Source organism: Calliphora vicina, chromosome 1, assembly GCF_958450345.1.
Source record: "Calliphora vicina chromosome 1, idCalVici1.1, whole genome shotgun sequence".
NCBI classification, from domain to species: Eukaryota; Metazoa; Arthropoda; class Insecta; order Diptera; family Calliphoridae; genus Calliphora; species Calliphora vicina.
In genome coordinates this window covers 62703570-62825411 of record NC_088780.1, presented here as the reverse complement: position 1 = coordinate 62825411, position 121842 = coordinate 62703570, and the positions used below count along the sequence as shown (strand labels likewise).

Sequence of the window (121842 nt, the reverse complement as noted above, 5' to 3'; positions counted from 1 at the left end):
GTTTTTTACTTTTCTACTTTTTACTTTTTACTTTTCTATTTTACTTTTTTACATTTCTACTTTTATAATTTTTTACTTTTCTAATATTTTTTTGGAATAATTTCTTCTTGCAATTCATGTTTTCTTACTAATTTTTGCATGCTGAACATGAATTTTTCATTTCATTTATCAAAATAGCGAATGTCGATTCTGAATTGAATTACCATAAAAATACATATGTTAACTTTTGTATTTGGAAAATATAATGTCCATGGTATAAAAATAAATGGTTAAAGTTGGAGTATGCTTAAAAAAGTGTCTACTTTAAAGTGTCATCTATTATTTTACGATAATTTACACCAACAAACTCCAAAAAAACTTAAAAAAGCAAACACTAAATTTTTTCTTTAACTTTTTGTTTAATATTATTAATTGTTAATTTTTTTTTTATCTTATGTTTTGTTGTTGCGCAAGTCTCTTGCCCAACAACAAAACAGCATGCTAAATTTTCTTCTCCTTAATCCGACATTTCCTCAGGCATCTACAAACACAAGAGACTTGCGCAACTAAATTGCCTAGTGTGAAAGGGGTCTTTGTAGAAAAATTTGTGTAGATACCTATAAAAATTAAACATTTATGATCGATAAAGTCCAATTTCTGGTGGACATTTGTATGGGGGCTAGGTAAAATAATGGACCGATTTCAGCCAGTTTCAATAGGATTCGTCCTTGGGTCGAAAAAAAATGCATTTGCCAAATTTTATAGAAATATCTTCAAAATTGCGACCTGTACTTTGCGCACAAGGTTTACATGGATAGCCAACCAGCCATGAAAACTGAATTCAATAAATGAATCAACAGCACAAGTAGGGTCAACAACCCAACACTGTAAAAATGCATTAAAAATTCGTTATCAGATACTATGTTCAAGGTTAAATTCGAAGAAATTTTTATTTTATTTTTTTAAATATTAATGTGTTTTAAATTAGCAAAATACATTTTGCTTACGCCACAATTTAAAATTTTTATAAATCCATTTATTTTTTTGTTTTTAAATAATTTGGGATTGCAAAAAAATTATGAAATGAAAACTGAATCGCATAAGTGAACTAACAACACAATGCGGGTCAATAACCAACATGGTGGAAATGCATTAAGATTCATATTTGAAAATATGTTCAAGGTTAAATTCAACGGAAATGAAACAATTTTATAAAAACATAATTTTGCTTTCAAGAAAGCAAAACCATACCACGTGGTGTACTAAAATGGCGCAAGTGACAACTACGAAATCTGATACTAGGATCATCCAGTAATTAATTCCTGTTTTTAAAATTAAAATAGCTCCTAGAACGACCTGTTGGTGATTAAATGAATAATGCTATATTTTGTTAATTTTTTGTTTACATTTTTTATATACGGTTTGCCGCTATGCTTATACATGTGTGCACACACATAATCACATTAGATTTTTTCAATGTTTAGAAAGTGATAACTTCTGATTGAAAGTACTTAGAAAAATGTTCAATACCTCAATAAATAGGTATTTTTGTCCCCTATTCGGAACACATTTCCATATTGGTGCTCAACGAATATTATAATCTTGAGGAAAAAAAAACAAAATTTACTTATTTTTTTATTTTTCAAAAGTTTGCTGACCTATCACTTCTGAGTGAAAGCACTTGGAAAAATGATTGATACACCAGTAAATAGGTATTTTCGTCCTCTATTCAGAAATTATTTCCATATTGGTGCTCAACGAATATTTTATGTGTTAGAACGAAAAAACTTTTTACTTATTTTTCTACTTTTAAAAAGTTTGCTGACCTATAACTTCTGACTGAAAGTACTTGGAAAAGTGTTCAATACATCAATAAATAGGTATTTCTGTCCCCTATTCGGAACTCATTTCCATAATGGTGCTCAACGAATATTTTAATTTTTAGGGAAAAAAAATCAAAATTTACTTATTTTTCTACTTTTCAAAAGTTTGCTGTCATATTACATCTGAATGAAAGCACTTAGGATAATGATCGATACATCATTTAATAGATATTTTGGTCCTCTATTCAGAACTTTTTTCCATATTGATGCTCAATGAATATTTTCGTTTTTAGGAGCAAAAGTCTGCTACGAAGCAACAATGTAGATGATTAAATTTAAATTTGAATAATATGTTGTCGAATGAAATGGCGCAAGTGACAACCATGAAATCTGATTCTATAGATTTGCAGTTATTCATTTCCGTTTTTTATTTTAAAATATCGTTTAAAATAACTCTATGATGAGTCCACAAATAAAGCAATATTTTTGCCATGCTTTTATTTACATTTTATACAACTCTGAAAAAAGTTTGCTAAAAATGAAAAAAGTTTGTTAAAAAGTTTGTTTTCTTCAGCTCGGTGTATCTGATAACGAATTTTTAATGCATTTTTACAGTGTTGGGTTGTTGACCCTACTTGTGCTGTTGATTCATTTATTGAATTCAGTTTTCATGGCTGGTTGGCTATCCATGTAAACCTTGTGCGCAAAGTACAGGTCGCAATTTTGAAGATATTTCTATAAAATTTGGCAAATGCATTTTTTTTCGACCCAAGGACGAATCCTATTGAAACTGGCTGAAATCGGTCCATTATTGTACCTAGCCCCCATACAAATGTCCACCAGAAATTGGACTTTATCGATCATAAATGTTTAATTTTTATAGGTATCTACACAAATTTTTCTACAAAGACCCCTTTCACACTAGGCAATTTAGTTGCGCAAGTCTCTTGTGTTTGTAGATGCCTGAGGAAATGTCGGATTAAGGAGAAGAAAATTTAGCATGCTGTTTTGTTGTTGGGTAAGAGACTTGCGCAACAACAAAACATAAGATAAAAAAAAATTAACAATTAATAATATTAAACAAAAAGTTAAAGAAAAAATTTGGTTTTTGCTTTTTAAAGTTTTTTTGGAGTTTGTTGGTGTAAATTATAGTAAAATAATAGATGACACTTTAAAGTAGACACTTTTTAAGCATATTCCAACTTTAACCATTTATTTTTATACCATGGACATTATATTTTCCAAATACAAAAGTTAACATATTGTTACGTTTTAACCTTTTCAAAACGCTGGTTTATTTCCTTTAAATAAACCGGATACTTTTGATTGCAAATAAAAGCCGTTTAGTAGTTTAAAAATTGTAACAACTCTTTATTTTTTTAAAATGTACAACAACCACAGAATTAAATAGCCACTCAATGTTTTTTATACAGGTTTATAAATTCTCAGAATTACAGACACAATTTATAATGTACACGAATTTACTTGAAATACACAACACACTTTAAGGCACTCAGACGATGTTTCTTCGAAAAGCGTCTCTGATCAACTCTCTAACGACTGCAACCTATGCCACTATTTATAACACTGCATTACCATCTAGAAAGCTCTTTAACTGTCAAAGTTCGAATATTCTAGATCATACGCCATCTGTGGTGTACTTTCTACAATGTTCTTTAACTGATTATTCGAACTCGAAAACAGCGTTGCCAACTTACAATCAAATCAACTGAAAGCTTTTATTTAACAATGCCCACAGATATGTTACAGTTTTACAGCACTGTTACTTGAAAGCATTATGCTACTTTTAAATCAGCCGTTAAAATCGTTATATTTGAATTCAAGTACAATTTCGTAACACTGCCCCCGCTTAAGCCTGTTCGTCCCGAATAGGCATAGATTCACTTCTCCCATAGGCAGCTAGTCGTTTCAGATGTTAAACTTTAATTCCCGATATCGGTCTTCCACATTTCCGTATTCTATAAACCATGTCGTCCAATTTCTTAATTACCCTATGCAGTGATTCATTAATTTGGATGACAAACCCTTATTACGTTGTGAGCTATATCTGGTTTTCATTTGGTCATTTGTCATTTTAATTCGTCTCCGAACGAGTTCATGCATTTCTTTTTCTGCTGAAGCACCTTCACCCATCTTGGAACCCGGCCTGGTGATCTTTTCTCTGCGGGACAGACCAAGCACTCCAACAGGAACAATTCCGTCGTTGCACTGTTCAACGAGGGCCTCCATTGTTACATGGCCACTTCTCACATCCGCTGGTTCTAACACCAACAAACCATTGTCTATATAATCCTCCACTTCCTCACGGGCCCATACCAAATCCTCTGACTGCGGTGGCAACCTTTTGTGCTCAACAAAAACTAACTTTCTTACTTGAGACTTGCTCTCATATCCGACGTCAAGGGGTATTTTAACATTTCGCCAATTCATGACTTTTTGTCCCATATCCAGAGTAATACTGTGACTAATCATGAAGTCTGCACCAATGATTACTTCGTCTACAATATCGGCAACAACAAAGACATGATTTACGCTAATACCACCAATAGTTAGTTTTACATTAACTTTACCATGGACAGTGGCAGGCTCTCCAGTAGCGGTGCGTAGACTTACATTGCAAATTGGTTCCATCGATTTCTTTACTAAATCTGTTCTGATGATAGACTGCGACGCTCCCGTGTCCATAGTAAGGATGTGCTTCCGACCGTTGATGTACCCACTAGCAGTAAGATTGTTATTTTCCTGCTGCAGTACTGATATGGAGATGGTAGGGCCATCAGGTGTAGGTGTCAGATCCTGTCCCTCAGTGCTAGCTCGCTTTAAAGGTGGCTCCTGTAATACTTGATGATTCGCCAGCTGATTATTTCTTGATGGTGAAACATATCTGATTCGCTTTCTTGGTGCTTTGTAGTTTCGCTGAATGTGACCCATTTTTCCGCAGTTATAACATTTAACTTTGGCTTTAGTTTGTCCCTTACTTAAAGCCTTTAAAACTGCCTCTTTTAATTCCTTTAATTCGTTGACCATACTTCTATCATTTTCAGCGACAACCTCGATTTTCCGCACATTACACACCTGGGGCTTTGAAATTATCTTTGCAGCTTCTTGTACCAGCGCGAATGAGACGGTTTCAAAGAATGATGACTTTGGTGTGGCACATACCGCATATTTTATCTCTGGATCGCGAATACCATTCGCAAATGCCTCTATCTTCAAATGCTCCAAAATCGGATGGTTCTCCCATGGATAAATAAGCTGTAGCAAACGCTCGATTTCCATCGCAAAATCTTGTAGCGTCTCATTGGCATTCTGCACTCTACCACGCAATTCCATTCGGTATAATTCTTTTTTATGTTCGCCACCGTACTTACGTTTTAGCGCCTCCATTATGTCATCATAACAATTTCTGTTGCTTGCTGGCACGCTTTCAAGAACTACTGCTGCATTCCCTTTTAAGGCCAATATCAATTCTATAGCTTTTTCTTCATTGTTCCACATGTTTCTAATGGCAACTGTATCAAACTGGAACTTGAACACATTAAATGGTGTGGTGCCATCAAAACTAGGAGCCTTTATTCTACTCGATGTTTCTGAAATAATTCGCACCGGTCCGTCTTGGCATTGAAGATTATTAATTTTCATTTCCAGATCGAGAAATTTATTATCAACATCTTGGGATTGTTTTTCTAGGTCGCTCTCTAATTCAGACACCTTTTTGTCAACGACATCCACTCTGCTGTTAATAACCTCAGACATTTCCTGAATTTTCTTGTCTGTGACTCTAGATGATTCTTGAAATTTCGTTTCCATTTCAGCTAGTAGTTTCTCGTTGTTGACTTGAACTTCAGCTAATAATTTTTCATTGTTGACTCTAGAAGTTTCTTGAAGTTCAGTTTTAACCTACGCAAGCTGTTTCGAATTTTCGTTCATTTTCGCTGTTTACTTTAGAAGTTTCTTGAACTTCTTTAAATTTCTCCATCATAGCAGCAAACATTGTGTATAAATCCATGCTGTTTGTTGTTGCACGGGTAGAAACTTCCATTTCTTCCATACGCATAGTTTCCTCAGCGTATGGATATATTACATCATTTAATATGGTTCTGTATCCTATACCTGTCATGGTATCTTTTATATTATGAATTGGGCCCATACCTTGCCCTGAAGAACATCCCCATACCACAATATTGCCACCGCCAAACTTTACAGTCTTATTTGTATACTTTGGATATAATCTTTTTCCCTTTGGTCGTCTTACAAATGTTCTCCCATCACTGCCTCTTAAATTGTATTTGGATTCGTCGGAAAAGAGGACAGTTTCTGTATCGACCAGTTTAAATGATCCCTGGCAAATTGTAGACGAGCAGAACGGTTCTTTTTAGAAATGAGTGGTTTTTTCACAGGACGATAGCAACCAAGACCAGCCTCATTTGCCCTGCGACTAACTGTTCGGGTACTTACATATTTCTAATTTTAGGCTATTAACAACCTGAACTCTCTCGCTATTAAATTATCTTGTCTAGGAGTAGTCTTACGAGGTCTTCCACCTAAATGTTGAGTTTTTACAGAACCGGTCTCACGAAATTTCTTTATAATTTTTGAAACTGCTGATTTATTTATTGAATATTTGTCACAGATACTTTTTTGTTTTAAACCAGCTTTAAAATCGTTAATTATTTTATTTTTTAAGTCTTCACAAATCTTAACTTTAGCCATTTTCGTTAACTTTGAAAAAGAGCAATTATGCGAAAAACTTAGAAAAAGAAATTGTGAAAAATTACCAGAATTTAAAAATAAAATAACTGTAAACTTTATTTATATTATTTTCGTTTTACACTTCTTTCTTGCAGAAGTTTAAAAGTTTCCATTGTTTTGTCAGTAGCGAAATAGTGAATATTTTTAATTTTGTTCCCTTTTTTCAGAATATTTGTTTGTTTTTCAGTTAATTTATATAAATAAAACTATACAAGTAAAATACTAAAAAAAAAAAATTATATTTTAAAAACATATTTTAAATTTTGGGCTACATATGGAATATTTGGAAAAGTTTCCATTGTTTTGTAAACCACTGTATGCATTTATATTAGGGTGGGTCGATTTTTTCACGAAAAATCGTATAGCAGAGACGCATTCTACGAAAAATTCTAAGAAAATTTCCCCAAGAAACCATAGGTCTAAAATCATATCTTTCGCATTTCGTTTTTATCCAATGATATTTCAGTATATATGTATGTTTATATTTTTTTAATCGTTTTTATTTTATTGGACAAAAGACGAAATGCGCAAGATAGGATTTGATTTTAGACCTATGGTTTCTCAAGGAAACTTTCTTAGAATTCTCCGTATATTGCGTTTCTGCTATACGATTTTTTTTACTTTTTGATCGCCCATACAAATCGACCCAGCCTAATGTATATACTATGAGGCAAATTATGAATTTAAAATAATGGTTCACATAACAAAGAGAGATCAATATAACATCTAAAACATTCTAAAGACTCCAATACATACATTTTTTTTTTTTTTTTTTCATCATTTATTTATTGTATCTTCATTTTTTAATGAACTAACAATAAGTGGTTCAAATCTTATATCTAATATTATTATTTAATTAGTCCAGCCAGTGCCGGACGAAAAAATTTTGTGTTCATGGTTGTTTTGGTTAAATTGGCATTCTTCCTTCTAGATTAGGTCTGCTGTGTCCCTCCTTCTTAATCGAGTGTGGCCACGGTTATCTAATATGTTGCGGGCCAGCGGGTTTGGGTGAACTTCAAGTTTTTTTAAATATTTTTGTATGGTTTTCGAGATTTCAGTTTTTACAATGGGCACGTTTAGATCTTTGTGTATATTCGCGTTTTTGATATACCAGGGGGCAACTGTGATCATTCTTAGAAACTTGTTTTGGCGTCTTTGGATCTTTTCTACATTTGACGCTGAGGCCGTGCCCCATAACTGTATGCCATAACACCATATCGGTTTTATGATCATGTTATAAAGTAGAAGTTTACAATCTAAACTAAGCGTGGAGTTTCTGCCAATAAGCCAATTAATTTGAATTGATTTCAATTTCATTTGAGTCAACTTTGCATCTATATGACTTTTCCATGTAAGGCGACGATCGAGATGTATTCCGAGGTATTTCACTTCCGATTGTTGAATTATTGTTTGGTTATTGATATGAATAGGGGGGCATGATTCTCTACGCAATGTAAATGTAATGTGTGTACATTTTTGCTCGTTGACTTTAATTTTCCATTGTTTTAACCATTTTTCTAATTCAAATATATGGTTTTGTAAGTAACGAGACGCTTCTTGAGGGTTTTCATGAATGCTTAGAATAGCAGTATCATCAGCAAATGTTGATGTATGAGTGCGATTGTTAGCTGGCATATCAGACGAATACATCAAATATAAAAAAGGTCCCAGGATACTGCCTTGGGGGACTCCAGCTTCAATGGGTTGTGCAGTACTTAAAAAGTTTCCCTCTTTAACCTTAAATGTTCGACCAGTTAAATAGCTTTCCAACAGCTTATGTGTGTTTGCCGGTAAATTTTGACTCAATTTGTATATTAATCCAGCATGCCATACCTTATCAAACGCTTGAGAGATGTCGATGAAGAGTGCAGAACAGTATTTCTTTTCTTCAAACGCTTTTCTCACCATATTTATAAGTCTATGGGTTTGCTCGATAGTACTGTGTTTTCTTCTAAATCCAAATTGATGATTCGGAATACAATTGTTTTCAGTTAACATCGGGTACAACTTGTTCATAAGTATCTTCTCAAATAGCTTTGATATATTAGACAATAGGCTGATGGGTCTGTATGATTCTACTTTTGTGTGATCTTTTCCCGGCTTGGGTATCATGGTAACCAGTGGAACCTTCCATTCTGGAGGATAATATTCAAGTCGTAATATAGCATTAAAAATGATGCTATATATAGCTCAATAAGCATCTTGTTGCTGATCTTGTCCATACCAGGCGCTTTCTTGGGATTTAAATCAGCAATAGCATTTTCGATCTCTCGAATCTCAAAACGTAGGGGTACGGCTGTTCCAAAATAGGGTGCAACAGGTGGCAACTCAATTGCTTCGTTTGAATAAATAATAATAATAATGTAAATACTTTTTTTAAATGATTAACAAACAGATTTTCTTTTTCAGTATCATTTCTTGCCCAACCACCACTTGAATTTCGCAAGGGGGACTTACATATAACGGGTCTTTTAAGATTTTTTGTTGCTCGCCATAATGAGTAATCCGATTGCGGGGTTGCGTCCAGGCTTTCTAAATATTTATTCAATGATTCCATTTTTCGAAATTCCAAGAGCTTTTTAAGTCTTTTTATACAATCTTTAAGCTTCGATTTTAGTTGGGGGGATCTGTGCAATTGCCACTCTCTTCGAAATCTTCTTTTTTCATTTAAGAGCCGTTCGACATCTGCAGAATTAATTCTATTATATCTGAATTGTCGGGGGGTTTGGGTAGCATGTTGAGCAGCCAGTCTGAGATTTTTATCGAAATTGATAAGAGAGTGATCGATGTTTTCTGGTGTTCTTAGCGGTATGTTTTCCGAGCAATGTGTACTGAGGTATTTTTTATATTTGAGCCAATTTATTTATGTGCCTGCCATAGCTAAATTACCAGTCGTGGATACAACTTGTAGGGGGCTCAATAAAGTAATAATAGTGGGTGAGTGATCTGAAGATAGTTCCAGCGAGGATTCAATTTGAATCATTTCTCTAGGGATATTTTTCATCACGCTAAAATCAATAACATCCGGTATTTTTCGTGGGTCAGTAGGCCAGTAAGTAGGTTGGCCGCTCGAAAGCACATCCAAACCCATTTTAGAAATTGAGTCGAACAAAACACGACCTTTAGGAGTAATCAGTCGTGATCCCAAGAATGTGTGCTTAGCATTATAATCGCCAGCAGCCAGGAAACGGGGGCCTAGTGATTTAAAAAATCTATTATATTGACTTTCTGTAATTCAGAATCTTGGGGGTGAGTATATCGATGAAATCACTAAGTTTCGATGAAAATCTTCAAGACAGATTGTAGTAGCTTGAAGATAATCTTCGCAAAAATTACACATTAAGTAGTGTTTTATTCGAGCTTTTATTAAAATTGCCGAGCCTCCGCATGCTCTACCTCTGGGATCTTTGGTGTCATATATTACATATCCATTTATTCGAAAGGAACTTCTGGACGTCAAATGAGTTTCAGAAACCAGCATTACATCAATTTGTTGGTTTCTTAAAAAATATTCGAGTTCGTTTTTGTGTTGGCGTATGCCGTTTGCATTCCAAAAACATATTCTTAGGCAGTTCATGGTTTGTTAAGCACAGCCTGCAATAACATTGATTGCATCTTAAGCATTTCTTGCATCATGTTACTCATTGAGTTTGTAAAGTTATTTACCGATTGCACAAGAGTTTCTATTGTAGATTCTAGTCGGGTAAAATCGAAAATTGGCGTTTGCTCTCTTACCTCTGGGTTCATATTTTCGTTTTGGAGTTGACGGACTTGCGGCTGAGTTTGGTTGTTTCTAAGTACATTTGCATATGTTACTTTGTTGTCATATGTCTGTTGCAACGGGGGAAAATCTTTGGTTTCTGGCTTTGTGATTTTTTAACAATTGAGTAGACAGGACAACCCCTGTAGTTTGCTGTGTGGTTACCTCCGCAATTGCTGCATTTTTTTTATTTTAGGATCATCTTTAGATTTGTTACATTGGGATGTGTTATGCAACTCCCCGCAAATGACACATACTGGTGGCAATTTGCAATATGCCTTGGTGTGTCCATATTCTTGGCAATTCATACATTGGACGGGGCCAAATCGTTTGTGTGGTTCTTTTACCGTAATTTTACGATGCAATAAGTACTTCAGGTTATATATGGGATGTGTTTCATTTTTTTCAGGTTTATGTCACCAGGTTCAAGTTCAACACGGAAGAGTGGTTGGGTTTTTTTTTCGCGATTTCTAATATTTATCACATTTTTTGTCTTATAGCCTTTATCTTCTAAGCTTTGCTTTATTTCGAGTGGTTCAACATTACAGTCAATACCCTTTATTACAACTTGTAGACCCTTGCTTCCTTTCAGCTGATAAGTGTAAAAACTTTTCTTTTGAGTTTCAAAATATGTTACAACCTTTCTATAATCGTTTTCACTATTGACCTGTATTTTAGTTTCATGAATCGTGCCTTTCTTGATTGGGATTACGTAAAAAGAGTTCTCTCCTATTAATGAGATCAGGCTCTGAAGCAGTGGATTCGAATTATTTTCTCTCAAGTAAATGGGGGGTGGTTTTGTAGAATGGATTTTATTTACTGGTTCATTAGTTTCACATTCCAGAATAGAAAAAACGATTTTCATTGTTTAGACTATGAGGTTCACTATCCTTATATAATTTGGCCAATACATATATAAATAAATAATCCAAATATAATCCAAATAATTATCGACTACAGTATTATCAAATTTAAAAAAATTCTGTAGTCTTCGCTTCAACTTTGCCAAAGACATAGCAAAAGAACGGAAACTTATTGGCAAGCAATTCCACAATGGAGCAGCACGTTCAATAAGTGAATGTTCATTATCTGAGGATTTCTCAGTGATCTAGCAAAGGATATCATCTGATAGATATAAATCATAGATTGTAACACTATGTCTACAACAGACATGAAATGCTGTTAAAACATGATGTCAATATTAAATTATTTCATTAATTTTTGATTGTCAAATTCTAAAAAATCGTGTGTGTGTTTTATTTGTTTTTAGAATGAAAATCGTGTTGTAAATGGAAAAAAGCAACAAAATGACTGCTGTCAAGCTTAAACGTAATTTCATGTTATAAAAGAGTTGTTAAAACAAATGGTTTAACGACCTTGTTAAAACATGAGAATAACTCTAACATGATGTGTCTATACCTAACACTAACATCGTGTTAGTGTTAAGCATTTCATGTCAGTTAATGATAGTTTATAATGACAAACAATTTTCAGGTATAGACATATCATAACGATAATGTGCTTAAGAGTACTGTGTTACCAGCACTACTTTATGGAATCATAGTCTGGCATCTTCATTGACGCCGGTTGGTTTTTCATGTTCGCGGGCATAATTATTCTTTCTTGGTATAAATGTAATCAAGTTGTGAAATTGTCTTTGATTTGTTGAGTCGCTGTGTAATAGGTATAATTAATATTTTTAAATAAACAATGGAAATTGAATTGCCATTTAAAGCTGAATATTCTAAAACTGGTAGAGCCAGCTGCAAAGGATGTAAAACTAAAATTGACCAGAGTGAATTGCGTATTGCTATTATGGTTCAGGTACGAGGCTATTTTAATCAGGACATCAAATAGTTTTATAAATTTCGATAGACATTCAAATATAAAATATATATGACAATACCCTTTAATATTAATTAATACTTTCCCAACTTTGTATGAAGAGTTGAGGATTGTAATTTTCAGTTGCTAATTTGTTTACCAATTTCTTGTAAACAACAAACTACAAAACCATACAACAAATAAACATAATACATGCAACTACATTTTTAATCTATGTTCCTTTTTCTACTGGATATGTTTCAACTAGTATAATCGTAAATATTATAAAAATTGAGTAAACATCTAATTTAAGTAGATAACCCCATAAACACACATTAGAAAATATACAAAGCTTCGATATACAGTGGGGAGCTCAAATGAGTACATGTTTCTATTTTGTGCACTTCTTATGGAATAAAAATAAAACTAATAAAGCAAATCCAAAAATTTTTTCTGTCATTTATTTTATGTCTAATATGTAACAAAATGAATTACAATTCAAAACAAAAAACATCCAGTTCTAAATAAAAAAACAGACAAAACTAAAATAACTCACATGTACTCAATTTTGCACCCCACAATAACTTTAGGGAAGAATTGCATTTTTAAAAAAAAATTCAAAATCCTTTGTTACGTAAATAAAATTTTACACGCATTGGCATATTTTCTATAAATTTTTCATTAACTTTTTTTGGAATACTCTCTCTCTCGTGCTCAATCCGCTGTTAAAGCTCGTACAAATTGGTAGGAGTTAATCGGTATTGTTTCAACCGCCAATTCACGATTCACTAAAAATTCTCATTATGATTGAACTCAAGACATTGAGCTGATAACTGCATTAATAAGAAATTGTTTTAGGAACATTTTGTTTTGGGTCACCATCCTATTGAAAAATTACTTCTGCAGGATTTCCTCTTTTATATACAAAAACGTGATGATGAGACTACAAAATAGATATGGTGAGTCTGCAAAATACGCAGATGGTTTTCTTTTCCCATTATTTCATTGATTCTTTGCATTGGTCCAAGGTGGCACCATATAAAGCAACCCCATATCATTACCGTGTTTTACTGTTTCCTTACTGTGTCACCAATTTTGAAAAAATCGGCGAAATAATGAGTTAAGAAGACTATCTGCGTATATTGAAGACTAATCATACCGAATTTATAGACTTGCCATTCCGATTTTGTAGATAAGAGCGCCAATCATGTCGAAGAAGTTATTTTACAGCAGGTCGGCGAATTAAAGCACTCATTAAAAACTTTGAAAAACGGTTGAGCAAAATTTCTACCGAAATAGTGTCCAGTTCGATATACCGACCTCAATACGTAATCATCTTTGTATTTTTCACATTCATCTTTTGACTTTGTAGATTATAACGCTTATCCTGCAGAAGAAGTAATTTTTGAATAGGATGGTGACCCAATACACACGTCAAAAATCGTAAAGAATGGTGTTCCTAGAAAAATTTCTTATTAATGCAGTTATCAGCTCAATGTCCTGAGTTCAATCCTATTGAGAATTTTTAGTGAATTGTGAATTGACGGTTGAAACAATACCGATTAACTCCTACCAATTTGTACGAACTTTAACAGCGGATTGAGCACGAGAGAGAGAGTATTCCAAAAAAAGTTAATGAAAAATTTATAGAAAATATGCCAATGCGTGTAAAATTTTATTTACGTAAAATTGAGTACATGCGAGTTATTTTAGTTTTGTCTGTTTTTTATTTAGAACTGGATGTTTTTTGTTTTGAATTGTAATTCATTTTGTTACATATTATGCTAGGTATACACGTTACGATAAGTCGTACGATAAATCGTATAAGTATGAAATTAGTAACGTGTATCATGTTGTCGTACTAACGAAGTATGAAAATCAAAAATTTTTGATTTTTGTGATATTTTTATTACTTGTCATTTTTTTCAAAGGAAATAGTACGATTTGTAGTAACGTCTATCACGAAATCGTACTTCAACTCATACTACGATTAGTACGAAAAATAGTATCGTGCATGATAAAAATATAGAAGGTAGTTTCAATCCATGGCAGAATCAACCAGGTACAATTATTAGGGAGAGCTTTCAATCAGTTACCTTGTTATGTCAAACTACAAAATAAAAGAAACGAAGCAAAATAAAATTGTGTATTATTTCTTCAGATTTATACCACATGCCTCACTCCAATCTTTTATTTTATCTGCTAAATTTCACATAGTTCACATTTTTGGTTCAAAAGAACATTTATTAACACAAATTTTATAAGCATTTATTTAAAATTAAATTTGAATATTAGAAATTTTAATATTGTTTAAATTAAAAATATTTGAAAATTATTTTATTTTTGACGTTTGCTTTTATTGTTTTTCCAGTTTTCATTAATTTGTATGTATTTGACATTTTAGGGAAAATATAATTGAGAACATACTTTCTAATAATTGTACCTGGTTCGTTCTGCCATGGTTTCAATCAAAAATTTTTTTTTTCAAATAAGGTTTTTTGAAGTTTCCTTATTTTGTGAGCATTATAAAAAGCGTTCCTAAAAATGATTTTTATTTTAGAGAATTTTTTTTACAAAATATGTGTAATTTATAATTTAGTATTTAAATAAAAATGTATTAAGTATGTTGTGTTGGAAGTTAATGATTCAATTCCTAACATTCGCTTACTTATAATTAAAACACGTTGACTATTTTTATAGGTATATTAAGTAAGAATTTTTTAATTTTTTTATTACTATGAACATATTTTGTATACCCCAAATCATGTTTACATATTAAGTAGTATTTTAAAGTTACCTTGTGGTCATTGGGACAGCATTTCTATCCAATCTCACACGTTTTGTATTAACTGAAATAAATGGTCGGAGCACACCATTGGCTCTTTTGGCAAATCTTCTTCGCAAGTTTTACATACATCCAACCACTGTTGTCGTTTGTTAGGTAATGTAGGGACTTTAAAAAAATTTAGATTTGAATTTTTGCAAAAATATTTGGTATTTTCGCAGTTGGGGAAAATGCAACTCATGTTTGTTAAATCTTAAAATAATGTTCACAAATTAGCTTTGAAATATTTGAAAATGAAAATCTTACCTTTGATCCCAATTTGATAGTAAATAATTTTTTATATTTTTTTTTAATATTTTTCAAATTAATGAAAATTATGTATTAATTTTTTCACAAACTTCAAAGAATATATGGGAAAATTTTTAATTAATATGGTATTACTATTTTAACGAAAACGTCAAAATCCTTAAGCATGTCAGACGTAGAATTTTAAAAAATAAAGAGAGAATGAAACTACCTTCTATTTTTCTACTATGGTATCGTGTATACCCAGCATTAGACATAAAATAAATTACAGAAAAAATTTTTGGATTTGCTTTATTAGTTTTATTTTTATTCCATAAGAAGTGCACAAAATAGAAACATGTACTCATTTGATGTATGTAGGCAACAAATTTCGATATAAATATTTAGAGATGTATTTAGATTTGTTTAGAATTATGAGTAAATTTTCGACCTTTTAAATCAATTTATTAAATATAAAACATATATGTTTTATATTTAATGGATTGGCCAGCTCTGGAGATTGTGCTGGCCAATCCAAAATCTTAATCCCATTAGCTGCTGAAAACCCCATCGATGTGACATTTTCCATTCGACATATTGAAGCATGTGATTAGCTAAAATGTCTGTACAAAAAACGATCCATTTTTGTTTGTACACACAGGTCTCGTTTTATGCGATAGATGCTTTCCAAAAAAATTGCATAAATTGATAAATTGCATAAATCTTGCGTCATATAAAATCTAATGATTCGTTCCAAAATTCTGAAAAACCGCATAAATTCAAATTTTAATTAAAAATCCAGAGCAAAATCGCATAAAAAAAATCAACAAAAATATATTTATTTCATTTACTTAAACAGTAAAAACAAAAACCCTTTAAAAAAAATAAACAAAAATATAATATTAATTCATTAATAACAGAAAACACAGAAAATTATCAAAAAAAATAAGCTAAAACATTTTTTAAGGAAATTCTGTAAATATGTATGATCAATCTGAATGACTGAATAATTGTCGGCATAGTTTAGGAATTGGTTCAACGTCATTTTCATCACTAGATGATATAATCATATCATCATATTCTAAAATATCATTTTCATCACTAGAATTAAAAAAAACATCTAAAATTTTAGAATCTGTTAAAATTCCAAAAAAAAATGTGATTTTAAAAACCGCATAAATTTGAATCCGCATAAAACGAGACCTGAGTGTATTTTGACAATAGGGCTAACTCCACTCGCCAAAAAGCAAGTCCACACAATTACATTTTCACCACCATGCTTTATTGTGCCTTTACAATAACGTGGATGTAATCGCTTTCTCTTCGGTCCACGGACGTGGCTTACTCCATCTAAATTTAACAAGTTAAAGTTAGACTCGTCGCTAATTAAAACTGTATTCCATTTTGGCACAGTCCAATTTACGTAAGTTTTTGTAAAATCTAACTTAAAATTTCATAAAAGTAATGAAAATGAACGAATACGTTGCAATGATTTAGACAAACCTAGTTTTTAAATGTTTCTTCGTCAGTATGGGTTGCTTAGACGGCATGAAGCTTCTCAAATTATTTTCCATTTTAATTTCAGCCTCAGCGCACTAAAGGCATTATTGAGACAAGTTAAACATAAGTTAAACTATTATGTACTAAATTGTAATAAATAAATACAAAAAATGGTTTATACAACAACAAAATTTTGTTATTACAAAATTAAACGGACGATTTTCCTATCTGTTCTCTGTGAAGTTTTCCAGGACGACCGTCGGTATTGTATTCCTGTATTGTTCCATTAGCTTTATAATTTTTAATTAATCGCGAAACCATTGATATATTAATACTCAATTTATTAGCTAAAGAAATTTTGGAGTTTCCATTATTAGAAATAATTTTTAGCTTCAAAGTTTTTCCGAAACGTGGCCCGTACCGATGCAGATGCATTTCAAAATAATTGGTACAAAATGTGCAGAAACAACCAAACTTTTTCAAAAATTTAGTTTTTTGTTGTAAAATATCACAACAAAATAGTTGCTTAACCCTTTGCCTGTCCCCATGCAAAAAAAAAGTTTATTCCGTACGTCCAAAGTATTTTTTAGATATAACAGTTTGGAGAAGGCCAAACACTGAATTGGAAAAGTACAATGTAGTAAACACTGTCAAACATGGTGGATAAGAGGTCATGTTGTGGGGTTGTATGGCTGCATCTGGTGTAGGAAACTTAGTTTTCATCGACGGTTCAATGGACAAAACAGTGTACCTTAATATTTTAAAAGAAAACCTACTACAATGCGCTATAAAGTTAAAGCTTGGGAATATTTCTGTTATCAACAGTACAATGACCCCAAACACACTGCCCATGACGTCCGAATATGAATAGTGCATCATGCTCCCCACATTCTCCAGACTCCTCCGCAATCACCTGACATGAATTCCATAGAACATTTGTGGGATAAATTGGCCGAACGTGTAGGAAAGCACCATATTATTAGTAAGACTCAACTTAAAGAAGTCCTGTTACAAAAATGGCAAAATATTGGAGCTTACGTCACCAAAAATTGGTCGATTCAATGCCAAGACGATTAAAAGAAGCCATTAAAAAGATAGGCTACTCCACAAAATATTAAACTATTTAAAAAAACTATTTTCCTATTAAAAATTAGAAACTGTGTGAATATTTTTGTCCCCCTTAAAATCGAACTTCGAAACATTAGATAATTATTTTTCTGAAATGTGCCACCTTATGTTTAGTTTTTCCATATATTTCCATAAGTTATATGTAAATAAATATTTTTGTTGAAATCCGCACGAATGTTGGGGCCTTCGTTTAAAAAATATGGACGATTAAAGATATATCTGTATGCTGTGTGAATATTTAAGTCCGGCACTGTAGGTGCATAATGTAATAAAAATTTAGTATTTTATATTTAATAAATATATTTAAAAATATTCAGGCAATTGCCGTGTAAAGACGTGTTATTATTGTCGGTAGATTTGCTTTGTGTTATCGATCAACGTATTAGTTATCGTGAGCCACGTGTTTTTTTTGTTTTTGATTTTCTTTAATAAATAAAGAGGATATTGTTTCTTAAATATTTTTTTTTTTTTTTTTTAATTTGATATTGGACTTTTTCATAGTACATTTTTAACGTGTGCGCGACATGAACGGGGTTCATCCCCCGGACAATAACCGGTTTCGAGAACTTGACTTCTCGTCCGGGAAAAATAGGACCAACAAAATTAAGAGACCACGAGCTGAAGATTTCGTTCCTCTACCAGAAATAACACCGAACCAAGACCTGCTGCCACGTTATTTAGTTGCATCGGCTATATCTTTGAAGGAGGATGTACAGATGCTACCGCTAGCTTCTTATAATGTTTTTCAAGTGGAAAGAGGACTTAACCATATTTCGCGTGACCGTCTGGAAGTCAAGGAAATGAAAAGTGGTGATCTATTAATCAAAGTTCCTAAGTTCCAAAGTTCCACACAACTCTTTTACAACGACCAACATTTCTAAACCAAACGATAACAAACACACAGCGATAACAAAAGCATCACACAACTCTTTTACAACAACCAACATTTCTAAACCAAACGTTAACAAACACATCAACTTTACAACTCAACAAACACAAATGGAATCAGACATTGACACCACTGAATTTTTGAATGAAACTCCTATACTTATACAAAGTCAAGAATCTCTATAAACCATACAAAATTCTATTTCTCAAATAATCTCTCTTAATAGGAATCAATCAAAACAATATACTACTACAACAGCAAATGAAGGAAATAACAATGATATTTTGGAAGATGACTACGTTTTTTCGAATACAAATGAAGACGTCACGGAAGAAATGATCATTCAGGATATAAATGATGGTCTAGGATTTGTCACACCACCAAGGAACACGGATAAAGAAACAGATCTGAATAATGATTCACCATGTACACAAATGTACAATAATTTTCCGCAACTTAATGTGTTGATTACTCCAAACACATTAAGAAACACACAACAACAGCCCTTAAAGGGCATGGACAAAAAATAAACTTTTATGACTTCTGACATTAACATCACTATTCTCCATTGGAATATGCAAGGCTTCATAAACAACAAATATGCTCTTGAGCTATTAGTAGCAAGGCATAAACCAAACATCATAGCTCTTCAGGAGACGCATATTATAGAGAAAACCCTACATTTGCTACATCTACCAGGATACCAAGTTTTTCACCACAACAATATTGATTATGACTATGCAAAATCAGGTATAGCACTTCTTGTAAATACAAATTTGAACGTGACAAGGCATATAACATCTACAGGTAACTTACTCTTCCAGACAATAATAATTCGGAGCAACAAGGAACTTCATATTACAAATATATATAAGGAAAATAATGTTAACCTATCTGCATCAATTGTGAACAATATATCCCTTTGCGAAAATGCCCATAATATATTGCTGGGGGATTTGAACTCTCAAAATGTATTATGGGGTTCTTCTTCAAACTCCCCAAATGGCAGAATTTTTGAGGAATTTGCAAATGACAACAATTTGGTAATATTGAATGATGGATCACCCACCCTACTTAACACTAGAAACACGTTAACTGCTGTCGATGTATCTATGTCATCTGTTGATTTTGCTCCAAGTTTGACCTGGACTTGCCTGCCAATTCCAGAGGTTGCTGATCACTTTCCTATTATGATTTCGAACAATATCGAAATTGTTAATAGACAATTTTCATCACGTTTTATGGATAGGAAAGCTAACTGGCCTCTTTTTAAAAAGAGGGCAGCTCTAGTTGAAAGTCAATTTGAAAGGTCGTCTAACATCAACAGAGAGGCAGCTCAGTTGAAACGGATTTTTAGGAAAGCAGCGAATGAATCCATCCCGCACAGCCGGAAACCCAAGGATAAGAACAACCCCGTATGGTTTAATTCGGATATTTCTAAATTAATTTTTTTGAGGCAAAAGGCATGGAAAACTTTTAGAAGGATACGTTGTAATAATAATGTAATGGAATATAAATCATTATGTGCAAAAATTAAGAGGGAATGTAAGATCGCCAAGAGGAAAACATGGGAAAACTTCCTTAACTCCCTAAATCCCTCAATGGATGTTCGAGTTCTTTGGGGTAAAGTCAACAACTTAAGAGCAAATCGTATTCAAAGTTTTCCTAATATATATGTAGATAATGACAGCCTAACACACCCCTTAGACATTGCTGACGGGTTTGCTCGTTTTTGGTGCTCCCTTGGCTCCGATGCAGCGTTCGATCCTGAGGTCATGGCTACTAAAAACAATTTGAATATTGAGAATCTACTACCAGCAGATCAACAGCTTGTAGTAATGAACCAAAGGATTCGATTACCTGAACTAAATGATATTATGAAGACTTTGAAAGGATCTACTCCAGCACGTGATAAAATTACTTACGCCATGATAAAAAATGCCCCCGACATTATGAAAATACGCCTTTGTATACTTTATAACAACATGCTATCTACTGGAACATTCCCGCAGGATTGGAAGACTGCTGTGCTATCGCCGATACCAAAACCCGGAAAGAATCCTAACAGTGTTGAAGGATATAGGCCGATTTCTTTATTGCCAGTTTTATCAAAGATTCTGGAGAAAATTTTAGCCAGACGATTTTGGAAGTACACAAGGCATAATTTGTCAAACTTACAACACGCCTTTATACCTAGACATGGAGTTCACAGCATCTGTCACCAGCTAGAGGAAATTCTGCGTCGAAACCTGAAAAATGGTAAGCATAATTTAATACTTTCGGAGGATATTGAGAAAGCTTTCGACCGAGTAGTGTCCGCTTTCATCATAATGGAGCTTCATGTATGGGGTATTCCGAAAAACATCCTTAGGTTATTAGATTCTTTCCTCAGAAACCGCACGGTAACCGTTAAAGTAGATGGATATTTCTCAGTGACGCATTCACTGGATAATGGAGTGCCTCAGGGTTCCCCACTATCAGTAGTATTATACTCTGTGTATGAAAACTCGCTGGCCAGGGCTGTGGAAAATCTGCCAGGAATTGACTATATTGGCATTTACGCCGACAATGTTTTTGCAGTGGCTTCGGGTAATCCGGAAGTTGTTCGTTTGAATTTAAACAACCTGGATATGAAAATACATCAATGGGCTAAGAGCAGAGGTGCTGTTATACCAGTCCATAAATCTGAAATCCTCCACATTTGTAGAAAAAGGGACTGTACCAACAACACAATTTCTATTAGGGACATTGATATTAAACTTTTGGATCAAATGAGAATTTTGGGTTTGATTTTTACCAGAAATCTTCTTTGGAACAGTCATGTCAAACAGCTAACTTATAAACTGAGTAAAATTAATAACCTGCTGAAGCTCATTTGTTCAAGGAATAAAGGTCCACATATGGAAACAGCCCTTAACATCTGTCGCTCCCTAACAATCGGAACAATTTTGCATGGTATAACCATTTACGGTTGGACTTCAAGGAAAAATGTAGATACAATTAATACCTCCATCAATAACTGCTTCAGAACAGCCTCTGGTCTGCTTCGAACGACGCCGCTCAATAAATAAAGAACTGAGGCTAATTTTACGGATTTTCGTACACTTTTGAAAAAAACAGCTGTTGGATTAGCTTCCAGGGCGATTACTATATCATCTGATGGATTACATGAATCTTTTTGGAGAAACCTTAACTCTGAAACAATCTGTCCACCATCTGCCACTGATAATGTTATCTCTATTTTGAGAAACTCAAACATTTCGTTACCACAGAAGCCAATGACACCCGGATCTTCTAATGCTATTGTTCAGGCAGATGATAGTTTGAGTCGTTTTGTCAAGAACAGTACTGACCCTACGTGCTTCAAGAGAATGTTCTCTTGTAAAATGTCATCTTTTTCTCCAGATACGACTTACTATACAGATGGATCCTTTTACAATGGTATGACTTCTTATGCCGTAGTTAAACAATTATCAACCACACAATTTGAAACTATTAAGGAGTCTCGATTACCGGATCATACGGGAATTTTTACGGCAGAGATTGCAGCTATAAGAATGGCCATTGATCTTGCTACCCAACATGTAGGAAAAACTTTAATTTGTACCGATAGCCTAAGTGCAACCCAGGCTATAATGAAGAATCACAACGGTGTTTATGATGACATATTACAGTTGGAGAATGCAACTCACCAAATTCTAATAATGTGGATTCCCTCGCACATTGGAATTCCAGGCAATGAAAAGGCTGACTATGGCGCTAAAAGAGCACTGAGTTTACCCGAGGTAACTGAAACTCCCTGTTTCCCAAAGGCCATAATGAATCCGTTTAGAGCAACCCGAGATCTACATAACATATCTTCAACGAGACCTAGATACAACGGCAATTTGACCAGGCCTGACTGTATTATGTTAGCTCGCCTAAGGGTGGGTAAATGTGTATTTAACTCAAAACACTACTATGAAAGAACTGATCCGCCAAGATGTTCTAATTGTAATGTTATACTTGATGTCCTTCATTTGCTAAAATTTTGCCCAGTCTCGGGGATAGGACTACCGCTGGAAGATATACTCGATTGTGCAACTACCAATAACATCAACAAGATCAAGAAAAGTCTACAACAACACAACATTCAGGATGTCTAGTCAGAAGTTCACGAAGAGTTTATTTTTTTTTTGCAAATTTTTTATTTTGAATAATAAAATGTAGATATGTGAATGTAATTTTTCACTTTATTATTTTTTAATACGAGCGCATATGGTCTTGTCACCGGCGCCCTTTTTCCTATATTTTATGAATTTATTTTGTAAAATATTTTGTAAATAAATAAATAAATATTTAAAAATAATATATAACACTTTGAATAATTTATTTAGGTTTCGAACAATACTGTATAAATATGTGGTCACAAGCAATAACCGCCTAATTCAAAAAACATGTTTTTGAGAAAAAGCAATTTATATTTATAAAAGCGTTTCCGAAAAAAATAAAAGAGTGCATTAGAAAAGATATAATGCAGAATCAAAGATTCTTACCCCCACAATGCTAAAATAAAAAATTATAACAAAAGCTTTATTTATTAGAGAAATATTTAATAAAAACAAATATCATCGCTTAATGCAACTCAGAAATACTAAATTGCAAATGCTAATGTCTGATTAGGCGTTTGTTGAAAGCAAGTGTTTTGATTGTTACTTTGCATATGTTGAGTTAAGCTGTTATTACATATTTAAAAATTGATGTCAAATAATTAAGCCAATTTGCAATAATCGCTTTTCTTTAGTTTGGCTCTTATAACAGCACTCTTATTTATGAAAATTTATTTCGTGAAAAATATACAATAGTTGTTATTGTAGTCTTAAGCTATTTAAACAAAATAAAATATAATTGAATGTTTTCTTAAGTATATTTTGGCGCTTATTGTAAATGCAATAGTCTTCCTTAGTGAACAGAATAATGTAGCATATATAACTCAAATCTTTCTTAAGTCGACTTAGGTGGTTATTGCTTATAACCACAGAAATATATTAGGTCGGGTCCATTTGTAGGGATGCAAAAAAATCGGCAAGTGTCAAGGAAAATCGTATTCTAGAGATCAAAATAAGTAACTGTGCCTAAGGAACCCATAACTAAAGCACATATATTTTTTTATTAAAACAAAGTTTTAAATTTCTATTATGTATTATTTTCATTTGTTAATATATTTATTATTGATAAACAAATACTTTTAAAGTTAATCTTTCTGTAAGAGGTAAAATATTTTAAGGTAGAAAATGAAAGGGACAAAACTAAAGCACCCCACTGTGGTTCCAAATCAAAATCTAGGTGGACCATATAGAAATTCATACTTCAAAACATAGATAAACATTGACATAGGCTTTTATTAAGTGTATATCTTATATTTATGGGCCTCTCCATTTTCCTGTTATAGTCCTTTAAACTTGGGTCTCAAATATACTAATATTTGTTTTTTCTAAGAATATTATATAGCTAGCCAAAAAAGACCGTCGAAGCCGGTCCATTGACTATATACATAATTTAAACAAACTTCTGGGGAATGTCTTTGTAAAAAAATTGTAACCGCCAGCACCCGCCGAAATTCTTTTTTTTAATTTTTACGGAATGGAATTTTTAGAAATATTTTTTTTTATTGTTGATTTTTATATATGTATCTAGACCCTACTGTAACTTGAAATATATTAAATACAGATCTTTTTAAAAATTTAGTTGCAGAAACACATGAAAATGTATTTTTTTATTTTTTTTTTATTATACCCTTCACCATGAGTGGCAAGGGTATATATAAGTTTGTCATTCCGTTTGTAATTTCCACATTTTTCATTTGCGACCCCATAAAGTATATATATTCTGGATCGTTATAGATAGCGGAATTGATATAGCCCGTCCGTCTGTGTGTTGAAATCATGATTCATATATCAATATCTCCGGAATTCTTCCGGCTCGGTTGCTATTTAAAATCGAGAAAATGGCTGAGATATAAGGAAAAAACCAGGACAACCTCGATTTTTTACCTATTTTTGACCTATATCTGGATTACTAAGTCATTAATAATAGACAATATGGATATCTAATGATAGATATTTCAGATACCTTTGCATCGACGTATGTATATAAGACCATAGTAAGTTGGACCTGGGCTGAGATATAACCAAAAAAAAACAAAACACAATGTAATTTGTTATTGTTTTCAATGACTTTTTGCGTCTCAAAAACCTTGCTAAAAAGGAAAACATGACATATGGTAACACTGCACAGAACACATATTGTACAAAAACAACAACCACGTTGTTTGAGCACGTTGCGTTTGCGCTTATTTCATTTTTGTTGTTGTTTGTTGCTATTGTCAACAAATAATTGAGCAACGCAACCACTCCCAGCAAGGCGAATCTATAGAAGGTGACGACAGAACTACAACATGTACAAAAACAACAGGTACTTTGTTTTTGTTGAAATATAGTCGAACTGTCAATGTTGCCTGTTGTTGTTGTTGTTTTTGCTTTTGGGATTGTTGTATTTTTCGCCACAACAATCACAAGTGAATTGACAGTTAACTTGTCTAAACAAATCGCCTTGACTCCCATATTGTTATTCTATTTTTTTAGCCGTTTTTAAACATGAAAGTAAATAACAAACATTTCAGAAAAAGCTTTTTGTTCGATTGTTGTGTTTAATTCTTTTAATACCCTTCATCATAAGTGGCAAGGCTATATACATATGTATATGTAAGTTTGTCATTCCGTTTGCAATTTCTATAAAATTTTATGAAATTTCAACAGATTATGTAAACGATTCTATATTGGATTTGCTGTTACGGTTCCATATGTGTTCTCCTATTTTAAGATTTACTTCAAGGCGTATTTAACAAGGTGACAGCAGTGGCGAATTGAAATAAATACAGGCGAATTCACTTATTTTTTATATATAGAGTTTGACATACGGACGTACGGGCGAATATTTTTTATATATGTAGGTTAACATTTGTGCGTCTATTTCTATAATCATACGATTTTCTATAGAAAATACTGTTATACACAACATGTCCAAAAAATATAGTTATAGACAAGATTTTCTATAGAAAATTATTTTATTTTCTATAGAAAAATGTTACACTCAATATTTTCAACAGAAAATATAGTTATACTTAAGATTTTCTACAGCAAATATTGTTATACACAAGATTGTTTATAGAAAATATTGTTATACACAAGATTTTCTATAGAAAATATTGTTCTACACAAGATTTTCTATAGAAAATATTGTTCTACACAAGATTTTCTATAGAAAATGTTGTTCTACACAAGATTTTCTATAGAAAATGTTGTTCTACACAAGATTTTCTATAGAAAATGTTGTTCTACACAAGATTTTCTATAGAAAATGTTGTTCTACACAAGATTTTCTATAGAAAATGTTGTTCTACACAAGATTTTCTATAGAAAATGTTGTTCTACACAAGATTTTCTATAGAAAATGTTGTTCTACACAAGATTTTCTATAGAAAATGTTGTTCTACACAAGATTTTCTATAGAAAATGTTGTTCTACACAAGATTTTCTATAGAAAATGTTGTTCTACACAAGATTTTCTATAGAAAATGTTGTTCTACACAAGATTTTCTATAGAAAATGTTGTTCTACACAAGATTTTCTATAGAAAATGTTGTTCTACACAAGATTTTCTATAGAAAATGTTGTTCTACACAAGATTTTCTATAGAAAATGTTGTTCTACACAAGATTTTCTATAGAAAATGTTGTTCTACACAAGATTTTCTATAGAAAATATTGTTATAGACAAGATTTTCTATAGAAAATATTGTTATAGACAAGATTTTCTATAGAAAATATTGTTATAGACAAGATTTTCTACAGAAAATATTGTTATAGACAAGATTTTCTACAGAAAATGTTGTTCTACACAAGATTTTGACCTATATCTGTATTATGGATATCTAATGATAGATATTTCAAAGACCTTTGCAACGACGTATATAAGACCATAGTAAGTTCGACCTACAATGGGTCAAAAATCGAAAAAATATTTTTTAACCCAATTTTTTTTTTCACTAAATTTAAAAAAAAAAAATTAAAAAATTTCGAAAAAAAAAATCCAAAAAATTGGAAAAAAAAAAATTGAATTTGTGTTTACCTAAAAATATTTAAAATTTTTATTTTAAAGTATAATTTGGTGAAGGGTATTTAAGATTCGGCACAGCCGAATATAGCTCTCTTACTTGTTAATGATTTTTATATATCTAGACCATAGGTGGGTGTAGTGCACTAATTTTGCAATTTGCACTAATACTTAGTGCAATCATTTTGTTCATATTTAGTGCTGAGTTGAAAATTAGCAGCCTCACTAAACATTAGTGATAGTGAGTTAAAAAATGTTGCACACTAAATTAAATTAGTTGATTTAAAAAAATGCAATCATCAGTTTATTGCAACTTTTTTGTATGCACTAATTTGAGTGCAACTTCAAATTGTGTACTAAATTTTTAAGTTCAAACTGGTTTAAGTTTATTTCTGTACACTAGTTTAAAACTTAAGACTAATATTTCATTAAAAATAACAAAAAATATTTAAAATTTTTATTTTTCTAATTTGGATTCAACAATTTCGTGACTACTGATTTTTGAAAATTAAGTGATAGTATGTTTAATGCAGCCTTTTTTTGATTGCAGGTTAAAATTTTGCACTAATTAATTGTAGTGCAGATTTTTGCACTATTTTTTTTTAGTGCTAGTTAAGAAATAAGCATTATCACTAAAGCTGATAAAAAATAGTGCAAACTAAATTTTTTGCAATTTTAGTGAGTGATAGTGCAATGCTGTTTTCAATCAACATTTAGTGTACTACCCCCAACTATGATCTAGACCCTACTGTGACTTGAAAAAAAAGTTTATATTGATCTTTTAAACATTTTTTTTTGGAATCGGAGACACCAATTCTATATAAAAAGAGCGCCAAATAATTTTATCCACCTAGATTTTGATTTGGAACCACAGTGCACCCCTTCTTCTTAGGCATAGAATATATTATGTTTTTATGGCGTCTTGCAATATTTCTTTCCAGGCTATTTTAACGGCATGAAAAAAATCGTGAAAATTCCGATCCTTATTTCTGCAATTTTCACGATTTATTTTCATAACAATGTGCCACAAGTTTTCAATAGGATTGAGATCGGGAGATTGAGCAGGCCAATGAAGAACTTGAATCTTATTGCTCTGTAGCCAAGTCTTACAAACTTTGGAGGTGTGCTTAGGAACTTTATCCTGTTGGAAGCTCCCTATAAGTGGAATCTCTCCAATGGCATAAGGCAACATTACATCTTTCAATATATAACGGTACATGAACCGATCCATAATCCCTTTAATTTTATGAATTGACCCAAATCCTTGACCAAAAAAGCAACACCAGACCATTACATTGCCTCCTTCATGTTTAATTGTTCCTTTGCAATACTTAGGATTCAGTCTTTCTCCTTTTGGTCTGCCTTTTTCCATAGGAACATTTTAAGTTGTATTTGGATTCTTTAGAGAAGAGTACTGTCTTCCAATTTTGGACACTCCAGTCGATGTGCGCTTTGGCAAACTTCAGTCTAGCTTTCTTGTTCTTACCCCCCGTTGCCACATGCAAGTATGTAATTACTTGTAAGTAATGAATACGTATTATCATCGAAAAACACCGAATAACCACAAAATTTTTTGTGTGGCTACATTATGCGTTGCAAATTCATTTTAAAAATGTCGCCAACAACGAATGTTCTTGCAAAAATTGCTATGTTGAACGAATTATGTATGTGTTGTTGTATATTTCTGATTTATTTTATTTTTTTTAAATACATAGAAAATCTGCTATGTATTTAGTAAAAGAAATTACTAAGTTCTAGTAAATTGATATAAAACTCATTCTTGGTAACACTGTTTCTTCATTTGTCATTTTGCTTGCGACAAGTGACAAAAATTTACTTACAAGCAAATTCTCTTGTAAGCTGAGCTGTAAGTAAGAAATATGCGATTGTGTTAGTAAAAAACGGTAAGTGTATTGAGTTTTTCGAAGTTGCACTTACATGTGGCAACGGGGGTTAGCTGATAGAAATTAAGGGTGCTTTTGTTATGGCCAATACTGTATATGGGGCATTTCACGTCAAGTGAACTTTTGAAATCGCTGTCTTCCGATCGGGAAGTGATTTCTTGCAATTTTTTACACAATCAAATAGTGTAAACAAGTAAGAGAGCTACAGTGACGGACAATACAATAGAATCACTACATATAAATTTAAGTAAATCATTAAAACTACAGAATTTAGTTCAAAAATTTAAATTATTTCAGTATATATTAATGCCTATGGTGTACACAAAAAATAAATAAAACTAAAATAAAAAGTGAACACATTCTTATGTTAAAAACTATGACAAATATAAAAAAACTAAATGAGATACGCGACATTAAAATAGAATCAATCAGTCTAATACTTATAAAAATTTAAAGAACATCTTAAAAACGCATCGTTTTCTTAATATTTTGTTGCATAACCATTATTTTTGATAACAGCATCACATCTTTTTGGCATTGAATTTACCAATCGTTCGCATGTAGAACGAGGAAAAGCGTACCAGATTTCCTGAATTTTTTGCCATAATTCTTCCTTGTTTTTCACTTTTTCAGGTCCAAGTTTATCTTTGACTATTTTCCACAGGTTTTCGATAGGATTTAAGTCAGGGGATTGCGAGGGCCACTCCATAATATCAATTTTGTTATCTGAAAACATTTTCGCAAGACCTGAAGTGTGCTTTGGGTCGTTATCTTGTTGGAATACCCATTTTAAGGGCATACTCCATTCTGCATGTGGCTTCATAACATTTTCAAAAATATTCACGTACAGGTGCTTATCCATATTTTCCTTAATCCAGTAAATTTGGCCAACGCCGTACCAAGAGAAGCATCCCCATATCATAATATTTCCACAACCATGGTTGAACGTCTTTGTTGTATACCGAGGATCTAATTCAGCATTTTTTGGGCGTCTGACCCATGTTTTACCATCGCTACCAATCAAATTAATTTTTGTTTCATCCGTCCACAACACATTTCGCCACTTTTTTTATAGTTTCCGGGCCACACCAATCCTTATGTTCTTTGTCAAATAGGAACTTTTCTTGAAGTTCTGCCATACAGACCAGCATCCACCAATCTCCTTTGAATAGTTCTTGTGGATACTTCACAACCAACCTCCTTCCGGATTGCGTCAGCGGACTTAAATGGATCTCGTTTGGATATTATAACAATTAAATTATCTTCATGATGACTAGTTTTTCGTGGTTTTCCTATAGAACGTGGCGGCTTGCGGATGGATAACTCATTGAAAACAAATTTCTGGGATCGTCCTACTAATTTAGCAATTTCACGTTGAGATCGGCCGGAACAACTTAAATTTTTAATAATTTTCCTTTCTTCTTCAGTGCAATGTTTTGCCCGGCCCATTTTTTGATAAATATTTTATTACCGATAGCTAATATTTAATAATTACTATTAAAATATTTTCTCATTAACAAAAAAATCCAAAAATTAAAAGTCAAAGCCAACTTTTAATTTAATTTTTTAAATGTGATTCTATTTATTGTCGAAATGTATTCAAGAAAATTTACGTTTCATATCATTTAATTTAAAAAGTAACAATGTTATTAATATTGTAATAAGTTGTAATTGTAAGCGTTGACCACATAGACAAAATTCAAAGGCAAAATAAAAATAGAGTTTAATATATTCTATATAAATCATAGTTTTATATGAAATATTGGTAGTGATTCTATTGTAATGTCCGTCACTGTATATTCGGCTGTGCCGAATCTTATATACCCTTCACCGAATTATACTTCAAAATACAAATTTTAAATATTTTTAGGTAAACAAAATTTATTTTTTTTAAAAAGTTGTTTTTTTAATTTTTTGGAAAAAAAAATTTTGGAATTGTTATTTTAAATTTTTTTTTTTAAAATTAAAATTTTTTTTTAAATTTAAAAAAAAATTTTTGTTTTTTACATTTTTTTGTGGAAAAAAAATTGGGTTAAAAAATATTTTTCCGATTTTGACCCATTGTATGTTCAACTTACTATGGTCTTATATACGTCGTTACAAAGGTCTTTGAAATATCTATTATTAGATATCCATATTGTCTATATTAATGACTTAGTAATCCAGATATAGGTAAAAATTAGTTCAAAAATCGAGGTTGTCCTGGTTTTTTCCTCATATGGACCGATTTTGCTGATTTTAAATGGGAAACTTCTCGAAAGCATGTCTGACAGAATTATTGAAGATTAGGATCCCGAAGATATCTGGGGTCTTCAGAAAATGGATTTCAACAGACAGACGGACATGGCTTAATCGACTCCGGTCGATTAAAGATCCAGAATATATGTATGTAGTATTTACTTTATAGGGTCGGAAAATTATATTGTGGAAATTACAAATGGAATGACAAACTTATACCCTTCACTTCTCACGAAGGTGAAGGGTATAAAAATTGCAGAAGTAACATTTTCAATTATTTAATACTATGTTCACATTTGCAGAGTTAATCATCTCAAACGTGATTAAGCTCTAATCACTTCAAAATCGAGATGATTATCCATACATTTAAATGATTTGTTAATCACTTCAAATTGACCTGATTAAAACTTCATCACTTCATTAATCACATAGAATCACCTGAACATACCTCAAACCGACTATGATGTAGCATTGGCCACCTTTCAGTGTAGTACCGATAAATATATTTTGACAGAATTTTTTATAATAATTCATCAATGTTCACAATTTCATAATTAAAAAGTTTAAAATAATCTGCTGATATCTTTAATATTTAATGCCTTGAAGAAAAATAAATTTGTTTGTTCTTTTCGGATTTTTTACATATTCTGGTAGACAAAACTCAAATACACCTCCCTTAAAAAATACAGTTTCCTATGTTGACGAATAACAGATTTACAGTAATTATAAAAAAGCCCTAACTCATTTAAAAAATCGTTTGAAAGAAAAACTCCTAACTCATTTAAAGTGGAATGTATATTTTTTAGTTTATATTAAAACAAACAACCCTTCTAAAAATATTTTTTGATATATTATAAATTTTTAGTTGTTTTTTTTTTCAATTTCACTTTCTGATATTATTGAGTTTTTTCCTTCTCCTGTAAAGTAACTAAAAGTTGAGATACGACCTTTCTATATTAAGCCATCGAAATGTAATATGAACGGCTTTGATTAACTTAATCAACATTTTGCTTAAACGCGTTTAAAAGCCAAGTGTTAACATAGCATAAGGTAGTTTATGAACAATTTATTAAGCGGTAGTACACCTGAAAGGTACGTTCATTGTGGCCGATGCTACATCATAATCAGTTTGAGGTATGTCCAGATGATTCTACTTGATTAATGAAATGATTAAGTTTTAATCATATCAGTTTGAAGTGATTAACAAATCATTTAAATGTATGGATAATCATCTAAATTTTGATGAGATTAGAGCTTAATTACGTTTGAGATGATTCACTGTGCAAATGTGAACATATTTTTAGTGAAGTTGATATTTTCCAATTAATGACTAAAAACCAGTATATTTTACAGTAAGTAATTTTTAAACTTTTATATCTTCTAACAGAGTGCTTTTCATGATGGGAAGCAACCAAATTGGTACCACGAAAAGTGTTTCTTTATTAAACAACATCCTGGCTCTGTAGGAGACATTGCAAATTTTGAAAATCTACGATATGAAGATCAAGTAAGAGTGCAGGAAGAAGTCGGTAAGTAATAATTAACATTAAACAAATATAATATTACGCAGAAATATCGGTACATACCATGGCAGAATCAACCAGGAACAATTATTAGAAAGTATGTTCTCAATTATAATTTCCCTAAAATGTCAAACAAAAGAAAATGAAAAATATCAAAACGGAATGCCTAAAAAAATAAATTAATATCCAGTTTTGTTGAAAAAAATAAAATGTAAAAAATAAATTTTAAGCAAACAATTTCTATAAACGCGCAGAAATCAAATGAGAACATAAAGTGAAAATATCCATAGTTTGACGTTGTAGGGGTAAATATTGCAAACTCTCCCTAATAATTGTACCTGGTTGATTCTGCCATGGGTACATACCAAGAGTCCTAACATTAAATATTTACATATATAAAATTTTGTTTTATTATTCCTAAATTACATTATAATTATGTACATTAGAGTGACAGCCGATTTTTTTTTTTAGATTTCAAAGAGTGCCGGGTGGAATATTGCGACACTAGGCCTAAATGTTAAGTGCTGAAAATTTGAGTCAAATCGGGCAACGATTTCTGGACGCGCATCGAGGTCAAAGTTCAGATATATGCAAAATTTTACTGTTCATATGGAATAAATAGGTGAAACTCGTTAACTTTCTGCATTGTTTTCTAGAAATATGTAGATTTATTTATACTAATGAATATTACATTAAAAAAAAGTTTTGGAAATTAACCCTGTATCTCCTTTGGTTCAAAATGACCCAAAAACTGTATTATCGCCAAAATTAGAGAAAAATGCAAATTTTTCAGATATTTTAAAAATTTTGCTACTAAATAAATACTTTTGCAATTGAATGCAAAAGTATCGAAATGTGTACGTAATTTTCGTTGTAATACTTTCCTCAAGTTTCATTAAAATCGGCCCAAAAATATATAACATTTCGCTATCTTTTCTTTAGAAATTCCAAATATTGAAAAATTTGACCTTTGACCTTCACGATTTAAAGGTTAACGTTTTCCGATTTTAGTAAAACTTTCAGACCATATTTAAAATTACAAGGACTATAATTTTATGAATAGGTTTTACTTAAAATTTATAACATTAAGGAAATTGGGCTCATTCGCCTAAATATGGACAAAAAATTAGTTTTTCTTGAAAATCGCAAAATTTAAATCGCAGGTACGGAAAAACTGTAAGAGGTATTGACATAATTTTTTCATATTTTTATTCCCTATTTTGATCTCAATAAATCCCAATGTGATGATCAAAAAATTCTGAAATTTGTTTAACAAAATTTTTAAAAATTTGAAAATGGAGATTTGAAACAGCCGTTAAAAAAATAATTTTTTTTGGCCATACCTGCGAATAGGTTAACGGTATCCTACGAAGACAAAAACTCATACACAAGTAAATACGGATATATTTTAAGTAAAAATTAGCTTTTATTTTATTTTTTCTCGAAATATGTTAATTTTGTTTCCAAAATTTTTTTGTAATAACTTTAACATTTTTTAACCAAATTTTGTCATTTATATCTCATTACAACGATAATTACGTACACATTTCGATTCTTTCGCATTCAGTTTTTGGGTCATTTTGACCCAAAGGAGATGCAGTGTTAACTTCCAAAAAAAAATTTTTAATGTAATATTCATTAATATAAATAAATCTATACATTTCTAGAAAACAATGCAGAAATTTAACGAGTTTCACCTATTTATTCCATATAAATAGTATAATTTTGCATATATCTGAACTTTGACCTCGATGCGCGTCCAGATATCGTTGCCCGATTTCGCTCAAATTTTCAGCACTTAACATTTAGGCCTAGTGTCACAATATTCCACCCGGCACTCTTCAAAATTTTAACAAAAATTTTTTTCCATACAACTGATTGTCACTCTAATGTACATATGTATTTCGGGAATTACCGGCAACATACAAAAAAATGTCCGGATTACCGAAAATATATTTTTATTTATTTATAAAATTTAAAAACATAAATTTTTTTATCAAATTGAGAGTACTGATTACGATGGCGACATTAGTTTTATTTCTAGCTGATGTATTCTCAAAGATATAGTGACATTTAATATTTGCATAACTTAAACCATTTTTGTGTATTTAAGATGACGAAAATTTTCACAGTAGACTTCGTCATGTTATGTTATGGTATTTCTACCTACTCAACACTAAAATACGAAGGCAATGCAGATCAAAACATTTTTTTTTAGAGATAATTTAAATTCATATTTTTCAAGGCAAGAATACAACATGGAATTTGAATGCGTCCTTGTTGCTAATAATAAAAAATAGAACACAAATTCAAAGATATCGATTGAGAACTAGAGGAATTGTGAAAAACTGTATGCAGAATCCAAAATTATAGGAAGAATATTTTATTTAATAGCAACTTATAAGTCTTCAGATAGTATTTGAAATTGGCATCTTTGCAAATATTGTCAAACAGAAGAAAAATATACAAAATTAAGTAGTTTTTTACACTTTTTATTTTATTTTTAAACACGCTGTTATATATTGAGGCAGAGATGCCAGATTAGCGAGGCCGGTGTTCGTTATATCATAGCGTAGAAAATCCTTGAGCCCAGCCGAATTTTATTAATTTTTAGCAGCTTTTATTTCTGTGATTTAAACTCTTACAGATACATACCTTAAATTAAACATTGATGTCTTGGCTATTAATATTCATAAACTGAAATAACACTTATAAAGAATTATTTTTTTTTCGATTTTTCAATTTAAAAAAATAAGGGTCAAAAAATCTGTTTCCCGAAATTAGACCATAATTAATAGTCTATATTAATAGGTCATCGTTAGAAATGTATTTGTAATTATTTTTTTTTCTAGCAGCTGTAGTTTAAAAGATATAGGACATTTAATATTTGCATGATTTAACCTTTTTGATATTATTTGCTTAATATTAAGTCCATCCAAAATAATTCGGTTTTTATGTCAAATTTATAATTAATAACATAATGGCTAAGAAGAAAAGATGTTGCTAGTGAGGAGCAATGTGAAAGATTTCACCAAGATATACGAGTAATAGAGGAACGATATCAAAACAGATTGGACTACCATATGATGGCAGATTACAGCTGGAATCTTTGTCAGGATCTTAAGCATTGTCTTTATTCAAGAAATCATATAAGATCATATAAGTCAATGAAATGTTACTCTGTAAAATAAATTTTTTAAAAATATTTAATTTTTATGTGAAGATAAACATTTATGTTTTCAAAGTTTTAAGGACTAGCCTAAAAACACTAAATTTCGAATATCCTTGCAATACAACATAGATATCCTGATATACTCACCTATATATACTCAAATGAAAGAGATTTTTATGTAGATTAATAATCCAGAAAATATTTTATGGTTTGGAAGACCGCTCCCGAAATATTGACCGAATAATATAAAAAATAGTGTCATCGTCATCAGCAGATGAAAATACATAAGGATATTTTTATTTAAGAAAATTTAAAAAAAAACTCCATTTTATTGACCCTATAATTTATTAAAAATTAACTGTTATGAAACAAAATCAAACTTGACGAGTATTCAAGAGTATAAAGGAAAATGCGTACTTTTTCATTTAATGTTACTTTTTTAATATGGGCATTTCACCTGAATGGTCTACTAGGATCGAAATATAAAATGTTGAGCATATCTCAGCATTTTAAATTGAGAAATTTGGGCTGGAAACTGGAAAATTTTATATTTTCTTTTTAAGATAGTTCTAAAGACATTTTTATATTTAATTATTTTACATGTAAAAAATATATTAAGGTTATTCATTTCAAAAAAATGGAAAATTATACTCTGATTTATTTACACTTTTACACAACAAAAACATTTAACAAAATTCCACAAAAGAAAAATACAACTTTTTTTTTGATTTTTTTCTTGTTTTTGTTTTTCAAAAGTGTAAAAAAATCAGAGTGTAATTTTCCATTTTTTTGAAATGAATACCCTCAACGTTCGCAACCGAAAACATAATTTTATTGTAATTGCTTTGCATTAAACGTCAACTGGAGAAAGGCAGAACACATTTTAATTAAGTTCCTGTTACTAATTTGTAAATAAAAACACACTAGGTTACAATTAAATAAAGTTTTTTTTATTTATAAAATTTCCTACGTTCGTGACCATAAGGAAATTTTTTTCATAAAGAATGCATTTATTTTCTTAACACGTATCAAAATGATGCATTCGATCTTCTGTTATTTTCTGTGACTCAGAATAACTTTCTGAGTCGATCTGAAACGATGTTCGTCCGTCCGTCTGGCTGGCTGTCCATGTAAGCCTTGTGCGCATAGTACAGCTCGCAATTTTGAAGATATTTCGATAAAATTTGGTACATACAAGAACGAAGCCTATTGAAACTGGCTGAAATCGGTCCATTATTTCACATAACCTCCATACAAATGTCCGTACGAAATTGACTTTATCGGTCATAAATGTTTAATTTATATAGGTATATACACAAATATCGTTCCAAATAAGTATTATATATACCAAATTCATGTCACCAAATTTTATTATGATCGGTCTATACCCACATAATACCCGATGTACTTTAACGTGCATAAATCTCCTAAAAACATTGGTACACACATAAAATTAAACATAAATACCTTTCATAAAGACATAAATCACACGACCTAATTTCGGTCAATAATTGGTCATAGCTCCCATATAAGGCCCACTACGAAAATTACTCATGAATACTCATTGAGCTGCCAACATTTTTTTTCTATATTCTTTGCCCATATATTAAACTAGTTAGTTAGCTTATAAACATTTAAGTTGGCTAATATGCTTTTAGTAAAGAAATAATCAAGTATAGGGGGCTTAATGATATTATGATAGCAAAAAATGAGAACTAAACCAAACTAAGGACTACTTTTTCGTTCTTCAAAATGGTACTTTTTGAATTTTCTTTAATATGAACCTAGAATCAGGAAATTACATTGTCATTTCAAACTTGACTGGGGTTTAAGTGTGGAAAATTTGTACTTTTTCTTCTAATGGTACTTTTTTATTAAATTAAATTATTTTACTTACATACAGTGCACTGCAGTGGTCGACATAAGTCTACGTACAATCACAATTTTTGCCACTTTATTAGAGAAAACCTGGTAAATAAAAAAATAATAATGCAGTTTTGTTTGAAATCTATTTTTATTGCTATGCACCAAAAAAAATGTTGCTGCAATGTAAACTTTCAAAATTATTCATAAAAAACAATAAAAAAACATTGACAAAAGTCTACATACGACTACAGCATGTCCTGATTTTTTTTTAATACTAACAGATAAGCATTCATTTTATTAAGTCTACAGTTCAAACATTATTCAGTAACTTTAAAAACACTGGTAGAGTTAAAAACAAGCTGCGAAGTGGTCGCTCAAAGAAACTACATCGTAGAGATGTAATCTTCATTTTAAAAGAAGTCAACAAAAACTCAAAAGTAAATACCACAAAATTGGCCAAAGAACTCGCAACAAGATCAGAAGTTATTGTTCATCCACGAACAATTCAAAGAACCTTAAATAATAATGGTAATTAAAGCAGAACTCCTCATAAATTAGCGAACGGATCGCAAACTTCGTTTGGAATTCGCCCAAAAGCACTTTGAAAAGGACATTAAATTCTGGGAGCGAGTTTTGTTCACTGATGAGTTGAAGTATAACATATTTGGAAGTGATGGCAGAGATAAAGTATGACGCAAAACAAATACAGCAATGAATCCGTAAAACTTACTCGCTACAGTTAAGTGTGATGGTTTGGGGTACTGTCGCTGCTTCTGGAGTGGGAAAGTTAGTGTTTATTGAGGATAATATGGATCGTTATTAGTACAAATCCATTTTGGAACAAAATTTGAAAGCATCCGTTGATATTTTAACTCTTGGTTAAAGTTGGATTTTTCAGCAAGATAACGATCCGAAACATTAGACTCAAATTGTCAAAGATTGGCTACTCTACCAAGCCCCATGACAATTGTACACACCACCTCAAAGCCCGGACTTAAATGTTATTGAGCACGTGTGGGAAATTCTAAAACGGAAGATCTGAAAACATCTTATTACTTGTGCACCAATGTTAAAGGAGAACTTTCCAGAAGAATTGCAAAATATAACGTCCGCAGAACTGGAAAATTTAGTTGCTTCGATGCCCAGACACTTGTAGATGCCCGTGGTGGCCCAACGAAATATTGAATTTAATGAAAATTTGTATTCGCTGAAATATGTTTATTTAGTGTACAGATAGTATGTAGACTTTTGTCAACATATTTTTTAATTTTTTGTGAATAAAAGTTAAATTAATTATAAATTTAGCGATATCTTTTTGTTATATTACTAAAAATTCATTTGAAATAAAACTGCATCATTACTTTTACTTATTATTGTTTAGAAGTCCGCGAGTTACGAAAATATTGGTCGTATGTAGACTCTTGTCGGTCACTGTATATATATAATAGTTGGCTTATCTGTTTGTGAGTAAAGAAAGAATCAAGAATATATGGCTTAATGATATTGAGGTAACAAAAAACTATTAGTATTTTTTCGTTCTTCGAATTCTGACCGAGTTAGAATCCAACTAATAATACTTTTTGAATATTTTCATTTTTTAAAAATTAAATAAATAAACAGTCATTTGAAGTTTAATTGTCGGGATATAAGGAGTGAGATCGAAAAATTCTTAACACACGTTTTTCATTACATTTTTTAACCCAAGTATTATTTGAATTTTTTTTTGATCAAGTTACCTTTGAAAAACATGTCAGTTATTATGTGTAATGTCAATTATATTAATTTTTTTGTTAATCTGATTAAAATGAGTGACCAGAAAAAAGTGCGTACTGAAATTATTAAATATTTTCAACAAAACCCAACTTGGTCTTACAAAAAGTTGGCCAAGCATACAAAGGTCTGCCGTCAAACTGTTTCCAATGTTATTAAACAGTACCGGGAGAACTTGTCAGTTGATAGAAAACCTGGTTCAGGTAGAAGGAATGGTCCACATGATGTTTCTAAAGCCAAAAAAATAGAACGCATTTTCAAAAGAGCTCCCAACACATCCGGTAGGAAAGCAGCCCGGTTAGCTCAGTGCTCGGACTATTTGGTACGAAAAGTTAAAGCTAATGCAGGTTTAAAAACATACAAGGCTCAAAAAGTTCCTGACAGGAACGCTACTAAAAATTTAGAGGCCAAAAACAGAGCACGGAAATTGAAGTCAAGTTTTATAAAAAAATATTCTTGCTGCATAATGGATGACGAAACGTATGTTCTGGCAGATTTTTCGCAACTTCCAGGTCAAAAATTTTATGTTGCTGATGCTCGAGGGAATGTTGAAGAAAAGTTTAGGACCCAAAAGCAGACAAAATTTCCCAGAAAGTTCTTGGTATGGCAAGCAATATGCAGTTGCGGCAAAAGAAGCCACTCATTTGTTACAACGGGCTCTATAAATACCGAAATTTACATCAAGGAATGTTTACAAAAAAGGCTGCTTCCATTCATAAGACTTCATAATGTGTCCACTTATTTTTGGCCTGACTTGGCATCCTGTCACTATGGCAAACAAGCCCTTGAGTGGTACAAGAACAATAATGTGGTATTTGTACCAAGAGAGGCAAATCCTCCAAACTGCCCGGAGCTAAGGCCAGTGGAGAGATATTGGGCTCTTGTTAAAAGAGAATTGAAGAGTACAAAAAAGGTGTCCAAAAGTGTGGTAGATTTTAAACGGAGATGGACTACATGTTCGAGCAAAGTGACAGAAAGCACTATAAAAACGTTAATGGAAGGGTTTCCGAAAAAGGTTCAAAATTTCATCACTAGTGATTAAAACTATAAAAATAATTTTTTTTGTAAATTGTAATAATAATTTCAATCAAATAAAAAAAAAATTAAAGCTGTAAGTTTAGTGGTTTCTTTTTTATAAACATATATGTATGTTAAGAATTTTTCGATCTCACTCCTTACATACTCGTATGATCAATATTTTTAAAGGAGTCTGGCAATAAAACCTGTCATTATTAACAGGTTTTATTGCCTAGCCTGCAAAAGGTAGCCTGCTACTTCATCTGAATCAATCATTGCAAAACAATTTAAAAAAAATTAAAGAAATCTTAAGATACTTTTATATTGATTTGTTTTTAGAGAAATTGGATGAAAAAGTTTGTTTTTCATTTCTAAATTTTGAATTTTTCTACTGTCAATAGATTAAAAAACGAAGAATAATAGTCGGTTTCAGTTTTATACCTAGAAAAACTACGGTTTCGGTTAAAACCGAACACGAAACCCTCCCCTTGCCAAGCCAGACCAAACATTGGGCCAAGCCAGATGATCCTATTAATTAATAATTTTTTGGATTTTGCAGTGTCAATAATAGATATCTGCAGCGAGTAAGTTTTTTTCTTCATGTGTGAAACTCGTCGTCAAATGTAGTATTTATTTGTACCAATAATCAGAGCACAAGTAGGGAAGTGAAGAGAATTTTTGCTTATTAAATACGAACAAGTAAGAAGACGAAGTTAATAGAGTACCGAAAAAATACACATGAAATGTGAACAAGAAAAAAGGAAGTACCTTAAAAAATAATACAGATTTAAGAATATATTTCTATAATTTTAATAAATAACAATTTTAAAATACGCATAAGTGAATAAATAACAACGCTTTGCAATTGGAAAATCCGATAAACACCTATAATGTAATGTACTTTATTGTTTAAATAATCCGGGTGGTTATATTTATTTTTTTGATAACTTTGTTTTTGTTGTTTGACGTACCGTTGACGCTACGCCTTACGCTTTTGTTTAGGTAGGCCTGTTATTAAGAATATTAAATTTAAATTGTTTTTGCCAAACTTCACGTAGTACTGCAAGTACGTCTTGAAGTTTGGTTGTCGCTTGATACTCGATATGTTCTCTTCATGTATGTTGAGAGCAAGGTTGCCAACTCTTCAGCTTAGAAAATGGCTAGATTTTGAATTAAAAATGGCTAGAAATGGCTAAAACCCAAAAATAACTGAATACAAATTCATAATTATTACATTTCTTGCCCCCATTACCACGAAGTCTGGTTATGTGTTAACTAATAGTTACACTGACAGTTTTCAAAAGTCTGGTTATGTGTTAACTAATAGTTACACTGACAGTTTTCAAAAGTAATTTTTATATATCGTTTTCGGTAAAGATATATCGTTTTTCGTAACGATATACTTCCAATTAATAGAATTTTTGTATGAGAACTGTCAGTATATCGTCAAGATAAAAAATAACCAGAGATTGAGAAAATGGGGATAGATTGTAATATCAATAATTTTTTTTCCTTTTTGACAAATTAAACGAATTTCTTGGCACTTACATTCAAAATCGGAACCATTGAAGAAATACAAAATTGATTTTTGAATATGCCTGATGTTTTTGCTTTGGAAACAATTTCGAAGGCTGTTTTCATAAAATCAATAATATTCTCATCAAATCATCAATAGACGAATTTGTTTAAAAAGACTGTTTCTTTGTCATTTGATAAAAAATACTGTTTTATTTTTAAAAAAATTCCAAAAATGTTTAATTTTTTATGGCTAAATGAAAATGGCTAAATGGAAAATGGCTAAATTAGCAACCTTGGTTGAGAGTGCGAGCGTAAAACAAACTTGTACTTAACTATTAAACAGTGTTGCCACTCACTCAAAATATTTGTAACCAAGTTTGATTAAAAAAATAACCAAAATGCTAAAAAAGTAACCAAACAAAATTTATTGCAAACGTCATGTTTTTAACTTTTTTTAAAAAAAATATGAAGAGAAGTATGAAATTTTTTTTAATACATTCTACACAGGTTTTTATACTTCAAGATTAATTTTATGTCAAGATTTCAACATTTAGAATATTATGAAAATAAATTCTTAATAGCAAAATATTCTGAAAAATCGAAAGAAATAATTTTTAATTAATTTTTTTTTTAATATTTTAAAATTTTTTTTTTACACAATTATTTTTACTGAATGTAAATCTTTTAATTTTTTTTAAATGTACTTTATTTTGTCTAATCTCTACATGAAATACCTGACTTAAACATATCTAATAGTGGTATAGATTTAAAAATATTACACTTTTGGTTTGTTGAAAATTTTTATTTTTAATTATCTTATTTACGTTACTGACTACAGCAAGAAAATTATTTTATCATTTTTATAAAATAAATTTTTAATAAATAAAACGAATTGAATTTAAATATCATTGTCTAATGTAAATACAGTTTTATACAGATGTCTTCTATGCATACGACATTGGTAGTTTTTATTAGAGTATTTATAATAAAATCTAAACCAATAGCAAAGGTTGAACCTAGCTAAATATTAAAAATAAACATTGTTGTTTAAAATTTTCGGAATACAACATTCTATGTATCCTCAATAAAGCTAAAAGAAACATCCACCAGAATTATTATACTCAAAATAATCATATCTTTACGTAGACAAGTTTAAAGGTAAAAAAATGTCATATTCTATGCTGTATTACCCAAAATTTAGAAGAAAAACATCATACAATAGGGTATGTAATGTGAATATAAAAACAGCGATATTTCGAAACCGCGAGTTGACTGAAAAAAACAAGTTTAACATAGTACTGAGAGTTCATCAACTCGTATAAAATGTAGTTGAAATTTCCGGCACCAAAATGTCTGTTCCGCTGGTGACATTAAACCAATATTGGGAACTAATTATTGATATTTTATCCAGGAGAATTAAAATTGTTTGTTTCACGTTTGAATAGTTTATTACGACTAAAGAACAAATTGGTTTACAATGTTAAAAGAATAAAAATAACTGTCACATTCAAAAGACAAAAGTAGAAAAGAACATTAAAAAGGAAAATGAATAAACCTTATAAGAAAAGGAAAAATATTAGTGTTGTAAGCAGGGTTGTATTCAAAATTCAATATCATAACACTCCTCCTCAACACATTATTTTAAATAAAAATTATACATAAATTCATAAATTTATAAAGCCCAAGGCCTCTACTAATTTCATATGATTATTCTTAGATAAATTCTTCGTTAAAACATTAGAAATATTAGAGTTACTACTACAATATTCCAAATCAATTAATCCTTCTACAAAAACATTTCTAATATGGTGATACTTTATATCTATATGTTTACTCCTACTATGATAAATAGGGTTCTTAACTAAATGTAAAGCACCAAGGTTATCTCCATATATTAAAATCTTCTCTGGACAATGGATTTGCGCCTCACTTAGAATTTTTTTCAAGAATACTGCTTATTTTGCTGCTGATGAAAGCGCCATATATTCGGCCTCCGTGCGACTCAAAGCTACTGTAGCTTGCTTCTTAGATTCCCATGAGAATGCACTGCCAACGAGGATAAAGACATATCCCGTATATGATTTTCGATTTGTTGTATCACCTCCCCAATCAGCATCGGCGTAGCATACTACTAGTTGTCCAGTTTTGCGATATCTTAATTGATAATTTTCACTCTTATTCAAGTACTTCAAAAGTCTTCTTGCCGCTGCCATGTGTTCCTGGTGTGGATCCTTGTTCCTTTGGGATAATTTACATATGTCAGGACGCGTACAAATTGCCAAATACATTAGGGAACCTATGAGTGATTGATAACTTGTTGGGTCGATCTTCTCGCAGTTATCGTTATCTCAAACAACTTGATATTTGGGCTCTAATGGAGTGGATACTGGACGGCACTCTTCTATATGGTATTCACGTAGAAGCTCTCTAATTTTGATGAATTGTAATTTGTCCAGTGACACCATCTCTCTCAATTTCGATGCTAAGAAAAGGTTTAGCGGGACCTTTATCAACTACAGATACTCTTTCTGAACTTTGAGATTTAATTAGATTCAATTCATTCAAATCAGAACATGCTATAAGCAAATCATCTACATATACGGCGATTAAATTAATATTACTGCCATTTCGCATTCGGTATAGACATGGTTCACTTTCACAAGGATGGAAACCAATTCCCCTTAATATTTCATCCAATTTCAGATTCCATTGGCGGCCGGATTGCTTAAGTCCATATAAATCTTTCGTCTGTGAACTTCTCAGGCTGCGCCATATATACTTCAATTCGCTATTTAGGTAAGCCGTGGATACATCCATTTGATGTAGATGGAGCCCGTACTCTGCTGCAAGGGCAATTACTATTCTAATAGTTTCGTAGCGCACAACGGGTGAGAAAGTCTCTGTATAATTTATACCATACGTTTGGGCGTAACCCTTAGCAACTAGTCTTGCCTTAAAACGTTCGATATGGCCTTCCTTATTCCTCTTCACGGCAAACACCCATTTACATCCTACGATCTTCTGGCCATGTGGCAACTCCGATAATTCCCAGGTTTCATTCCCAAGAAGAGCTTTATACTCCTCCTGCATCGCACTTAACCAATAATGAGAGTACTCACCCGATAAGGCCTCGTCCACAGTTTCAGGAACCTTAATATTGTCCGCACACATCAAATTTACAGTATTATACTGCTTTTTCGGTCTTCCTGGTTGACCAGTTCGCACCAATTTTGGTCTTCCTGGCCCTTTCCGATCTTCACTTTTTGTACGAAATCTAACAAGTTCTGTACCACTCATCACAGCATCCGGATCAGGGTATTCCTCTTCAGCAGACTCGAATTCACTGTCACTTTGATCTTGGACTTCTTCTTCAACAATATTCCCTTCAAGCTGTTCCATTTGCATGCTGAGGATTTCCTTATCTAATTTAGCTTGCCGTGCCGGTTTATTACCTTTCTCATCACCATCTTCAATAAAGTAAACATCTCGACTAATTGTTATCTTTCCCGTAGCCCTTTCAAATAGACGATATGCTTTCGATGTTTCCGAATAACCAACCCTTTGGACGGAACTTGTGATGATGTGTCTTGTCTAATGCAATGGCCAGGGAACCAAAAATTTTAAGATGTCGGACGCTTGGTTTCCTATTGTACCAAACTTCATATGGTGTGCAGTCATTCAATGCTTTTGTTGGCAATCGATTTCTCAAATAAGCGGCAGTGTTCACAGCTTCAGCCTACAAAGACTCATCAACCTCAGAATATACTAACATTGCTCTGGCCATTTCAACTAACGTCCTATTAAAACGTTCAGCTACCCCGTTCTGTTGCGGTGTGTGAGGTACAGTTAGTTGTCGCTTAATGCCATTCAATCTCAAAAAATCATCAAAAGCCTTGTTAACGAACTCCGTACCATTGTCAGATCTAAGCGTCTTCATCTTCTTTCCTGTCTGACATTCAACCATAGCTTTAAATTCCTTAAATGTATCAAATGTCTGGCTCTTGTTCTTTAAAAAATAAACAAAGACATACCGAGAATGATCATCGATGAACGTCAATATGTAGCGTGCACCACCAGAAGAATTTTTGTTTATCGGACCACAAATGTCCGTATGAATTATTTCCAATAATTCTGTTGCTCTGTTTTCGGAACTAAAGAATGGTTTCGGTGTGCATTTAATCTTCAAACAAGTAGTACAATTAATTTCCTTAGGAAATTGTAAATTCAGGCCATTAACTAAATTATTGCGTGATAGTTCACCTAGGCCAGAAACATTCAAATGTCCGTAACGATTGTGCCATTTCATAACTTCACTCATATTCGCCGTCGTCATGAACAATGTGTTCTTCATCGCCGTATACAAAAACAAATCTCCTATCTTACTTGGACATAATATTGTCTTTCCTTCTTCATCTATTATATTGGCCTGTCTGCTGTTAAATTTCACAGCGTCTTTTACCGCTACTCTGCCCACAGAAATGAAATTGCACTGCAGATTTGGTACAAACAACACATCATTTAAAACAATGTTACATTCGTCAATACGAACTGCTTCAATTTTACTTTGACCTGCAAGAGTGATCAATTCTTTATGTGCTTCAAAAGTTTCAAAAAAGTCTCGGTTACAGCATAAATGAGCAGACGCACCGCTGTCTAAACACCGAAAATCCCTATTCAACACGTTGTTGTTGTTTGTTGCTGCAAATATAGAGTATGCGTGTGTGTCCCTCTTTTCCTGTTGTACTGTTCTGTTGCTTGTTTCTGTTTTGCTGTTTCTGCATTGCGCTGCGTAGTGGCCTCTGCGACCGCATTTAAAACAGTTGAAATTTTGTTTTTGCTTGCTGGCTTGACGACTGTTTTTTCCGTTCTTATTGTTATTCGCGTTCATACTGTTGCTACTTACGTTGTTGTTCCTCTTGTTGCTTAACTGCGACATGAACACTTGTGCACCTCCTTCAAGTTGTGTAATTTGTTCACCAGCCTTTCTTCTTACACCCCCTTCTGTCAATTTCAATTTTAATGCACTGAGTTTTGGTAGCTCATCTCTCGTCTCCAAGGCAATGAAAAAATTCTCATACGATGTAGGTAAACTTGCCAAAAGCATTATGGCAAATAACTCATCTTGAAGCTCTATTCCAGTTTCGGCTAGCTTCTCCACAGTTGACGAATTGTTGGACGCAGTCCGCTTCACCCATTCTCATATTAAGAAGTTTCTTAAAAAGTGTAACTTTCCTTACCGGACCCTTAGGTCTATGTACTTCACGTAATGCGTTCCATGCTGCACTGGCGGATGGACAACTCTTGACATATGAAATTTGTATAGGCGTAATACCCAAAATAATCTTCGATGTGGCTTTTTCATCCCTTTTCGTCCATGCTGCAATTTGATCTGCTGTCATTGGTTTATCATCACTAATGGTTGACCACAAATCTTGATGAATTAATACAGCCTTAATTTGTAGGCTCCACGAGTCGTAATTTGTCTCCTCTAACTTCTCAATGTTGTACATTGAGACACTCATTCCGCTTACTTAAACTTTCGTCTTATCATTTTTAATTATATTAAATATTATAATATTCACTCGAGCTCTCCTGGGCCCATAACCTATTGATATTTTATCCAGGAGAATTAAAAGACGATGTTTCACGTTTGAATAGTTTATTACGACTAAAGAACAAATTGGTTTACAATGTTAAAAGAATAAAAATAACTGTCACATTCAAAAGACAAAAGTAGAAATTAACATTAAAAAGGAAAATGAATAAACCTTATAAGAAAAGGAAAAATATTAGTGTTGTAAGCAGGGTTGTATTCAAAATTCAATATCATAACACTAATTTACATCCCTAAATCTCAAAAATCGTAAATATCTTTTGAAACAATTACTCTTTCTCAAATCTTTTGGCTTCAATTACCAATCACGATAGACATAATTTGTTTATAAAAACTCTTATGTACAATTATAGGTGTGTAATGATTAGTCTTAAATATATGTATGTACGTATCAGAGCTGTAAATGAATCATTCTTTTTTGATTTTAATTCATTATGAATTAGCTAAATTTTGAATTAATTCATTGAATTGGAAAAATGAATTGAATGAAATTTGAATCAATTCAAACGAATTAGGCAGAAATGAATTTCAATTCATTTTCAATTCAAATGAATTTGTAAAAATGAGTTGCAATTCATTTACAATTCATTTGAATTGAATTGATTTTGAATTAATTCAAATGAATTAGAAAAAAGAATTAGCAATTCAAATGAATGATTCAAAAATGAGTTGCAATCAATCAAATTCAAGAGCAGATCTCTAGGGGGAATGAAAGATTTCTCCTACCAAAATGAAAATATCCAGTACAAAAATTGAAAAGCCTTGTCCTGTATACGAAAACATGGTGTTTGGAGTTTATTTCTTCAAGAAGAACTGATTTTTATTTTGAAATACACTGAACGACATTTAATATTCAAGAAGCAATTAATAATTTTTGAAATTTTGTGACCCACGACCACCCAACAACAAACTTTTTGCTAATATTTATATTATATTTATTTCAAAAAAATAAAACTATCTTCCAAAAATAATCAAAAATCAGGAAAAATAACAATGTATGTAGTTCAAAACACAATTGAGTTTCATAAATAAGGCTAATTAGATTTAATTAGAATGCATCATTCACCTTAAACAACAATAGCTTTTCAAAATTATCATCTGAAAGAAATCCACGTTTAGGGATGTTTAGAATAGAGGCGTACGAAAATAATCTTTCAACACCAGCTGACGATGGTAACGGCGCATTATATTTAAAAGAAGACTTTTTAACCGTCGATTAATTATACTGCATACTTAATGACATTGAAGAATCTGCTAAATATGCTGCGAATTTCGCGTCGGAGTTGGAAATGAATTGCTAATTTTTTTTCTAATTCGTTTGAATTAATTCCAAATCAATTCAATTCAAATGAATTGTAAATGAATTGAATTAATTCAAAATCAATTCAATTCATTTGAATAGGAAACGAATTGCAATTCATTTTTACCAAATTCATTTGAATTAATTCAAAATCAATTCAATTCATTTGAATTGGAAACGAATTGCAATTCATTTTTACGAAATTCATTTGAATTGACTCAAATTTCATTCAATTCATTTTTTTGTGTGAATGATTCGCGAATTAATTCAAAAATGAGTGATTCATTTACAGCTCTGGTACGTATGTATATTTCAATATTGAAAAATCTGTCTATAACAAAATGTTTTGAAAAACATAACCAAAATGAAAAATAAATACACACATCAGGAAAAAAAATAACCAAAACGGCAACACTGCTAGTAAACATAAAGATGAGTAGCAACAAATACTCCATAATTTTGTGGTTCTCAAACATATGTACATTATTTTTATGTATAGTTCGAGTAAGTTTTCAAACTTTACAAGAACACCTGTACTACTTAACAACAAATCCATTCATGCAGAGGTTTAGTCAATAACAAATTTATTTATAATTAAGCCTAAGATTTTAATACTTATTGCGAATTTCTAAAATGATTTAATAAAAATAGTTTGCGACTTAGAAAATACAATTTAAAAATGGTTTTTAGTGACTCCTGCAATATTTTGGTTCTTTAGTTACAAATATGCGAATATCACGAAATTATTTACTCAACCTTTATGTGGCACACCAAAAGCAATGAATACATCATATAACTAAAACTAAAAACTAATTGACCTCAATTAAGACCCATGGTGGATACATGGGCATCAAGTTAGGGTGGTACATCAGCTCTACGAAGCGGCTTTAAATGTTGTTGTAATATCGAGATGTATCTGTCACGATACTTTCTAAACTCGTATTTTACCAATGGGACTTCTAAGTCTATGGATGTTCTCATTGCTTATATATTGCTAATATATTCGAGATTTCTAATAGTATCGCTCAATTTTGTCATACCCCAAAAATATGTATGTATATTTGTCATAGTTGGGGGTAGTGCATTAAATATTTAATGAACTAAGGTTTCCACTAAATCCCACTATAGTGACATTTTGATTTTCCACTATTTTTCATCACTATAGTGGTAGTGAAAAATATTTTATCTACCACTAAAAAAATTAGTGGTAGTGAAACATATTTTCACTACCTAGGTGGTAGTGAAAATTTTACACTACAATAAAATAGTGCAAATTTTAAACAGTCACTACATAAATGCTTTAATTATATTATATGCACTAAAATCTCAAAAATAGTGTTTATAGAAATATTCCAAACAAATTGAAAATATAGTCAAAATATTTCCATTTTATTATTTTAAATTTTTAATTAAAGTAAATTTCTGGAATTAAAATCTTAGCAATTTTAATTTGTATTAATATAATTTAACAACGTATATCGCAATATAACCTAATGTTACTACTTTGAAGTATAAAATAATTCAATATAATGATATGTATGTGAGTTCCATTAACATTAGTGAATGTTTATATTTTTCCACTATCCTATTAGTGGAGAAAAAAAAATTTGCACTAAGCTGTAAAAAAAAGGTTTTTCACTATCACTAAATTAATTTTAGTGAAAAACTTTCTTGTACCACTACCACTATTGCTTAGTGAGGCTGTTAATTTTAAACTCACCACTAAATATCTATTAGTGATAGTGAAAAATTTTGCACTATCACTAACTTTTAGTGGAAACTGCAAATTTAGTGCACTTCCCCCAACTCTGATATTTGTATACATTTTGTCTCTTAAATCGTTTCTTGGTATTCTTGAAGGGAATCACATTGGACCCTAAGGTTCTCCGGGTACATGTGTGCACTTTCGATTAACCGAATAATTTATATTTTAATTTTAAAACACGAATTATTATACAGGTAGGCCTCCATTTACTCGGTTTGTTGGGCCCAAAAAAATAGCGTGTAAATCAAATTCGCGTAAAACGAGGTTCTAATTTAGAACGAAATGCTTTTGTGGGGTCAATAATTTTTTATTTCGCGTAAAACAATACGTCAGTCACATAACAGAAATTGGGACCTAAAAATCGCGTTAAATAGAAAACACAAATGTACATACATATCGTCACCTTAAATGAAATCGGACGTAACTACACAAAAATTTAGTTTTTGATGAAATCGAGTTTTTGATTGACAAATTGATTTTATAACGTATCCTGTAAAAACAATAAAAATGTAGTTACGTCCGTTTGCATTTAAGGCGACGATATATAATTTAAGTAAACTTATTTTATATGTATTTCTAAAAACTTACTTAAAACAAAAGTAAAGTAAAAAAAACTCAACTAAAAAAATATTTCTTATCGAAAATTAAGGAAAAGAATACTCTATTATTATTGATTTTATAACGTATCCTGTAAAAACAATAAAAATGTAGTTACGTCCGTTTGCATTTAAGGCGACGATATATAATTTAAGTAAACTTATTTTATTTGTATTTCTAAAAACTTACTTAAAACAAAAGTAAAGTAAAAAAAACTCAACTAAAAAAAATATTTCTTATCGAAAATTAAGGAAAAAATTTCAATTAAAAAAACGAAATATTCTAATACATAAAAGAGATCAAAACATAACATAAAATTCAGTTTTCAAAAAAGAAATCTGTTATTCGCTTGTGTTTTTTTCATTTCTTGTTGTTTGTTGCCACATTATATAAAAATCGCGTAAAAAAAGTCGCGTATTTGAAAAAATTATTGTGATAAATTTATTGAACAGACTGAATTTGAAAATAAAAAATAATTAAATTTACAAATTATTTAAAGACTACTATAAATACAAATTATTACAAGTAGTATACAAGTATAAATGCAGGAGTAAATTAGGTATTTACATTCTTCTTTTCAACACTCTCCCTGAATGTGAATTTTACTAATATTATCCAAATTTCCTCATGCATTCTCAATATAAAGAATATTAAAAAAAATATATATATGGGGGATTTCATGTCAAGTGAACCAACTTTTGAAATCGATGTCTTCCGATCGGGATGAAATTTGCACCAAGGTTAGCTCTATTGGATAGTAACTCAGACACAATTTTTCAACAACATCGGTCGAGAACTCTCTGAGTTATAGGGGGTAAAATTTTGACAATTTGGTCAAACAGGGGTTTTTTCTTATCCATGTAACTTATTACCTATTGTTCTTAGCAAAATGTGTTCCAAATAGTATAGATAGCTATTTCTTCGATCTTTCGAAAAAAAATATTTAAAAAAAAAATAAAAAATTTTTAATATTTTTTTTCCGAAATCAAAAACTTTTTTGACTTTTTTTTAAAATACGCTATTTTTTTTTATTTTTTTTTTTTTCTTAAAATAAAGTTTAGATATTTTCCTTGAACACCTACTTGGTCGCTTAGTGGGATGCGAGTGGGATATCTATCAAAATAAATATTTTGTAACTCAAAACATAAAATTTTTGACTTTTTTTTGCAAAATCAAAAACTTTGTTGACTTTTTTTTTTCAAAATGGACCCTTTTTTAATCTTTTTTTTTAGGTCAAACAAAAGCTTAGATATTATCCTTGAAGACCCTTTTGGTCGCTTAGTGGGATGCGAGTAGGATATCTATCAAAATAAATATTTTTTAACTCAAGACTTACAATTTTTGACTTTTTTTTTTGCAAATACGATTTTTTTTCCAAATGGGCCCTTTTTTTAAAATTTTTTTTGTAGTCAAAAGAAAGCTTAGGTCCATTCCTTTAAGATATTTTTAGTCCCTTAGTGGGATGCGAGTAGGATATCTATCAAAATAAATATTTTGTAACGCAAGACATACAATTTTTTAATTTTTTTTTGCAAAATCAAAATTTTTTTCCAATATGGGCCCTTTTTTAATTTTTTTTTTTTGCTCAAAAGAAAGCCTAGGTCCATTCCTTTAAGATATTTTTAGTCCCTTAGTGGGATGCGAGTGGGATATCTATCAAAATAAATATTTTGTAACGCAAGACATACAATTTTTTAATTTTTTTTTTGCAATATCGAAATTTTTTTCCAATATGGGACTTTTTTTTAAAAATTTTTTTTGCTCAAAAGAAAGCTTAGGTCTTTTCCTTTAAGACCTATTTTGTCACTTAGGAAGATGTGAGTAGGATATCTATTAAAATAAAAATGTTGTAACTCAAGACATTCAATTATTGACTTTTTTTTTGCAAATTCGAATTTTTTTTCAAAATGGGCCCTTTTTTAAAAATTTTTTTTTAGTCAAAAGAAAGCTTAGGTCCATTCCTTTAAGATATTTTAGGTCCCTTAGTGGGATACGAGTGGGATATCTATCAAAATAAATATTTTGTAACTCAAGATATACAATTTTTGATTTTTTGGCAAAATCAAAAACTTTTTTGACTTTTTTTTAAAATGGGCCCTTTTTGTAATTTTTTTTTTGCTATAAAGAAAGCTTAGGCCTATTCCTTTAAGATGGTTTTGATCGCTTAGTGGGATGCGAGTGGGATATATATCAAAATAAATGTTTTGTAACTCAAGACATACAATTTTTGTGTTAAAACATTTATTTTGATAGATATCCCACTCGCATCCCACTAAGGGACTAAAAATATCTTAAAGGAATGGACCTAGGCTTTCTTTTGAGCAAAAAAAAAAAATTAAAAAAGGGCCCATATTGGAAAAAAATTTTGATTTTGCAAAAAAAAATTAAAAAATTGTATGTCTTGCGTTACAAAATATTTATTTTGATAGATATCCTACTCGCATCCCACTAAGGGACTAAAAATATCTTAAAGGAATGGACCTAAGCTTTCTTTTGACTACAAAAAAAATTTTAAAAAAAGGGCCCATTTGGAAAAAAAATCGTATTTGCAAAAAAAAAAGTCAAAAATTGTAAGTCTTGAGTTAAAAAATATTTATTTTGATAGATATCCCACTCGCATCCCACTAAGCGACCAAAAGGGTCTTCAAGGATAATATCTAAGCTTTTGTTTGACCTAAAAAAAAAGATTAAAAAAGGGTCCATTTTGAAAAAAAAAGTCAACAAAGTTTTTGATTTTGCAAAAAAAGTCAAAAATTTTATGTTTTGAGTTACAAAATATTTATTTTGATAGATATCCCACTCGCATCCCACTAAGCGACCAAGTAGGTGTTCAAGGAAAATATCTAAACTTTATTTTAAGAAAAAAAAAAATAAAAAAAAAAAAAATAGCGTATTTTAAAAAAAAGTCAAAAAAGTTTTTGATTTCGGAAAAAAAATATTAAAAATTTTTTATTTTTTTTTTTAAATATTTTTTTTCGAAAGATCGAAGAAATAGCTATCTATACTATTTGGAACACATTTTGCTAAGAACAATAGGTAATAAGTTACATGGATAAGAAAAAACCCCTGTTTGACCAAATTGTCAAAATTTTACCCCCTATAACTCAGAGAGTTCTCGACCGATGTTGTTGAAAAATTGTGTCTGAGTTACTATCCAATAGAGCTAACCTTGGTGCAAATTTCATCCCGATCGGAAGACATCGATTTCAAAAGTTGGTTCACTTGACATGAAATCCCCCATATATATATTACATTTCATAATTAACACAAACAAAAAAAATATTAGTTAAGGCCAAATCTATCTCTAAAGTATTCTAATTTTTGTGGAGTAACAGCTTTGGTAAAAATGTCTGCTACCATCTCATTTGTTGATACATACTTCAAGGTAACTTCTTTGTCATCTATTTTTTGTCGTATAAATTTGGCTTTTATGTCAACATGTTTGGTCCTTGGGGAATAATTATGATTTAAAGCAACTTGAATTGCACCTTTGTTAACTTTTGATTATAATAAATTGGAGTTGATGTTGGATTACAATCATCCATACCGAAACGGATTAATACATCAGATATATATTTGGATTGATCAATTTTTATTGAATCTTTAGATTGAGTTATCTTTATTCCTAGAATTGATGAAACCTCGCCCATGTCTTTCATTTTAAATTTACTGCTAAGTTTTTTCTTCATTGAGTTGATCGAATTTAAATTGTTGGAAAATATTAAAAAATCATCGACGTAAATGGCGACATGTATTATTTCATTATCCGTAACTTTATAATATATACATTGATCAACATCACTTCTCGAAAGACCAGTATTTATTAATTCGGTATTAAGGGTTTCATTCCAAACTCTGCCAGATTGTTTCAATCCATATAGTGATCTTTGGAGTTTACAAACTTTGTTAGTACCATCTTCAAACATTTCTGGTTGTTGCATGTAAACAGTTTCTTTTAATAAACCATTTAAATATGCACATACTGCATCCATTTGATGTATATGCATGTTATGTTTCACAGCTAACGCCAGCAAATACCGTATAGACACATACCTGACAACTGGAGAAAATGTTTCGTTGAAATCTATACCTTCTCGTTGTGTGAATCCCTTTGCAACCAATCGAGCTTTCCATCGCAAAGGTTTTCCGTGCTCATCTCGCTTTGTTTTAAATACCCACTTTGATTTCACGGCCTTTTGGTCTGAGGGAAGATTTACCAGTATCCAGGTATCATTGTCTCTCAAGGATTTCATTTCATCTTGCATTGCAATCTTCCATTCATTGGCATTTTCTGAGGACATAGCATCTTTAACACTTAACGGATCATTAGATACATACTCCATTGCACAAAAGTTTTGAGAATATTGTTTAGATGCTAAACGCTCTGACCTCCGAACTTCTCTAGTCAACGGAATATTTTCAGCTTGGTTTGTGTTTGGTATCCAATCTTCTTCTTGTCCTTGCACTGGTATAGGCGAAGACCATTCAACCGAATCATCGTATACACTATCATCAGATTCTTGATTTGTGATTTCGCATGTTTCATCTACTGGTGAAACATTGCTTTCAGCTTCAGAATTTACATTCTCATTAATCTGAGGGATATCTTCATTGATTTCTTCTGATGGTGAAATACTATCATCAACATAAACTTCAGATGTCAATTCAATATGGTTAGTACTCTCCCCTGAATTGACATTTTCATCAGATAATAAATCAGGATAATAAACATTTACATCCTTTTTTATTTTGGACTTTTTTTGTTCCAAAAATACAACATCACGACTAATTAATATAGAATTAGTTTCGGGATTGAATAATCTATATGCCTTACTCTCGGAACTATATCCAACCATTATAGCTTCAGTCGATTTTGAGTCCAATTTATGGCGTCTTTCTTTCGGTTTATGAACTAAGGCAACGCAACCAAATACTCGAACATATTTTAAACTTGGTCGACGACCAGACCATAATTCTTCAGGGCTACAACTTTCACCTCGACAGGGTATTCTATTAATTAAAAAACAAGCTGTATTAGCTGCTTCTGCCCAAAATCGTTGGTCCAAACCGCTATCAATTAGCATACAACGAACTCTTTCTATTATCGTTCGATTTATTCTTTCTGCTACACCATTTTGTTCGGGAGTATACGCGCAAGTTTTTTGATGTATTATACCATTATCTTTTAATAATGATTTAAATTTTTCATTTAAATACTCGCCACCATTATCTGTACGTAGTGTTTTTATTTTTCTTGAACATTGGTTTTCAACTAGCTTCTTGAATTCCACAAACGTATCAAAAACATCAGATTTCTTCTTCAATGAGTATGCAAAAACTTTTCTTGAAAAGTCATCAACGAACGTTACCAAATACCTTGCTCCTGAAAATGAGTTTGTATTCATGGGACCAATAACATCGGAATGTATCAACTGCAATAACTCTGTTGCTCTTGTACCTTCATCTCTACTTGGTCTTCGGGTTTGCTTCCCCTTTACACATGTAACACAAGGTTCGTTGATTTCTTTCTCAAAATCTACATCATAATTAGCTTTCTTTACTTCTTTTAAATTTTTATTGCAGATATGGCCCATTCTTCTATGCCAAAGTTCAAAGTTGTTCGTCGTAAGGAATGATTTATCATTTTGTTCATTGATTTTGCACTTAATTTGGTATAAATCGTTGAATAATTTCGCTTTGGCAACTAGATTTCCATTTTCATCAAAAATTTTACAAGATTCATCATCAAATGTTATTCTTTTTCCGCATTTTGCCATTTGTTTAACCGATAATAAATTTACACATAAATTCGGGACATATTCAACATCTTTGACAGTCAATTTTTTTTCTTGACCGAATATTGTTATATCGACATCACCAACACAATTTACTGTTAATTCACTATTGTTAGCAATAATCACTTTTTTATTTTGAATTGATTTTTTATTGTACATATATTCACTATTGTTAACCATGTGATTACTTGCTCCACTGTCGACAATCCAATAAACACAATTATTGTTTTCGGTCTTGACTTCATCATCTTTAATATGTTTGTTGACTTGCATACTCTTACTTGTTAGAGCCATCAATGTAGTGGAGGAATGTTGCTTGCTGTTCTTCTTAAATTTATCGTCACCTTTATTATTAAAGTTTTCATTCTTCTTTTTGGTTTGACAATTTCTTGAGAAATGCCCAAACTGTTTACACTTGTAACATTTTATTTGTTTTTTGTGATTTCCTCTTGAAAACAAAGCTTCTTCTTTATCTGTTTTTTCATCGAACTTGGCGTCTTGCAATAACAGATTCTTTACCATATCTACGGTTAATTTGTCCTTTGAATTCTCCACAGCCATTACTAATGGTTTGTAGTCGTCCGGCAATCCAGCTAACATCAAGGAAGCAGTTAGCTCATCATCTACATTCAACCCATTTTTATATTAACCAATTGTTTCAGCAATTCGACTTTTCTTGTCAATCCAGTATCTTCGTATGCATTCATCAATGCATCCCATGCTTGCTTAGCCGTTGTGGCAACAGCAATATGTCCATAGTTGCTAGGGTCAACCATTAATGTGATTTCAGCTAAGGCTCGTTCGTTTATTACGACATCAGCATCACCGATTATCCCATTTTCAACAACGTTCCAGCAACCCTTTATGACTAAACACGATCTTGCTTGTCTTTTCCAGACATCAAAATTCTCCCTACCTCTTAATCTTTCCAGAGGAAATGATCCAGGAATGTTAGTCATTTTTCTTGAGTCTGATTCTTCTTTTTCTTTACATACAAAAAAAATTCGATTCAAATTTTTAAAAAATTTGACTTGTAAAACAAATTTTTCTTTTCAATACTTTTTTAAATATTTTTTTTTTTTCACACGCGACGTATGGCCCATAACCTATTGTGATAAATTTATTGAACAGACTGAATTTGAAAATAAAAAATAATTAAATTTAAAAATTATTTAAAGACTACTATAAATACAAATTATTACAAGTAGTATACAAGTATAAATGCAGGAGTAAATTAGGTATTTACATTCTTCTTTTCAACAAAAATGGTTGCTAATTGAGTTCGCGTTATATCGAATTCGCGTAAATAAAGTACCGCGTAAATGGAGGCTCACCTGTATAAGCATTTTATTAATAAAAAGTACAAAACCCATAAAAAACAAACAAAACATAATTCAACAAAATAAATAAATATTAAACACATGTGATTTTTTTTAAGATTTCATGGAGATTTCCTGAAATAATCTTTTAAATAAAATTTAAATGTTTTCCTTTTAAACAAGTTTGTTTTAGTTTTAATAAATATTGTAGATGTTTCAGAAATCGAAAGTAAGGCATGATAAAGAATATCCAATTTCTCAGTTCCTTTTTTAGTTTTTCCTTCATCATACCCTAGGAGTCCTTTTTGAATTTTTTTGATTATGAATACTTTAATAGTTTCGTTAAGTTCTGATAAAAAACTCGTTTCAGTAATGTATCCAGTTTCGTCTATTACCATGTCGTCCTTCGACCCATTAGGACAAAGTTCATCATAGAAAATTCTAGAACTATACTTCAAAAAACTATTGCTAGAAGGAAATGTTCACGAGTTAAGAAATAAAATTTGTGTGTTTAACCCTTATGTGTGTGACAAAAAAAAACACCTTTAACAGGGTACCCGGGTACCAACAACGGGTGCCCTTTCACCCTGTTAAGAGTGTAAAATATAAAGTGATTTACCACTCCCTCCCAAGTCGAGACACAAAGTGTCCATTATAAAAAATAAATATAACAAAATGTTATGAGTTCCCAGAAAGGTTCAAGAGCCTAGAAATTCTGCATATAAAGAAAATTGTAATTAAATTTCAAAAAGTTATCCGGTACCCTGTCACACACATAAGGGTTAAAACTATGGCTGACTTCATAAACGCGGTAATGCAAAGCAATTACAAGGCAAAGCAATACTTTGTGACATTCATGAACATATACATGTTTTGTACAGAATCATAAATAAAAACAGCATTGCCATACAATTATGAACACTATGCGTTTATGAAGTCAGCCTATATTTCTATATAAAGTGCAAAAAAAGAAATCTCATTAATCAGTTAATCGATACAAATTAATCGGTTTATTTGTTATTTGAAAATCGTCAATTTTAAATTATTCGAACAGTTAACCGTTAAAAAATTAATCGGTTATCCGATTAAGGGTTAATTGAATACCCTAGTATTAACTCAATATTTTTAGAATTTCACTTTTTGCAAGAAATCAACTAACAACTTCAATATCTATCTGTTGTAAAAGTTTCAACGTATTCCGATTACTATTTCATCACAAAAACCACATTTGAGAACATTAATGTATTGACTACCTTTATATCAACAAAAATATATTATTTTGAGTTAATAAAAAAGGTATTCAAATTGTTTTATTTAAATTTGGTTGTATTTTGAGTTGATACTGTTTTGTTGATAAAATTTTTTTCACTTTATGATTTTAATTCGAAATGTAACTGTTTTATGATACAATTGTTTACATTTTTTTTTTTAGAAAAATGGTATTAACTTAAAAAATAGATTTTTACAAAAATTTAAAAGAAAAACATTGCAAATATATTTTCAAATGGAATTTTCACTATGATGTATTCGGATTTTCAAATTCCCTTAAAATGTAACAACAGACAGTTATTGATCTCTACTCAAATTTTTTAAATTTGGAGAAAATACCCTTTCGTTGATCAAGAGCGATATGTAATATGAGGATTTATATCTTATAATTCTTTTACTATATTTTATTAGGTAGTTGTGCTACAGTTGTAGCTGGTGTTTCAAAGAAGGGTGGAAAGCGATCGTCGGCAGAAGCTAATGCGCTTAAAGACTTCAGTGTAGAATATGCCAAGTCAGGACGGGCAGCATGTCGTGGTTGTGAACAAAATATACTAAAGGGTCAAGTTAGAATTCGTAAGACGGTTCACGACACTGAAATTGGAATGAAATATGGAGGACAAGCCTTGTGGCATCACGTTGAGTGCTTTGCTCAATTACGTGGTGAATTGGGTTGGTTTGACACCGGTGAAAACTTACCTGGCTTTAAAAGTCTAAAGGATGAAGATAAAGCTGATATTAAGAAGGCATTACCGTAAGCAACATTTTTATTATGACTCCGCCTTTTATAATTATAATCTACATATGTGTATTGCGTCAACTCTTTTTACAGAATTATAAAAATTGAGGATTGCCCTCCAGCAAAGAAAGCTAAAGTGGAGAAATTAGACGAAGAAGATGAACAGTCGACCAAAGAATTGGTCGAAAATATAAAGAAACAGAGCAAGATAATGTTTAAATTTCGAGATCAAATCAAAAATCATATGAAAAGAGTTGATATAATAGAAATATTGGAGTACAATAATCAAGAGCCAGTAAAAGGTGATTCCGAAAAATTGTTGGACCAAATTGCAGACCTTGTGACATTTGGTGCTATTTTACCTTGTCCCGAGTGCAAAGGTCATCAATTGCTTTTTCAAAAATCGGGATATTTATGTAATGGTCAATTGACCGAATGGACTAAATGTACAAATCTAATTAAAGAACCTAAACGCAAGGCATGTACAATTCCTAGTGGTTTTAAAGAGCAATATTCTTTCCTAAAATATGTACGTAAGGCGCCACAAGTACGCGCCATCAGATATATTCCACCAAGTGATGCAACAATATCGAAAAGTGTATCAATTAAGAAAGGCGATGAAGCGGATGGGTAAGTTTACTTTTTATACTTTATTTGAAAGAAAAATAACTGTTTTAAAATTACTTTTATTAATACAGACCTAAAGTAAAACGAGAACGACCCCCATTGTACAATATGGAATTTTCTTTACTTGGTATCGATGACGATGATAATATTAAGAAACGTATAACTACACTTGGCGCCAAATGTGTGTCTAGTATAACAGATCGAACTACAGCTGTATTATCTACACCTAAAGAGGTTAAACGAATGGGTAGTCGTATTAAAAAGGCAAAAGCTTTAGGCCTACATGTAATACCAATAGAGTATCTGGATGCGGTCGAGTCAAATGGTGCTGGCGCCATTAATTTTATAACCAGTATGTCATTGTGTGATTGGGGAACTGATCCTTCTGCTCGAATTCGACAAGAGGAAGCTAAAAGTTCTAAATCGAAAAGTATTTACACCAAATCAGTTCCTAAATCAATGACGCTAAAGATCAAAGACGGTCTACCAGTTGATCCAGACAGTGGTTTAGAAGATCTTGCACATGTTTACGTGTCTCAAAATAAAGATAAATTTAACGTTATCCTCGGCAAAACTGATATCCAAAGTAACAAGAATTCATATTATAAATTACAACTTTTGGAAAGCGACAATAAAAATAAGTATGATTAATAAACCACATACCAAATATTTATGTACATAAATATATATATATATATTTTGTTGCAGATATTGGGTGTTTAGATCATGGGGTCGTATTGGAACTACAATTGGAGGAAACAAATTGGAAGACTTTCGAAACCTTATGGATGCAATTAGCTCTTTCAAAGAAATATACTTGGAAAAGTCTGGAAATCATTTTGATAATCGCGCTAATTTTGTTAAGGTGATTAAATCAGTTTCATGTTTATTTTTTCTTCAGTTAAAAAAATCAAGATTTTCTATAGAGAATATTGTAATTCACATGATTTTCTATAGAAAATATAGTTATAAAGATTTTCTTTAGAAAGTGTTGTAATTAATGTTTATAATCCGGTTAACCAAAAAAGCGGGTTTTCTTCAAATGTCGGTTTTTAGCGAATCGGTTACTTTAAAATGTTGAATTTCGGTTAACCGGTTTATATCGCTCGGTTAACCAGTTTTTAAAATTTGGGACTAAAATCAATAAAACTCATGTTTTGGTGAATTTTTTATATTCATTGTATACACATTATATCAAACATTTGGTCTTATATGAAACCTAAGCTGCTGATATACTATATAAACCTTTTTCGATATAAAATTTTAAAAAATTACAATGATTCTAAATAGTAGAGGACGATGAGTTTACCTTAACACTTTTTCAGAATCAATTGTGCACATAATGAATTGACTTTACCAAACGTTAAATAGAATTTGATGACATATCTTTGATGTACATACCTTCTTTCAATAAATTTGACTTCATTAGTGTATTTTGTTCTTAAAATGTTATTTTATTTATCACAATGTTATCACATTTACCACTTGTAGTTTCCCACTCACTCGGTTCCATATAAGCTTTATTTCATGTTTCTAGGTTCATTGGTGAAAAAATTACAAAAAGTACCAATCGAATAAAGAAAAAGTACCACAAAGTCTCCCCCATAGAATTCTCACTTACTTAGGACCATATATGCTTAATTTCATGTTTCTAAGTTCATTGTTATAGAAAATTCAAAAAAGTACTATTAGAATAAACAAAAAGTACCAAAAAGTCTCCCCCTAGAATTCTCACTCACTTAGGACCATATATGCTTAACTTCATATTTCTATGTCCATTATTACAGAAAATTCAAAAAGTACCATTCGAATATAGAAAAAGTACCAAAAAGCCCACACTTGTGGTTTCCCACTCACTCCGGTCTTAATTTCATGTTTTTAGGTTCATTGGTGAAGAAATTACAAAAAGTACCATTCGAATAAAGAAAAAGTACCAAAAAGTCTCCCCCTAGAATTATCACTTACTTAGGACCATATATGCTTAATTTCATGTTTCTAAGTCCATAGTTATAGAAAATTCAAAAAGTACCATTAGAATAAAGAAAAAGTACCAAAAAGTCTCCCCCTAGAATTCTCACTCACTTATGACCATATATGCTTAATTTCATGTTTCTAAGTCCATAGTTATAGAAAATTCAAAAAAGTACCATTAGAATATAGAAAAAGTACCAAAAAACCCACACTTGTGGTTTTCCACACACTCGGTTTATATATAAGCTTTATTTCATGTTTCTAGGTTCATTGGTGAAGAAATTACAAAAAGTACCATTCCAATAAAGAAAAAGTACCAAAAAGTCTCCCGCTAGAATTCTCACTCACTTAGGACCATATATGTTTAATTTCATGTTTCTAAGTCCAATATTATAGAAATTTCAAAAAAGTACCATTAAATGAACAAAAAAGTACCTATAGTACAGTTCACACATTTTGGTACCTAAATATTATCCCCTATTCCTAACACTAACTTCACTCAAATACATATCAGCTAACTTTAATGTCGATAACTGAAATAATTTAAAATTTTAAAAAAGTACCATTAGGAGAAAAGTACCAATTTCCCTTTTCTTACTTCAACACCCCTCAAGTTTGAAATTTAAAAATATTCCATTTTGCCAAAATTGTTTATGCTATAGGCATGTATCAAAATATTAAAATCTGTGTTAATGTGCCCAAGAATAAATATGTTTTAAAAAAAGTACCAAACTGTTTATCCGGATTTGGCCCAATATCAGTGTTGCCACTTCATGTGTAATTACACATATTGTGTGTAATTTTAACTTGGATGTGTAGCCCATGTGTAATTGAGTAAATGTGTAATTTATGTGTAATTTTAAATTCCAATTATATCCAAAATAAATTGTCAATGTATGTCTTTTATCTATATTTTGGATTTTAATTGAATGATTGTTCAGATTTCAAAACCGACTGAAATAAATATGTACGTTTATATGAGGGAATAGCTACTATCCTATATTTTACTCCTATACTCAGTATAATGGAATTATATGTATGAAGATATGAATCCAGTTTGAACTAAATTAAAATTAAGGTTTGCAGAAAAATACGATAAGTAATTTGGAAATTGCTACGTTTGGTTTTCCAAGTGGACATTTCTCCGTTTCTGATAGTTTTGTTTGCGTAATATTGGTAATAGAAACTAAATTTTGGTTTATATTAAACACTTTTAATTCCAACATGAAAAAAATATAAAACAACAAATAGTATTCAATAACTATACATTTTTACAAGTTATTAAAAATTGTTATTGGAAAAACGTTAATTTTCAAGATAACCCAAAATCTAAAATTTGTATTTTTATAATTTTAAATTGTTTATAGAATAAGGGTAGCGGTATTTACAGATAACGATATAAACTATTATATCGGTAACGGTAATTGCAGTTATTTCGGGGTATCGTTAGCCAATCTTAAGAGAAAAAGCAAGAACGTAGTAATTTGTATGAGAAAATTTTTTTTACAAATTGTTACTAGTTATTTTTTTACCCGTAAGAACTGTTTTGTGTTTATGCTATTGTCTCTCTGGTTCCTGGTGTGTGTTTTAAATAATAAACAATAAAATTGACTTACTATTTACTATTTTGGAAGCTTTATTTCAAATTTATAACTACAAATTTTAAAAATATAAACGTTACAAGATTTTACTGGTAAAGTATTTACTAGGAAGGAAAATGGTCAGAGCTATAATTTTTAAACAAATACTAAAAAATATTTATCTTAGAAACTGAAAACAAAACTGATTTCAAAGCACTTTATATAAACAAGGAATAAATTCAAATTCGAAAGCAAACAGTGTGCTATTTTTTAAATATTGTTAAATTTTTAATACAAATGTAACAATTTCCAATGGAATAATCTCCGAATGAACATTGATTAATATTTGTTAAAAGCGTATTTGGGATTGACATATTTGACTGATCTCAAGAATTCATTAAATTAGAAAAGTTCATTAAAAAAAAAGAGATTGCTAACCTTCTTTTAATACCCTAATATATCCAATTCCTGGATAAATTAAAATCACCGCAAGTGAAAATTGTCCATTAACAATAAAGTGATCGTATTTGGTCCAAACTGTGAAAAACCTTTTATATTCATGACAATTTTAGACAATTTCTCCTATTGAAACCCGAAAATTTATTTACATGTGTAATTTTTTCTCGTATGTGTAATTTAGGTATGAGGATGTGTAGTTTATAATTTTCTTGGTGGCAACACTGCCCAATATACACCTTGGTACTCGAGTTCCAAATAACACCCTGTTAGTTATTTTTGTATGAATCCAGGAACCAACGTTAAAAAAATTATCAAAATTGGCTTAATAATTTCAAATATAATGTATTTTATCCCCTTTTTGGTACCTTTTTTTATCCCCATTGAGGTGGTACAATTTCATTTAAATAAATTTCTGTAACGTGGTGGGAGCTCATAATAAAATATTCGTATGTGTATGTCAAATTATAGAAAAACATATTTTATGAAAAAGTACCAATAATTAACACAATTTTTATCCCTTAAAGGTTCGAATTTCCAAAAAGTACCAAACTTATATTTTTTATTTTTTGTTAATTAAAGAATACGATTTAAAATTTGTTTCTATGTTTATTGGTTTAAAAGATACATAGGGTGCAAAAAAAGTACCAAAATACAGTTTTTACCCGTTTTCTCCCCTAAAAGTTTCGAATTTCCAAAAAGTACGAAACACCTGTCAGCTTATTTTTTAAATGGAGTAACATGCTATTTTAAGTTTTTTTGTATCTTTATTAGTTTTGAAGATATAAGGTTACCGAATTTACCCTTTTTTACCCCCTAAACTTTCGAATTTCCAAAAATCCCTTCTTATCGGATGCTTTTGGGGAGGGAGGAACCCACAGTTAAAATTTCGTGATTCTAGCTTCAGCCGTTTGGGCTGTGCGATGATGAATCAGTCAGTCAGTCAGTAACGTTACTCTTTTATATATAGATATTAGAGTGACAATCAGTTGTATGGAAAAAATTTTTTGTTAAAATTTTGAAGAGTGCCGGGTGGATTATTGTGACACTAGGCCTAAATGTTAAGTGTTGAAAATTTGAGCCAAATCGGGCAACGATTTCTGGACGCGCATCGAGGTCAAAGTTCAGACATATGCAAAATTTTACTGTTAATATGGAATAAATAGGTGAAACTCGTTAACTTTCTGCATTGTTTTCTAGAAATATGTAGATTTATTTATATTGATGAATATTAATCGGCCCAAAAATATGTAACATTTCGCTATCTTTTCATTAGAAATTCCAAATATTGAAAAATTTGACCTTTGACCTTCACGATTCAAAGGTTATCGTTTTCCGATTTTAGTAAAACTTTCAGAACATATTTAAAATTACAAGGACTATAATATTGTGAATAGGTTTTACTTAAAATTTATAACAGTAAGGAAATTGGACTCATTCGCCTAAATATGGACAAAAAATTTGTTTTTCTTGAAAAACGCAAAATTTAAATCGCAGGTACGGAAAAACTGTAAGAGGTATTGACATAATTTTTTCATATTTTTATTCCCTATTTTGATCTCAATAAACCCCAATGTGATGATCGAAAAAATCTGAAATTTGTTTAACAAAATTTTTAAAAATTTGAAAATAGAGTTTTGAAACAGCCGTTAAAAAAAATTATTTTTTTTGGCCATACCTGCGAATAGGTTAACGGTATCCTACGAAGACAAAAACTCATATACAAGTAAATATGGACATATTTTAAGTAAAAATGAGCTTTTATTTTAATTTTTCTCGAAATATCTAAATTTTTTGTTCAAGTGGTCTGAAACACGGTAATGGTCTGGCGAATTTGTAATAACTTTAACATTTTTTAATCAAATTTTGTCATTTATATCTCATTACAACGATAATTACGTACATATTTCGATTCTTTTGCATTCAATTGCAAAAGTATTTATTTAGTAGCAAATTTTTTTCAAAAACTGAAAAATTTGCATTTTTCTCTAATTTTGGCGATAATACAGTTTTTGGGTCATTTTGAACCAAAGGAGATACAGGGCTAATTTCCAAAACTTTTTTTTTCATTAATATAAATAAATTAATATAAATAAATCTACATATTTCTAGAAAACAATGCAGTAAGCTAACGAGTTTCACCTATTTATTCCATATTAACAGTACAATTTTGCATATATCTGAACTTTGACCTCGATGCGCGTCCAGAAATCGTTGCCCGATTTGGCTCAAATTTTCAGCACTTAACATTTAGGCCTAGTGTCACAATATTCCGCCCGGCACTCTTTGAAATCTAAAAAAAAAGATAACTAAATTTATAGAATAGAAATATCATCTGAGGAGAAAATTTTATTTATTATAAGTAGGGGGCGGATTTTCATGCATTTATTATTGGAAAATATTCGCCTAAAATATGCTTCAAAAAAATCAAAATATGACCTAAAAATTTAAAAAATATGCACTTATATTTTTGTGCAGAAACATAAAATAATTAAGTATGGAATTCGAAATGTCCAAAAAAATACACAACACTGTTGCCAGCAGTTAGAACTCTTTAAATTATACCAGGAATTAAACAATTAAAGTTCTAAAACTATTTTTAAAATAATTTTTCATCTGAAAAAACGATGGACGATATATCAATTGTAATATCTTGGTATGAATACTTGTTTAAAGCCATAATTTTTAGAGCTTCTCTATTTTGATCGTGCTGTAAAGTAGCATCCAACCTTAATTTTTATCTCGTAATAAACAAGCAATTAAGCAATTAGTAAATGTATCCCTTATAGAGGGAAATAATATCTGATCACTTGGCTGACTCCAATTTATATATTTTGGGTCATTTGACGTGCTATTTGTAATGCAGAGAGAAGTCAATTGGTTACTTTATACATCCCATGGAAGCTAGCATAAAGACAATTATCACTTAAGTTTCTCTATGTAATCTATAGTGTCTCTAAGTTTTCCAAAATCACTACTTTACGACAGTCTCGTAGAAATGACTGTCAGGAGCGGTAACTGTGTATGTGAATCTTTAGATAACGAAATCTCTTATAAATCGAATTTGCAATTAAAACAAATATGAATGTTTTTCGATACATTTAATGAATTTTTGATACTTAAAAAAACTAAACTTTTTTGAAGAAAAATGTTTTGAAATGATAATTTTCAATTACTGTTAAGCAATGAAGAACTTAATGCCAGTTTCTCGATGTCGAAAGAAGTTAGTTAGTAAATGTTATCTACTGCTATTTCTATAATAAATTCGACAAAAAAAATTGTTGTCGAAACAATGTATTGCCCATTAATGACAAAAAATTATATTTTTATTAAAAATTAGCATAATATGCATATAAATATGCATTTTGAAGTAAAATATAACAAAATATGCATTATCAATAAAATATGCAAAAATATGCACTAACAAATCGATGCCATTTTGCAGCAAAATGTGCGATTCGGATAGATAATTGGTCTACATTGTATTTGGACGTTCGAGAAAAAACATGCATTTGCATATAAATCCGCCCCCTAATTATAAGTATATTAATTTAAAAAAATGGAAAATTACACTCTGATTTTTTTACACTTTTACACAACAAAAACATGAACAAATTTTACAAAAAAATTAAATTTTTTTTAATTTTTTTTCTTGTGTTTGTGTGTAAAAATGTAAAAAAATCAGAGTCTAATTTTCCATTTTTTGAAATGAATACCCTCAATGTAAAAAAAATTCCACAAACAATTTTATTTTATTCAATTTGAAAGTAAATTTTTAATTAGGCTTATTATAATTTACAGCAACAGACACACTAATAAAAAAAAAACAATAAATTTGTAATAATAAGAATACACATATATAATAAAAAATATTTGAAATTTCGTATAATTTACACATAATATAAATATGAATTTGGCTTCCCATATTCTAATTCCTAATAATAGATAATAGTAAGTTAAATAGATGAAATTTACAATAAGACCTTGACAATGAAGATTGTTGATGACGACCTTGGCAGGGTAGAAAATGCATTCCAATTTGCCAATTGTCTAAAATTTTTAGTATTCAGTGATATTCTTTGAATTATTACAAATAAATTATAATAAAATGAACTTAAGCCTAATTAAAAATTTACTTTCAAATTATATACAGCTGCTGTCAAAATAATAGCACCACTAGTATAGCTGATTTTAAATACGTAACACAATTTTATCTATTCAAAAAGAGGTTTTGTAATTTTATTCAAAATGTAAAAAAATATGTATAAAGAACGATGAAAATAAAAAAAATTCATTTAAATTCAAATTAATACAAAAAATTCAACTTTTTCCAAAAATCTTAAAAAATAATCTGTCAAAATAATAGCACTGCTCATCTTGACCTGAAAGCAAAAATATTAAAATTTTATTAAAATAGTTTACACTGGTTCTAATGTGAGTAGCTATCCTTACGTACTGTTTTTAATATTTAGTTGCATTTCCCTTGTTAGAAATAACTGCTTTGCAGCGCCTTCCCATGGAATTGACCAAGTTCTGGCACCTCTCTAATGAAATGGAATGCCAGGCCTGTTGCACTGTGACCCAAAGATCATTATTGTTAGTCGGTTTCACTTCGGATACCTTCTTCTTAACATCTGCCCACAAATTTTCGATGGGGTTTAAATCAGGCGACTGTGCAGGCCATTCCATCAAAGGGACATTATTGTCCTGAAACCACTTTTTAGCTTTTTTGCTAGTATGTTTTGGGTCATTGTCTTGTTGCATGACCCAAATCAGTGGCATATTTTCAGAAGCATACGGCAGCATTACTTCCTCGAGTATTTTGACGTATTCTGTTGCATCCATGATGGTATTTATACGGTGAATAGGCCCAACACCGTAGTACGAAAAACATCCCCATACCATGATACTGGAACCTCCATGTTTTACAGTCTTTGCGGTAAATTTTGGGTTATATTCCGAATTTGGTGGTCTTCTAACATTGGATCGAGAACCCTTTCCACCAAATAAAACTATTTTTGACTCATCTGTCCACAGAATATTACGCCACTTTTCAATTAGCCACTCTAGGTGGTTTTTAGCAAACTGCAACCGTTTGGACACATGCTTATTTGTCAAAAGAGGGACTTTTCTTGGACTGTGAGCTTTTAGATTATATTCTCTAAGTCTCCTGGATATAGTCTCAGTGCTTATTGGTAGTTCCAATTCCTTTTTCACTTCTACAGCTGACATAAACGGAGTTTTTTTTACTTGCCGTACTATGCGACTGACCATTGCGTGTGGTGTTACTGTTTTTCGTCCACGTGTTTCGGCTTTAAATTGAAAGGTAATTGCATTTCGTATCATTTTATTGGAGCAACCAATAATATTTCGAACTTGGGAGTACGTTTTTCCCTCCGAAATTAATTTTTTAATTAATTCACGTTTTTCACCTGTACAGTGTTTAGCACGACCTATTGTGAACACTAGATCAACAAAATTCATATAAAAATATTATGAATAATACGTATGCCAATAGCTAATTACCGTTTTAAATTGTTTTAGAAAATTATTTGTTAAATTTGTGACCTTTTTCTTTAATTAATATTATTGGTGCTATTATTTTGACAGCTCCCACTGAATGTAATTATACTTTTGAACGCGTTTTAAAATAAACAAGTGTTATTTCGACAAAAAAATTGTTACTTACTGAGAGAGTATACTTCTAGTAACGGGACTGTAAAGTTATGAAGAAAAATATAGAAGCATTGCGACATAATTGAATATTGAAATTAAATACCTACAGTGGTGCTATTATTTTGACAGTAACTGTATATATAAAGTTCGAATAATTACCAAAAATCTATAAATTTTATTTTATTGTTGAATTTTTTTACATTTTGTTTAGTTTTCTCTAATAAACTACAGGATAATACAAAGCTATAGCAATGTTTCTTGTAGGTATATTCTAGAAGATTCTACACATATGCAACCTTTTCAAATAAATTGGATAAAAAAATTTTGTATAAACGAGATACCTAATTTTTGGGTCTTTGTGTGTAAAATAGAAATTTAAAACATAAACTCAACTACACCTCTTCTATAGTAGTCATGTGAGATTTTATTAAAATTCCACTAACGCACAGTGGTCCAAATGCTTAATCTAGCCGGAAAAAAGTCTTAAAAAGCTGTATCGACATGAAACTTTGTACATTTATATATTTCATCAATATAAACAATCTGAGAAAAAAAAAACAATTTTTTTTGGGCATCAATGTGTGTGCTTTTATGTAAATTTTTTCTTTGTGGGTTTGTTTGAAGCCTATAGACGGCAAAACGGCTGGACCGATTTTCCTAAAATTTTCACACCGTCTTTCTGTATGTGTGGAAGGAATTATAGGCTACCTTTCATTAAAAAATTTTAAGTGGGCGAAATGCCACGCCAACCTTAAAAATAAAAATACAGCTCCTTCCTTGTAATGGACATGTCAAACTCTAAATGAAATAAAAATCGTTTAGGCAAAAACTGGCAGCTAATTTTTTAAACATTAAAAAGCTACATATATATCGATGACGACAACATAAAAACTAAAACTTAACTCCGATAAATTACCATTTGAAATTCTAATAGAATATGGACATTGAACAAAAATTGCACATTTAAAACACACATGTACATAATTACAATTTTTTTCTAAATAAAACATATTTTATGAAAAATTTATACAGTAATTTTTACTCTTACTTTTGTTATATTAATTACACCAACAAATTTATTTTTAATTGTTCTTATTATTTTTTGCAGACACATTCACTTGCACTATTAAATGTCACTTGAGATATTAATTTTTTAGCAATGAAACAATTACTTATATTTGAAGCAATATATCAATGCTAGTGTAGATATTTAAAGAAAAAACAAGTAAGAGTGCTATATTCGGCTATGCCGAATCTTATATACCCTTCACCTTTGTTGTGGATGCATTATTATTTGTTATAATAATTAGTATATACATACATATGTATGTACATTGCCCACTTTCATCGTACAGCATCCTAAATTTATCAAGAACACTTTTAAAAATTGTAGAAGTTACAAACGAAACAAAAAACCAAAAAACAAAGCGATAAAACCAACACACATCCAAACATACGTTTTGTTGTATAAAATACAACAACAACGCCAAACGAAACAAAACACCAAAAGAAAAAAAAACAATACGCAAGGCAATGAAACCAACACACATCCAAACATACGTTTTGTTGCTTTTTTGTCAAAACAAAACCAACACAACCACACATACGTTTAGTTGTATAAAAAACAACAACGCCAAAAGAAACAAAACACAAAAAAACAAAAACAAAATACGCAAAGCAATAAAACCAACACACATCCAAACATACGGTTTGTTGCTTTTTTGTCAAAGCATGCAAATTGTGTTTTTTGATGAAATTTTCAGAGGTTGTCTCGGATTTTTGCTCATATCTCCGTTATTTATGGACGGATTTTGCTGATTTTAAATAGCAAAATTCTCGAAAGCATGTCTGACAGAATTGTTGAAGATTTGGATCCCGGAGATATCTGGGGCCTTCAGAAAATTGATTTCAACAGACACAGACAGGCGGACATGGCTTAATCGACTCCGCATCTATAAGGATCCAGAATATATATACTTTATAGGGTCGGAAAATTATATTGTGGAAATTACAAACGGAATGACAAACTTATATATACCCTTCTCACGAAGGTGAAGGGTATAAAAATATGCCGTTATGTAGTATGGACACTTGTCAACATATTACCATACAAATAAATAGCTTTTGAAATATTTATAAAAATGACTTTATTCCGGCTAGATTGGGATTTTGGACCACAGTGTATTGGTTTAGAAGTAACATATTAATATTCAGTTTTTTTTTTCTTTTCCCCCCAAACAATATTCTTCTGTGAAATTTCCTAATGGTTTCTGTCCATTACACAGTAGGTATTTTGACCTACTTTTTAGGCCATAATTAATTTTAGCCAAAGTTATGGGCCGATATGGCTGAAATTTGGAATTTAGGAGTTTTTCATGGGTACGTACAGCTGGGTTTTTTGATTTTTGTAATAGTGAATATTTTTAGGGTTGCCACTATATGAAAAAGAGTAAAAAAAACTGAATATCTCGAAAACTAACAGAAATTTATGGCGTATAAGCCTTTCAGACAAAATCTTTCTTGAAAAAGTCGTTAATTTTCCGTGAGCCTTGCTTGTGGCGCCTTAACGATCAATTTTTACAAAAAATTTGTATATTTTGCTTTAACGGAGCTAAATCTTGTTTTGAAACATTATTTAAATAAATTACACTGATAATAAAATTGTAGACATCATAGATTTTTTTCTTACATATTATTTTTTTCACATTAGAAAGTTCGCTATAGTTTAAGCTGAGGCTGTCTGAATGAAAATGATATTAATCAAAAACCGAAACGAAAAATAACATAAAATAAATTCAGAATTCCTTTATTAACACTTTTCATTTTTTGGGGAAAAAAGTACTTTAATTCTTTTTAACCCTTTCAGACATTAATTAGAACTAGGATCGCCTGGTGGTCAAAATTCGACCACTAATAACGAAATTACATTTGAGTATACGCAAAAATATTTTTCAGATGTGCATAAACATGTTGTTGTTTTTTAAGCAAGTTCAAAACGCTTTTTAAGACTTTTATGTGGAGAATTTAAAAAAAAAAATATATTGGGCACTATAGTGGTTCAATTTTTTTGACTACTAAGCGTATAGCTAATTACTAATCTACGGAAAATTCTAAGAACTTTTCCAGAAGAAACCATGGTTCTAAAATCAAAATCGAGAAGATTTGGAGCTCAAGACCTCTTTTGCTAGGAGACCTCGGGTATGTTCAATTTTAAAAATAATAATATTTCTTCGTTTGTGTTCCGATTTCAAAAAATTACATATATATAGAATCTTCTCGTCGATTACTACATATAACATCTGAGATGAAAACAAAGTAACAAACACATGATCATTATAAGACAACACACAAGTATGCTTATAGTGTATGTGTATCAAAGTAACGTCAGCAGAATTTGCTTGCCCTATCACGCGTGCTAGGGAATTATGATATTGAGCGACACTGCTTTAAAAGGAAAAACCCAAATGTCCAATATATTGGACAAAATGTCTGAAAGGGTTAAGTTATCTAAAAAAATTCTAAGAGGATGTGTAATGAATTTGTACTTTTTGAAAAGCTAACTTTACATCAAATATTTTAAATGAAAAAAAATATAATTTTTGATACCGAGGGGACCAGGTCCATTCAAAAAATTGTTTATGTAAAATTCAACTTTAGAGCAAAAATTCTCAAATCGCATAGTCGATATCAAATTATAATAATCTATTTTAGATGGCCCAATATGTTCTTAATTATTTTGTAAAGGTTCCAATAACCCATTTTTGGAATTTTCAATACTTTTTTGAGAATTGCGGGATTACAAATTTCAAAATTTGTTTTCATTTTTCCATTTTTAATAAAAAATCAATATAAGTGTAAAATTATATTACAAAATATTCATAAATAAAAATTTTATTTCAATTTGAAAAATTTGTATCTATGCCAAAACTCATTAAAAAGCATTTTTTGTTATATTTTTAAAAAAAGTATTCCATGAATTTGTTAATTGTCAAAAGTTATATACATTATTGGAAAGTAGACAAAATCCTGTCCATTGATATATAACATGTCTACCTTATGTTTTTTACGTGGCAAATTAATTAGGGAAAACCTAACAACTCGCTGAGAATTTACCTAGCACTGTTATTTACATTCATAAAAATGTTATGTAGGCAACATGCTTTTTTATGAATTTCTATGTTAGGTAAATTATCTGCGATTTGTTAAGTTTTCCCTAATTAATTTCTACCTTATATTTTTTACGTGGCAAATTAATTAGGGAAAACTTAATAACTCGCAGATAATTTACCTAACATAGAAATTCATAAAAAAGCATGTTGCCTACATAACATTTTTATGAATGTAAATAACATTTGTAATCAGGAATCCCGCAATTCTCAAAAAAGTATTGAAAATTCCAAAAATGGGATTTTTTCATTTTTTGGCTATCGGAACCCTTTACAAAATAATTAAGAACATATTGGGCCATCTAAAATAGATTATTATAATTTGATATCGACTATGCGATTTGAGAATTTTTGCTCTAAAGTTGAATTTTACATGAAAAATAGACATTTTTTGAATGGACCTGGTCCCCTCGGAATCAAAAATTATATATTTTTTTTTCATTTAAAATATTTGATGTAATGTTAGCTTTTCAAAAAGTACAAATTCATTATACATCCTCTTAGTCTGCTTTTACACAGGGCAATTTTTCTTGCGCAAGTCTAGAGTTTATAGGAGAGAGAGGCAAGAAGAAAGAAGAGGGGTACACACTTGCTTGTACTGGCAAGTCTCTTCAAATTTCTTTTGTTTTCTCATTTTCAATATGGCGTCTATTAGGTTTTGCCATACAAAATTGCTCACAGACTTGCTGTGTGTAAACAGACGAGCAAGTTTAAAAGGGAATCGACGAGACTTGCTTCAAGTAAACTTGCCCTGTGTAAAAGCAGACTTAGAAATTTTTTAGATAACTTAAAAAGAATTAAAGTACTTTTTTCCCCAAAACGGGGTCCCTTCGACTCTACTTGATTGTTCGCACGTAGTGAACTACCACGTAAACCAAACTTTTTCCCCCAAAAAATAGCGAAAAATCGCGTTTTTTTATTTTTTTTAAATTCAAATGCATGTAACTTTGGACTCAGTCGTGATTTTTAACCAATTCTTTCTTTATTTGATATATACGTCTGTTGTCAATCTGGAGTAGAGTGGGTAAAAATGTTGAAAATTTAATTTTCAAATGCGAATATCTCGTAAGCGATAAAAGATAATTGATAGCTACGACGAGGTTTTATGTAGTGCTCGATGAGAAGATTCTATATATGTAAGTTTTTTGAAATCCGAACACAAACGAAGAAATAGGATAATTTTTAAAATTTAACATACCCGAGGTGTCCTACTTTAGGGACCCCTGGTCCAGCTAGTGGTGTGGTCATGAGGTCCAAATTCAAAACTTAAACTCGACAAAACTTCCACTTTGCGCATGTGAAATTTCATTCAAATTGAACTAAGGGTTTAGAAGTTACAGATTTATTTCCATCTTTTTTTTTCTCATACCACTGTGCAACATTATCAAAAGCTTATGCGAAGTTAATCAATATTCCACATGAAATACAGTGACTCACAGCTTATTTGATGCAGGTAAAATTATTTTAGAAAATCGAAAATTAGTCGAATGTTCATTCAATTTATCAAACAAATTTTATATAAAATGTAATGATATACAGTTTGTCAAAAAAATTTTTGCACATAGAGAAAAAATAACAAAATTTCAAAGAAAACATTGATTACTAATATTTTTATTTTTTATTTTTCATTTTATTCATTGTAATATATAAAGCCATTTAGACCAATTTAAATATACATATATTACAAAGCTGTAATCCTGAATTAATAATACATTATACACATAACTATATTTATATATTATGTAATAAAAAAAATCCATAATAAATATATCAACATACTTTTTATATTATCAAATCGATGGTTCCCAAACCAAAAAAATACATATAACATTGAAAACATAGAAATTGAATTCGATCCCAGCATATAAATAATCAACTTCTTTATTATTTTCAACACACTTTTTATAAACATATCGCACTCGTTCGACAATACTGTATTAACTCAAAATTTTAAAATGTTCAGTAGAGGACAAAAACTACATTTTAAGAGAATTTGAAAATCCGAATACATCATATTAAGCAAACTCCATTTGAAAATATATTTAAAATGTTTTTCTTTAAAAGTTTTGCAATTATTGCAAAATAAATCTATTTTTTGAGTTAATACCATTTTTCTGAAACTTATCGATATTTTTTATATTATTTTATCAACAAAACAGTATCAACTCAAAATACAACCAAATTTAAATAACACAATTTGATTATTTTTAACTTGAACAAAGACTCAATTCAAAATAGTACATTTTTTATGATAATATACGAAGTATTTCTATTTACATTTTTTTATTAACTTAAAATAATACCTTTTTGTTGATACAAGTTAGTCACTAATTATCACGAAAATGGTCTCAAATGTGGTTTTCGAGATGAAAGAGTAATCGGAATACGTTGAAATTTTTACAGTGGATAGATATTGATGTTGTTAGTTGATTTCTTGCAAAAAGTGAATTTTTAAAAAATTTGAGTTAATACAGTATTGTTGAACGAGTGCGATATGTTTATTAATACAATAGATAACAAAAAAATCAATTTCAATAAAACCATTCATTATTATAATAAAAAAGGACAAAAAAATCAATTTTTATACTAAGGGTCCTCATGTAAACGCTTAAAAGCCTCGCAAACTGTGCAATCTGTGCATTTTTACACTCTCGCAAATGAAATGTCAAAAAATGTATGGAAATTCATTTGCACAACTCCGATAAGTTTGCGCGACAATTTAGACTCGCAAACTTGAATTTATTGTGCATTTGATGAATCAGCTGCTTTTGTTTACTTTTATTTATAAGAAATAAAAATCAAATAAAATATAAAAATTTTGTGCATGTGAAAATTGTGTAACTTTGGAACAGAATGATTGTATTAAATGACATTGTGTATGAAAACATTAACCAACAGCTAGAACATAAATCAAGTCCTCCAAACTATGTATACCACCGTTTGTTCCAAAGATTTAACTTTCATTCAACATTTTAAAATTAAAATTTATACAATTTGAAAAAAATGTATTTTTATTTGACAAATATAAATTTTCTGTATAAACTTGCACAAAATTGAAAAGGTGGGTTCATGAAACATGTCGCGCAAATTTGCCCATTTGCACAAATGGGAAACTTAAGCGTTTAAATGAGTACCCTTACTGTCAAATAAATGTTTGCACATTCGATAAAATATTAAGTTTGTGATACATTTTCAGGGTTTTAGCTGCTAATATATTGTGTGTCCAAGTTGAGCATCAATTACGGCTGCCCATTGAGTTAATTAGCTTAGGGATATCATATTCCAAGGGTATTTTGTCCCACTCTTCTTTAATTTATTCGTTTTGATTCTTTGGCGATATTTTTCCCACTTTTTTCTTTAAATGTACCCACAAATTTTCGACATGGTTAATATCAGGACTTCGGGCAGGGGCATCAATAACTTTTGTGCAGTTATATAGTAACCACGACCAAATAAATAAGAGTTATGTTTGGGATCATTGTCTTGGTAATATTTGTATTAAAACTTGTTTGAATTTACCGGGTCAACAAAACCGAATTTCAGAATGATAGCGGTTAAATCGGTTTTTAAAACATCAAGATAAACTTATTTCGTCAATATTTTATCCAAAATCCTGATTACCCCTACTCCCTTACTGGATATACAACCCGATACCATAACTGAAAGCTTTCCAAACTTAACTGTAGGAATTAAATTTTTGTTTTCTAGAGCTGTCAGAGATTTTCGCCTAACTTTTTGGATTCCATCATGACAGTACATTATTTTTGTCTCATCTGAAAAAAATTAGTCGTCCCAGCACTCTGGAGGGAGTGAAATGTGCTCTATAGAAAATCTTAATCGTTTCTCAATATTTTTATTTATTTAGAGCTGGGGTTTTTTCCTAGCCATTCCTGAGGAATATTTGTGTTTTAGTAGCACATTTCGGAGTGTTTCATGTGATACTCTTAGCCCATAATCATTTTCCACTTGCAGATTTTCCTTTATAATAATTAAAATACAAAAAGTATAATCTTTTTCGAAATGCGAATTCCTGCCATTATTTTTATTTAAATATAAAGTCACTTGTAGAAAACTATTTTTTAACTAAACGCTATGCAACCTCTTCCAAATGCAATAACACTCATAAAAAGGCCTATTTGCACAAAATTCGAGTATATTTAACCAATTTTTTGTTTTCTTCACTCAGTATGCAAAGATTTTTTTGACACCATTCATATTGAAAAAACATATATTTTTGTTGTTGGTGCTGTAATGCGTTTGTCAATTTTAAATGTGTTGGTGGAGTCAGATAGTCGTAAGAGGTCCAATAACGGAAAATGTGAAAAAAAAAACAAAAATGTAATGAATTTATTCTTGGAATTCTTAAATGAAAATAAAATTTAAAAAATTTGTTTACTGTGCAAAGATATTTTTGACAAACTGTATGTCCTGTTATAATGCTGAGGAAGAAAAAATAACAAAAACCAATCTAATTGAAGAAATATTCATGAAAAAAAGAATTTTCTAATTTTTAAAGAATTTTTATAAAAATAAGTTGAAAAGATTTTAATTTTTAAAATAGGAAAACAAACTTCACTTGAGAAAAGAAAAAACGCTATTCGTCATTTGAAGCAATTAGTTCCTCAACTGTCCAGCACATTATAGAAAGGTTTCGCCACGAAAATAGAATAGACGATAAGGGTAGATCTGCGCCAAATAAAATATTTAATAATGCAGATGAGAGATAAGTGCTCCAAAGTTGAAGAATGAGGTTGAAAAATATTTAGGTTTGACGGGTTCTGCAATCTAATTGAAGAAATATTAATGAAAAAAATAATTTTCTCCTTAAAATATGCTCACAGCTTAAATGATGAAGTGTATTTTATACTTTCTCTGATAATGAAATACCGTTGCAATGCATTTTTTTCTGTTTGGGCGCTAAGAAGGTAATTTTTAAAGAATTTTTATAAAAATAAGTTGAAAAGATTTTAATTTTTAAAATAGGAAAACAAACTTTGTTTTTTACAAAAACCAAATATGCAGTTAGTTGCTTTGATTTATGCTTAATCAAACGTCATTAACAAAAACATTATAATTGTTAGTGCAAAAAATTATTTTTGGCCAGATATTGGGTCAAATTACCTACTGTACATCATCAGATGATGACTCAAGTTAAACATACGTTAGAACACTTTCACATTTAATTATTGCATTTATTGATACACTTACATATATCATCACCAGGGAAACCGGAAATATGCTCTAAAAAAAGTGTTTTAAGCGCTTTAAATATGCAGTAAAAACTTGAAAATATGCTCTTAAAATTTAAAAAATATGCTCTTAAAAAAACAAACTTTTACATAATTTTTAACCAAACAATATACTTTTATTTAAAAAATAAACAAAAATAACATGAACTAAAACAAGTCTAACAAAAATATAATAAAACATACATCAAGTAAATGAGTAAAAATATTTTTCTTTTAAAATATCAATAATTTATATTCGTGAGTGATTTTCGGAAGTGGGCCTTATATGGGAGCTATGACCAATTATGGTCCGATCACCATGAAATTAGGTCGTGTGATTTATGTCTATATGTAAGTTATTTATGTTGAATTTTGTGTATATACAAACATTTTTAAGAGATTTATGCATGTTAAAGTGATTTTCGGAAGCGGGTCTATATGGGAGCTATGACTAATTATGGACCGATCGTAACAAAATTTGGTGACATGAATTTTGTACATATAAAACTTATTTGGAGCGAAATTTGTGTAGAAACATAGATAAATTAAACATTTATGACCGATAAAGTCCAATTTCGAGTAGACATTTGTATGAGAGCTAGGTGAAATAATGGACCGATTTTAGCCAGTTTCAATGGGCTTGGTCCTTGGGAAGAAAAAGTAATATGTACCAAACATGATCGAAATATCTTCAAAATTGCGACCTATACTCTGCGCACAAGGCACAAAGTATACAGAGGCGTCACGAGACAGAAAATAATATAGTTCTATATTTGTTTCATTTTTAGTAACTGCCCTTTTCATTTTGTTTTAGTCTTAATTTTCTGCCGCAATAATTCAATTTCTTTCCGATTTAGTTTGATGCAATCATTTATTTTTGTAATATTTCACTTTTAATTGCCATTGTACATGTGGAGTTTTAGTTTGTAAATGTAAAAAACAACCAAGAATTTTGTTTCATTTAAATTTACACGTATACAATACACACATTTTTATAATTTTCCATTTTAAAAAATTTTGTGCCACAGACTACGAAAAAATTGTCTTACAAATTTATTTGTTAGTTTTGTTCACATTTCTTTGTCTACCAAATTCGTGTTGTATATAGCGTTTTGCTTTAACACATCACTGATATTGTAGTACAAAATATATTGCTATCTCTTTTTATGAGAACTGCCCTAACATCTGATTTGGCGTTTTTTAAACGTCAAATTTGACACTTCTGTATATTCTGTGGCACAAGGTTTACATGGACAGCCAGCCAACCAGACGGACATCGTTTAATCGTCTCAGAAAGTGATTCTAAGTCGCTCGGTATACTTTAAGGTGGGTGTTAGACTAATATTTTTGGGCGTTACAAACATCTGCACAAATGCATAATACCCTCCCCACTATGGTGGTGTAGGGTATAACAATAGGAACTTAAGCTATGAAAAGGCCTCGAAAGGTATTTTTTGATGATATTTTATATAAATATAAAGTCACATCTTCAATTAAGGTTACTATTGCAATAAATTACAAAATATTGACTTAAATTTTCAAATAAAAATCGCTGTCTATTGGATCTGAAAACATTATTATACATAGAAAATGTTCTTTCGACATCAACTGATGTTACAGGAGGAAATTTAAAAGACAATATTTTTTTAACACTTAGAACGGTTAAGTTTGAATTAGAACTAAAATTTGATATTTAGATGGCGCTATTATGAAAATAGTGCTTATTTTATATTAAAAATAAGCCATCTATTTTTCAATTTTGAATTTTAAACAAAGGAAGTAAAAACCTGTAATACAACAGCGAAAAATAAGTAAGACAAAATTTGTTTTTAATAAAGTCAAAATATGCTATTAAACAGTAAAATATGCTCTAAAAACGCAAAAATATGACATAAATATGCTATTAAAATAAATATATGCAAAAATATGCATTTAAGGGTAAAATATGCAAAAATATGCACTAACAAATCGATGCCAAAATTCTTAAATAGTTCTGAAACGTGTAAATATCTTATCCATGTGCTCATTAGACTCACCAGAAAAAACATGCATTTGCATATTTTGGTTTCCCTGATCATCACTAAATTAAAAATGTGAATTAATTTTGTAACGTTCCAAAATAATCAATTCCAACAGAAGATAATGGTCTTTGACAATACGAAAGTCGAGCACTTGATTTCCGGCACTATTGGTATAGCTTTAAAGTTTTTGCAATGTCGACATTTATATATTTATAATTCTGCCCTTAAGCGTGGTATGTTTTCGTTTTCGGATTGAGTTAAGCAGTAATCGCACAGATTTCATGTTGAACATGATGGTAACGTCCATGACAATGTTGAAGAATCAACTGAGTTTCGTACAGTCCATGGGGTTTATAGGTCGCTTAATTTCTTTACTAATTTTATTTCATAATTTGTTATGTTATACCATCTATCTATTTTTGAAACACATAATCAGTTAAATATGTAGCTGAATTTTCAGATAAACACCAAATGTAGATAGAAATTCAAATGTATAAAAAATAGACATTAATGTATGAAGTAGATCAGTTTTAGTGTATTTTTTACAATTAAATAATATTCTATCTAATCGATTTAGTTTTAGTAAAAAAATAAACTCATCAGATTCAGTTAACCACCAAATCCCAAGCACTTTTTCAGTTGATAACTCGATATTGAATTTGTTTGTTTACGGTCTCTTTTTCAGATAAGTTAAATTTTAGTTCAAAGCATTTCAATCAATTTAACCATTGTTTTTAACAATGATTGATTCAGCTTTGAATTAGCTTGGCGTTTATATAAGTATTTATATATTTATAACTCTTCTATTTTAAGGTTTCTGGACGAATGTATCCAATAGATATTGACTATGCTGAAGATGCTAAAATTGATTTGTCTGCCGAACATAATGTCAAGTCAAAATTGTCGCAACCTGTCCAAGATATTATTAAACTAATGTTCGATATTGAATCTATGAAAAGAACAATGATGGAATTTGATTTGGATATGGAAAAAATGCCATTAGGCAAATTGAGTCAGAAGCAAATACAGACAGCCTATAAAGTTTTAACTGAAGTTTATGACCTCATTCAAGGAGGTGGTTCCAACGCAAAGTTTATTGATGTTACTAATCGGTTTTATACTTTAATACCTCACAATTTCGGCACTGAAAATCCACCATTGCTTGATACAAACGAGCAGGTTGAAAAACTTCGTCAAATGCTGGACTCTCTTTTAGAAATTGAGTGTGCTTACAGCCTACTGCAAACTGAGGGTTCCAAGGAAGATGTAAATCCGATCGACAAGCACTACGAACAATTAAAGACCAAACTGGAACCGATAGATCGAAACAGCGAAGAATTTTCTCTACTTCAGAAATATGTGCAAAACACTCATGCCGAAACACACAAAATGTACGAATTGGAGGTTGTGGATATTTTCAAAGTGGCCCGTCAAGGAGAAGCTCGTCGTTACAAACCATTCAAAAAATTACACAACCGTCGTTTGCTTTGGCACGGTTCCCGTCTTACCAACTTTGCTGGTATTTTATCTCATGGTCTTAAAATAGCTCCACCGGAGGCACCCGTGACTGGTTACATGTTCGGTAAAGGTATTTATTTTGCAGACATGGTATCAAAGTCTGCAAATTACTGTTGCACAAGCAGACAGAATTCCACTGGACTTATGTTATTATCGGAGGTTGCACTTGGCGATATGATGGAATGTACTACCGCCAAATATGTTACTAAATTACCAAAAGAGAAGCACAGTTGCTTTGGCCATGGACGTACAATGCCAGATCCTAGCGAATCTATCATTCGTGAAGATGGCGTGGAGATACCTTTAGGTAAACCCATTTCCAATGATAATCTTAAATCATCTCTATTGTACAATGAATTTATTGTGTATGATATTGCTCAGGTTAACATTCAATACATGTTCCGTATGAATTTTAAATATAATTATAATTAAAGAATGTATCAATTATTAAACATTTACTGAATATTATTATATTACTACTTTATCTAAATCTGAATTTGTTTGTTTACTTATTAGTATTATAATACTACTACTACTATATCGTCGCTACTAATACAAAAGGTGCAATGTGTAATTTTTAAAAATTCTTGTTTAAACCGTTTTCGAATCCCTCTATAAGTTAAGGAATTTGCAAAAAAACTATATGTAAATCATATAGAAAAAAAATCAAAAAGAGTTTAATTCATTTGAATTGAATTTCAATAAAATCGCATCTTGTTCCAGTTATTTCAACAAACAGATATCTAGCAAAATATTTTATCATAAAATGTGTAATAATTGATTAGTGTACGCAGTAGAATAATGGATGTGCAGTTATCGCTTTAATTACTTTATTCTTTCCCAATATAAATTGATTGAAATGTGAGATTATCAGTATGAATTTGAAAAAAGGTTAAGGGTTTGCTAAAAAATAAAGTTACTGTATGAAATTAAGCTAAGAGAATTTTTATGGAAGACACTTTTGAGTGATATATCAAATAAAAGAAAATTAACACTATTTATGCTCTCCTGAAAAGTTCTCAAAAAACACACAACTGTTTTTGTATGCGCAGCGACGATATAAATCTGAATTTGTTTATTTACATAATATACCTATACAGTGAACTCGCGAAAACGACTCGGAAATGAGAACTCTTTTATTTTTACAATTATCACTCTAAACAACGTGAACATCATTTTCTGAGCTTTTTCGTTTTATTTATTGCATTCTTTTTAATTTGCATTTAGATACATATACAGCATTAGAATACATATTTTATGTTTACGTTAGAGTGCTTTCACTCCCTTGGTAAAAATTAGTTCACGTTTTCGCGAGTTCACTGTATATATACAGTGAGCCTCAAAAGTGAGTATACACTATAGTGTGAGTATATAATGATTTTCATGATCTTAAAAAAATCAAAAAATTCGCTGGTGTTTACACACTTTTGAGGCTGTGTGTATATAAATAATTCCCACTTTGTAAGTAAGTTTCGTATTGAAAATGTACGTATTGTTTCGTTTGGCCAATAAATATATATTAATAAAAATCATCTCAATCTACGATCTTTCCTTATTAAATATCACTCGGTAAGTTTTCTGGAATGGGGTTTAACGTCCTGTATTTGTAGGTTGTTTGACTCGCTAACAGCTAAATTTAATGATTGAAGTTTCCAGGGGCTTAAAAATACATTCAAGTTAAATCAGGCGCGGATCCAACAAAAGAATTTGGCTGGATTCGCGCCTGATTTGTTTTTAGAAACTAATGATAAGATCAAAACAAAGTTTATTGAAATAAAATTTGTATTCGATTTTATTTCATATTTATTAATACACTAGCTGATCCGGCAAACGTTGTTCTGCCATACAAATTATTTCTAGTGAATATTCTAGGTTGTTAAATAAAAAATAACGAATGTAATTTGGCATTATGAGTATTTTTGATGCCAAATGAAGAGAAATACAAAAGAAAAAGAAATGGATAGAGACATTCTAATATCCTAGCGCACTATAGTTCAAAGTATCACTTTTCCCGTGCGAAATTCAAATTTCGAAGTTGTTATTATTCATTATTTTTTGTTGTCAACCTGTTACTAAAACTCCAATGCAATCAAATTCGCAATTGGTTTTTGTAAAATACAAAATACTGCTTGACAGCACGCCTTCAAAGTCAAAGTTTCGATACATTTTTAAAAATTTGTGAATAGTATCAATATTATATTGTAACTTTTAACCGTTAATTGTGGAAAGTGTGTGAATAATTCAAACAATGTTTAAAATGAAAAAAATAAAATGAATAATTTAAATAATGTTTAAAATGGAAAACAACGAGACGTCTAAGTACTTAATTTTTCTTTCCTAAATATTTGAAAACTATTTCCCTTTATATTAAAAATTAAAATTTTTAAACATAACCTTAAAGTAATTTCTTTTAATTACAAAACTTTAACTTTATAGAAGCTTTTAAAAAAATGTTAACGTTTGTTAAACTTGAAAATAATTTTTTTTTAGTTTTTTAATAAAAATAGCTGATGGCAAAGCAAAACGCAAAAAGCCAGGGTATCCCACACAAAGGAAAAAAAAACACGGGAAAACGTTGGGCATTGAAAAATGCCTACTTCTAGTATAACGCTGTTAGTGACTAACGGTTGATTATTTCCTAAAACTTAAAAACGATCTCGTATGTTAGCTTCCTTAATGAAACTAATTAACTGAGAGTATATACCGATGTCATGAGAATTTAATAAGTCAAAAAGATTAGTAAATTTACGAAATAATTGGTGTTTAATTCTAATATCATTGAATTCAGAAAAAGATAAGATGCTCAGAATTGTCGATCATGTTACAAAAATCACAAACATCAGACGATCTCTTACGTATCATGTGAAGGTAAACGCCACTATAACAGTGGTCACATAAGAGCCTATTAATAATCTTGATGTCAATTGGATCCCAACCAACACCCCTGTGCCAAGGTCTTGCAGGTATTTCATTGAAAAGAGAGAAGAAGAATCGTCCAGACACTTGAGATCTGGTCCTGTAAAAATCTAGCCACTCTTGATTAAGAGAATTCCTTATCCTCACAAGAGCATCCCCATACGGAAGTCTTACCTCTAAGGGAGCGCCAAGAGAAACGGCCTGTTTGGCCAGGTAATCTACCCTCTCATTGAACCAAACTCCAACATGGGCAGGAACCCATACTATATGTACCTCAAGGATATGAGAATCAACTATAGAATTAATAATATCCGATACTATAAAGTTCCTCGAACTAGCACGTCCCAACAAAATACACGCATTTCTACTATCAGTGTAAATAACAAGACGCGAGTTATTATCCTCAATGGCTATATCAACAGCCCTTTTAATGGCAATTAATTCTCCAGACAGTGATGAAAGTCTCTCACGTGAACTGTACAAAAAGAAACGTCCAGTGAGAAGATTAAAAACAGCACATCCAGTGCCATTGTTCATAATCGAGGAGTCAGTAGCAACCAAAGTAAAATTCCTCATTTTATAGAAATCAACCGACGAACGATAGTGAGCTCCAAGGACCTCCTTCGACATACCTCTGTTCCTGTTAAAGGATGACTCAATAATAATGCTAATCTTGTTACTAGTGCCACATTCACCAAGTGACGGAATCGAGTCAAAATTATCCTTGTATTTCCCGTAGACAAAAGAGTAACTGTTCTTTAGATATGAGGGTGCCGCTCTAATCAAATCCATAAGAGACGGGTTATAACACGCAACCTTTAAAAGCTCCTTGGACGCAAGATAGACCGATCTAAGATGCGATGGCAGTTCGTTGGCCAATACATAAATGGCCTGTATCGGCGTGGAGGGACACAGTCCTAGACAACGTCTTAGACTTGAGTTCTGGAAGGTCTGAATCTTCCTGTCAACATAACTAGGGGCGTGGGCAGAAGTAGATCTCGCATACTCAATCTTACTCCTTATAAAAGCACGATAAAATCTCAATCCAATCTGAGGCCTTAGACCTCCTCTGATGCCCGATAACTTTTTGAGAAGATTGGTAGCTGAAGAGGATTCCCTCAAAACACGATCATAATGATCATTAACAGTCAAAGTATTTCTTATGGTCAGACCAAGAAACTTAAGCGAATTCACCTGGGTAATAGAACAACCATCCACAGTGAGTCCCATATCAAAATTAGCCCGTCTGCCAAAAAACATACATTTGGTCTTTGATGGATTAATACGCAAATTAAAGGAGGAACAGATCGATCGAAATTGATCAAGGTTAGATACCGCCTGGTCAAAAAAGGAATCAAAGGAGAGAATCAGAAAATCATCCGCATACTGAAAAACCAGAGTCCTATCATCCTCAAGAGAGTGAATACCAGCAGTGTATAGGTTAAAAAGTATCGGACTGAGGCAACTTCCCTGATGAAGTCCATTAAAAACACTGACGGACATGTTACCCATACACAGCTCCCTTTCAGAGAGAAAACATGATATCCAATCAATCAAATCCAACGAAATAGCCTGACTGAGTAGAATGTTTCTTAGTATGGAAACATTCACACAGTCGTAGGCATTGCTGATATCGATAGATGCCAACACAACTCTCAAACCCGTTGACTTGAGATATGACACCCTGAAAAGAAACTCATTCAAACACGTTGTCGACGAAATTTTCCCTCTGTAAGCAAAAGAACGAGCGGGTAAGACTCCCAAAGCATCAACAGTCGTAGTCAACGTTTTCTTTACCATCATATTCAACAACTTCAAAAAATCTGAGATGAGAGCAATCGGCCTAAAGTTCCTAAACTCATCTAGTGGAACATGCCTCTTGGGAATGGGAACAACCTTAATCTTCCTCCAATGTGGATGCAAAGTACAATCAAGAAACAATTTATTGAAAACGTGTAAAAGAGACTCCTTAGATGAAAAAGACAAGGATTTAACCATATCATAAGCGACTCGATCCAAACCCCCCGCAGAGGATCGTTTCCTTGAGTCAAGAACATCAGTGAACTCCTTAAATGAGAAAGGTGTAATGTTCATATCAGATGGCCTAGAAGTAGAGAAAACAAAACGATCCCTAGATGAAACTTGATCCGCCAAATGTCTCAAGAAAGAAGCATTAGCATCATCGTCCCACATCGATGGTCCATTGGAGTTGTAATCCTTCAAACTATTGACAAAACGCCATGCAGCAGCAGTATTTGGTTGATTATTCACTTCCTCTATTCTTTTTTGTAATCATCACTTCTAGCTTTCCGAGCCGCCAATTTCCAAACTTGAAATAAAAAGAAATAAATTTATTGAAATGTTGTGAATTCATTTCACTTTATTTCATACTGCACATTTTTGCGCTTTCTGAGTAATTTAATTTTTTCTAGGTTACTGTGCTATAAAAAAAAAAATCAACTTTTAGAAATTTGGCTAAAAGAACGCCCAAAAGACACAAAGTATGATGCTATTATTAAATATATTGTGAAGAAAATTAGTGCTCCTGTTATTCCTAAGGGCTGTAAGAAAATATTGGATGAAAAAGTCCGCCATTTTGTCTACAATTACTTAAAAGTAAAATGTCAAAAATGCAGAAGAAAGGAAGATAATTTTCGAAATGAAAACACTATATGGCTTAATGGTGATATATGCTTTCAGATTTGTATCTTTGGTTATCAATGACATCCACAGTACACAAGGTATTAATATATTCGAAGCAGATGATAGAAAACACAGACGAAGAAATAGGATCGTTTTAAAAATTTAACATACCCGAGGTGTCCTACTATGGGGACCCTTGACCGCACTCCTGGTGGGCCCATGCGGTCAAAATTTAAACTCGTCAACACTTCTTCTTTGCGCATGTCAAATTTTATTCAAATATGACTAAGGATTTATAAATTACAGATTTATTTCCCTTTTTTATATACCACTGTGCGAAGTTTTATCTCACAATTCAGTTAATATTTTGAATCAAATGTGTTTACAAAATGAATTACTGATTCAACTAATTTGACTGAAAACTAATATGAAATAAATTTTTTCTAATCAAAAGCAATGAATTTACTTTATTTTTCTTTTAAATTTGTTGAAAATATAAGTATTTCTACCTAAGGCCCAATTTTGGTATCAAACAGTAGAATACTTTAATAGTTATTAATTTCGCACGGAAAAATTAATACTTTGAACTATAGTGTAGCGGTATGAAATATAATATTCTCGTAAAAAATTGGAAAAATAAATTCTGGTTATATTTTTATATATTATATACTAGCTGAACCCGGTCCGCGTTGCTGGCCCTTAGAAAACATCTGTTTTATATTGCATCTCGATTTTAATATACAGTTTCGGACAAAGTCGGTGATCAAATGAATTCAAAAATTCAGTAGGATAATCGACGGCGTGTTCTTCGCTCATTACTGTGTCAATCTATTTGTATGTTATTGTTTTGCCAAGCTGTTTCAATTGTATTTGCTTATTGATCTTGTTAACATCATAATTTGTTGGTGCCAAAATTGCATGTTCCCACAGACAATCCGAATTGTTGTAGTTCGTTGTAAGACTTGGGAATACTTTGTCGACAACGTCTTGAATATTCATTTGCATTTGGCAGAAGTCCGGAAATGAAATCTAATTTGTGGAGGGATCAAGCCGATGTCATTTGAAAGCATGTGTTGTACTTTTGGATATTTTGAAGGAAGTGTTTGGAAATAGGATTCGCGCCGGAAATGTAACTTAGTAGCAGCACAGACGGCTCAATAACTGGTGGCAGAATAACTTTACCGTTCGAACAGCACATTCCCGGGGATTCCTTAGGGAACTTCAAAATGCTGCAATGTAAGTAATGTTTGTTCATTGCGCCAATTAGTACATCCTTGTGATTCCTGTAGTCATCATACTTATTGTAATAAAATCCGGGCAACTTTAAATCGATTCTTTCTCTTGATCGATGCTGTTGAGGTGTTTCTGCAGCAATCGATGAAGATGCACTGCGACGCATTTGCTGAAGCCGTGATTCTCGTTCATCTTCCCGTTTCTGCGACTCTAGACGTAGATGCCCTTTCGAAAACAAATTTTATTTGAATAAAACCGTTATATTTTATTAAAAGTGATATTTTTTTTAATAGATTTCATATGGACATTTTTTAATCATGCACCTAATTTGCAAGAGTAAACAAAATTGTTTATCATCGATTGATAATATAAAAGAATGGAATGTATTCCTTTTTTCGCTTACACCAAATCATTAATTTTTAGAATGATGTTAAGCAACAAAATGAAAATTGTCATTGTTTGAACGTTGGAAATAACAAAAAAGTATTTATGTATATGACTTTACAGTGTTACCTTTTCTGAAGATTCAGTGAAAATTTTATCAAAATCGGTCCAGCAGTTTCTGAGTCCATATGGAACATACATACACACATCTGTTTTTATATATAATGGCACACACCTCTCCGCCCACAGACCGAATATCAATAATCTGACTTTACAGTATTACCCGCTGGGTTATTCTGAAGATTCTCTGAAAATTTCATCAATATCGGTCCAGAAGTTTTTTATATATATAGATGGTATTAGCGGTATAATGTAAAAATTTGATAATGCCACGCCCCTCCGCCCACAGACCGAAAATCAAAAATCTGACCTTACAGTGTTACCCGCTACACTATTCTGAAGATTACCTGAAAATTTCATCAAAATCGGTCTAGCCGTTTACAAACATCCATTTTTATATATATAGATAATATATTTTTTATTTATATATTAGATTCATATATTTTATGTTTAAAAAAAGAACGGATGATAGATTTAAAGAAATAAATAAAAGTTGAAGAGGTCTTCTCATCCAAAACATTTTTTTCATACATTATATCACGATGATAACAAATATGACAAACATTTTAAAGTAGTACCGTCAGTTTTCGAGACATTTGCACTTTCAAGTCTTCACTAAAATCCATATTTTTTTAGCAGTTTTAGTTAAAGATACTACACAACTTTTTATAAATATTTTGTATTAAAATTGGAAAAAATCTAAAAATTTTTAAAACTATAATAATATTTGACAAATATCCGCAAGATAATCTCCAAGCTCTTAAAGTAAACCGACGGAACGTTTTAAAATATTTGCAAAGCTGCGATAAGCGTGATAAAATTAGGAGGAACTCTTTTTGAGTAATGCACTATGTGTCTAAAAGTCAAAATTGCGTCAAAAATTATTTCCAAGAGAGCTAACATCATAAAACTTTGTGTAGAGATTTCAGTGTCAGATTTTGCTAATTTAGGGGGACTAAACTCAACAATATTTTGTTGTTGTAGCAGCATGAACAGTTTTACATTAATCAATCTGGATGTTCTGGTGGTTCTACATGTTGTTCAAGTCCAAGAAATTGAGCTACTTCAACAGGATGAGTCCATAAATCCATTGGTCTGAGTGAAGTAGGGTTGGCTGAACAGTTAAATATGTGGAGGGTATCATGAGGACCCTGACCACATGCTGGGCATAAGTTAAGGACGGCTCGGTCTATGCGGGACCAAAAGGCATTAAGCCTGTTGCTCCATCCTGATCTAAGTTGTGCCAGAACGACTCTTGTTCCATGCGGCAGAATTTTCTCGGCGTCTGCTATCGGTGGTGGGTGACCTTTAAGTACGAGATTCATACGGTATCCTGCTACCGCGGAATTGATGGGGTCTCTGGGAATGTCGTTCAAAGCTGTCATATACGAGCGGCGATCAAATGGATCCTGCACATACCTCTGTATGTTCTCCTCGTATTTCCGAAGGTCCTGTCTGACATGCCTCGGGGGAGACTCCAACTGTGTGATGTTGAAGTTTGGCATCCCAGAAGGAACTGTTGCGTCAACATGACGTTGTGTTCCTTGACCTGTAGAACCTTGGTTTTCTCGTGAAGGTAGTGTTCGGACGGTCCTTAAGGCTGCCTTTGTGCCAACAAAATGTTATATGAGGGAAGTTTTGCTTTACTTCTTTAATTTGAAAAAAGTGCCGCTGAAGCACACCGATCGCTCAGCAAAGATTATAGTGAATGTGTTCCATTGGTATCATCGTGCGAGAGATGGTTTGTTTCGGTTATGAAGTGGTTATTTTGACACGGGAGACAAATATCGCCCAGGCTAGTCAAAAAAGTTTGAAACCCAAGAATTGGAGGCAGATGAAGATTGTTTTCAAACTCAACAAGAGCTTGCAATTTCAAAACGTTTGCAGGAAGCAGGATTCATCCAAAAGCAGGAAAATGAATTGAATCTGAGACACATTGAAAGACGATTTTTTATGTCTGCAATGTTGCAGTACCTGTTAAAAACTACTTAAAATAAATTGGTTGGGAAGTTTTGCCTCACCCGCTTTATAGTCCAGACATTTCCCCGCCCGAGCGATCGAAGCAGAACGCTCTCTCTGGAATACTCTTCACTTTGGAATAGAGCATCCGATATTGGCTTAGTTTATTCTTGGCCTCAAAAGAAGAGCATTTCTTTTGGCTCGGAACCCATATGTTGCCAGAAAGATGGGGAAAAAGTTATAGCTAACAATGGCCAATACTTTGTTTAAAAATCCCGCATTTTTCAGTCATACACCCAATGTAAATCAGGAAAAGTATAAGTTCTTTTGTTGTTCTATTAAGATCACGGAAAATGTTATATTTTGCTTTATAGTCCAGACATTTCCCCGTCCGAATACTATTTGTTTCGATCGATGCAGAACGCTCTCTCTGGTATACACTTTGAATAAATTTATATTGTACAAATGTTTCAAAATAAAAGCTAAATATTTAAAAAAAACCGCAGTTTTTAGTTAAACAACCAATATTTTTTTATTTTTTGTATGGAACATTTCTAAACATAATTAAAGTAGCAAACAAATAAACAAAACTGGTTACGTATTTTTTTTTAATTTAACTCCATTATAAGATTTACACATTAATTGCATAAATTTACAATTTGGGAAAAATACAGTGTTAAGATAGTTGAGGTATAATTTATTATATTTTGTCACGCGTAAGTTTTGAAAATCCGCAATTTTTCACCGATTTTTCCAAAAATAAAATTGGCAACCCTAGTTCCAAAAGATCTCAAACGTACTCTATAGGATTTAAATCCGGATATTGCGGAGGGATATTAGGCGTTTAATATAGAAGCCATTCCTTAATGATCTTGTTGGAAAATCCAACCTTCCCCAAGAGGCAAGCATTCCACAGATGGTTTTAAACTTTGTTCCAATACACTTTTGTATTGGTATCGGTCCATAATGCCTTCAAGAAAAATCCACTTTCCAATGTCAGATGCTACTATAGCTCCCCATCATATATGATAGTTATACTAAACATTTTATATAACGGTATTTTACAGCTAGTTATCACTGCTTTATTTGTTTATTTTCGCTGCATGTACAGTGGTGGCCAGCTATTTAAGACAAATACTTGAATTTTTTCCATCAACTGAATTTTAAGTGCGATATCGCCAAAAATTAGTATTAATATTTCTAGTTTTTCAAAATGTTTGGAAAAATCGGTACAACATATGTACATACATATATGGACAAAGATGTGGGGAAATTCGTTGGCCCACCTCAGCGAACATCCGCTGTTAATAACATGATATGACCGAAACTAATGGAACCTAAAAATACGAAATTGATCCGAATATTTTATAATAATAATAATATAATGGTATAAATGTTAGAAAATATGTTTATTTAAAAAAAAAAATGTTGGTCAAGTTGTAGAAAATTCGTGTTCGTGGTGAATATGTATGAATTGACAAAGTTGAATAAAACACACTTGTGTGTTAAAACAGTCCTCATGCACACATATTTGTGGAAATATTTGAAAAAATAATTGAGAATCACATGGAATTTAGCAAACAATTTTTGTCTTAATTACCTGGTCACCACTGTAGACTTTTGTAATATAATTGTTTTTACATAGTTTGTGATTTTTTCCCTGTGAATGGAATGAAAAAATTTGTTTTGTTATTTTTGCGAATGAAATCAAATGTAGAACAATTGGTCACTCCAAAATAATTTTTTACAGAACGTAATTGGCTTATTTATTCCTCTGCATTTTTGAGAAGTTAAGACGAGCACTAATGTTATTTTGAAATGAGTAGCTTGTGTTGCCCTATGCACCTAATTCAAACAATTTCATTTTGTCCGTCTGTTGTGGATGATTTTGGTAGTTAATATAATTATCTAAATGTGTGGAGTGCACGAAGTTTCCCGATTTTTAAACGAATTAAATTTCTATTCGCTGTGTTAAAATTTATTTAAGTTAATAAGGTAAGGACAAATAAAATAATTCGTTGGATAATTGAAGGTATTAAGTTTAAAAACTAGGCCATTTTTTTAAATTAGGATATAAAGATTAAGGCCCTAATTTTGTAAATCACGTCACCAAAGTGATGTTTATGTGCAAAGCAAAAACAACATTTCACACATTTTAAAAATTTGTTTTTGTTTTGTGTACACAATTTTCAAATTTTGAAAGGCAAATCAACGCTTGAATTTTTGTGCGTTTGTTTGGTTCACAATTTGTACATAAAACAAAAACAAATTTTTGAAATGTGTGAATTGTTGTTTTTGCTTTGGTGACGTGATTTACAAAATTAGGGCCTAATTCAATATATATAATTCAAGTATATTATATGCAAGTGATCAGAGCTGTTCATTTTTAGTTCCTTTGTAAATAATTTTCAATTTTTTTTACTTTTTTGTTTTCATTTCTATGTTTGTTTACATTTTTTTTGTATTTGAAAATATTAATTAGAAAAAATGATATTATTTGCCCAATTAAAAATTAAATTATTTGCCCAATTCACAATTGGTTTCGTAGCGTTGTATCGTTGTATGTCGTAATTTTTTTTATTAATGTTGTTTTTGTTTCCAAAAATTTGTTTGAAAAATATTTATGACATACAATGCTACAACACTACGACATCAATTGTGAATTGGGCAATTATATTATATATTTAATTATAACTACTTGCTAAATAGCAAGAAATTTGATTATTAACAATTTATTTATTGTTATTTAATATCTGTGCATTTCAGAATTAAACAAGAACCCAGTTGAAGGCTTCTCAGCCGGTTTGATTGATGAAAATGACATATTTCGATGGGAAGTACTTATAATTGGTCCTCCAGATACATTATAGTAAGCACAAATTGGATTTTATAGTGTGTAATGCAAATTTTATGAATTTATTTTCTCTTACAGTGAAGGTGGATTCTTTAAAGCTCATTTATACTTCCCAAAAGAGTATCCATTGCGTCCACCACGTATGAAGTTCGTAACAGAAATTTGGCATCCTAATATTGAAAAAAATGGTGATGTATGCATTTCGATTCTACATGAACCTGGTGATGATAAATGGGGATATGAAAAGGCTTCAGAACGTTGGTTACCTGTTCATACAGTTGAGACCATTTTGATATCAGTGATATCGATGCTCGCCGATCCAAATGATGAGTCACCAGCTAATGTAGATGCTGCCAAGGAATGGAGAGAAGCGTATCCAGATTTTAAGAGAAAAGTTGCACGTTGTGTCAGAAAGAGTCAGGAAGAATGCTCGTAGAACTCGCCGTCGCCTGTATTTGTATATTTATATTAAAAATTTGATACCAACATCAAAAACAAAAAAAAAAGAAAAATCATAATGAAAAACAAAACACTGAAACTTAAAAAGCAAGCAAAACTTTATAGTTTGTTCAACTTACGCGTCGTCAAAAAGCTGCATTTGCAAAAGGAAAAAATATAAAAATTAAACTCTTCAAATGCATATTTATTTCTCTAAATTGTCAAAGAGTTTATTAATATTATCTTTGCCTAAACCAAGATTCCGAAATTATGAAAACTACATTACCAATTTAGGAAATATTCAATAACACCAATTTCAATAAATCCGTTTTTAAATTCTTTAAACTGAACCATTTTTTTTTTGTTTATTGTAATACATATATCTTTTATAGCTTTTATTTTTCTCTTAATTATGTCATACTTAAAAGCACTCTTGGAATAGAAACTAAAACAAAAACATGTATGTTACTGCTACGATTACGATTTAATAAATATAATATGAAATTAAGCATTTAATAAATACCAAACTTCAGAAGGAAGAAATCAAATAAATAAATTATATTATATACTACAGCAAAAGTAAAAGACTTCAATCAAACAATTAAAAGAACAAACGAGGTCAGGAGGGTTACAATAATCTGAAACAAGGCGTATTAATCAGGTGAGAGCGTCTCGGCAACAAATACAACAAAGACAATATTTCTTAGTTGTCAAGAGACTGAGAATGTCAAAAGTAATATGGCATATGAAAAATATAAAAATCAAACAAATAAAAAAATAAATGAATTACTGGTAGTTTTTTATATGAAAAATATAAAAAACCAACAAATAAAGTATCATTTATTGGTAGTTAGCTCTAACACGGTATTTTTTGGAAGATTCAATATTAAAAACGTCGAACGGGAATAAAAAGTTTGGTGATTCCAGTGGAACTATCGAGCTATCCATTTAGCTATGTCCGTCTGTCTGTGTAAAACCCTCGCACGTCCAAAATACACAACCAAATTCTTCCAAGGAATTTGGTATTGAAAATCAGCAGCAAAACAAATCTCATGGACTAAAATGGTAGTCAATCTGTAAAAAATTTGATGAATTTTCACCAAAAAATTTCAATATTGCTTATTTTGTTTACTTTTTAAAACAATTTTCATTTTTTTTTTATTATTTTCAATTCAAATATTGTGAATGTCAACAACAAACAGTAAACAACTTTTTGACACTTTCAAACACATCATAAATAAATAAACAATAATCAGCTGGGCCCGTAACTTCACCTTATTTAATACACCTTGATCTGAAACATATTAACAGTTTTAGTATTTTATGGAATTTAAAAAACTTAATGAAAATAATTCTTATGGTCTTCTACGCATAAGCTCTATCCAAATTTAACTAACTTGGTGGTGTTGTTAGTCTTTGTATCAAAAGGTTTGATTTTAACATCATAACCAAAGTATAACAAGTAGTCCAACTCTTTGACAGCAGTACCTAACTATAAGCATGTATTAGTGAAAAAGTACCTAACTCTATACATGTGTTAGTATCAAAATTACACATGTGTTGGTACCTTTTAAATTTTCTCCAGGCAACAGAGTTCTATAAAAATGTTTTAAATTTTAATTTGTATGAATTTTCAATACCAAAAATTGGAACTCTGTCCTATAATTTAAATTCTACAATAACAAAAAATTACATGTCAGAAATTCCAAAAATATTTTTTCTTGATTTGTGCAAAATAGAAACGTTTTAACAATGAAAATGTGCAAAAAGTGTTTTAAAACAATAAAGAATAACATGTGTTAGTGTAATAATCTGTAAAAACGTTATTTTTATCAAAATTTAAAAGTTAAAATTTCAAGACATTTCATTGGTTAACATTTCTCTGAACTCACACGGTACCCGTATATGTGAGAGAGTAATTTTAAAAAATTGAGAGTCGGACTACTTGGTATACTTTGATCATAACATAGTAAAAGTACTGTGTTTAATCTTATTTCATAATGACTAAACAACAAGTGTGCTATATTTTGCTGTGCGGAATATTTTATGCTCTTCGAAGATTAAAACTAAATGGTTATAAAATTTTTCCCGAAATTAGCCCATTGCACAGTGGTTTTCGGGAGGTCGTGAACTATTGCAGATTTCTTTATGAAATTTCACAGTCAGTGCTGAGGAGTTTTTGTATTGATCTGTATTTACATAGGCTTGCAGTTGGAATGGGGACTACACCATTTTCAACAGTAATTCGGAAAATAAAAACAATTGTAAATGAGATTTTTCATTTGATATTCAGAAAAGCTCAATTTTAAATTAAATTTTTCTTTTGATATTCAGAAAAAAACAATAAGATTTTTCATTTGAAATTCGGAAAAGAACAATTGATAATGAGAATTGTCATTTATAATTCCGAAAAAACAATTGAAATTGAGAATTTTTACTTTAAATTTAGAGAAGCTCAATTATTAGTAGAGTCCGACCGAACGTTCGGGTACGGGTTCGGTGTACGGTAAAAGGTGACATTCGGCCAAAGTTCGGCGTTCGGTCAAAATTTTGCCGAACACCGAACTTTTTATTTAATTTATTTTAAATCACCAACAAATAGAACTATGATTAATGTGATTATAAATACGAAAAAATACAACTATGTATGTCAAAAAAATACGTGTTTAACATTTTCTTGAAAGCGGCAATAGGTGTATAAAAAAGTTTATGAAAATTGTGAATTTATTAAAAAACATTTCTATTACATGGCTAGTAAATATTTAATAATACTAAAAGCGGTGGCGTATCAACCAACATTAAAAAACTTCATCGAGAGAACACATACAGAAATGTGGCCAGATGATTCCATGGTGTCAAAAAATATAGACAAATCTATAATGGATTTAATATTGGTGGACATGCTGCCATACAATATTTTGGAAGGTATTGCTTTTAAACGATTAAATTTTGGTAATCCAGAAGCAATTTGTAAATATAAAAAGAAGTCTGAACATTTTTTTCGGACTTCTTTAATGCCTGAAACTTACAAAAAATTAAACATAAGGTGCACGATGAAATGCAAAAGGCGGAATGGGTTACTTTTACAACAGACATTTGGACAAACCAATCAAAAATCTGCTCTTTACTTAGCTTTACTGCTCATTTTATTTTTGGCTCAAAAATATTAAAATAAATTTTAGGTGCATCAGTTTTAGAAGAGGATTATACAGGTTACTTATCCTCTTGTCAACGAATTTCATTCCGATTGAAGTGAAATTGAAATCATACCTGACCTTTTTTCAAAACTTTTTATAATAATTGTTCTTTTCACAGGGTCATATATATGCGAAAAATGTGACATGAGATTTTCTGTCGTTTGGTTGTATGACACATACAATTCGTCTTATTGTACAAGAAAGCTTAACGCCTTATCAAGAAACAAAAACTAAATGCAAATCAATAGTTGGACATTTTAAAAGGTCAGAACAAGCATACCAAAAATTAAAAAAAATACAAGATAAATGCTCCTTGCCATTGCATCAACTTGTACAGGATGTTGATATAATTCGTCACCGATTTCCTTAGTAATTTCCATATACCAAATGCTATTATCGAAGCTTGATGAAAATGAGATGGAAATTGAATTAAGACAATCTTTAAAAGATACATTAAAGTGGAGATTTAAATTTTTAGAAACCATGAGTTTTTTGAGTGTTGCAACATTACTCGATCCACGTTTTAAGTCTAAATACCTTTCTACACAACAGCTGGAAAAATCCACACCATGAGTTTTTTGAGTGTTGCAACATTACTCGATCCACGTTTTAAGTCTAAATACCTTTCTACACAACAGCTGGAAAAATGCACACAGGATATAATTAATTTTTTAAATGATAATTCAATTCATTTTGAAACATCTACTGTGATGGAAAAAGTATCAGAGGCGGAATCAAAAAGGCGCCAAAAAAAAGCAGAAAAGAGGTTCAGTTCATCTTTATGGGAAAAGCATGATTCTGCTTCACATCAAACTCAAGACGAAAATATTTTCGAGATAGAAACTTTATTCAGATAGACGAAGTAACCTTAAATAATGCAGAAAAGTTACTATTTTGCCATTATAATATAAAAACAATGCATTTTGAGTACTAGAGTACAAACTACATATACTTAATCTGGGGTTTAGAGTTCTTCCTAAGTGAACTATAAATCCCGATCTTTATATTTTTCTCAAAAAAAAGAAGCACAAAGCATTTCTTTTCTAAATAACTAAAAAGTACAAATTTTTTCTTTATTTTTTAATACTACTAAAAAATACTAACAAAACGTTCGGGTTCGCCGAACTTTGAAACCCGAACTAAGTACGCGTTCGGCCGAACTTTAAAATTGGCCGAAGTTTGGGTTCGGTGTTCGGTACCGAACGAAATTTTGAGTTCGTTCGGACTCTAATTATTAGGAATTTCAGAATTTCAAATGAAAAATCTCAATTTAAATTTTTCTTTTTTGAATTTCAAATGAAAATTCTCATCAATTGTTTTTTTCTGAATATCAAATGAAAAATCTCATATTCAATTAAAATTTTCTGAATTTCAAAAAAAAATTTTATTTTCAATTGAGCTTCTTTGAATTTAAAAATTTCCGAATTTGGAATTAAAAATCTCATTTCCAATAGGGATTTTCTGAATATCAAAAGAAAAATCTCAATTCCAATTGATCTTTTCTGAATTGAATTGAAAAGTTCACACTTTCTATTGAAAAAGGTGTAGTGGGCTTCCCAAAGCTGCTCACATCGGACCTACAAAATTAAAAAAAATCAAAAAATTAATTTATCCGAATGTCAAGAATTTTTTATTTAGCTCGTATGAGGATGGGTCAAAAAGTCTGCGTTTTTGAATGAACACAGATTTTTTAATAAAAAATTATTTTATTTTTTAACATTGTCTCCTTTGAGCTCTATGCACTTTGTCCAACATTTCTCCAATTTTAGGGTCCCTTCCAAAAAATAAGATTGTTGAGGTCATCAAAATATCGCACTTGATCAACAAGAGGGTATTAACTCAATTATATACAATGGTGTTCAGCTAATTAGGGACAAAATTGTTTGCTAAATTCCATGTTTCCTCGTGAAGGTGTTGTTTTGAGGTAAATGGGGGCAGCGTGTGACGGTCCTTAAGGCTGCATTTTGACATCTTTGAATATTTTTCAACTGAGTATCACTTAACGAAGGCGACCACACTGGAGCATCATAGTTAACCACTGACCGGCCAATCGTCTTGTAGGTTTCTAGCAAGGTTTCTTTGTCCATACCCCAAGTGCTGCCGGCTAGTGCCTTGAGGACCTTGTGATTGCAGTGGAGTGTGCTGAGGAGGTAAAATGAGTATCAAAAGTAAGATCCACGATTTTCGGGTGGTTCACTGTCGGTATTTGTACGCCGTCGATTATGATGCCTAAGTTCAGTTTTACCTCCTTCGTCCAGGTGGTGAAGAGTGTTGTCGATGACTTCGTTGGTGATAATTGCAGGTTACGTGCAGTGAAGAAATGTGGATTTCATTGAGATAACCATTTACCATACCGCAAAGCTCATCAACGTTGTGACCTGTTGCCAATATAGTGCAGTCGTTCGCATACGAGATTATCTCTATGCCCTGTGGGGGCACTGGGAGTTTAGAGAGGTAGAAGTTAAACAGGAGTGGCGAAAGGACCCCGCCCTGAGGAACTACTTGTTTAACTCTACGGGGTTTTGAGCATTTGTCTCTAAACTACACGAACGACTGCCTGCCACTCAGACAGTTCACTATCCATCTCTTCGTGTTGTTGGGCATTGTGTACTGCAGGATGTCCTGGAAGAGTGTGGCACTTGATAGTCCGTTCACAAGGCCTCTGCTGGTTTAAGCCTTGTGAGATCTCAATGACTATGGCGGATAATGCTGTGGTGGTACTGTGCATTTTACGGAATCCATGCTGGTGACGAGCAGCTGGTAGTTGACGGGTCAGCTGGGGGAGGAGAAGAGCTTCGAGTGTCTTCGCTACAGGTGACAGGAGGGAAATCGGCCTGTACGATTGACCCTCAGGTTTTAGCAATGGGATCACTCGACCCATTATCCAGACATCGGGTATAGTTAAGCTCCTCACTGACAGGTTAAAAACCATTGTCAGGTACTCCCCTAGGTGTTTTAGCATCAGCATGGATATCCCAGGCTTAGCTGTGTTGATGGCTTCTGCAACTTCAGTTGGCGTGTAAAGCTGTGGTGTGTCCGAGATTGGAAGATCGTTTTTGTTTCGCTTGTCCTCATTTACCAACCTGCTGATATCGCTGTTCAGCTGGGCGATCCTAGGGTCGTCAGGGTTGGTACTTCGTCATCACACTCATCTGCGAGTCCCGCTGCTTCTGCTGGGAAGTGCGGTCGCACTACGGATATTCTTCCAGCTGGAATGAAGCGAGCGGCTGCTGCGGTGAGGGTTTCGCGAAACTTCCTCTCTGCTTTGTGTACGTTGGAGGGAATCGGTAAACCATTGAAGATGCGATTGGTAAATTCTCTGAAGTCGTGCCAGTCAGCTTTCTTTTGATTGATGTAAGTTCGGCGTTCAGAGACGATGAAATCGTTGGGTCTATCCAGACAAACGATTATGGGTAAATGGTCTGATCCTAGAGAAATAACTGCACGCCAGGTTGTGCAGTTAATCAGACCAGGACTCGCTATGGTGATGTCTGGCGAACTTGCGCAATTACTCATAACCCGTGTGGGGGCATCATCATTTAGTGTGCAGAAGGTGGATTCGTCAATCTGTTCCGCCAGCGACGCTCCTCTCTGGTCTTCCCCAAGACTTGAGTGCCAGCGCTGATGGTGAGCGTTAAAATCCCCTAGGACCAGGCGAGTATCACCATCTAGTAAGGTCCTAATGTCGGGATGGTAGCCTGTTGGACAACTGGCTACTGGCGGAATGTAGACATTATAGAGCTCCAACTCCGCAATACTCTGAACTTCAAGATATTGGTCTCTAGAATTCAGATCGAGAGAAAGAGCTCTATACTGCACAGTGTTGTGTATAATAAATGCGATGCCTCCACCGTTGCCTCTGGTGCAGTCTTTTCGGAGAACGTTGTATCCGTTGCAACTTTGCAGACTGGAATTACTCGTAAGCTTTGTCTCCTGGACCGCAGCGACCACGATGTTGTGTTGGCGCATAAATCGGGTTATCTCAGAAATTTTCCCTTGGAGGCCATTGCAGTTGAACTGCAATATGGATATCACCCCAGGTCTATGGACTGCAATCGATGGTGTGAGCGGCGATGGTTGTTGCTGCTGCTGTTGTTGTGATTCATATGGGGACGGTGGAGGTGTGGCGTAGGATGACGACGATGATGCCGAAGACGCCGAAGACGCATGATTCAGTCCGGAACAATTCCTAAGGTGACACCAGCTCAAACAAGAGTTGCACCTTAATTGTGTTGACATGTGGTGCAGTCGGTTCTGGCAAACCGTGCAGAACCATGGTCCATGGACTTCAACTCCGGCACGGAGCTCCGAGATCAAAAATTGTATAGTTGTTGTTGCTGGGTTGACAGCCCTTGGCCGAAAATCTTCGAGTCATTCCGGTACGTAGAACCGGCTGTCGTGGGAAAAATCTGTTTGTGTTTTTTGCTTTAGTTTCAAATCAGTATGAGAGACAATTGTCCAAATAATAAATAAATGCATATCAAAGTGAAGAAACAATGTAACGGTCATGTTTTTTGCAGAAAATAAAAATGTAATTTCTACCCGCTGCATGTTAACTTTGAACAATTATAACTTTTTTGTTTTTGAATATTTTTTGCCATTTTTTTTGTTTTTTTAAAGTTTTTATTTTATCGCAAAATTTAAATCGCATGTACGGAAAAACTATAGGAGATATTGTCATACTTTTTTCATATTTTTATTCCCTATTATATTCTCAATAAATCCCAATGAGATGATTAAAAAATTATGAAATTTATTTAAAAAAAATTTTTAAAAATTTGAAAATGGAGTTTTGAAACTGCCCTAAAAAAAATTTAATTTTTTTGTCATACCTGCGAATAGGTTAACGGAAGACAAAAACTCATATACAAGTAAATATGGATATATTTTAAGTAAAAATTAGCTTTTATTTTAATATTTCCTAAAATATGTTAATTTTGTTCCTACATTTCTTTTCTAGTGGCCTGAGACACGTTTATGGTCTGGGGAATTTTGAATTGAAAACTATAATATGTGAATATTATTCTCATAGCACTTTTCACAAATAGCATTTTAAATAATTTGATCAGGGACGATTTGTATCTCAATATATTGTTACGAATTTACATTAGAGATTTGAATTTAACGGTCTGTAGCAACTGCCAGGTACATTCATCGTGTTTATAAACATTTCCATCAGTAGAAGCCAGCGTTGCCGCTTTGGTCCAATTGGACCAAACTTGGTAGTTTTAAGTTAACAAATTTACTTTCGGCAGTTTGGTTGGTTTGTTCCGATTTTAATCGGTTTTAAAACAAAGGGGATATCCCACAAAATATTAGTTTTCTAAATAAAATAAAATTGTTTTAATTTATTGTTTGTAATAAATTAATTTAGTAATTTAATATGTGCACGAAATAAGCTGTGAGGATATTTTTCTTGAAATTTCATTCTTATTGTTACGAAATTGTACTTGAATTCAAATATAACGATTTTAAGGGCTGATTTAAAAGTAGCATAATGCTTTCAAATAACAGTGCTGTAATAGCAAACTGTAACATATCTGTGGGCATTATTAAATAAAAGCTTTCAGTTGACCATTGATCGTAAGTTGGCAACGCTGTTTTCTGCGACCGTATATTCGAATTCGAATATTTAGTTAAAGAACATTGTAGAAATAGAGCTTTCTAGATGGTAATGCAGTGTTATAAATAGTGGCAGAGGGTGCAGTCGTGAGTCAGTGTATCAGAGACGCTATTTGAAGAAACATCAACTGAGTGCCTTAAAGTGTGCTGTGTTTTTCAAGTGAATTCGTGTACATTATAAAGTGTCCGTATTTCTGAGAATTTATAAACGTGTATAAAAAACATTAAGTGACTATTTAATTCTGTGGTTGTTGTACATTTTAAATAAATAAAGAGTTGTTACAATTTTCAAACTACTAAACGGCTTTTATTTGCAATCAAAAGTGTCCGGTTTATTTAAAGGAAATAAACAACCGCTTTGAAAAAGTTAAAACGTAACAATTGGTTTCAGAAGTGGGATTGCAAAATAATAAGCATGAAGTTTGAGGAACTAAAAGTTGAACAACTCAAGAAAGAATTGAGTAAGTTGGAGCTACCAACAGCAGGTAACAAGGCAGAATTGCAGAAGAGGCTGATAGACGAATTCAAGTGGCGTGATATTGACATCGGTGCTTACGAATTCGAGTATAAGGAAGAAATGGTAGCTTCTACACGTTCAGCAACAAGCAGCTTGGATTTAAGCACCAATAAAGCGAATCAGATATGTTTCAGCATCAAGAAATAACCAGATGGCGAATCATCAAGCATTACAGGAGCCACATTTAAAGCGAGCTTGAACTGAGTACTGCAGCAGGAAAATAACAATGTTACTGCTAGTGGGTACATCAACGGTCGGAAGCACATCCTTACTATGGACACGGGAGCGTCGCAGTCTATCATCAGAGCAGATTTAGTAAAGAAATCGATGGAACCAATTTGCAATGTAAGTCTACGCACCGCTACTGGAGAGCCTTCCGTTGTCCATGGTAAAGTTAATGTGAAACTAACTATTGGTGGTATTAGCATAAATCATGTCTTTGTTGTGTCCGATATTGTGGACGAAGTAATCATTGGTGTAGACTTCATGATTAATCACAGCATTTCTTTGGATATGGGACAAAAAGTCATGAATTGGCGAAATGTTACCCTTTGACGTCGGATATGAGAGCAAGTCTCAAGTAAGAAAGTTAGTTTTTGTTGAGCACAAAAGGTTGCCACCGCAGTCAGAGGATTTGGTATGGGCCCGTGAGGAAGTGGAGGATTGTATAGACAATGGTTTGTTGGTGTTGGAACCAGCGGATGTAAGAAGTGGCCATGTAACAATGGAGGCCCTCGTTTAACAGTGCAACGACAGAATGGTTCTCGTTGGAGTGCTTGGTCTGTCCCGCAGAGAAAATATCATCAGGCCGGGTTCCAAGATGGGTAAAGGTGCTTCAGCAGAAAAAGAAATGCATGAACCGGTTCGGAGACGAATTAAAATAACAAATGACCAAATGAAAACCAGATATAGCTCACAACGTAATAAGGGTTTGTCATCCAAATTAACGAATCACTGCAAAGGACCACATAGGGTGGTTAAGAAATTGGACGACATGGTTTATAGAATACGGAAATGTGGAAGACCGATATCGGGAATTAAAGTTGAACATCTGAAACGACTAGCCGCCTATGGGAGAAGTGAATCTATGCCTATTCGGGACGAAATTGTACTTGAATTCAAATATAACGATTTTAAGGGCTGATTTAAAAGTAGCATAATGCTTTCAAATAACAGTGCTGTAATAGCAAACTGTAAAATATCTGTGGGCATTATTAAATAAAAGCTTTCAGTTGACCATTGATCGTAACTTGGCAACGCTGTTTGCTGCGACCGTATATTCGAATTCGAATATTCAGTTAAAGAACATTGTAGAAATAGAGCTTTCTAGATGGTAATGCAGTGTTATAAATAGTGGCAGAGGTTGCAGTCGTGAGTCAGTTTATCAGAGACGCTATTTGAAGAAACATCAACTGAGTGCCTTAAAGTGTGCTGTTTTTTTCAAGTGAATTCGTGTACATTATAAAGTGTGTGTCTGTATTTCTGCGAATTTATAAACGTGTATAAAAAACATTGAGTGACTATTCAATTCTGTTGTTGTACATTTTAAATAAATAAAGAGTTGTTACAATTTTTAAACTACTAAACGGCTTTTATTTGCAATCAAATGTATCCGGTTTATTTAAAGGAAATAAACCAAACGTTTTGAAAAGGTTAAAACGTAACATTATGTTAAATATTTTTAATGAATGAATTGTTTTTAATTTTTTTGTTAATACAATAAATAATACCATATTTTCAAATATTTGTCGGTGTTCTTTTTTTTGATATGTAAGATAATTATAAAAATACTAGCATGCAACCCGCTACTTCGTTAGCGAAAAAATGTGGAAATAACAAAACAACTACGTAAATTATTTTAAAATGTTTATTATAGAAATTTTAATTATTGCGTAAAGTAAATACACCTTACAATTGTTTGTAGTTCATGATATTTTGAAGTATTAAAGCATCTCAAAACTGCTTGCGTAATTGAAAATTCATAATAATAATTGCAAATATTAATAGTAGATAGATAAAGATATACTAATTTAATAATGTGTGTGAAGTTAAATTTCGAAATTTATAACCCTAGACACAAACCAGTTGAGTTAACAGAGTTATGTTTAAAAGTTTACATGACACCGTTAAACATTGTAAATCAAGGAAAGTGTATTCAAAATGGAATAATAACCACACGGTTGAACCTAATGTACCACTAATGATTGAAACGGGAACTAATCTCCCGTTTTTTCCAAAAACTAAGTCAAATCATAAATGTCAAACATAGTTTTATACTTTTGCGGAATTTTTAAAATTTAATTATTATGGATGGACGAATCTAAATTCATGGAAAACGGGAGAAGATGGGCAGATGGAACTTGCTGGAATTTATAGCCAAGGTGTTTTTCTATCATAACCCATGGTCATAACCCTTGGGAGGATGATCTAAATTTCTTGGAAATGGGAGAAGATGGGCGGATGAATCTTGCTGGAATATTTAGGTAGGGTGTTGGTCTATCATGGTCCGTGGTCATAACCTTTAACAGTGCGAGGATGAATGACAGATATATACCCTTTAGAGTGATATAAAAGTTATTAAAAATTAAAAAAGGGGTTCAAAAGATACGCCACCTATAGCAGCACCCACATTTTTAAGTCATATACCCAATAGTTGAAATCAAATTTCAGTAAAAATATTTTTTTAAACACACTTTCAACATATTTGGGGTATTCAAACGGTCTGATTGTCCTAATATATTATGATAGTTTAAACAAATTGTTGTTGTGCTTCAAAAAAAGTGTTATTTTATGACAAAACAATGAACATAGTTCAAAAAGTCTTATTAGTTTAGAACATTATTGTTTGAAACACAACAAAAATTGTTTAAACTATCATAATATATTAGGACATTATGACAATAAGGACATTATGACAATAAGACCTAATAGCATATCATTTTTTAAAATTTTAAAAATTGTGGTGTGAATGTATGTACATATACATTTTATTTACACGATAAAAACGTAATAAAACTTAATGAATATTAATATATATATATGGAATATGAAATTAAAAAACTTACATTTCTAAGTAACGTAGAATTTTTTCTTTTAATTGAATTTATAAAATTTGAGCACTTATTATTACACAACTATTTTTTTTCAAATGAGTTGACGGTTATATGTAAATAGTGTTGTCTATTCATCGAAATAAAAATATTTAAATAAATGTTTGTGTAAACGATTTTATTTAAGCGAAAATTTATTTGTTATTATCTAAAAAAATGTTTTTTTTTATAAAGCGTGCAATTTGTATGAAGAATACTGGTAATAAGGTTTTAAACTTGAATTTTTTTCATACACAATTTGTTTAACGTTTGGAAGCGTAAGCAATTTGTATGAAGAATACTGGGAACAAAGTTTAAAACTTATTTCCATAGAATTTTATTTTAACGTTTGTCGTTGCGTTTTATAAAATGAGGCCCTAAATTTGTTTTATAATCTTTTGATAAATTGAATATGAATAAGGTTTTAATCATAGAGACACATATTGCGTAAATTCTGTTTTTTAAATTTATAAAAAGTTTCTAATACTACATTTGAGTGAGATATAAGTTGATTTTATAAACTTGATAAATAGAGTATAAATAATGATTTACTCATAGATACATAGTGCTTTACATAGTGCTTTACATTTTAATTTTTTTAGGGTCTAATTTTATAAAACGAAACGACAAACGTTAAAATAAAATTCTATGGAAATAAGTTTTAAACTTTTTTCCCAGTATTCTTCATACAAATTGCTTACGCTTCCAAACGTTTTGTTTTATAAAATGAGGACCTTAATTTACTGAAATTGTTATTAAATTTTGCGAGAACAAAATTCTTATTTTAGCGAATAGGAATAAACACGTGATATTTTTTTGAGAAATGCTTTAATGAATATTAGGGTATTCAATCGATTAACCGTTAATCGGTTAACCGATTAATTTTGGACGGTTAACTGTTCGAATAATTCGAAATTGCCGATTTTCAAATAACAAATAAACCGATTAATTGGTGTCGATTAACCGATTAACCGAAATTCCATTTTTGTTGGACTTTAAAAAATTTTTTTTATTTCTTTTTCCGTTTCAATTCTAATACAAATTTCAAATTAAAATTAGATATTTTTGAACATCCAATAAACATGATTAGTGAGTATGTATAACAACTGACATATTTAATTTACATGCATTTGAAACTTTGTATTTACATGTATAGACGAAACTTTTTTTTGAAATGAGTCCTTTATCATAACTAAACGAAACTATTAAATTAATCAAAATCTAAAACAATCCAAAAAGGAATATTCTTTTGATTTCTCCAACATACAATCAGCGAGAGAGTTTTTTTCCAAGAAAAGTTTTATTAAATCTAAAGAAAAAATCGCTTAAATTATATTCTTTTTATAAACGATCATTTCAGAAGATCTCACTAAAACCCTAAAAAACTCACACATCGCTCATTTGCTGCAACAACGTCATAATTCAAAAAAGTCGTTTCGAGAAAAACGTCTTTGAATATTTTATGACATTTTACTATTTCTTAAATAAATTTTCAACAAATCATGGGATTTCAGAAATATAAATAGTAGATGTTAATATCTTTCTAATCAAAAATGATCTCAAATACCTTATTTGCTGTTTCTTATGTTTTTGTACACAAAATTCGTTGTTGTATTTTCAGCTTAAAATAAAAATAGAAATTATTCGGTTAATCGAATAATTTTAAATTAACCGATTATTAACCGAATAAATCTAAACCTCGATTAATTATTTGCTCGATTAACCGATTAAAGCAGAAACCCGATTAATTGAATACCCTAATGAATATATTTTTATGAATATTTTTTGTTTTGTTTCACATTTCAACAAAATAATTTGTTTTGTAGTTTTTTATCAAATAAAACTATAACATTTCAAATAGCATTAAACCAACTATATTTACAACACTGTTATTAATATTTTCCCTCATAAATTCCCATATACATTTCATATAAATGTATGTTGAATAAATTTTAAATTTATTGAATAAGGTGAAAATAATAATTTTTACAAAAAAGGTTAAGGTTTGTGTCTGTACTATTGGAATTTTCAACACCATTAGAATTCAACTAATGGTGAATAGGGTGAAAAACTATATATTTTAAAATAAAATTAGTATTCTAAACATGAAAATAAACATTCTGGTGTAGGCTAAGGGTTTAGACTACTGAACTGCAGCCGAACTACATCGGTTCGAATCTCAGTGGAGGCAAAACAATTTTATTGAAAAAAAAAATAAAACTACTTGAATAGAATAGTAGAAATGAATTTCAAAAAAGTACTAATATAAGTGTACTGAAATTTGGCCCTTTTTACCCATTTGTATTTGACTTCCGAATAGCATGTTGTGGATTCTTTTTTGTGTGGTTGGAAGAATATTTTATCTTTTTTTTATTTTTAAATTGAATAAATAATATCAAATCTCCGTTTTTATCCCGTTTTTTGTCCCCTTTTTGTCCCCCGTGAAGAAATAATTTTCAAAAAAGTACCTAGTAATACGTACTATTTGAAAATAATAGTTCATGGAATTGTTAGTGAGAAAATACATTTTGATAAAAAAGTACCAAAAAAGAAAACAATTTTGAGGCCTTAGGAATTCGAATTTCAAAAAAGTACCAAAAAGATTTCTAGTTTTTATTGATCTGAGCCAGATACATTCAATATAATATTTCTATGTTTATTTATGTAGGAGATATACATGTTAACAGAGGGACTATTTTTACCCCATATGGCCACTTGAATTTTGAATTTCAAAAAAGTACCAAACACCTGTCGGCTCTTTTTTTAATTATAGGCGGACGCATTTAAAATATTATTTCTAAGTTTATTTGTTTTGGAGATATAGAGGTACAGGTTTTACCCGTTTTTGCCCCATTTGTCCCCCTTAACGACCGAATTTCCAAAAATCCCTTCTTAGTGGATCTACATATTGTAAAAGGAACCCATTACCCGAATTTCAAGTTTCTAGCTTTAGCGGTTTGGGCTGTGCGATGATGAATGAATCAGTCAGTCAGTCAGTCACGTTACTCTTTTATATATATAGATAAAATTGTGAGTAGTATGAGTAGTACCGATTATGGCATATTGGCTAAGATTATGTAACTGAATGAATAAATACATAAAATAATTTGTCTGTCGGGTCAGTTAGTTAAAGAAATAATTTAGTATTTATAGCACAATGCGTTTATAATCACTTTTAATTTGTATTTTTCCATAAAAAATTTGCAACTTTTTAGACCTGAAAATTGAATTACACAACTGTTGTTCTCTCCATAAATACATGTAATGCAAATATTTCTCATTTAAATTGGATACAATACAAAATCGATTTGTAACATGAAAAAGAAATAAATTTTATTTTTTTCTTTAACTTTTACAATACTAATAGATACAAATAATTAAAATGCGGTTAACCCAATATTAATTAAAGAGACATAAAAAATATTCTGATTTTATACAATACTAATTTAAAATAGTTTTGATTTATTAATTAAATTGTATGTATGTATGAGTGTCCCGCATATTGATGATTCACATACGGAAATACATAAATCACAACCATTTTCGTTTTCGAAATCGATTTTCATCACATACATGAATAATAAATATATGAATTATAAGGCCTAGAATCTAGTTTATCCAAGACTGATGTATAAATGTTAGAAGTTTAGAACTAATAAAAATGTTTGTTCAGCATTTGAAGAAAACATAAATTTTCAAATTATAACAAAACAGTAATCATAATATTGGACAATGGTAAAACTAGCATGCACATTAGGGCTATATTTTTTTTACATTTTTTGCAAATATCAAAATGAACCTGGAAAAGTCGAATAGACCATTGAGTTATTTAAAAAGATGGTATTAACATTTCGCGGTTGCCAAAAGTGTTCACCCACAAAATGCCGTAAAGTTTGGAGATAATTTTAATACCATCCCACAATAAGCTCAAGATTGCTAAAATTGTTTGAATAAACTTGAATAATTTCGGACAATAGATTAGTTGTTTTTTTTTTGTATCTCTGGTGGGGAACTATAGACTTGATCAATTTTTCATTACTATTTCCATATTAAATTAATAATGAAACATTGTATGAGTGAAATTAAAAAAAAAATATATAATGGGACACTCAGTGAAAAATAACAAACATACATATTCTGTATTTGGCACCATAAGGCGGGCATAGGAATATAGAGCTGTTTCTATTTTGATTATTTTAGATTTTGTTAATATTGATTTGTCGGCCAACTATGCCACCGTCATTAACTTATTGATGTTTCGTATTAAATTTTCAATGAGAATACCATGCTGAGAAATTGTTCATAGTGAATAGTTATGATACCATCCATATCAGTGTCGTGTTGGCGGAATGCAGATGTCAATGTCTATAGAAAAAAGTAAATGATATAAGAAAATTGTATACATATAATTAATTATAATAAATTACGTATAGAACAATACAGCATTGTATAAAATCATCGAACAGAATTGTTCCTCTTCCAAATCGATCAAATTTACGCAGTAGCAGATCAATAATGTTATCCGAGAGCCGATAACCGAAAGATGTAAGGGCAGTTTTTAATTCAGTTTTATCAATGTTGCCAGAATTATCACGATCAAATGATCGGAAACAATTCTGCCAGTCTGTAACATATTTCCAAAGCGCACCAAAATCTTGAAACGAAACTGTGCCCCGATTTTCGCGATCGAACATACCAATCATTAAACGTACGGTCTCTGGATTAAATGGACTCCATGTTCCATTGGACAATGCTACTTGTAATTCATCAGCTGATATGTAACCACTGCGATCTTTGTCTACCCTAAAATTAGAATCTGTTATTTATGCTTGATTTCACAATTCGATTTCCAATAAGCTATAGGACAAACTAACTTACCGCTGAAATACGTCCCATAAAAATTGTTGATCAGGCATTTGGGCTTGCTGCATATACGCCATTATAATTATTTGTTAGATTTAAATATAAAAAGTTTGCTATTCTAATAAAATGATTAACTTCTTTATTACAATTATGATAACAAGCTCGAAAAACCATATATTACTTTTTAAGAAACAATTTCACAAAAACAACAAAAAACACTGACTCAACAATTCAGCGTTGCATACCAATAGTAGTAGACGAAAATGCCATAATTATTTCGTCTCTACTATTAATAGGTGGGTTCGCGTACTTTACAGTAAAAATATCCAGTAACTTTAATTTAGAGAGCAAAAATAAATTACTCTCAATCTGAAAAATTAAAAAAAAAGTACGCGAACAACAATTTGTAAAAAGAAGTAGTATTTTATTATAAATCAATTAAAAACCACAAAAGTATACAGAGGTGTCAAATTTGACAGTTCAAACACTAAAATCAGCTTTTTTGAAAGAGAAAACAAATTTGCGGTTTAATACAGACAGTGCGTTAAAACAAACAACACTATATAATGCTATTTTGTAAACAAAATATATATTGTTACGTTTTAACATTTTCAAAACGTTTGTTTATTTCCTTTAAATAAATAAAAATAGTTTAAAAATTGTAACAACTCTTTATTTATTTAAAACTAGCAGACCCGGTGCGCTTCGCCACCCCAATTAGAAGAATGAAATAGTACTATTAAGTCTCCCTTTGTGAATCTAATTGTAAATGTCTAATTTCATATTTCTGGGTCCATTAGTCACCTTTTGTGAATTCAAATTCATTTAAAATCATGTGTGCCTAAAATTATTATAAAATATTCAAAAAGTACCATTGCAATAAACAAATAGTACCATTGATTATCACTTCTGAATTCGCATTCACTAAACCATAACCCGTCAATTTTGAATTTTAAATTTGTATAGCCTTTCCTATATTATCAACTAATTTTGTTTCTATAACAATTAATATTTAAAAATTATCACAAAACCCAAAAAAAAACGAAACCGCGGTTTTGAAATTCTTTGGTTTTTTGGAAACGCTTGGTCTATTATTATAGTAAATTCACAAAAGTTCGTATGAGAACAAAGAAAAAGTACCAAGCGCCTTGAATTTCCACTCACTTGGGACCATAGACGCCTAATTTCATATTTCTATGTCCATTATTACAGAAAATTCATAAAGTACCATTAGAATATATAAAAAGTACCAAAAAGCCCCCCCTTGTGGTTTCCCACTCACTCCCATATAAGCTTAATTTCATGGTTTTAGGTTAATTGGTGAAGAAATTACAAAAAGTACCATTCGAATAAAGAAAAAGTACCAAAAAGTCTATCCCTAGAATTTTCACTCACTTTAGAACATATACGATTAATATCATGTTTCTAAGTTCATTGTTATAAAAAATTGAAAAAAGTACCATTAGAATAAAGAAAAAGTACCAAAAAGTCTCCTCCTGGAATTCTCACTCACTTTAGAACATATTCGATTAATTTCATATTTTTATGGCCATTATTACAGAAAATTCACAAAGTACCGCTACAATATACAAAAAGTACCAAAAATCAGGCACTTCCCACTCACTCCGGTCCATATAAGCTTTACTTCATGTTTCTAAGTTCATTGGTGAAGAAATTACAAAAAGTACCATTCGAATAGGGAAAAGGTACCAAAAAGTCTCCCCCTAGAATTCTCACTGACTTAGGACCGTGTATGCTTAATTTCATGTTTCTAAGTCCATTGTTATACAAAATTAAAAAAGTACCATTATAATAAAGAAAAAGTACCATGAAGTATCCGCTAAATTTTCAATCACATAGGACCATATACGCTTAATTACATATTTCTAGGTCCAAGTACCATTATAATATAGAAAAAGTACCAAAAAGCAGTCACTTGTAGATGCCCACCCACTCTGGCTCATGTAAGCTTTATTTCATGTTTCTAGTTTCATTGGTGAAGAAATTACAAAAAGTACCATTCGATTAAAAAAAAGTACCAAAAATCTCTCCCTAGAATTCTCACTGACTTAGGACCGTGTATGCTTAATTTCATGTTTCTAAGTCCACTGTTATAGAAAATTAAAAAAAAGTACCTTTATATGAAGTATCCGCTTGAATTTTCACTCACATAGGACCATATACGCTTAATTTCATGTTTCTAGGTCCTTTATTGTAGAAAATTCAAAAAGTACCATTATAATATAGAAAAAGTACCAAAAAGCAACCACGTGTGGATTCCCACCCACTCGGGCCCATGTAAGCTTTATTTCATGTTTCTAGGTTCATTGGTGAAGAAATTACAAAAAGTACCATTCGATTAAAGAAAAAGTACCAAAAAGTCTCCCCCTAGAATTCTCACTTACTTAGGACCATATATGCTTAATTTCATGTCTCTAAGTCCATTGTTATAGAAAATTCAAAAAAGTACCATTAGAATATAGAAAAAGTACCAAAAACCCCACAATTGTGGTTTCCCACTCACTCGGTTCCATATAAGCTTTATTTCATGTTTCTAGGTTCATTGGTGAAAAAATTACAAAAAGTACCAATCAAATAAAGAAAAAGTACCAAAAAGTCTCCCCCTAGAATTCTCACTTACTTAGGACCATATATGCTTAATTTCATGTTTCTAAGTCCATAGTTATAGAAAATTCAGAAAAGTACCATTAGAATATAGAAAAAGTACCAAAAAACCCACACTTGTGGTTTCCTACTCACTCGGTTTATATATAAGCTTAATTTTATGTTTCTAGGTTCATTGGTGAAGAAATTACAAAAAGTACCATTCCAATAAAGAAAAAGTACCAAAAAGTCTCCCCCTAGAATTCTCACTCACTTAGGACCATATATGTTTAATTTCATGTTTCTAAGTCCATTGTTATAGAAATTTCAAAAAAGTACCATTAGAAGAACAAAAAAGTACCTATAGTTCTGTTCACACATTTTGGTACCTAAATATTATACCCTATGCCTAACACAAACTTCACTCAGATACAAATCAGCTAACTTTAATGTCGATAAGTGCAATAATTTAAAATATTAAAAAAGTACCATTAGGAGAAAAGTACCAATTTCCCTTTTCTTCCTCGAACACCCCTCAAGTTCGACCTTTAAAAATATTCCATTTTGCCAAAATTGTTTATGCTGCAGACATGTCTCAAAATATTAAAATCTGTGTTAATGTGCCCAAGAAAAAATATGTTTTAAAAAAGTACCAAACTGTTTACCCGGATTTGGCCCAATATACACCTTGGCACTCGAGTTCCAAATAACACCCTGTTAGTTAATTTTTGTATGAATCCAGGAACCAGTGTTAAAAAAAATTATCAAAATTGGCTTAATAATTTCAATAAAATGTATTTTTCCGATTTTATCCCCTTTTTGGTACCTTTTTTATCCCCATTGCTTTGGTAAAATTTAATTCAAATAAATTTCTGTATCGTGGTGGGATCTCATAATAAAATATTCGTATGCCTATGTCAAATTATAGAAAAACATATTTTATGAAAAAGTACCAAAAATAAACACAATTTTTATCCCTTAAGGGTTCGAATTTCCAAAAAGTACCAAACTTATATTTTTTATTTTTTGATAAGTAAAGAATGCGATTTAAAATTTGTTTATATGTTTATTGGTTTAAAAGATACATAGGGTGCAAAAAAAGTACCAAAATACAGTTTTTACCCGTTTTCTCCCCTATATGTTTCGAATTTCGAAAAAGTACGAAACACCTGTCAGCTTATTTTTTAAATGGAGTAACATGCAACTTTAAGTTTTTTTGTATCTTTATTAGTTTTGAAGATATAAGGTTACCGAATTTACCCGTTTTTACCCTTTTTTACCCCCTAAACGTTCGAATTTCCAAAAATCCCTTCTTATCGGATCGTTTTGGGGAGGGAGGAATCCACAGTTAAAATTTCGTGATTCTAGCTTCAGCCGTTTGGGCTGTGCGATGATGAATCAGTCAGTCAGTCAGTCAGTCAGTCAGTCATTCAGTCAGTCAGTCAGTCAGTCAGTCAGTAACGTTACTCTTTTATATATATAGATGTACAACAACCACAGAATTAAATAGTCACTCAATGTTTTTTATACACGTTTATAAATTCGCAGAAATACAGGCACACTTTATAATGTACACGAATTCACTTGAAAAACACAGCACTCAGTTGATGTTTGTTCGAAAAACGTCTCTGATAAACTCACTAACCACTGCCACCTCTGCCGCTATTTATAACACTGCCATCTGCACTCTAGATTGATCTTTAACTGTCAAAGCTCGAATATTCTAGATCTTACTAATACATACGCCATCTGTGGTGTACTTTCTACAATGTTCTTTAACTGAATATTCGAATTCGAATATATGGTCGCAGCAAACAGCGTTGCCATACTTACGATCAATGGTCAACTGAAAGCTTTTATTCAATGTTAATAATGCCCACAGATATGTTACAGTTTGCTATTACAGCACTGCTATTTGAAAGCATTATGTTACTTTTAAATCGTTATATTTGAATTCAAGTACAATTTCGTAACACTGCCCCCCGCTTAAGCCTGTTCGCCTCGAATAGACATAGATTCCCTTCTCCCATAGGCAGCTAGTCGTTCTAGATGTACGACCTTCATTTTAGATCTCGGGCTCTTTTCTTTCTGTATTCTGTACACCACGTCGTTCAATTTCTTAATCACCTTGTATGGTCCATCCCAATGGGTTTGTAGTTTTGGAGACATTCCTTTCTTACGTTGTGGGTTATACAGCAATACAAGTTGGTCTTCATTAAATTCCTCAGAATTCGCTGCTCGATCGTATCTGGCTTTCATTTTGTCGCTGGTCATTTTTATTCGTCTGCGTACGAATTCGTGAAGTTCGTTAAGGTCATCTTGCTCTTGGGAAGTGTTTTCATTATTTGATGAGGGCTTAATACCGAATTCTAAATCACCAGGTAACTTGAGTTCTGTCCCGAAGACAATTTTTGCAGGTGTTCGAGAGGTTGAGTCATGAACAGCTGTCCTGTATGCCAATAGAAATTTTGGTATGTGTTCATCCCAGTCCTTCTGGTGTGCACTGACCACTTTTCTTAAATATTCCTCCAGGGTGCGATTGAATCTTTCGACCATGCCATCAGATTGAGGATGCAGTGGCGTTGTTCTGGTTTTTCTTATTCCGTATAAATCGCACATTTCCTTGAACACGGCGGATTCAAAATTTCTACCCTGATCCGAATGCAACTCCAGTGGAACACCATAGCGACACACCCAGTTGTTCACAAATACGCCTATAACCGTTTTAGCTTCCTGATTGGGTATTGCATATACCTCTGGCCATTTGCTGAAATAATCCATAACCACTAGAACGTAACGATTTCCAGCATCACTGACAGGGAAAGGGCCTGCTACATCCATCGCAATCCGCTCGAATGGCGAACCTGAGTTATACTGCTGAAGTTGTCCACGACTTCTTCTTAGTGGGCCCTTCGCTGCTATGCATTGTGGACAATTGGCTATCCAATCGGCTACTGCTTGCTGACAACCCACCCAATAAAAACGTTGTTTTAGTTTTTCTAACGTTTTTGTCACAAAAAGATGACCACCACTGGTGCCGTCATGAAACTCTTTCATTACTTCGTTTATTTTAGAGGATGGTACCACAATTAGATTTGTCACTGTTTTACCGTCAGCACTTTCCCATATGCGATATAAGCAGCCATTTAACAATTGTAGACTATTCCATAGGGCCCAATATGATTTCATCAGTGGACTTTCGGCCTATATTTCATTGCGGGCTGGCCTTCTTCTTTTGCCGATATTATTTTTGACAGTATGGGGTCATTTCTCTGCGATACAGACCAATCTGCACTGGACTCTATATGCATTAGTCGAACGTCAATGACACGTCTCGGCTTTTGCGCAATGCTTGCATTCCAAAAAAAGTGGTTCGCCAGACCTATGTGCAACGCGATGTCATTTTCTCATTTTCTACAATGTGGAGCAGTAGTGCATCAGATGTTGCTTTAGAGTGGTAGAGGTTAACCTGAATCACCTTCACCATGGTCGGGGTCATAGACGTCGGTTACGTCCACGTCTTCTGGATAATAGTACAGAAGAGCGTCCTCGTCCTCCACTTCGCCCATACAACGAAATAGGTCTCCTACCATACCGGAGTTTGATTGCGTGTCCATCACATCGGCCGAGTTAGAGGAGTCGTCGACCTCGGTTTTTGCGCAGTCCATATCCTGCGGTGCTTCTGCCTTAACAGCAGAAGTTTCGGGGTCGATCTTGTCGTCACCACGATAGATGCGCAGCATAATACTATCGAAACCGTAGTATATTCGGCTTTGCTTCTGTCGTAGTGGCGCCAATGATTCCTTGTTCAGGATAACGACCGCGTTCCTGTTTACATCTTTAAGAGCGGAGACCTTGATCACTTTCCAGTTGTGGGTTGGTAGGTCAGGATTCCCGCTCTGAATGTATGCAAGGATCTCCTCAGGTTGATGTGGTTTCGCCGGTATAACCGCGAGTGATCTCGGTCTGCGAGGTATCTCACTTACCAGGATCACATCCTGTTCCGCGCCAGGCCTCAATTCCCCTAGGGACGCGATTGCTAATTTTAGCAGTAAGGCTGAGCGGTCATTGGTACACGCTAGCAGTTTTACATGGCCTTGATACCAGCCAGCATCGTCGTTTTGCGGGGGTGGACCGAGATTCTCCTTGAGGATCTTCCAGTATACCCCTAGCATACCTTGACGGATTTTCAGACATTTCTCCTGGGAGATAGCACCGTCTTCAACACTCCTGTCGATAATGGCTCTAACTAGTGGATTGCGAGCAACCTCACTATATGGCCTTCTTACCACACTGGCCTCTTGCTTCGGACGTTTAGTCTTCGGCTGTTGATTCTGCTGTTGAAGTGGTTCCTCCTCCGAGCGTTGCCGTTTAGGCCCGACAGATGCGGCTTGGACCGCTACATCTGTGCTGGTAGGAGGATCAGAACTGTTCAGCTCAACCTACTGAGCTTTAGCCCAGCTTAATTTCGACAATTCGTCGGTAGTAAGCGCATCACCAGACCAAGTCGATCGATAATGCGCATGACAGCACGCCTTTGTACAAAAGCCCTCCTTGATGGTTCTTTGCGAATGGGGGCATGCTGCCGTAATGGCGAGTGAGGTTACAGAGGTTAGACCCGACTTCTGGTTCGACGATCCAACTTGTAACATTTTCGCATGTACAGCTGTCTTGTCGACAGTGTCCGTAGCAGGGAGCATTGCTGGTGCATTACCAGCGAGGGCTAGTACAGCTTTGGAGGTGCTAGGCTTGAAGTCCTCACTGCTTTTGATCAAGCTGTCACCGAAAGGTTGGACAGTTGATACATTGCATTCAGCCAGCACAGGTTTCCCCTGCAGATGTTTTTGTTTTAAATTTGAGTTCATTTTGTTCCCACAAGTATGCACGTAAGGGGATGTACTATCCATGCAGGGACGGCGTACATGGACTGGGTAAAATTTGTATTACAACCGACACGTACCCTGGCGTCGGAGGGGAGCTGTTAGCGACTAGTTTTCTTTAACCACTTACTAGCCATTCAGGTCTTCGACACTGCTACCATCACTTTGACCTTACAAGTGGGGGAAAGAAAGAGTAGAGAAAGGAAAAAACAGTTTTGGTCCGCGGGTTGTAACACTAAGAAAGAGAAAGAATGTGCTAGCACTAGTTATATCGAGCGTTTGTCAAGGCTGGTGACCTGAACACAGTATCACTAGACTAGGCAATTGCTCCCCTATCCGCCACCTGGAACGCGTCCGATGGGAGACTGAGAACTCCACACAGACTGAGAACTCCACACGGATTGGTCTTAACAAATGTCAAAAAACAAAAATGAAAAATTAAACAAATATGTATTAAAACTTACTTTAGTGTAATTAATTGAATATTTTTGAATTTATGTAATAAATAAATATTTTGTTAATAACATTAGAATACATATGTAGATATTTAAATATAAAAACAAGCTTTGACATCTGTTAGAACCAAAAAGCGAAAAAAAAGTTATCAGCTGTTTGACTGACTCCACCTTTTATAAATTCGCCTTGTGTATTAGTTGGCATCAGAGAACGGATTGAAAACATTCACGTTTTCTGCCCATTCATAAATTCATTGCTATTGAATTGCCTTTAATCCACCATAACAAAAATATGCCGTGCTATGCGTAAACTAATTTTTTTCTGATTGCCATATGAGTTAAGTATTCGTTGACATTTGTGTGTATACATGTGTGGAATTAGTATTTTAAATTTTTTAAATTAAAATGTTTATAACATTTAAGTCGTTCATGATTTTTAAACAATTCTTTTTCTGCTTAAAATATACATTTATTGTTAGTCCAATAAAATAAAAATGGAGAAAATCGGGAAATATTTAGACCC

At 31.6% G+C, this 121842-nt stretch overlaps 3 protein-coding genes across 3 annotated transcripts; 2 read left to right on the top strand and 1 right to left on the bottom strand.

The window, feature by feature from the left end:
* Positions 1–11961: 11961 nt before the first annotated feature.
* On the top strand, positions 11962–85077 carry Parp (Poly-(ADP-ribose) polymerase). Its single transcript, XM_065514866.1, has 7 exons — positions 11962–12159; positions 32429–32570; positions 59978–60317; positions 60396–60932; positions 61001–61570; positions 61638–61794; positions 82841–85077. Exons 1-7 carry the CDS (start codon positions 12046–12048, stop codon positions 83975–83977), a joined length of 2997 nt encoding a protein of 998 aa, XP_065370938.1. The 5' UTR covers positions 11962–12045; the 3' UTR covers positions 83978–85077.
* Positions 85078–95550: 10473 nt separating this feature from the next.
* LOC135963079 (ubiquitin-conjugating enzyme E2 G1-like) lies at positions 95551–96442 on the top strand. The gene is made up of 2 exons (XM_065514857.1): positions 95551–95669; positions 95733–96442. Exon 2 carries the CDS (start codon positions 95797–95799, stop codon positions 96088–96090), a length of 294 nt encoding a protein of 97 aa, XP_065370929.1. The 5' UTR covers positions 95551–95669; positions 95733–95796; the 3' UTR covers positions 96091–96442.
* Positions 96443–111824: 15382 nt separating this feature from the next.
* Positions 111825–113572, bottom strand: Alg-2 (Apoptosis-linked gene-2). Its single transcript, XM_065514847.1, has 3 exons — positions 113396–113572; positions 112945–113320; positions 111825–112882 (listed from the first exon to the last, which is right to left on the bottom strand). The coding sequence occupies exons 1-3, from the start codon at positions 113455–113457 to the stop codon at positions 112781–112783; spliced, it is 540 nt and encodes a 179-aa protein (XP_065370919.1). The 5' UTR covers positions 113458–113572; the 3' UTR covers positions 111825–112780.
* Between the last annotated feature and the right edge of the window lie 8270 nt (positions 113573–121842).

Excerpts from the sequence above, each read along its gene's own strand:
- LOC135963079 (XM_065514857.1), top strand. The coding sequence starts at position 95,797 with ATGAAGTTCGTAACAGAAATTTGGCATCCTAATATTGAAAAAAATGGT.
- Alg-2 (XM_065514847.1), bottom strand. The coding sequence starts at position 113,457 with ATGGCGTATATGCAGCAAGCCCAAATGCCTGATCAACAATTTTTATGG. Across the intron at positions 113,321-113,395 it reads TTATGGGACGTATTTCAGCG|GGTAGACAAAGATCGCAGTG; the intron begins GTAAGTTAGTTT and ends TTCTAATTTTAG. Across the intron at positions 112,883-112,944 it reads AATGCTGTATTGTTCTATAC|ACATTGACATCTGCATTCCG; the intron begins GTAATTTATTAT and ends TTTTTTCTATAG.
- Parp (XM_065514866.1), top strand. The coding sequence starts at position 12,046 with ATGGAAATTGAATTGCCATTTAAAGCTGAATATTCTAAAACTGGTAGA. Across the intron at positions 60,318-60,395 it reads GATATTAAGAAGGCATTACC|AATTATAAAAATTGAGGATT; the intron begins GTAAGCAACATT and ends CTCTTTTTACAG. Across the intron at positions 61,571-61,637 it reads GAAAGCGACAATAAAAATAA|ATATTGGGTGTTTAGATCAT; the intron begins GTATGATTAATA and ends ATTTTGTTGCAG.